Below are 144,179 nucleotides of genomic sequence, written 5' to 3'. Positions count from 1 at the left end.
TGCAACAAATACTTAAATAACTACATAGCATTTCTTAACTAACAGTAAATATATAAACTTCATCAATATTTTCAGCTGCAAAGAAAAACTTTGTTATCATTACTGTCATCACCTGCAAAGAAAAACTTCATTATCCACATCACCATAATTCCGTTATCATCATCACCTGTAAAGAAAAACTTCATTATCCATATTAGCATATTCTGAATCATTACTCATCACCATTCATTATCATCTACAAAAAAGTCACTTCATTATTCCTTATTTCTAGCACATTTCTTCACTAAAACTAAGATGTGTAGTTCTGTCTGACAGTCTGCATCAATCGCCTCGTATTCTGAAAGAAAAAATTAGTTAAGACTGCTATCATACGAAGTGTATAGTATATTCTTGTTAATGCTTGTTAATTCTGATCCATTTACTCTTCGTGACGAGGTATTGCATCTTCTTTCGGTCATTCCGAAGGTGAAATTCTCATTTCTGTTTAATGTATTTCTTTTACACGTTATTTTTTTCTGAAAATAATGAACAATGATTAATGTCTTGCATTTAAATCATATACCCATTAAATAAAAGCTGGATTCTAGTGATATAATTGAGCATACAGCGTAGCATGACAGAAAACGTAATATGTCAAAAAACATAGACAGTGTTCAGATGCAAAAATGTGCACAGAATATCACAATGTAGAAGCAAAAAAATGTAAAAATAGTCACGATGTTGAGATATCATAAGGCAAAATGTCAAAGTCAACTGGTGTTTGTTATATCTTAAATATTTCATAGCGCATACAAACAAAACAGGAAAACAATCATACATACATGAAAAATGGAAAATATGCACGGTCTGATGTGTAACGACAAGAAGAGTGACCTGGTAACCTTACCTTGCCGGGCACTTGCCAAGAAAAAATACGATAATCATCAGTAAGTAATCACATAAATATAATTGCATAAGTGGTCATAAAATGTGTAAGTTCATCTGGAAAAATGTGCACGGTCTGATGTGTAACGACAAGAAAAGCGACCTGCTAACCTTACCTTGCCGGGCACTTGCCAAGAAAAAATACGATAGTCATAAGTAAGTGTTCATGTGAATATAATTGCATAAATGGTCATAAAAAAAAATCAAGAAATGTCATTACAGTGTGATAAATCATAAAGTATGTTCATTCAATAAAGGGTTTGATGTTGGAGATATGGTGGTTCCCTTTGGTTTTTCTGGTTCTCAGAGTTTCGAAGTGTGCTACATTGGGGTGAGGAACGCTGCGAATTCGATATGGACCTGCATATAGAAGCTCGAATTTACTACATCTACTTTTTACTCTGTTAGATAAATAATGTGTGCGTACTAATATCTTCTGTCCAATGTGAAAGTCACGGCGTGTACAAACCTGTTTTTGCTGTCTTCTCCGGCGCTCTGCGGCACGCTTGATGTTGTTCAGCGCAATGTCAAATATTTCATGGTGTCGTAGTCGACGAGATGTAGGAAAGGTTACTAATTCTTTAATTTTGTTAGGTGGTTCAACATTTTTCAGTATAACAGACGGAGATAGCATAGTAGATTAATTTGGTACGGAATTAATTACATCCTGGAATGAGAGTATATGTGTGTCCCAATCAATATGTTTTTTATGGCAGTATATTATACACAGTTTACCAATTTTTTTCATTAATCGTTCACAAGGGTTCGAAGAAGCATGGTACCTGGATATATAGATCGGAGAAATGTTTCTAGCTCGTAACATACGTGTCCATATAGCAGATCGAAACTGTGATCCATTGTCGGAAATTACTTTCAATACATGCCCTACATGAAATAGAAAATGTTTTACAAATGCTTTCGAAACAGTTTTAGCACTAGCTTTGCGTAACGGAGTGAAGGTAACAAATTTTGAAGTGAGTTCAACAGCGACAAAGATGTAGCAAAAACCTCTATTAGTTCTGGGAATCGGACCAAAAATGTCTACAGCGGCCATGTGTCTCAATTTAACAGGTACAATGGGATGTAATGGAGGAATATGTGAAGTCGTATCTGACTTAGCTTTCTGGCAGATTTTACATGACGCTAAAACTCGTCGAATACGCTTCTCCATGTTGGTAAAATAACAGTTCTGTCTCAATATAAGAAAACATTTTCTGGCTCCGTAATGTGCGTAACTTAAATGAGTATACCAGATTAATTTGTTAACAAGTTCGTCAGGAATGCATAATAACCAATTGTTGCTGTCGGGGTGAGAGCGGCGAAACAGAATATTATTGCGTACAGTGTAATGGTTTCTAATGGTAACGTTATTCCTATCTTGCCAAAGGTGTTTAATTTCTTTCCATACGTTGTCTTTACTATGCTCTTGTGCTGTGTCTTGTAATGACGACGAAATGAAATTCTCAAATGCAACTTGTTGAATGTACATGACGCTGAAATTTGCTTTGCAGAAGTTGGTTGCGATGTCTTGCTGATTGTTGCTGAGAGAACGGGATAGTGCGTCTGCTACAATATTTTGTGTACCGGGAATGTGAACACTTGTGAAATTAAATTCCTGCAAGTAAAGTTTCCATCTACTTAATGTGTCGTGTGTAAATTTAGCCGAAAGTAAAAACTGTATCACTCTATGATCTGTGTAGACGGTAGTGTGTCTTCCATAAAGAAAATGCCGAAATCTCGTAAATGCCCATACAACACATAATGTTTCAAGTTCTGTAACAGAATAATTGCGTTCAGCAGGTGACAGAATGCGACTCGCAAAGGCTATGTTTTTAATTACTGTAGTCCCATCTTCTTCAATTTCCTGAAAAATGTGTACGCCTAAAGCGGTGTTAGAACTGTCGGTGGCAATGGAAAAATTTCTAGTAAGATCTGGGTGCGATAAAAGTGGTGCATTCAACAAAGCTTGTTTCAGGTTCACAAATTCAGAATGCGCTTGCTTATCCCAGGACCAAATAGTGTTTTTACCTGTCAATTGACATAATCTAGGGGTGTCTCAAGCAGAGTAATGAATAAATTTACAAAAAAAGTTAATTAAACCCAAAAAGCTACGTATTTGTTTCTTCGTCGTAGGGACAGTAATGTCACGTAAAGCTTGAAGTTTTTCCGGGTCAGGCGCAATGCCCTCTGCTGAAATTACATGTCCAAGAAATTTTATAGAAGTTTTGCCAAAGTGCGATTTACTGAGATTAACTGTGAGTCCTTGTGCACGAAAAGTTCGTAACAGTTGTTCAAGAATTAGATTGTGTTCAGACCAGTTAGCTTCTGCAATAAGAATGTCGTCTACATACGTTGTGATTCTGTCTTTCGCGCAAAAGTGTGTGTCGGATGTCGTCAAAAGTAATAAAATTTTCGTGAACAAGATTCTCTGTGTCTAAAGTATTGCTTGCGTTACTGGAAGATGCAACCTGTACTGAATTTAGTCAAATTCTATCTGACGTGCTATTGTTTTCGGGAGGATGCTGTGGCATTTCCACTATTTGAACTGTTCTGTTATTTCTTCCTGACGTATTACGTTCGGGATGATACCTACTGTCTGGTTCATTCATGATAATATGTTGTTGCGGATGATTTTGCTGCTGATAACACCGGCTGTTATTAAATGTACGCTGAAAATTGTGCTCATTATTTTTACGTCTGTCATGATAGTCATTTCTATACGGTGCACTGCGATAGGAATTGAAATGGTGTGTTTTCTGTACGTACTGATTTCCTTGTTGCTGTGCCTTACTATTTGTTGGGGCCGACGCTATACGCGTATGCGGCGAAAAATTAAAGCTTGGTTGACCTTGTGCATTACATTGTTGGTTTTGTTGCTGTTGCGGAGAAAAACCTCTATTGTTACCAAAATGTGGTTCCTGTTGCTGAAAATTTTTTCGAAACTGATAATTAAAATTTTGTCTGTTATTAAAGTTCTGGTGGTTGTCGTTCCTGAAGCGTCTATTAGCTTTGCTATTGAAATTGCGTTGCTGATCGTAATTGCTGTATGTTTGTTGACCTTGGTTATTATATGAAAAATTTTTGTTTATAAAGGAATAATCCGATTGCTGCACTTCCAAAAGCTGTAACAGATCTCTGAATGCCGAAATATTTTCTTTCCGCTGACCCGTTAAAAGTGACACTCTTAATGATCGTGGTAATTTAGAAATACATAATTGTATAAGTGCAGATTCACTGTATGGTTCACTTAAGTACTGGTTTTGTTGGACCATGTGTTCAAAAAATTGCGTGACAGTGGAAAAATTTGAGTTCTCATAATTTGGTAATCTAATTAATTGATCCTTGATTCCGCGCTGTGTCGTCTTCGACCAATACGCTGACAGAAAAGCATTCTGAAATTCTTCTACCGAGTAGCATTGTCTCGTGATCGGTCTCATACGAGTTGCCGGTTCGCCTTCCAAAAAACTGCAAATAAACTCAATTTTGTGCGTTACGGGCCAAGTCGGTGGAAAAGCAAAGCTAAATTGTTGTATCCAATCCAAGGGGTGAATCTGTGTTCTGTCATTTTTAAATACTTTAAATTTTCTCACCGATAGAAAATGCTTGTAATCAAAATTATCGTCTCTGTACGTCTGAACAGGTTCAGGATTGTATGAGAATCTATTTGTCTGTGGTTGTTCAGAATCTAAGTCACGCACTCTCTGTAAATTATCTTAATTATACTGGCTGTGTGTGTGTGACAAATGTTCGGAATGTGCCGTATGCTGTGACGTGTTATTGACTGAAATATTTTTTATCTCTGTCACTTCTTGCTGTAAAGTCGACAATTTTCTACGTAATGTATTATTGTACGAATCTATCTCACTTATCGTCTGCTGTAAATTTTGGAATTCAGGTGTTTGATTAAACGAAATCGGTGAAGTATCGTCTGATTTGCTGTCATTATTACTTTCAATAACGTCAATACGACTGGCCAATTCATCATATTTTTCAGTCAGTATTTTTACCTGATCATCGTTTTTAGTGTCACAACCATTAATTTGTTTTTGTATTTTACGTGTGGTTTCGTTCAATTTTTTAACGTCTCCTTTGATGACATCGGAACCCTGTATTAGTTCTAATTGTTCAAGTCTGTCGGTCACTGTCTGAGAGTCTACTGTGTGTGTATCTGTTTTTGATTTAAGATCGGAAATTTCATTACGCAATTCGGTGTTCAACTGTTTGATAGTATTAATTTCGTCTGATGCTGTAGCAATATTGTTGTCTACGTATGTTTTTGCTTTCGTAAACAATTTACGTTTATCTTCCTGTCTCTGTGCGGTAATTGTTTCCATGACTTGTCGCTTTACTTTATTCTGTTACTGTATGAATATACGGTAACGCGTTTCACTGTTTTGTAGGTGGTGATTAAAACGTTCGTCAATTTGACTGTTCTGGTGGTCAAATTTCGCGTCTACTTTTGCATCCAGTGTGCGTGAAAGTTCTGCTGACATCAATTTAAACTCGTCGCGTAACTGTATTGCGTTTTCAGAGCATTGCTTACCGACTGCACTAATTTCATCTCTAAGTAATTTAGTTGTGGCTGCATGTGTATTACTTAATTCTTGAGCCACAGATCTAATTTCTTCACTACTGTTCCTAGCACAAGCCTTAATTTCCTCACGTAATTGTTCCTTAGTATCATGACATTGCACGGCAACGGCTGTAATCTGTTCGCTAAGCTGTTTGGAATTGTTATCTAGTTTTTCATTAAGTTGTTGTTCGAGATTTTCATTATTTTTCATTAAGTTGTTGTTTGAGATTTTCACTAAGTTGTTTGTGATTGTTGTTTTGTCTTTCATTCTGTTGTTTGGAATTTTCATTAAGTAGTTGTTTAACATTTTCACCAAATTGTTGTTTGAGATTCTCGTTAAGTTGTATCATTAAAGCTATGACTCGATCCATGCCAATATTACCTACTCTATTCTCTGTGCTGTTTGAGGGCATACCTGCAATTGTCACGTTTTCTGTAACCATTTGGTCATTCTGTAATTCTTAAGAAGGTCTGCCAATCGAATGTGCACTGTTGGTCACTAAATCGGAATCAAATAAATGTGTCGTACTTTGAGTACACTGTTCATTTTCGTTAGAAAAATTTATCTGTTCACAATTCAAATTTTGCAAATCGGATGTGTTAAACTGGGCAGCGTTTATTGTAACAGAACGTCCCGCGTCATCAGTAGTCGTTAAATTAACAGAGGACACAATTGAATTCGTTTGCTCATCACTAGGATCAAAATCAATATTAGTGGTCGGTACGCACTGATTGTCTGTAAATGGAGGATTGTCATCATTACACTGAGTGTCGCAAGTGCTATCGGTCAAATTATTTGAGTCGGCATTTTTCACTAATCAGAATTAAGAACGAATGAAACAAGGACAATGCAAAATGCAACAAACACAATTACAACAAAGAGCAACAAATTGCCGATGATCTGTGAAAGAAAGAGTGACAAATTAGTAAATGCGTTGCGCCAGATGCAAACTACATTTAAGTAAATAAGAGCAGATATATGACTACTTATCAGAAGATTCACAAAGAAATACGATCCTGGCCGGATGTGGCCAAGTGTAACCTCCCCACAGAAATAATTTATTTTTAAACTATATGAACCAAGTGTAAACTCCCCACAAAATAATAATTAAAATGAGTTTTTAATATTGTAACCTCTGAACAAAATTGGCTCCCATTTATAGTCTGTGTGCAGAAATGCATTCGCATTTAATGTCCCCACAAAATTCTTTTCTCATTTAATGTTAAGTTCGAAACAGAAAAATTCCTAAACACCAAAAATAATTTTAAAAAATCAGTAACCTGGTAAATTTTATGACGACAGCAACGCTGCGCCTCGGCCCTGGATTCTGAATAAAAAAAGCAAAAATTCTTACCTCAATAAAAACTGCAAATATATCTGCTCTTACATAAGAATTTTCGGCACAGCTCCGTGCAATGCTGGCCCATGCTTTGTGATTCGTGAAAGGAATTAATTATTCACTGGATAAAATCTTTAAATTGAAATGAATGCTTTTTTTAAAAAAATTACTTTATATTATAAAAATTATTATTGGGGCATTTTTTTTAAACAAATTAATGATAATTAACATACATTATTAGATATGCGCAAGCCTGCTTCTTTACCTTCTACAACAATACTCATCCTCCAGAGTCCTGACCAGAGTCCCGAGCTGAGCAGACAGCCGACACGCGCCGACTACCGCCGACTCACGCAGACAACTCAAGACTACTGTCAACACGCGCATACAAGCGCAGACTCGCGACAAGCAACAACTAACGACATACTGCTCTCTGGTCAGAGACTCTCCTAAGTACCTCACCTCTTACAATAGTAAGCTGTTGTGGAAAGCCCATGTTCAGGATCTTGTTGAGAAACTAAATGCTGCTCTATTTACCATTAGAACAGTATCTGAAATAAGTGACAATTCAACACGAAAAGTAGTCTACTTCGCATATTTTCATACGCTTATGTCATATGGTATTATTTTTTGGGGTAATTCTTCTGATTCAAAAAGAGTATTTTTGGCTCAAAAACGGGCTGTTTGAGCTATATGTGGTGTAAGTTCGAGAACCTCTTGTCGACCCCTGTTCAATAGTCTGGGAATTCTGACATTGCCCTCACAGTATATATTTTCTTTAATGTCGTTTGTTGTTAGCAATATTAGCTTATTCCCAAGAGTTAGCAGCTTTCACTCAGTTAATACTAGGCAGAAATCAAATCTGCCTGTGGAATGCACTTCCTTGACTCTTATGCAGAAAGGAGTGCACTATTCTGCTGCATCCATTTTCAATAAGCTACCACAAGAACTCAAAAATCTTAGCAGTAGCCCAAACGCTTTTAAGTCTAAACTGAGAGTTTCCTCATGGCTCACTCCTTCTATTCTGTCGAGGAGCTCCTGGAAGAGCTGGAAAATTAAGCAAATTCCAATGTTACATTGTTGATTTTCTTTATTTAAACTTCCGAATTGTCGCCTGAATACGTTTCTTGTATTTCATTTTATCTGTTTCTACTATCGTGTTATAATTTCATGTATTGACTCGTTCCATGACCATGGAGACTTCACCGTAATTTGGTCCCACGGAACAATAAATAAATAAATAAATAAAACTCCAGGTCTTAAAAAAGCCTTTTTGTTACCAAAAGTCATTTTAAGCTGGATCTCACATGAAAACTTGGCGCCCAGTCCAACTTAAAATGAACACGTTTGGTAACAAAAAGGCTTTTTTAAGCCCTGAAGATGACAGCAAAGTCTGTCGAAGCAGGTTGTTTTGAATAAAGAAATTTTTATGCTTTCTTAGCATTAGAGTGTTTTTAACATCTTGTAAATGTTTGATTCCAATGCATGGGCAGTGTTCGTGCCCCTGCCCAGCGACGGTTCCTTAATATAAATGAATGCAGCAGCCCTTTCCACTTGCGTGCCTGCTGTCGCGAGACAGCAGACACCAAAGCGATGCGCAACTGGACTACTCGACAGAGCAGGGTTGCATTGCAGTTACATGGAAGGAATGCCACTGGTCAGTCTCGCGTCTACTGACGCCTCATTGAAATCGCACCTTAACAGACAGCTGCTAGTTTCACGCATCGCACTTGGATGACATGGGAGCTCTGCCGTCAGAGGCACCAGACACAATGCACGGGACACAAAGGGGCCTCCCACACCTGGAATGTGCCTGAGTGTTGCAGCGCTGCTCTGACGAGATCCTGTCAGCAGTTCAGCCCACTCGGCAGCGCTGTGAGAGGGACGTACGGAGGGTTATGGCTACTTCTACAGCAGTATGAAAGTCAAGCTGCCACGTGCCACCTGCCGCTCACCCGTATACAGGGTGCTCCATTGGTAGTGACCGGGACAATTATCTCACGAAATAAGCATCAAACGAAAAAACTACAAAGAACGAAACTCGTCTAGCTTGCAGGGAGAAACCAGATGGGGCTATGGTTGGCACGCTAGATGGCGCTGCCATAGGTCAAACGGATATTAACTGCGCTTTTTTAAAATAGGAACCCCCTTTTTTATTACATATTCGTGTAGTACGTAAAGAAATATAAATGTTTTAGTTGGACCACTTTTTTCGCTTTTTGATAGATGGCGCTGTAATAGTCACAAACAAATGGCTCACAATTTTAGACGAACAGTTGGTAACAGGTAGGTTTTTTAAATTAAAATACAGTACGTCGGTACGTTTGAACATTTTATTTCAGTTGTTCCAATGTGATACATGTGCCTTGTTGACTTATCATTTCTGAGGACGCATGCTGTTACAGCGTGATTACCTGTAAATACCACTTTAATGTAATAAATGCTCAAAATGATGTCCGTCAACCTCAATGCATTTGGCAACACGTGTAACGTCATTCCTCTCAACAGCGAGTAGTTCGTCTTCCGTAATGTTCGCACATGCATTGACAATGCGCTGACGCATGTTGTCAGGCGTTGTCGGTGAACCACGATAGCAAATATCGTTCAACTTTCCCCACAGAAAGAAATCCGCGGACGTCAGATCCGGTGAACGTGCGGGCCATGGTATGGTGCTTCGACGACCAATCCACGTGTCATGAAACATGCTATTCAATACCGCTTCAACCGCACGCGAGCTATGTGCCGGATATCCATCATGTTGAAAGTACATCGCCATTCTGTCTTGCAGTGAAACATCTTGTAGTAACATCGGTAGAACGTTACGTAGAAAATCAGCATACATTGCACCATTTAGATTGCCATCGATAAAATGGGAGCCAATTATCCTTTCTCCCATAATGCCACAACATACATTAACCCGCCACGGTCGCTGATGTTCCACTTGTTGCACTCATCGTGGATTTTCCAATAGTGCATATTATGCCGGTTTACGTTACCGCTGTTGGTGAATGACGCTTCGTCGCTAAATAGAACGCGTGCAAAAAATCTGTCCTCGTCCCGTAATTTCTCTTGTGCCCAGTGGCAGAACTGTACATGACGTTCAAAGTCGTCGCCATGCAATTCCTGGTGCATAGAAGTATGGTACGGGTACAATCGATGTTGATGTAGCATTCTCAACACGAATGTTTTTGAGATTCCCGATTCCCGCGCATTTTGTCTGCTACTGATGCGCGGATTAGCCGCGACAGCAGCTAAAACACCTATTTGGGCATCATCATTTGTTGCAGGTCGTGGTTGACGGTTCACATGTGGCTGAACACTTCCTGTTTCCTCAAATAACGTAACTATCCGGCGAACGGATGATGTCGTCCAGCATACCGAGCAACATACATAGCACACGCCCGTTGGGCATTTTGATCACAATAGCCATACATTAACACGATATCGTCCTTTTCCGCAATTGGTAAACGGTCCATTTTAACACGGGTGTTGTACTACCAAGCAAATACCGTCCGCACTGGCGGAATATTAGGTTATACCACGTACTTATTCGTTTGTGACTATTACAGCGCCATCTACCCCAAAGCGAAAAAAGTGGTCCAACTAAAACATTCATACTTCTTTACGTACTGCACGAATATGTAATAAAAAAATGGGGGGTCCTATTTAAATAAACGCAGTGGATGTCCGTTTGAAGTATGGCAGCGCCATCTAGCGGGCCAACCATACCGTCATCTGGTGTTCCTCTTCAAGCTAGACGAGTTTCGTTCTTTGTAGTTTTGTCGTTTGATGCTTATTTCGTGAAATGTTTGGCCCGGTCACTATCAATGGACCACCCTGTATAGCTTTCTTCAGATTCCACGTGTCTCCTATGGATAGTTTTGTCACCGAATCTGTTATCTATGAGTTTAAGATAAGACCAGCAATTCCATCTCAGGGCTCTTCAAACCGTGAACTGGAAAAAAAGTTAGGAATCTTGAGAGACATAAATAAAGCCCAGTTTGAAGAATATATCCTTCCACGTTACAATCACTTTCAAACTACTTATAATGATGCACTTTCATCGGAGTGGTCAGTTGGAGAACGTACAAATTATCGATCCCTCGGCGACTTGCGTGTCGATGGGGATGAAATGATGAATAAGGACAACACAACATCCAGTCCCTGAGCGGGGAAAATCACCGATCCAGCCGGGAATCGAACCCGGGCCGTTAGATATGAGATTCCGTCGCGCTGACCACTCAGCTACCAGGGACGGACTCCAGCGAGATGGCTTTTGTAAAAACAGTGTCCTTCTCGTTCACTTCATCTAGGGGGATCTCCACTAACTCATCAAATGAACGTGCTGACAGACATCCTCACGAAACTGAAAAATTTTGCACTAATTTCTTAAATCATGGTACAGTGTGTGAAAGAAGCCGTTTGAGTCAAGATGAGCAATAAAGGGATGTACCCAGAACCTCTTCTTTTTGTGAATTCTCTTTTTATTTTGATGACGCATAGAATGTACTAGCTTTTTGATGTCCGTTTCGATGCTGAGCGCAAAGAAATTCTGACGTCTCTGCTGGCTTTTTGTTTAGTCCACGCAGAGTAATGTGGCCGGTAGATGCACAGACGGGTTGGCACACATAGAGAGTGCGATAGTGGTGGGGATTATGGGCAGGCATTGTAGGGGAAATGGACAGCGCTGGAGGGGAAGAGCTGTTCTAAACTGAAGCCTGTGTTCACATTTTTTGTAAATATTACGTGGAGTCCCTCCACGCCCACCTTTGAATGGTGACCATTCCAAAAGATCTACTGTACCTCTGCTTTGGTCAGTATCTAAATAGAATTCCGCCGAAAATGCAGCGATTTATTTTCGCCTGATTTATTAACCATTTGCAACTTTCAGAGAAGCGCCGTGAGTGGCGAATTTTGAGCAAAACCTACACATTTCCATGGTTGCCATGATAAAATGTGCTTCTTTTGCCAAAACACAGCGGTGTTTACACAGTCTCACCTTTCTAACAGGTTGTGCAAACTCAATTTCGAGAGAATTATGAAGCAGTGGTGAGGAACTGAGGAAAAGTAAGATCAGCAGCTTATGTAAAGCACATCCTCGATACAAAAAAGACGCCTACTGTCTTCACTTATTCTGTTCCAAAACCCATAGCATTTCTCTTTTAGCAGTCTATCGTGGCCATTAAAAATTACATTCTTTCATCAAAAAAGTATATAGTTAATGAAATAACATGGTAGATAATGAAGTTTTGCGTAATAACAACATGGAAAAATACTCTCCTCATTGTGTGCTATCATTTGCTGAGATCTAAAACTATTTATGAAATATGAAGAATATTGTGGATATTTCACTCTGGCCTTATCGCTGGTGTGGCGCGATCACAAATGAGTTTGGTACAACAGACCAGTTTTCTCGAAACTGGTGACAGTCACCTTTACCGAAGTCTAGACAAAAAATCAGTATTTTAGCTAAATTTCATACCCAGCAACATATTGTGTAATATGCATGAAATGCAAAATCATAGCGACCTCTCTTTTTCATTGCAAACTCTTCCAAATTTTGGGCAGTGTCTTACTTCCACGTAAACAATACAACTATGACGTTAACGAAATGACTGGCACATTGTCATTGTAGCGGGACTTTGAATTTCGCCGCGCTACACTCGTTCCCTCAGACATAAATTATACCGTCGCAGCGGTATGAGCGCTCGACGGCAGAGAAAGTACTAAAATTGTAACTCTTTTTTTCTATCCGTTTCTTTTTTGTCTTTCGAGAGCGGAAGCTTAATGCAGACTTAAAAAACTTATTAGCTAGTCTTGATCTGATTTTAATGTGTAGACATATTGTGGAAGTTGTTATGAAATTCGGAGGATGGAAGTAACAAAGCAACTAAAATAAATTGCATTTAATATCAAGACGGTTTTGTATACATTAGAATGTCCTGGACAATGAAACGTATTGCAAGATTTCGGAGCAGACTTTTCACGCAGTAGTGAAGTAGGAGATTTTTTGAAGACCAGGACGCCGCACGAAAGAAGACATGTTAACATGGTAAAGGATGAACTCTTATCTACGCCATTTCCCCCTGTCAGTTACATTTTGTTATTCTCTGTTCTTTTTCAATAATTTTTGTAGTGGAAATTGGTTTAACTTTTGCTCAAAAACGCCACAAGGACCACCCCAACAATAGCTTTTCCGAATCACGAAGTCCGATAGCTTTTCTGTAATACGAAGTACGATTTGCATTTTATTCTTTCCCTTTTTCACGGTCATTACGATTTTAAAACCCCCTTTTTATTCACTTTTTCTTCCCACATTTTCAACCTTTTCTTTTCTTCTCTTTTTCTTTTTTATTAACAACTACATCATGAACCTGACGTATAAGGCTATACGTAAAGGAAACATGATTTTTTTTACCGAATAGTTTCTGTAAAGTCGTTTGAGAAAGACTGCAGGACGTACGCCTCGATTCTGTCGTCGCCGAGCAGCCGAAAGGTGACGAACACTTGCCGGCCTTCCCTTGCAAACAAACGAATGAACTCGCCCAGCGCTTTGGACGAAAACTGGTCACTGCGCATCGGCCACCGCATTCCGCACAGACTCTACCTGCAGACCAGGGTACTACTGGCCGAGCTGCCATGGCTTCCCAGTGTGGTAGGGTTCTCAGATTACTAGCTGTGCCCAACCAGTTTCTCTAAGCAAGGTGCTTCCCCTACCCAAATTTTTAATTTCAGAGGCTAGTTTTCTACTCTACTCTTCGTAGACAGAACACAGTTTGTGATGACTCGCAGTGGCAGTGACTGATGTGTGGAAGAAACAGTCAGTTCCTGTGGTCGATAACGGCAGAATTCACCAGAAGCAAAGTCCAGGGCGTAGTGAGAATCAAGTCGTAAGCGAGCTCAGAACTGTCCAGGAAGCAGTCCGAATCAAATACGTAAACAGAGACATGGTCGATCACTCTACTATTTAATGAGCCACACTAAAGACTTTAAAGAATAGCGAGAATCGCCAGATAGGTGTGGCGTGCCGGTATTTACTCGTACGCTCTCTTATCGGATATATTCCGACATCCCCGTGTAATGCGGAAATGACCACTAGATGTCATGAGAGGCGGATCTGCCAGTATAAAAGTATGGGGAGGGGGAGGGGGGAGTACTGCGCTGTCAGTAGAGAAACAGTAAGAGCAGCAAGGATCAATCAGAAGAGCTCAGTGACTTCGAATATGAACTATAGCGGCCGTCACGAAAATAAACACCTGAAAGTCATCTCACTGTGCTACAACATTGATAGTTAGCGATAATTTCAAATGTTGGGAAAGATTTCGATAATATATTAGATATATCTATTTTTAGTCCAGAACCACTGACATATTTGCACTGAAAATCATATACGAACGTTCTCGAAGTGTATAGATGCATATGATACGTATTTTATAGTGAAAACATAAAAGTATTCGCAGATAGAAAAGTTTCACACATAAAACTTGTGAAACTGTTCCGCCTGTGTAACGAAAAATGTCGTCGCTGATGAATTTGAGTTCTATTAGACCTTGTAGAAAGTTCCAGCAAGAAAGCTGTTAAGGAAACTATGAAATTAATTTTGGTAACATCTGAGGCTAATTATCGTATCGTCTGATGTATGAACGCATTTTATTTACGAGAGGCATCGTGCGCGAGACCTTGTATGCCACTGGCAGGATATTAGTTCCGAAGGCTCCCCTTACTACGACCGAGGATATTTCATATCTCCGTAAAGTTTTTTATTTGTGGCTCTTATTGACCCTTCGTCACTGCACTCATCACCAAAATCGCCGATATACATTATACAAAAGTAACTATATGTGCTTTCATGTTAATATTTCCATTGAATTCGAGCATAATATACACTCCTGGAAATGGAAAAAAGAACACATTGACACCGGTGTGTCAGACCCACCATACTTGCTCCGGACACTGCGAGAGGGCTGTACAAGCAATGATCACACGCACGGCACAGCGGACACACCAGGAACCGCGGTGTTTGCCGTCGAATGGCGCTAGCTGCGCAGCATTTGTGCACCGCCGCCGTCAGTGTCAGCCAGTTTGCCGTGGCATACGGAGCTCCATCGCAGTCTTTAACACTGGTAGCATGCCGCGACAGCGTGGACGTGAACCGTATGTGCAGTTGACGGACTTTGAGCGAGGGCGTATAGTGGGCATGCGGGAGGCCGGGTGGACGTACCGCCGAATTTCTCAACACGTGGGGCGTGAGGTCTCCACAGTACATCGATGTTGTCGCCAGTGGTCGGCGGAAGGTGCACGTGCCCGTCGACCTGGGACCGGACCGCAGCGACGCACGGATGCACGCCAAGACCGTAGGATCCTACGCAGTGCCGTAGGGGACCGCACCGCCACTTCCCAGCAAATTAGGGACACTGTTGCTCCTGGGGTATCGGCGAGGACCATTCGCAACCGTCTCCATGAAGCTGGGCTACGGTCCCGCACACCGTTAGGCCGTCTTCCGCTCACGCCCCAACATCGTGCAGCCCGCCTCCAGTGGTGTCGCGACAGGCGTGAATGGAGGGACGAATGGAGACGTGTCGTCTTCAGCGATGAGAGTCGCTTCTGCCTTGGTGCCAATGATGGCCGTATGCGTGTTTGGCGCCGTGCAGGTGAGCGCCACAATCAGGACTGCATACGACCGAGGCACACAGGGCCAACACCTGGCATCATGGTGTGGGGAGCGATCTCCTACACTGGCCGTACACCACTGGTGATCGTCGAGGGGACACTGAATAGTGCACGGTACATCCAAACCGTCATCGAACCCATCGTTCTACCATTCCTAGACCGGCAAGGGAACTTGCTGTTTCAACAGGACAATGCACGTCCGCATGTATCCCGTGCCACCCAACGTGCTCTAGAAGGTGTAAGTCAACTACCCTGGCCAGCAAGATCTCCGCATCTGTCCCCCATTGAGCATGTTTGGGACTGGATGAAGCGTCGTCTCACGCGGTCTGCACGTCCAGCACGAACGCTGGTCCAACTGAGGCGCCAGGTGGAAATGGCATGGCAAGCCGTTCCACAGGACTACATCCAGCATCTCTACGATCGTCTCCATGGGAGAATAGCAGCCTGCATTGCTGCGAAAGGTGGATATACACTGTACTAATGCCGACATTGTGCATGCTCTGTTGCCTGTGTCTATGTGCCTGTGGTTCTGTCAGTGTGATCATGTGATGTATCTGACCCCAGGAATGTGTCAATAAAGTTTCCCCTTCCTGGGACAATGAATTCACGGTGTTCTTATTTCAATATCCAGGAGTGTATTTTTGGGCGTGGTTGTGTGAAACCCAAGTTTTATCGAAGTGCGCTTCGGGACTGTTGTTCTCGGCAGGCAGTTAGTGTATTTTACACAAAAATTAATTCTTGCTGCTGCAATGTCTCTGCATTCCATTGCAAATTTTGGTCTATCGTTACACTTTCTGAATCACAAACCAAGTGAGCGGATGTCTCTGAGCCAGAATCATTAACTTTGTCATGGGCATCACCGTCGTATTTTTCTACCCGTCGTATACTCTCTGTCGTAGGAGCGAAGTACAGTTCTATGCACTAACTTTTTGCCGAAATCGGTAAATTCCGTTTGTTCCGTTTTCATTTATGTTCCTGTCTTGGAGAATCAAAATACGTTCTTACATCTAGAGATTCTGACAATGTTACTACACTGTTATTACAGAATACAGTCGATTCGGAAACACCGCAAGATTTTGCTGCAAAATTTCTATTATTCCTGGCTTCTTCACTGTTGGCTGATCACTATAAAACTTTACTACATTCAATACGACAATTTTAGATTGTTTTAGAATGTCTTTTCGGCCTTTACGTACACCTACCGGAGCAGCACTACACGTAGGTCACTGATCCTGCATTTCACTTACTAACAATATACATCAACGCATTGTTCCAGGGATGATTGAAACCACGCGTGAACGCACGATATCGCACGGGAACAATGAACATTCAGGTGGCGCTGACCTACCGCACTGATAACAATGTTCATGTGGCATGAAAGCTATAAAATGGGCGAATCGCAGCAATTAGCGCCGGCGGACTGCAGGAGGCGTTGTGACGTTGAAGTATCTAATTTCGTGACGGCCACTCTTGTCATTGGATGTCATCTGAAGAACAAATCCATGAGGGACATTTCAAACCTTCTGCAGCTGCCCAAGTCGACTGTTGATGGCGTGATTGTGAAATGCGAACGTGTAGGAACAGCCACTGCTAAACCGAGACCAGACAGAAATTACGTAGTTGAGCACTGCTGAGGGTCGTTGTACAAAATCGCAAGAAATTAGCGCAATGAATCAGTCACAAGTCCCAAAGTGTTGCCAACAGTCCAGCTAGCACAATGACAGCGTGTAGGAAGTTAAAAGCAATGTGGTACAACGATCGGCCTCACGTTTCTATAGTTAACGCTAAACGACATTTGAGGTAGTGTAAAGAGTAACGTCACTGGAAAGTGGATGGCTGGAAAAAGAGTGATTTGGAGCGATGAATCACGATATAATCTGTGGCAAACAGATGGAAAGGTTTGGGTTTGGCGAATGCTTGGAGGGTGTTAGTTACCTGCCAACGTGCCAACAGTCATGTTCAGAGGAGGTGCTGTTATGTGGATGGTTACCTTATTGTACTTAAATAATGCTTAATCCGGATATATTTTTTTGCTGTGTACGATAGAGGAACAGTTTAGAGACAATGATTGTATCAGCATGACAATGCACCATCTCATAAATCCACTTTTGTGCGTCAATTGTTTGCGGACAATTACATTCCTGAATGGACTGGCTTGTCCAAAGTTCCGGCCCGAACCCAACCTTTACGACGAGGTAGAACGTCAGCTACTCTGCAGACTCCAGCATCCAACATTACAACTTCCTCAGGTTTCGGTTCTTGAGGAAGAATTGACTGCCGTCACTTCTCAAACATGCCAACCTATCACTGAAAGTCTCCCCAGCGAAGGGTGGACGCAGCCATTATTAATGTGCGCTAGTAAGTGTCTGGATACATTTGACGTGATATATCGTACCTGTTCCTGTCTCATCAGTGGACAGCAGCATGCCACATTCCAGTGGCAGCAGAGCCCTCCGTGGGACCATGCTGTGCCTGTGCTACGAAGTATATACGCAGAATGAAGTGACATATTAAAATTTTTACCAAACCAACGCTCAAACCAGGGTTTCCTGCTCACTAGGCCGATGCTCTAACAACTATACTACCCTCGCACAGTGGCTTTGCGGAACTGCACAGACTATCATCTTACACCTCCCTCTTCACTCCAACTTCCCATTCACGCCTCAGCTCACTTGCTACTCTCCCTAAGCTCGAACAGCATTGCAAAGGCTTTCCAACTGTACTGGAACAAGACCTCAACATCGAACGAAATAGGGGATCCTGCCTGAACCCCAGGCGTAGCTGCTTTAATCAAATGAAGCCATATCGTTCCAGAGATCTTTTCAAGTCTCAAACGTCTATGATGTATACAGGGTGAGTCACCTAACATTACCGCTGGATGTATTTTGTAAACCACATCAAATACTGACGAATCGATTCCACAGACCGAACGTGAGGAGAGGGGCTAGTGTAATTGGTTAATACAAATCATAAAAAAATGCACGGAAGTATGTTTTTTAACACAAACCTACGTTAGTTTTGTTAGCACATCTGAACATATAAACAAATATGTAATCAGTGCCGTTTGTTGCATTGTAAAATGTTAATTACATCCGGAGATATTGTAACCTAAAATTGACGCTTGAGTACCACTCCTCCGCTGTTCGATCGTGTGTATCGGAGAGCACCGAATTACGTAGGGATCCAAAGGGAACGGTGATGGACCTTAGGTACAGAAGAGACTGGAACAGCACATTACGTCCACATGCTAACACCTTTTTATTGGTCTTTTTCACTGACGCACATGTACATTACCATGAGGGGTGAGGTACACGTACGCACGTGGTTTCCGTTTTCAATTACGGAGTGGAATAGAGTGTGTCCCGACATGTCAGGCCAATAGATGTTCAATGTGGTGGCCATCATTTGCTGCACACAATTGCAATCTCTGGCGTAATGAATGTCGTACACGCCGCAGTACATCTGGTGTAATGTCGCCGCAGGCTGCCACAATGCGTTGTTTCATATCCTCTGGGGTTGTAGGCACATCACGGTACACATTCTCCTTTAACGTACCCCACAGAAAGAAGTCCAGAGGTGTAAGATCAGGAGAACGGGCTGGCCAATTTATGCGTCCTCCACGTCCTATGAAACGCCCGTTGAACATCCTGTCAAGGGTCAGCCTAGTGTTAATTGTGGAATGTGCAGGTGCACCATCATGCTGATACCACATACGTCGACGCGTTTCCAGTGGGAAATTTTCGAGCAACGTTGGCAGATCATTCTGTAGAAACGCGATGTATGTTGCAGCTGTTTGGGCCCCAGCAATGAAGTGAGGACCAATGAGGTGGTCGCCAATGATTCCGCACCATACATTTACAGTCCACGGTCGCTGTCGCTCTACCTGTCTGAGCCAGCGAGGATTGTCCGCGGACCAGTAATGCATGTTCCGTAGATTCACTGCCCCGTGGTTTGAGAAACCCGCTTCATCGGTAAACAGGTAGAACTGTAACGCATTCTCTGTTAATGCCCATTGATAGAATTGCACTCGATGATTAAAGTCATCACCATGTAATTGCTGATGTAGCGACACATGAAACGGGTGAAAGCGGTGACGATGCAGTATGCGCATGACACTACTTTGACTCAGTCCACCGGCTCTCGCAATGTCCCGTGTACTCATGTGTGGGTTCATGGCAACAGCAGCTAACACACCAACTGCACCCGCTTCTCCTGTGACGGGCCTGTTACGGACCCGTTTGCGTGCTACGACCATACCTGTTGCATACAGTTGGCGGTAGATGTTTTGCAATGTGCGGCACGTTGGACGCTCTCTGTCCCGGTACCGTTCTGCATACACCCTGCAGGCTTCAGCTGCATTTCGTCGACACTCGCCATAGATGAGTATCATCTCCGCTTTTTCAGAGTTCGATTATACCATGGTCACAGTTCCTACAACACTACACTATCACAGACGTCTGGTAACACGGTGTACTACAGTTGGTCTGCGTGAGGAGACGAATGCAGAATAACAATAGCAGCAAGCGCTACATGCGGACACTGCGACAGCTAGACCAAACCACAACAGTGTACTACAGCCACACTCGTAAACACGGTCGTCACCGTAAACATGTCCCTGCAGATGCTGCTCGCCGACCGTGGCCCGTGTTTATTACAACACGCAACTGAACGTCGGAGGTTTCAAGCGTCAACTTTAGGTTACAATATCTCCGGATGTAATTAACATTTTACAATGCAACAAGCGGCACTGATTACGTATTTGTTTATATGTTCAGATGTGCTAACAAAACTAACGTGGTTCCATTTTAAAAAACGTAGGTTTGTGTTAAAAAACATACGTCCGTGCATTTTTGTATGGTTTGTATTAAACAATTACACTAGCCCCTCTCCTCACGTTCGGTCTGTGGAATCGGTTCGTCAGTATTTGATGTGGTTTACGAAATATATCCAGCGGTAACGTTATGTGACTCACCCTGTATATGCAGACTGAAGTGACAAATGAAAATTTGTACCAACGTCGGTATTCGAATCCTCTGCCTGGGTTCCAGGCTGGACGTCTCGTTTCATTCGATGGTGAGGTGCTGTTCCAATACAGTTTAAGAGCCTCTGCAATGCTCTCCGACTTAAGCGGGATTATTCAGTGGACTGAGGCGTGAATGGGAATTTGGACTGAGGATGGAGGCGTGGTAGGCTAGTCAGTGCAGTTGTGCAGAGCCACTGAGTCAGGGTGGCGTAGTGGTTAGAGCATCTGCCTCGTGAGCATGAGATCTGTGCCCGATTCCCAACCTTGGTACAAATTTTCAGACGTCGCTTGAGTTTGCAGATATACATCACAGATGCTTGCGTCTTGGAAAGGTCTCTGGAACCAAATGCAGTAGTTCATTTGATTTGTGCTACGAAGCTCAGGTGTCATTTCAGCCATATCGATACTGAAGCTAGGTGGGAAATATGATCTGTAAGGTATACTAAAGTTATTGTTGTACGTAACCTCTCAACAAGAACCAATGGTTCTACAATACTATTGCACATTACTCTTGAAATAATTTTTAAAAAATCAGATAAAATGCTTTCGCAACAGACATGAACGGAACTAAAAATATAGTTATTATTGAAAGAAAACCCGTTATTGACACACACAAAAAAGTAGTGCTACATACAAAGTATACACACGAAGTACAGCCAACAAATGGAAGAAGACTTAGCTTATTAGAAGCAACTTTCATACCTTTAGCATGAAACTGATACATCTTGTGTATTTTAATATTTTGTGCTTTCGTTAAACTCTGCGTCTGGCACTATACATACTGTATATTGTAACTTAACATGTTTACTGGTTGACATGAGTAACGAGCTATCTGCCTTTTCTCAGGCAATGTGGTGACCAAAGATTCTGCGTGTGTTGGTAGCGAAGAATTGCACGTTTATCACTTGTACAATTTATTCTTTATTATCTAACGGTTTCGGTCGTAGCGACCATCTTCAGAGGAAGACTTAATCAACAAACTCAAACGAACGATGTATACTAAGGATAACACAAATACGTCGTCAAGTTGATCAAGGTGTACATGTAGAAGTACTTATACAAAAATTGTACATTAGATGCACATACCCTTCAACTTTCCATAGGATACACTGAAAACCATCAGAGCGATAAAATGTTTACGGAACCGCATGTAACAGGTGATTATTTCGATATCAACAAATAACTAACTTCAATCCGATTTAATTGAACGATAATTAAGGCAGTAACACGAGGACTGACCTCTGTTGACATGCGTACATCATAAAACTTATACATATATGAGAAATACAGACACTTTACAACCAAAGGTCATCTTTCAGTGATCTATTTATGTTATACACAAATATGTATATTACCAACCATCAGTAAGATGTAGACTGTGAAGGTGTGGCTCCGAAAGAACGTAATTTTTACATTGCGTCCACGTTGTTAACAGTTTGAAGACATTATACACAGAGATAATATCTTGCTTTATCAGTTTATCCAACGGAGAGTGGAAACGCATTTCCATCTAATGTACAACTTTTGTTTTACCTTGATCAACATGACAACTTACTTGCTTTATCCTGTATGTAGGCTACATTGCTCGTTTGGGTTTGTTGAAATGGTATTCCTGCGAAGATGGTCACTCCGACCGAAACAGATTGGAAACGAACAATAAATTGGGAAGTAATAGCAAACACACAGTTCTTCAAATTCCTGACAGCTGTATCAAGTCACTTCTTCAAACTATGTTCGTAGTTTCTTTAAAGTCAGTACCGCCATTGTACTGTTGTTTATTTACAGTGTTACATTTACACTTAACACTTTATAAAACACTTGATAACGGCACATTGAAGGCGAAATCATGATTGTGTAAGTGTAAATGTAACACTGGAAATAAATAACATCTACATCTACATGTACATGTCTACTCTGCAATTCTCACTTAAGTGCCTGGCAGTGTGTTCATTGAGCCATTTTCATACTACTTCTCTACCATTCCACTCTCGAAAGGCGCGTGGGAAAAATGAACACTTAAATCTTTCCGTTAGAGTCTGATTTCTCTTATTTTATTATGATGATCATTTCTCCCTACGTAAGTGGGTGTCAACAAAATATTTACGCATTCGGAAGAGAAAGTTGGTGATTGAAATTTCGTAAATATTTCTCGCCGCAAAGAAAACTGTCTTTGTTTCAGTGTCTGCCACCCCAACTCACGTATCATATCAGTGACACTCTCACCCCTATTGCGCGCTAGTACTAAACTAGCTGCCGTTCATTGGACTTCTTCGATGTCCTCCGTCAATCCTACCTGGTAAGGATCCCATACCGCGCAACAATATTCCAGCAGAGGACGGACAAGTGTAATGTGGGCTGTCTCTTTAGTGGGTTTGTCGCCTCTTCTAAGTGTTCTGCCAACAAAGCGCAGTCTTTGTTTTTTTCAAAAGAATCAGAAATAAAATCATAATAATAAATATAATTTCAACCACCAAAATTTAACATTCAAGCCTTCCCCCTAATATTATCTATGTGGTCTTTCCAATTTAAGTTGCTCGTAATTGTAATTCCTAGGTATTTAGTCAAATTGACAGCCCTTAGATTTGTGCGATTTATCGTATACCCAAAATTTATCGGCTTTCTTTTAGTATCCATGTGAATGATCTCGCACTTTTCTTTGTTTAGTGCTAATTGTCGCTTTTCGTACGATACAGAAATTCTCTCTAGATCATTCTGTAATTGGAATTGATCGTCTGATGATTTTACTAGATGGCAAATTACCGCGTCATCTACAAACAATGTAACAATGTAGGGGGGGGGGGGGGGACAACAGTCTAATGGCGGTACCGACTTTACAAAAATATATTATGACTGTGGCCCCGCTTATGATAAAATTATTATATATTGGTAGTATATTTGTTCTAATTTTTGGTTTCCTAGACACTAGTGTCTTTCTTAAGCAGTAGTCAGCTATTTTCTGATGATGGCCTCATAAGCCAGAAACCATTTTGGAACAAGCAAATTTAAGTTTTATGTCAGAGCATAAGTTTCCAGAATGAGATTTTCACTCTGCACCGTAGTGTGCGCTGATCTGAAACTTCCTGGCAGATTAAAACTGTGTGCCGGACCGAGACTCGAACTCGGGACCTTTGTCTTTCGCGGGCAAGTGCTCTACCAACTGAGCTACCCAAGCACGACTCAGGCCCCGTCCTCACAGCTTTACCTCTGCCAGTACCTCGTCTCCTACCTTCCAAACTTAACAGAAGCTCTCCTACGAACCTTGCAGAACTAGCACTCCTGAAAGAAAGGATATTGCGGAGACATGGCTTTGCAATAGCCTGGGGGGTGTTTCCAGAATGAGATTTTCACTCTGCAGCGGAGTTCACCACATTTGGCAGTTCTCGAGTGTACTGACGTATATCATTGTGGATTAATGCATCTCAACGATCGTCATCAAACCAGAAAGGCATTCCATGTACGTGGAGAGTTTCTAATGTCAAAACGATCCTCTTTAAAGTGAGAAAGCAATTTGCTTGACGTGCTCTGTCCGGTGGCATTATTACCACACATGGTGCAAATGTTTCTGGCTACATCCGCTGCTGCCACCATCTACTGAACCTATTCAGAAGGATATGTGGGAAATGTTCCGAGCCGGCCGGTGTGGCCGAGCTGTTCTAGGTGCTTCAGTCTGGAACTGCGCGACCGCTACGCTCGCAGGTTCGAATCCTACCTCGGGCATGGATGAGTGTGATGTCCTTAGGTTAGTTAGGTTTAATCAGTTCTAAGTTCTAGGGGACTGATGACCTCAGTTGTTAAGTCCCAAAGCGCTCAGAGCCATTTGAACCATTCGAAATGTTCCCATTTCTCGACTTCGGACTCCATTTTATAGCGCCACTGATTTACCTACTGTCTCCAAATGACAAAATGACAACATTACAACATGTAAACTCAGGTAGCAACGGTGAACTACAGAGAAAAAAAATGGCAGTCGGTAAATAAACCCAGAGCAACCGTAATTGTACACTACTGGCCATTAAAATTGCTACACCACGAAGATGACGTGCTACAGACGCGAAATTTAACCGACAGGAAGAAGATGCTGTGATATGCAAATGATTAGCTTTTCAGAGCATTCACACAAGGTTGGCGCCGGTGGCGACACCTACAACGTGCTCACATGAGGAAAGTTTCCAACCGATTTCTCATACACAAACAGCAGTTGACCGGCTTTGCCTGATGAAAAGTTGTTGTGATACCTCGTGTATGGAGGAGAAATGCGTACCATCACGTTTCCGAGTCTGATAAAGGTCGGATTGTAGCCTATCGCGATTGTGGTTTATCGTATGGCGACATTACTGCTCGCATTGGTCGAGGTCCAATGACTGTTAGCAGAATGTGGAATCGGTGGGTTCAGGAGGGTAATACGGAACGCCGTGGTGGATCCCAACGGTCTCGTATCACTAGCAGTCGAAATGACAGGCATCCGCATGGCTGTAACGGATCGTGCAGCCACGTCTCGATCCCTGAGTCAACAGATGGGGACGTTTGCAAGACAACAACTATCTGCATGAACAGTTCGACGACGTTTGCAGCAGCATGGACTATCAGCTCGGAGACCATGGCTGGGGTTACCCCTGACGCTGCATCACAGACAGGAGCTCCTGCGATGGTGTACTCAACGACGAACCTGGGTGGACGAATGGCAAAACGTCATTTTTTCGGATGAATCCAGGTTCTGTTTACAGCATCATGATTGTCGCATCCGTGTTTGGCGACATCGCGGGGAACGCACATTGGAAACGTGTATTCATCATCGCCATACCGGCGTATCACACGGCATGATGCTATGGGGTGCCATTGGTTACACGTCTCGGTCACCTCTTGTCCGCATTGACGGCACCTTGAACAGTGGACGTTACATTTCAGATGTGTTACGACCCGTGGCTCTACCCTCCATTGCCGGCCGGAGTGGCCGAGCGGTTCTAGGCGCTACAGTCTGGAACCGCGCGACCGCTGCGGTCGCAGGTTCGAATCCTGCCTCGGGCATGGATGTGTGTGATGTCCTTAGGTTAGTTAGGTTTAAGTAGTTCTAAGTCCTAGGGGACTGATGACCACAGCAGGTAAGTCCCATAGTGCTCAGAGCCATTTGAACCATCTACCCTCCATTCGATCCCTGCGAAACCCTACATTTCAGCAGGATAATGCACGACCGCATGTTGCAGGTCCTGTACGGGCTTTTCTGGACACAGAAAATGTTCGACTGCTGCCCTGGCCAGCACATTCTCCAGATCTCTCACCACTCTGGTCAGTGGTGGGCGAGCAACTGGCTCGTCACAATACGGCAGTCACTACTCTTGATGAACTGTGGTATCGTGTGGAAGCTGCATGGGCAGCTGTACCTGTACACGCCATCCAAGCTCTGTTTGACTCAATGCCCAGGCGTATGAAGGCCGTTATTAAGGCCAGAGGTGGTTGTTCTGGGTACTGATTTCTCAGGTTCTACGCACCCAAATTGCGTGAAAATGTAATCACATGTCAGTTCTAGTATAATATACTTGTCCAATGAATACCCGTTTATCATCTACATTTCGTGTTGATGTAGCAATTTTAATGGCCAGAAGTGTAACATGCAAAATAAGAACGCTACAAACTTATGCTCCAACCTAATAGAACAGAAACGAAGATTATTTGTTTTGTGTACCTTATGTGGTGTCACCGCCAGACACCACACTTGCTAGGTGGTAGCCTTTAAATCGGCCGCGGTCCATTAGTATACGCCGGACCCGCGTGTCGCCACTGTCAGTGATTGCAGACCGAGCGCCACCACACGGCAGGTCTAGAGAGACTTACTAGCACTCGCCCCAGTTGTACAGCCGACTTTGCTAGCGAAGCTACACTGACCAATACGCTCTCATTTGCCGACACGATAGTTAGCATATCCTTCAGCTACGTCATTTGCTACGACCTAGCAAGGCGCCATTATCAATAGATATTCAGGTTATAACATGTACCGTCAAGAGCGATGTACACCAATTGTGGATTAAAGTCAAGTATTACATCAACTACGTACTTTATTTGCTACTATTAATTCCCTTAACTGTTCCAGACCTCACGCCAGTCTGCGTGAGCTTTAAAGCGTGCATTTCGGCCTCCTCTAGCAACACGGTGTTGGCTCTTCTGCCAACACTTCATTGATCCCATCCTCGTCGCCGGTCTGCAATCACTGACAGTGACGACACGCGGGTCCGGCGTATACTAATGGACCGCGGCCGATTTAAAGACTACCACCTAGCAAGTGTGGTGTCTGGCGGTGACACCACACCTTACACGTTCCATTTTTCTAACAGGAAGTGACGGAAGAATAAATAAATGCGATGTAAAAAGAAATTAAAGAAAAATAGAGAAAGAAACAGGTCTTGCTAGTATGTATAGTATTTCGTTTTATGCATTACAATACGTGCGTACGTGTGTGTATGTGTGTGTGTGTGTTAGGAATTATCGACTGACGAAGCATCTGAACGACGGGTTACCGGTCCAGAGCAGCTGCCGACGATATAATTCCCGTTTTCTGGCGCCACCATGCATTCTGGACAACTGCGTTAGGATGGCAGGATGAGGAATTATCGGTAAAGGTGAGCGCGAATTGCGGTCGAAGGTGGCTGGAGTTGCGTCATATTTGTGACAAAGCGAGCTAGGCGCCGGCTTCTGCGGCGAGAGAAAGGGCGGCCGAGCGGAAAATCCACTGTGGGGCGCCCGACCTCGCAGCGGTGTCGCGCTCGTCCATCACTCCGCTGCCGCTGCCGCCGCCGCCGCCCCTGCCGCCTCCGGGGGCAGATGGAGTGAGTGGAGGCCGAGACGTGACGCCGGCCGCAATGTTTGTCGCGAATTTCTGGGACATCCGCGCGCTATGTTGCGAACTACTCAGCGCCGCTGTTAATGAAATCACTCCCCGCTGCTCGAGCATCTACGAGATGGTATTTCATCTACGTGATTACTCTGCAATCAGGTCCACACGCCCGTGCTACCCCCTTCCCCTCCCCAACGAAATGTTTAGGCTTACACCACACGCGATGGACATTTTCCAGTACCACAATGCTTTCTTAATATAATTCCTGCTTATGACTAAAAGTCAAGTGAAAGGAGTTTCAGGTGTAAAGAAGCAGATGAAAAACAGCAGAGGAAGATTCACGAAGCAACAGAGTACATGGCGAACAGTTTCGTAACATTACTGAATCTAGACCGAAGAGCCATAGAAACTGGTACACCTGCCTAATATCGTGTAGGGCCCTCGCGAGATTGCGGAAGTAACGCAACTCGACGTGGCATAGACTCGACTAATGTCTCAAGTAGAGCTCGAGGGAATTGACACCATGAATCCTGCTGGGCTGTCCATAAATCCGTGAGAATACGACGGGGTGGAGATCTCCTCTCAACAGCACGTTTCAAGGCATCCCAGATTTGCTCAATAATGTTCATGTCTGGTTAGTTTGGTGGCGAGCGCAAGTGTTTAAGCTCAGAGGAGTTTTCCTGGAGCCACTCTGGACGTGTGGGGTGTCGCATTGTCCTGCTGGAATCGCAGAAGTACGTCGGAATGCACAACGGACATGAATGGATGCAGGTGATCAGACAGGATGCTTACGTACGTGCCAACTGTCAGAGTCGTATCTAGACGTATCAGGGGTCCCATATCACTCCAACTGCACACGCCCCACACCCTTACAAAGCCTCTACGAGCTTGAACAGTCCCCTGCTGACATGCAGAGTCCATGGATTCATGAGGTTGTCTCCATACCCATACACGTACATCCATTCGATACAATTTGAAACGAGACTCGTCCTACCAGGCAGTATGTTTCCAGTCATCAATAGCCCAGTGTCGGTGTTGATGGGCTGAGGGAAGGCGTAAAGCTTTGTGTCGTGCAGTCATGAAGGGTACACGAGTGAACCTTCGGCTCCGAAAGCCATATCGATGATGTTTCGTTGAATGGTTCGCACACTGACGCTTGTTGATGGTCCAGCACTGAAATCTGCAGCAAAGAAAGGGTATCACTTCTGTCACATTGAACGATTCTATTCAGTCGTCGTTGGTCCCGCTGTTAGAGGATCTTTTTCCGGCCGCAGCGATGTCGGAGATTTGATATTTTATCGGATTCCTGATATTCACGGTACACTCGTGAAATGGTCGTATGAGAAAATCCACACTTCAAAGAAAATGACTGAATTCCAAAGGATCAAACTGCTGAGGTCATCGGTCCCTAGACTTACAGACTACTTAAACTAACTTATGCTAAGAGCAACACACACACATCCATGCCCGAGGGAGGACTCGAACCTCCCGCATAAGAGGCCGTGCAATCCGTGACATAGCGCCCTAAACCACGCAGACATTCTGCGGGGCATGTGCGCCGACTATAACACCACTTTTAAATTCACTTAAATGTTTTAACTTGCCATTGTAACAGAAGCAGAAGAAACCGATCTAACAACTGCGCCAGACACATGTCTTATACAGGCGTTGCCGACCGCAGCGACGTATTCTGCCTGTTTACATATCTCTGTATTTGAATGCGCATGCCTATAGCAGTTTCTTTGGAGCTTCAGTGTATATTTGTGTAAAGATTTCCGTGTAGATGAAAACAGATCACCCAAGGACATGTTGGAACTAATTAGCTTCCAGTTACATACTTAGCCATAAAAGAAATACACTCCTGGAAATGGAAAAAAGAACACATTGACACCGGTGTGTCAGACCCACCATACTTGCTCCGGACACTGCGAGAGGGCTGTACAAGCAATGATCACACGCACGGCACAGCGGACACACCAGGAACCGCGGTGTTGGCCGTCGAATGGCGCTAGCTGCGCAGCATTTGTGCACCGCCGCCGTCAGTGTCAGCCAGTATGCCGTGGCATACGGAGCTCCATCGCAGTCTTTAACACTGGTAGCATGCCGCGACAGCGTGGACGTGAACCGTATGTGCAGTTGTCGGACTTTGAGCGAGGGCGTATAGTGGGCATGCGGGAGGCCGGTTGGACGTACCGCCGAATTGCTCAACACGTGGGGCGTGAGGTCTCCACAGTACATCGATGTTGTCGCCAGTGGTCGGCGGAAGGCGCACGTGCCCGTCGACCTGGGACCGGACCGCAGCGACACACGGATGCACGCCAAGACCGTAGGATCCTACGCAGTGCCGTAGGGGACCGCACCGCCACTTCCCAGCAAATTAGGGACACTGTTGCTCCTGGGGTATCGGCGAGGACCATTCGCAACCGTCTCCATGAAGCTGGGCTACGGTCCCGCACACCGTTAGGCCGTCTTCCGCTCACGCCCCAACATCGTGCAGCCCGCCTCCAGTGGTGTCGCGACAGGCGTGAATGGAGGGACGAATGGAGACGTGTCGTCTTCAGCGATGAGAGTCGCTTCTGCCTTGGTGCCAATGATGGTCGTATGCGTGTTTGGCGCCGTGCAGGTGAGCGCCACAATCAGGACTGCATACGACCGAGGCACACAGGGCCAACACCCAGCATCATGGTGTGGGGAGCGATCTCCTACACTGGCCGTACACCACTGGTGATCGTCGAGGGGACACTGAATAGTGCACGGTACATCCAAACCGTCATCGAACCCATCGTTCTACCATTCCTAGACCGGCAAGGGAACTTGCTGTTCCAACAGGACAATGCACGTCCGCATGTATCCCATGCCACCCAACGTGCTCTAGAAGGTGTAAGTCAACTACCCTGGCCAGCAAGATCTCCGGATCTGTCCCCAATTGAGCATGTTTGGGACTGGATGAAGCGTCGTCTCACGCGGTCTGCACGTCCAGCACGAACGCTGGTCCAACTGAGGCGCCAGGTGGAAATGGCATGGCAAGCCGTTCCACAGGACTACATCCAGCATCTCTACGATCGTCTCCATGGGAGAATAGCAGCCTGCATTGCTGCGAAAGGTGGATATACACTGTACTAGTGCCGACATTGTGCATGCTCTGTTGCCTGTGTCTATGTGCCTGTGGTTCTGTCAGTGTGATCATGTGATGTATCTGACCCCAGGAATGTGTCAATAAAGTTTCCCCTTCCTGGGACAATGAATTCACGGTGTTCTTATTTCAATTTCCAGGAGTGTATTTAGGTGCGACACGGCTGCGTCTGGGCTGCGTTCGGAGCAGAGTACAGTAGACTGAAGGTTAATATTTTAGTTCGCCAACTTCTGTAACGTAAATAGGTGCCATTCACATAGAAAAAAAGAAAAAAAAACAGGTAATGATTTTGACTCTACTTTGTTACCTGTTGGTTTCTTTGAATTTTTCTACGTGTTTACTTTTCTATGTTAGGCTGATACTTAAGTAACACTGCTGTAAATTGAATAAATATTTATCTAGTATTTTTGCGGGTATTTGAGTAATTAACGCGATTATGACAGTTTTGCGGAAATTTGAGTTATTAACACGTTTATGGATGATTGAAAGCGAACGAAAACAGCAAATCAGTCCTTGTCTACCTGTCTGGCCTATTAAAAGATTTAATCGTGTCTGTATTTAGATTGTGATATAATAAGTCTCACTGGGTAAAATTAGCTTTCCGCTAATTAAGTTACAATGTTTGTAAACGACACTGGAAAAGAAGTTAAACATCTTAATTGAAGCAGAAACGTGCAGTAAATAACATCTTTGACAGTGTGGTGATACTGCAATGTAAAAATAAAAAGTCGAACAGTTGATAAAGGGAGTAAACAGGGAAAAACCTTAACACAAAACTGGAACAGCAAGCCTACATAACAGTTTATATTAATAAATAGAAGTACTAATTTTAATTTATTTTATTGATTTGTTTATCAGCATAATCTATTACGTAGGCCTGCTGTTTCACTTTTGTGTTAAACCTCGAGAAGAGTAACATTAAATCCTTGTATATCTTTGTTTCTTTTATATTGACAGGACTGTTAAAAAAAAAAAAAAAGACTTCGTCCCTTTTGGTCCTTCCCTTCTCTTGCACCCCCTCATCCTACTCAGTGCATTTAAATCCGTGTGACTTCTTTTCCTACAATTGAAAATCAAGTTGAAGAAGCTGAAGATTTTATACAATGAAAGAGATTCAAGTGGAATCGCATACGGTACTAAACAACTTAGCGAAGATGGTGTTCCAGGATGCATTTCGAAATCGTCCTACTTTGGTGATGGAGCAGAATAAGATCTGGTACAGCCGTAATAATTTTAATTGATATAATCTGGGTGCGTTTAAATACTACCCCGTATGTGTGGTGCTACACAGGGAAGACGAGAATTAAGTGGAATGATAAGATAGGAAATAAAGAGATACTCAGCAGAACCTCTAAGGAAAGGAATTTGTGGGAAAACGTAACCTGAATTAAGACGTCATGGAACTTCGAGAGGTACTTAGAGGGCAGACACTGTAAGGGAAGACAGAGATATGTCCAATAAATAATTGAGGAGACTGGGTATAAGGCGCTGTTCTCACTGAGGCGCTATGATACATAATGATGTGACTCCCGATACGATGTAGAAGCAACGCAAATTAGTGGAGTGTGTGTGTGTGTGTGTGTGTGTGTGTGTGTGTGTGTGTGTAGAGACGTAATGGAAGCAACTTAAGCGGTTCATACTGGGACGATAGCCATACAAAACCAAGGCGATTCTCTGTCCTATCGCCCAGCGCAAAATGCCGTGCTAGTTGCTCCACGAAACTGCATTGTGCGATACACAGTGAAAGTGGTATGGTATGGTATGGTATGGTAATGTGTAGTTATATTTACTCGTATTTTGTCTGCGTTGTAATGTGAAGTTGAGCTCGTGATGTGAGAAACAGTGAAGTTCGTGTTTAAGTTCATAAGTAATCTTGTAATTCTTGAAAAGTGATCAGCAATGCAAAAGGTAATCAGAAATGGACCATTAAACTGTGTACTGCAACGCTCATGGCGAGAGTACAGTCTGTTTTGTTAAATTTAAGAATGCTGTCCTGTTAGCAATAATACAAGCAATTTGACTGCTACAGGAATACGGAATACACATAGCTACCAAATACGCCATGTCTGAAACGTATGTCGCTGTTGAAGTGTTAATTGTATCACACATAAACTATGAATGGCCTACCTGTTTGCGCAGTGGACAAATGCCGTGCTGCTGCTATCTCCAAACTACTGTGGCAGCTGCTGCTGTGCTAGTTAAGAAATGAAAATTCAAACGACTAGCATGACGGTGTATAATGCGTGCTTTAAAAAATGGTTCAAGTGGCTCTGAGCACTATGCAACTTAACTTCTGAGGTCATTAGTCACCTAGAACTTAGAACTAATTAAACCTAACAAACCGAAGGACATCACACACATCCATGCCCGAGGCAGGATTCGAACCTGCGACCGTAGCGGTCACGCGGTTCCAGACTGAAGCGCCTAGAACCGCACGGCCACACCGGCTGGCCTGCGTGCTTTGAACTACAGAAATATCCACAAAACTTCTGTGCTGCAATAATCATTGGCAAACAAAATTCTGTCACTGAGAAACTCCGGAAGCAAAATTATATATGTGAAACTTGAAATAAAGAGACGAATGCTGATTGATGGAAAAACAATAAAGTAACAATATTAACAAAACTTTACTTCACAAAGACAAAATATTTTAACAATTGGAATAACAAAAATTCGGTTTACATTAACAATGGAAAAACCTGAGCAAATTCTCTTTACTCCGCCGGAGTACCACAGGGAAGTGTGATAGGACCGTTGCTGTTCACAATACACAGGGTGTACGTAACGTCCGGCAACACATTCTGTTATTTATTGCACAAGCACCAAACATTGTACAGATATCGTACATATGTCATTTTGAAGAGAAAACCTGAAAGTTTTTTTTTTCATGTTACCACCACAGCGTAGTTTGGTAATTTTCCGATAGGCAGCGCTAGTCGCAAGCATGGCGAGTTAAGGTGCGGAGCAAGCTGTTTCATGAAATGATCTCCCCGATCACCAGATCTCACTCCGTGTGACTTTTTTCTGTTGGGACACATTAAAAATCTGGTGTATGTACCGCCTCTACCACATGATGTAGCAGAGCCCCGGGAGAGAATAAGGAAATCGACTGTCACAGTCGACGATGCCATGCTGGGACGGCTATGGCAAGAATTCCATTACCATATTGACGTCTGCCGGGTCACTCATAGTTAGCATATCGAATGTTTCTCTTCAAAATGCAATATGTATGACATCTGTACGATGTTTAGTTCTTGTGCAACAAATAATCAAATGTGTTGTCGAACTTTAGGTACACACTGTACATCAATGATCGAGTAGAAAGCGTCGGATGCTCTTTAAGGCTATTCGCAGACGATGCAGTTACTTATGCCAAAGTAGCAACGCCAGAAGATAGTAAGAATTTGCATAACGACCTGCAGAGAACTGATCGAAATGTCGTGTGACTAGGGCCTCCCGTCGGGTAGACCGTTAGCCGGGTGCAAGTCTTTCGATTTGACGCCACTTCGGCGACTTGCGCGTCGATGGGGATGAAATTATGATGATTAGAACAACACAACACCCCGTCCCTGAGCGGAGAAAATCTCCGACCCAGCCGGGAATCGAACCACGGTCCTAAGGATCGACATTCTCTCGCGCTGACCACTCAGCTACCGGGGCGGACACAGCACTGATGAATGGTGCAGACTCTGGCAGTTGACCCCGAACTTAAATAAATGTAACATACTGGGCATACATAGGAAAAGAAATCCACTACTGTACTGCTACACTATTGATGACAAACAGCTGAAGACAGCGTCTGTCGTAAAATATCTAGGTGCATCTATCCAGAACGACCTTGAGTGGAATGACCCTATAAAACAGATAGTGGGAAAATCAGACACAAGACTGAGATTCATCGGAAGAATCTTAAGGAAATGTAACTCATCCATGAAAGAAGTGGCTTATAAGGCGCTTGTTCGCCCGATTCTTGAGTATTGTTCATCTAGCTTGGATCCCTGTCAGGTAGGACTGATAGAGGAGATACAGACGATACAACGAAGAGCGATGCTTTTCGTCACGGGATCGTTTAGCTGGCGAGAGAGCATTACGGAGATGCTAAACAAACTCCACTGGCAGACGTTACAAGAGAGACTTTGTGCATCACGGAGAGATTTAATACTGAAATTTCGGGACAACACTTTTCAGGACAACATATTGCTTCCCCCCACATACATCTGGCGTATTGATCACGGGGAGAAAATTCGAGACGTTAGAGCCAATACAGAGGCTTACCGACAATCATTCTTCCCATGCACTATTCGCGAGTGGAACAGGACTGGAACGATCAGATAGTGGTACCGAAACTTCCCTCCGCCACACACCATTAGGTGGCTTGCGGAGTATGTCTTTTCATGTAAAATGGGGCAACACCCCATGTCACCCACTCGGTGACAGATCTACTTAATGCAATCTTCGAAGAACATGTTATCTCCAGGGGTTTTCCAGATCCATGGACTGCAATATCACTTTTCACTCTCTTACAATCACATATGCTATCCATCTCTGAAGCAAAATCCGTAAATCGCACGTTATTAGGTTATCACAAAAACCTCCAGTTCTAAATCCCTGACCAAAGTAATTACTATTCTTGGATGTTTCAGCAATTGCGCTATTAGAGTAATTTTGAAGTCGCCTGAATGAATTTACAAAATATCTCACCATGAATGAAAAATAATATAAGAAGCCAGCACAGAGCATGGCCTAAACACATCTTACTTCATCACAAGGTACAACTCGACTCCTCCTCTCTCGCTCCAAGACTCTCCGCTCAGAAGCAAAGGTTCTACTAACAGTCTCTCACAATGCAGTCTCTTTGGCAGAGATGTTCGCTATTACTCAGATGCTACTGAAGCTTTACTTGTCTGCGTGACATACAAAATATTAACAAAATTACAATTTTCTGTATAAAACAAAACCATTACAACAGGAAAGAAAATTTTAGGTCATGTGACGTACCTATTCTTTTTTTTGTGTATGACGCATTACTACACATGTCTCTGGTGTCAGTTTCTCAGTAAAACTTTTACTTTACTCTTGAAAAAATAAAAACCCTTGTTTTGGGATTCGCACATGTTCTTCGTTGTGCAATATCTTTTTGGTAAAAAAAGTGATTTGTTTATATCTTACTATCGAACACAGCTTGACAATGGACTGCTTTTCTTTACACTGCTGCTCATTGTTCATGCGATACTTCGAAATTACGTTAAAGGCAGCACATATTTTGAAAAGTTTACAGTAAAAAAAGTAATCGCTGGCTGGTTCACGTTTGGTGCGTTTTAGATCAGAGAACGGTGCATTCTAAATGTAGCTCACATGTCGAAGTTGTTGACAACGCTGGCCAGCAACGTGCTACACCCTAGGCCATTACAGCCTTCGGTATCTTGTTACAGTCGTATCGCTCCCCCGTGGGAACATGTCGCACGGATAACAGCCGCGTCGCGCGACATTTATGCAACACATTGTGTCGTACTGCCAAAGTGAGAACCGCGCCTAGGGTTACTCAGACCCGAACAGGAAGCTGTGGTAGACCATATCAAACCACTCATAGCACTAAAGAAAATCTACTGAACTAGCCTCGTAATTGGTGACAGGAGAGATCTACCGACCTAAACGTTAGATATATATGGTGGTCCATTGATCGTGACCGGCCAAATATCTCACGAAATAAGTGTCCAACGAAAAAACTACAAAGGACGAAACTTGTCTAGCTTGAAGGGGGAAACCAGATGGCACTGTGGTTGGTCCGCTAGATGGCGCTGCCATAGGTCAAACGGATATCAACTGCGTTTTTTTAAATAGGACCGCCCATTTTTATTACATATTCGTGCAGTAAGTAAAGAAATATGAATGTTTTAGTTGGACCACTTTTTTCGCTTTGTGGTAGATGGTGCTGTAATAGTCACAAACATATGGCTCAAAATTTTAGACGAACAGCTGGTAACAGGTAGGTTCTTTATATTAAAATACAGAACGTAGGTACGTTTGAACATTTTATTTCGGTTGTTCCAATGTGATACATGTAACTTTGTGAACTTATCATTTCTGAGAACGTATGCTGTGTAAGTAGGCTGTTTAGGTTTTTATATTGGTAACGCCACGTAGCGCTCTGTATGAAAATCACTGGCTGTGCTGTGTGCAGTCTGTGGCTAGTTTGCATTGTTGTCTGCCATGGTACTGTTGGGCAGTTGGCTGTTAACAGCGCGTAGGGTTGCGCAGTTGGAGGTGTGCCGCCAGCAGTGGTGGATGTGGGGAGAGAAATGGCGGAGTTTTGAAATTTGTAAGACTGGATGTCATGAACTGCTATGTATATTATGATTTTTCAACACTATTAAGGTAAATACATCATTTGTTCTCTATCAAAATCTTTCATTTGCTAACTATGCCTATCAGTAGTTAGTGCCTTCAGTAGTTTGAATCTTTTATTTAGCTGGCAGTAGTGGCGCTCGCTGTATTGCAGTAGTTCGAGGAACGAAGATTTTTGGTGAGGTAAGTGATTTGTGAAAGGTATAGGTTAATGTTAGTCAGGGCCATTCTTTTGTAGGGATTTTTGAAAGTCAGATTGCGTTGCGCTAAAAATATTGTGTGTCAGTTTAAGCACAGTCTTGTATAATTGTTCAAAGGGGACGTTCCAGCTGTTACAGCGTGATTACCTGTAAATACCACAGTAATGCAATAAATGCTCAAAATGATGTCCGTCAACCTCAATGCATTTGGCAATACGTGTAACGACATTCCTCTCAAGAGCGAGTAGCTCGCCTTCCGTAATGTTCGCACATGCATTGACAATGCGCTGACGCATGTTGTCAGGCGTTGTCGGTGGATCACGATAGCAAATATCCTTCAACTTTCCCCACAGAAAGAAATCCGGGGACGTCAGATTCGGTGAACGTGCGGGCCATGGTATGGTGCTTCGACGACCAATCCACCTGCTATTCAATACCGCTTCAACCGCACGCGAGCTATGTGCCGGACATCCATCATATTGGAAGTACATCGCCATTCTGTCATGCACTGTAACATCTTGTAGTGACATCGGTAGAACATTACGTAGGAAATCAGCATATATTGCACCATTTAGATTGCCATCATTAAAATGGGGGCCGATTATCCTTCCTCCAATAATGCCGCACCATACATTAACCCGCCAAGGTCGCTGATGTCCCACTTGTCGCAGTCGTCGTAGATTTTCCTTTGCCCAACAGTGCGTATTATGCCGGTTTACGTTACCGCTATTGGTGAATGACGCTTTGTCGCTAAATAGAACGCGTGCAAAAAATCTGTAATGTCCCGTAATTTCGCTTGTGCCCAGTGGCAGAACTGTACACGACGTTCAAAGCCGTCGCCATGCAATTCCTGGTGCATAGAAATATGGTACGGGTGCAATCGATGTTGATGTAGCGTTCTCAACACCGACGTTTTTGTGATTTCCGATTCTCGCGCAATTCGTCTGCTACTGATGTGCGGATTAGCCGCGACAGCAGCTAAAACACCTACTTGGGCATAATTATTTGTTGCAGGTCGTGGTTGACGTTTCGCATGTGGCTGAACACTTCCTGTTTCCTTAAATAACGCAACTATCCGGCGAACGGTCCAGACACTTGGATGACATCGTCCAGGATACCGAGCAGCATTCATAGTACACGCCCGTTGGGCATTTTGATGACAATAGCCATACATCAACACGATATCGACCTTTTCCGCAATTGATAAACGGTCCATTTTAACACGGGTAATGTATCACGAAGCAAATACCGTCCGCACTGGCGGAATTTTACGTGTTACCACGCACTTATACGTTTGTGACTACTAGAGGATTCATATATCTTAACGTACGGTACTACACGCATATGTAATAAAAAACGGGGGTTCCTATTTTAAAAAAACGCAGTTGATATACGTTTGACCCACGGCAGCGGTATCCTAGCAGTTCCTCCTAGTGACTGTTCCTTGTCGCCGACCAGCTAAAAGGCCCAAGACTACAGTAATTACAAGACTCCTTCACCATACAAAAAGGAAAAGAGAAAAACCTAATTTGAATTGGAATCAATGGCCGTTGTTATTATTGCCTGAAGTTTTTACACACCATTAGTGATTTTAATTGATTTACTAGTCGGATATGCATATTGGGTTATTAAACAGGTTATGTGACAGTTTTTTGAAAAAGCTCTCATGTAGCACTGTCACTCTGTAACAGTGTAACCCTTAGTTAGGGGGTGCATTTATTGTTATTGTGTTTTACCAACTCATAGTGAAGGCATACTTCCATGCACTCGTTGATTTGCAAGGACAGTCTTACGAGGGGACCTTCTGGGAGGTGCATCGAGTTATGAGCTCCCACTTCGCCTGCTTATAGTGTGGGTAGGCACCTATCACACCCTAAAATTGTAGGTGCCAATGCGGCCTCGTTTTTGAAATTTGCCTGTTAAGGTTTGGGCAGCTCTTTATATACAGAAAGTTTCACTGTTGTGGAAAGTGAGAGAGCAGCCGAGTGGCAAGCGAGCGAGACTCCCGTCTATGCTACTTTTGTTTCCTTTTTTTCAAATGTCTGTTTTAATTTATTATTAATCATGAAAATTCCGCAAGGAATTGATTAAAAAGAATTACAAGCCTGTAGACATCAAAATTACACATTGAATGTCAAATTTTGTTTCAATCTTTTGCGTTTTTTTATTGTAACAGGAAATTAACCGTAATGTAATTTCTTGAAATATTTTATTGTTGTTAAATTTCTTTCTTTGGATTTTTAATTTTGTTCCATTGAAGTAGGGAATATTAAAAAAGTACCAACGAATGTAGGATTAAAAATATGTTTCATTTAATGGAAAGTTAATCGATATTTCCTATATTTTGACGAGTACATTCCGACGGATGATACTTGTTACAAAAACTATCAAACATTTGTACTTTCGACACCACGAACATTGTACGAATGCACATTCATTTTCGTCGCAATCACATTTGTATTTTCTCAAGCCCGTAGGAAACGACGTTATGGATACTGTTAAAATAAAAAAAAAAAAAGACTGAAACAAAATTTGACATTCAATGCGTAATTTTGATTTATAGAGGCTTGTAATACTTTTTAATCAATTCCTTGCGGAATTTTCATGATTAATTATAAATTAAAACAGGCATTTGAAAAAAAAGGAAACAACTGTAGCGTAGACGGGTCTCGAACCAGGGTCGCCTCGACGGGAGTCTCGCTCGCTTGCCACTTTTTCTTTTTTTTTTTTTTTTTGGTTATCTCATTTTGTTCTATATTGTTCGTGGAATTTGTTCGAGGTGGACGTCCGATGACACCCGCTTATGTTCTTCGTTGATCCGTTCACTTAGTTTATACACTCCTGGAAATGGAAAAAAGAACACATTGACACCTGTGTGTCAGACCCACCATACTTGCTCCGGACACTGCGAGAGGGCTGTACAAGCAATGATCACACGCACGGCACAGCGGACACACCAGGAACCGCGGTGTTGGCCGTCGAATGGCGCTAGCTGCGCAGCATTTGTGCACCGCCGCCGTCAGTGTCAGCCAGTTTGCCGTGGCATACGGAGCTCCATCGCAGTCTTTAACACTGGTAGCATGCCGCGACAGCGTGGACGTGAACCGTATGTGCAGTTGACGGACTTTGAGCGAGGGCGTACAGTGGGCATGCGGGAGGCCGGGTGGACGTACCGCCGAATTGCTCAACACGTGGGGCGCGAGGTCTCCACAGTACATCGATGTTGTCGCCAGTGGTCGGCGGAAGGTGCACGTGCCGGTCGACCTGGGACCGGACCGCAGCGACGCACGGATGCACGCCAAGACCGTAGGATCCTACGCAGTGCCGTAGGGGACCGCACCGCCACTTCCCAGCAAATTAGGGACACTGTTGCTCCTGGGGTATCGGCGAGGACCATTCGCAACCGTCTCCATGAAGCTGGGCTACGGTCCCGCACACCGTTAGGCCGTCTTCCGCTCACGCCCCACATCGTGCAGCCCGCCTCCAGTAGTGTCGCGACAGGCGTGAATGGAGGGACGAATGGAGACGTGTCGTCTTCAGCGATGAGAGTCGCTTCTGCCTTGGTGCCAATGATGGTCGTATGCGTGTTTGGCGCCGTGCAGGTGAGCGCCACAATCAGGACTGCATACGACCGAGGCACACAGGGCCAACACCCGGCATCATGGTGTGGGGAGCGATCTCCTACACTGGCCGTACACCACTGGTGATCGTCGAGGGGACACTGATTAGTGCACCGTACATCCAAACCGTCATCGAACCCATCGTTCTACCATTCCTAGACCGGCAAGGGAACTTGCTGTTCCAACAGGACAATGCACGTCCGCATGTATACCGTGCCACCCAACGTGCTCTAGAAGGTGTAAGTCAACTACCCTGGCCAGCAAGATCTCCGGATCTGTCCCCCATTGAGCATGTTTGGGACGGATGAAGCGTCGTCTCACGCGGTCTGCACGTCCAGCACGAACGCTGGTCCAACTGAGGCGCCAGGTGGAAATGGCATGGCAAGCCGTTCCACAGGACTACATCCAGCATCTCTACGATCGTCCCCATGGGAGAATAGCAGCCTGCATTGCTGCGAAAGGTGGATATACACTGTACTAGTGCCGACATTGTGCATGCTCTGTTGCCTGTGTCTATGTGCCTGTGGTTCTGTCAGTGTGATCATGTGATGTATCTGACCCCAGGAATGTGTCAATAAAGTTTCCCCTTCCTGGGACAATGAATTCACGGTGTTCTTATTTCAATTTCCTGGAGTGTATATTACAGAGAGTAGCTAACCCTCTGGCCGAACACGCTGAGCTACCGTGCCACTCGGCTACTGGATCACTTGCTAAAACAGTGAAACTTTTCTGTATATAAAGAGCTGCCCAAACTTTAACAGGCAATATTTCAAAAACGAGGCCGTATTGGCACCTACAATTTTAGGGTGTCATAGGTGCCTACCCACACTATAAGCAGGCGAAGTGGGAGCTCATAACTCGATGCACCTCCCAGAAGGTCCCTTCGTCAGCTAAAACGCTAAAGACTATGAGGTTGATGCAGAAGTTCATAGCGTTTTTACGTATGTTTAATAAACACAACAGACAAACATAATAGAGATATTAGGCGTTAATAATATGTTCTCGTTCACTATTTACAGCACTGTGCCAATTGTATGGTAACTTTTCAATTCCGTAATTGTAGAAATCACGTGGTTTTGAGCTGAAGAACTAGTCGAGCCATGTTCGGAGTGCATTTTCACCTGGAAAGGAAGTTCGTAGAAAGTTGCTCGACAGAGAGCGGAAAAGGTGAAAATCTGAGGGCACAGGATCAGATGTATGAGGTGGGCGTAGAGTAACTTCCCAACCCAACTCGTGTATAGTGTTTTACGTCAGTCTAGCAGAATGTGGGTGGACGTTATCAAGGAGTAGCATCACTTCACGCAGTTCTTGGACTGCAGCTGCAGGATGTCTCAGCTGTTACAGTAACTGTCAGCAGTGATGACTACACCATGAGGAAGCAGTTCGCAGTGCACCACACCGTCGCTGTTCTACCAGATGCAAAACATTATCTTTTGTGAATGTGCACAGGTCTTTGTATGGGGAGTTGCTGATTTGTTTGTGCTCAACATTCCTTTCTTTTCCTTGGGTACTAATAGCCGCTTCATCTGTGTTTATTGGTTCAAATGGCTCTGAGCACTACGGGACTCAACTGCTGTGGTCATAAGTCCCCTAGAACTTAGAACTACTTAAACCTAACTAACCTAAGGACATCACACACATCCATGCCAGAGGCAGGATTCGAACCTGCGACCGTAGCGGTTGCGCGGTTCCAGACTGTAGCGCCTAGAACCGCTCGGCCACTTGGTTTATTCCTTTATTGCTGGATCACTGTCGGTTTCGTGGCGCTAAAAGCCACATCTTCAGCTGAACGTATGATTAAAACATTAGATCAGAGAAGCTCGGAATATTTTTAGCCAACACTCATGTTCCGTCAAAACAAAACACCGCTAAAAGACGGTACGTCATAGATTAAAAACTGCCACATTCTCATTTAACATCCACTGTATTGGAATCTCGAAACTTTTAATGTATGACATACCTGATTTTAGGGGGGTTTTTGTTTTCACGTACTACGAACGTTGGGTGAAAAGATTCCGAGCTTTGCCGCTTTATTGTTATAATCACATGTTCACCTGAAGATGTGGCTTTTAGTACCGCGAAACCGGTAGCGATACAGTAATAAATGGCTAAATACAGCTGAAGTGTTTATTAATACCAAAGATGAATACTCATACCGTTGGTTGCCCACTTTCAAGGTTGTCTGCCTTTCTTTTCCCTACGTTAGCATACAGACACTACTTCTCGTCACCTTTGGCGATGTAGGATAGAAATAGTAGATGTTGTTCACGAGCCAATTGATGACGAGTAAGCAGAGATGGACATATGGCCACATGCAGAATTTTGTGATTTTGGTTTTAGAGCATGGGTACCCATATACACAATTTTTCAACCTTCCCCATTGCATACAAATGTCACACGACGGTGAAATGATTACAGTTCAACACATCTGCCAGTTATCGAGCATACTGACGCGGATCATTGTGGATTAATGCGTTTAAAGGATTAATGCGTCCAAACGATATTCGTCAAACCCCAAAGGTGTTCCTGAACATTGAGAGTCACTAATGTCAAAACGATACTCCTTGAAGTGAGAAAACCATTTTCTGGGCATGTTGTGTCCAGTGTCATTCTCCCCATACACGGCGCAAATGTTTCTGGCTGCCTAAGGTTCTGTACCCCTCCAGTGAATTCCAGCAGCAGACTTTTGTTCTTTGATGCCCGCAGGGCAAGATATGTCATCTAATGACACGATTGTTATGAATATCATTCAGCTTCACTGCTGTTTAAACTGATTTAATTTTATAAACCACTCACGATGAGCCCATTTCGGCATACTGTCATTTACAGAGCACCTGATGATGGCAGTATGCCGAAACGAGCTCATCGTGAGTGATTTATAAAATAGACACCATTTAAAGAGCAGTGTAGCTCGCTGATATACATACAAGGGTGTGTCAAATGAAAACCTTAAATATTTTTTAAAATATTATTTATTGTGCAGAAGTGGTACAAAGCTGTATCAATTTTCAACATAATCACGCCCACGCTCAATGCATGTTGTCCAACGCTTACAAAGTGCATAAATTCCTTTACAAAAAATTCTTTTGGCAGTCCGCGCAACCACTCATCCATCGCGTGGCGTACCTCTTCATCAGAACGGAACTTCTTTCCTCCCATTGCGTCTTTGAGTGGTCCAAACATATGGAAATCACTTGGGACAAGGTCTGGTGAGTATGGTGGATGCGAAAGACACTCAAAATACAGGTCTGTGATTGTTGTAACTGTTGTACGGGCAGTGTAGGGCCTTGCATTGTCATGTTGCAAAAGGACACCTGCTGACAGCAATCCACGCCGCTTTGATTTGATTGCAGGCCGCAGATGATTTTTTAGGAGAACTGTGTATGATGCACTGGAGACAGTTTTCCCTCTAGGCATGTAATGCTCCAAAATGACGCCTTTTTCGTCCCAAAAGAGAGCTAGCATAACCTTCCCTCCTGATGGTTCTGTTCGAAACTTCTTATGTTTTGGTGATAAGGAATGGCGCCATTGCTTGCTCGCTCTCTCCGTTTCCGGTTGATGGAACCAGTAATGATTCTTGTAAGGAAGCCATCAGCTTCTCGTTCTAAGCTCCGAAGAAATTCTTCACAAGCATCAACACGTTGTTCGCTCATTTCAGGAGTCAGCTGCAGTGGCACCCATCTTGCAGTCACTTTGTGAAACTGAAGCACATCATGCGCAATGTGCTGTGCTGACCCATGACTAATCTGTAAACATGCTGCAACGTCATTCAGTGTCACTCGGCGGTTTTCCTTCACTATGGCAGGTCGTTGGTGGCCGAGCGGTTCTAGGCGCTTCAGTCTGGAACCGCGTGACCGCTACGGTTGCAGGTTCGAATCCTGGCTCGGGCATGGATGTGTGTGGTGTCCTTAGGTTAGTTAGGTTTAAGTAGTTGTAAGTTCTAGGGGACTGATGACCTCAGATGTTAAGTCCCATAGTGCTCAGAGCCATTGGAACCATTTGAACATTCACTATGGCTTCAACTGCTGCAATGTTCTGAGGACTCACAACTCGTCGATGAATTTCAATAGGTTTCACACCTTCACTACGCAGAAACCGAATAACAGAACGCTGTTCTTCCCTGATGCAAGTCGCAAGTGGGACTGCAATCTTTATACTGATACTGCGACGGTATGTGTGCATCTGCACCATGCTGCCACCTACAGGCCATTGTGCACGCAATTTGTAGCACACTTACCAAGTTACAGGATAACTGCGCGAAATTTCGATTTGCTAATACAAATTTAAGGTCTTCATTTGACTCACCCTCGTAATAATCAAATAGAAGAATAGGTCCGAAGTGTTCCAATTTCTCCACTTGGCACTCCATTTTCTAACGTCCACAGCTCCACTCACTATCTCCAAATGGCGAAATAACAATATGTAAAGTCAAAGAGAACATGAACTATCTATAAATATGACAATCGATTAATAAGCCCGTGCCAACAGGAATACCAACAAAAAAAAAGCGCACGAACTTATGCAACAATACGACAATATCACTGATGCGATATATGAGATCAAAGATAAAACCTCTTCTGCACGGCACTCTGGTTCGAAAACGCACTTGCTGGGTTCAGTCAGAGATGCTGTTTCTTACGCAAAGGGTAGGCTGGTCTGGGGGTAACGGCAGGCGGTTCGGGCGCTCGGTGTTCGGCAAGGGAGCTCACAACTTAAGCCCTCGGCACACGGACCGTGCATCCGAACGTTGAGAGTGCCGAGTTTCTGACGTCATAGCGTGGAACAGCACGTTCGCGTGTCTTTCCGAACGTGCAGAGCAATATCTAGCCTGCCAGATATTCCCAGCGTGGGTCTGAGCGTTGAGCAATCAGATGGCACAACGCCACCTACGTCACACGCACGCCATCTCCCTTCAGCACAGAGCTGTGAGGCGCCATACTGGCATTTAGTTCAAGCCTATACGTATATATGCCGTTTCTGAGCCCCAGCAAATTGAGAATCACTCGAAAACCCCTTGATTAACTGTGTGATTCGTTGCAATAAAATAATGAGAAACGTCATATTCGTGGCAAAAGAATTATTGTAACTTGCGTATTAATGATAGTATGCCATTTGAAGGTAACGACACCCTGAGGATCCACAAAAAATCCATTGTTCTTGGTACAATTTCTTATAATTAAATTTCACTAGTAACATAGCTACGATTAAAGCATTTAGCATGTGGTAATATGTCAGAAGTGCTCACAGTTGAATCGATGTCACTTTAGCGTAGTGACTAACATATTAGAATTTCTCATAGTTGCATCGATGTCACTTTAGCGTTGACGGCACGGCAGCTCAGCGTGCTCGGCCAGGGAGCCGGTTGGCATCTATAATAAAAAAAACTGAGTGGAAGGATCAACCATCGAACTTCAACAGGATGTCTTGCGACGTCCGCAACGACTGAACACAACGAACAACAATGAACAAAATGTAAAAAAAATTGCGTAGTTGGTTCGTGTCTCGCGAAGCTAAAAAAATTTTTTTTTTCTAACATTCGCATATTTAATAGGTTTGATGCTTTATTATTAGTTTAATGCAAGTATATACTGCATATTTGATGTTAGGTAAATATAAGTTCACCTTCTTTTGAGGAGTGAGTTTGTTCGATTGGCTTAATCTACACGACAGCTTGCGCTACTTGTATAAATATATTTTGTTCTTTTTTCTTTTGAGTTTCGTAATTCACGTCTTTTAAAGATTCTGCTACTGGGTAGGAACAGAGATCAAGTAAGAATGACCTAAGGGAAAGATAAAATAACGTTTATCTTATGTGGGGAACTATTGCAATTCTGTGTCGCACTGTTTGTAATGGAACTTTTATAAGGCTGTCCTTATTGTTTGGACAAGGTATTTCTTTTTTGTCTTGAAACATGTACATCGATATTGAAGTTTTTGTGTATATTACATATAGAGCAACGTGACTAGGATATGGACAATGGAGGAAACGTGCGTTTTAATAGAGCTAACGTGGGAATTTTACGCGCGCCCGTTGAGTGAACAGTGTGATTTACGAATAGAAACATCCCACAACTGCCGCTGGAGTGCGTCGCGATCGCGTATACCAAGTTGGGGCCCACTTACCGTATGCCCAAGTCGCATCGTTCCTGACAAGGGAACCTCCCGATCGCACCTCCCTCAGATTTAGTTATAAGTTGGCACAGTGGACAGGCCTTGAAAAACTGAACACAGATCAATCGAGAAAACAGGTAGAAGTTGTGTGGAACTATGAAAAAAATAAGCAAAATATACAAACTGAGTAGTCCATGCGAAAGATATGCAACATCAAGGACAAACTAAACTCAGGATCGCTGTGGTCCCGTTGTTAGCGTGAGCAAGCGCGGAACGAGAGGTCCTTGGTTCAAGTCTTCTCTTGAGGAAAAAGTTTAATTTTTTAACTTCAGACAATTATTTTGCGGAGCTGCACAGGCACACAGAACAGTATGATCGCGTGTCAGTTATCAAAGTTCAGGCACTCACACATAATCAACTTCACTCTCCAAATTTCCAGGGCATGTTCAGATTTGCTTGGACATATGCAGGATTTGACGGTCAACACACGGAAAAATTTGAAAACGTTAAAAACATATGTTTTGACAGAGCACAGGGAAAATTGTGCGACTGTGAAACTGTTGATTTCATTTGTTGCAGTTTATGTGACAAACTCTTATGTTTTCATCACTTTTTTGGGGGTGATTATCACATCCACAAGAAAACCTAAATCGGGCAAGGTAGAAGAATCTTTTTACCCATTCGCCAAGTGTACAAGTTAGGTGGGTCGACAACATATTCCTGTCATGTGACGCACATGCCGTCACCAGTGTCGTATAGAATATATCAGACGTGTTTTCCTGTGGAGGAATCGGTTGACCTATGACCTTGCGATCAAATGTTTTCGGTTCCCATTGGAGAGGCGCGTCCTTTCGTCTACTAATCGAACGGTTTTGCGGTGCGGTCGCAAAACAGAGACGCTAAACTTATTACAGTGAACAGAGACGTCAATGAACGAACGGACAGATCATAACTTTGCGAAAATAAAGAAAATACACTTTTCTCTCGAGGGAAGACTTGAACCACGGACCTCTCGTTCCGCAGCTGCTCACGCTAACCACGGGACCATGGCGCTCCTGAGCCGAGACACTCCTTGATGTTGCCTATGTTACGCATGAACTACTGAGTTTATATATTTTGCTTATTTTTTTCGTAGTTCCACACAACTTCTTCCTATTTTCTCGATTGATCTGTGTTCAGTTTTTCAAGGCCTATCCACTGTGCCAACTTATAACTGAATCTGAGGGGGGGGGGGGGGGGGGGAGGTACTGGGGAGGTTCCCTTGAAAAGCAAAAGGAATACCAACATGCAAAACAAAAACGTCACGAACTTATGCAACCACATAATAATATCAGTGATGCAATAGATGAGATCAAAGATAAAACCTCTACTGCACGACGCTCCGGTTCGAAAACGCACTTACTGGGTTGCTTCAGAGATGCTGTTTCTTACGCAAAGGGCAGGCTGGTCTGGGGGTGACGGCGGGCGGTTCGGGCGCTCGGTGCTCGGCAAGGGAGCTCACAACTTACGCCCCACTGCGGGCGCGCTCGGAGCAAGTTGCCGCCTCGGCTCTGCAGGCGCGCAGGCGGGCAGAAATTAGTCTTTTGTAGCGTCCGAGGCGCGGGAAAGGGCGAGGGCGGCTGGGGTGGAGCCGGTTTCGCGCCCTGCGAGCGCCGGAGGGCCGGAAAATGCGCTCCGGGCGTCTCCTCGTCTGGGTGGCCCGTCCTCCGTGCCGGCCCTTCAGAATTCGGAGGGCGCGCCCTCAAAGGGCCAGCAGCAGCCCGGCGCCGGAGACGTTTATCGGGGATTTCTGGGGAACGGCCTCTCTCTCTCTTTCCGAGGCGAGCGACTAGTCGAGTGGAGGCCCTAATTAAATGCGACGGCGGCGGTTCCAGGGCGCTGGAAGTTGGTGCAGCGTCGCTGCTGCAGCCGAGGATGCCTGCTGGAGGGAGGGAGGGAGCTGTCGCTAATTTCGTTAGCAGAAGGTTGCGAGGGTCGACGGTGCGAGCACGGGGAAACACTTTGTTGGGGAGTGGCACGGCTACCAACCCCTGCTCTACTTCTCCAGCTGGGAAAACTGAAAGTACCTCCGGCCGTGCTACAAGGCACTGCAACCCCACCATTACTGTACACAATATACACTATTCAGGGTTATGATAGGTCTCCTCAGATATTAAGTTGGTGCATAAGTTCGTGGCGCTTATGTTTTGCACGTTGGTATTCCGGTAGCTATGTGTTTATTTATCGACTGTCGCTAATTGAGTTTACATATTACCATTTTGTCATTTGGTGCCGGCCGAAGTGGCCGAGCGGTTTCTTGGAGCTACAGTCTGGAACCGCTACGGTCGCAGGTTCGAATCCTGCCTCGGGCATGGATGTGCGTCATGTCCTTAGGTTAGTTAGGTTTAAGTAGTTCTAAGTTCTAGGGGACTGATGACCTCGGAAGTTAAGTCCCATAGTGCTCAGAGCCATTTGAACAATTTTTTTGTTATTTGGTGCTGGTGAGTGGAGCTGTGGACGCTTTTAAGTGCCAAATGTAGAAACCGAAACAGTTCCGACGTATTCTTCTGTCTGGGTTCACTTGAGGGGTATAGAAGCGAAGGCAGCCAGAAACATTTGCATCATGTATGGGGATAATGCCATTGGCCAGAGCACTGCAAGGAAATAGTTTTCTCGTTTTAAGGAAGATCATTTCGACATTAGTGAATCTCCACGTCCAGGAACACCTTCAGGGTTCGTTTAAATGCATTAATCCGCAATGATCCACATCAGTATACCAGAGAACGGGTAAACGTGGATAAAATGTTCTATGTTTTCAAGCGGCGTCAGTTACAATAAAGTCCGCAGCTCGTGGTCGTGCGGTAGCGTTCTCGCCTCCCGCGCCCGGGATCCCGGGTTCGATTCCCGGCGGGCTCAGGGATTTTTTCTGCCTCGTGGTGACTGGGTGCTGTGTGATGTCCTTAGGTTAGTTAGGTTTAAGTGGTTCTAAGTTCTAGGGGACTGATGACCATAGATGTTAAGTCCCATGGTGCTCAGTGCCATTTGACACATTTTGAACCAGTTCCAATAAAATTCTCGTACTTACGATGCCTGGCTCCACCATCGTCGTCAGGGCTTTCTTTTTGCGCAGTTTGTCCTGCAGTCTTACACTGCGCATTATCTCCTCACCATAGAGGAAAGATATGTGTCCTCGGAGTCTTTCGCGGTGGCGTGATTGGATAAAAATCTTCTCGGTATTCAAGCCGCGTCAGTTCCAATAAAATTCTCGAGATTTCGATGGTTAGCTGACGACGATGATGGGGCTAGCCATCTAAAGCTCGAGAATTTTATTGGAATTGACGCCGCTTGAAAACTGAGGATATTTTATCCATTTATGCCGCCGCAAAAGACTCCGAGGAAACTGGTAAACGTGGAGATCTGTGATCATTCCAGCATCGTCCGACTTTTGCATGCATTGAGTAAGGTTCAAAAATCGTGTATATGGGTTACTATCCCTACCCTATGTGATCAAAAGTATCGGGACACCTGGCTGAAAAGACTCGCACGTTCTTGGCGCCCTCCTTCGGTTATGCTGGAATTCGGTATGGTGTTGGCCCACACTTAGCCTTGATGATAGCTTCCACTCTCGCAGGCATACTTTCAATCAGATGCTGTGAGGTTTCTTGGGGAATGGTATCCCTTTCTTCACGGAGTGCTGCACTGAGGAAAGGTATCGATGTCGGTTGGTGAGGCCTGGCACGAAGTCGGCGTTACAAAACATCCCAAAGGTGTTCTATAGGATTCAGGTCAGGAATCTGTGCAGTAACCACTCCACCACAAGCCGTGCATTCTACATCTACATCTACATTTATACTCCGCAAGCCACTCAACGGTGTGTGGCGGAGGGCACTTTACGTGCTACTACATTACCTCCCTTTCGTGTTCCAGTCGCGTATGGTTCGCGGGAAGAACGACTGCCGGAAAGCCTTCGTGCACGCTCAAATCTCTCTAATTTTACATTCGTTGGGGGAAGCAATATATTCGATACCTCATCCAGAAACGCACCCGCTCGAAACCCAGACAGCATTAGGAACAGGTGCTCGATCGTGTTTCAAAGATGAAGTCGCCATCCCCGAATTGCTCTTAAGAAGGTACTTAAAACATCAGCGTAGGCTTGTGCTGTGATAGTGCCACAAGGGGTGAAAGCCCCCTCCATGAAAAACACGACCACACCATAACACCACTGCCTCCGAATTTTATTGTTGGCACTACACAAGCTGGCAGATGACGCTCACCGGGCATTCGCCATACCTGCACTTTGCCATCGGATCGTCACATTGTGCACCGTGATTCGTCACTCCAGACAACGTTTTGCCGCTGTTCAATCGTCCAATGTTTTCGCTCCTTACACGAAGCGAGTCGTCGTCTGGCATTACAGGCGTGATGTGGCTCATGCGCAGCCGCTCGACCAAGAAATCCAAGTTTTCTCACCTCCTGCCTAACTGTCAAAGTACTTAGAGTGGATCCTGATACAGTTTGGAATTCCTGTGTGATGGTCTTGATAGATGTCTGCCTCTTCACATTGCGACCCTCTTCAACTGTCAGCGGTCTCTGTCAGTGAACAGACGGGATCGGCCTGTACGCTTTTGTACCGTACGTCTCCCTTCCCGTTTCCACTTCACTATCACATCGGAAACAGTGGACCTTGGGATGTTTAGGAGTGTGGAAATCTCGCGTACAGACGTATGACACGAATGACACCCAGTCACCTGACCACGTTCGAAGTTCGTGAGTTCCGCGGAGCGCCGCATTCTGCTCGCTCACGACGTCTTATGACTACTGAGGTCGCTGATATGGAGTACCTGGCAGTGAGTGGCAGAAAACTGCACCTAATATGAAAAACGTATGTTTTAAGGGGGGGGGGTCCGGATACTTTTGATCACATAGTGTATCTTCTAGACGAGTTTACACCCCAAGAGTGAAACATGGCGGCGGTTCGATAATGACTTGGGCAGCCACATTACTGCCAAGGGCGATGTGACCATTTTGGCTAATCAGGTCCACCGCATTGTACAATGTTTGTTCCCCAATGACGGCGCTGTATTCCAAGAGGGCAGAACCACAGTGCACACAGACTGCATTGTCTATGGCTGGTTTTGTGAGGACGAGGATGAGCCGTGGCATCTCCGTCGGCCACCACAATCACAAGATGTCAATGTTATCGAGCCTGTCTGCTCTACTTTGGAGAGAAGCGTGTGTGATTACTGTTAACCCTTTCCCTTCAAAACAGTACGTTACCTGTACTGATCCATTCCCAGACGACTGGAAGCTGTGTTGAGTTCCAACGGCTTTCCTGTACCGCATTAGCCATGGTAATGTGTTCCGTTTCTGGTGTTTCCACACTTTTATCCACCCCTGTACAAACAAACCGAGTGAATACGATGGGTGGTCAGAGAGTTTTTATTTTAATCTTGAAAAAAATAAAGTTCTGTTGTTAATTATTTGCTTCTTTGTAGGTATATGTCTACAGTACTGCTAATTTGTTGTACACTTTGAATTCTTGCACTAGACTAACGTGGACCTCCATGGGTAATGTGAAATATGGTGCGGTAATTCGTTTCCAGCAGCAGGAGACAGGTTTCAACTGTGACAGACCAATCTAGGCGACTTGAGAAGTCATCTGAATCTGCCGGACGGACCTGCCGAAACTCAGATGCTGTCGAAAACGGATGAATTACGGCGCAATGTTTCACTTTTTAACACTTTGACTGCAGGCCATGTAAACCTTGCAGTTGCTTCGAATTCTGACCATTTTATGCTTTTTCAATGTTTTATTAAGAACACTAGCCAACTGTCAACTTCTTGTTCAAGGTATCTTATTTCAGCTGCTTTGAATGTTTATTTTGCCTTCCACATACACTAAAAAAAAAGGAATAAAATTTTAGAAAAATCGTTCTCGGGATTTTGACGACCTGACGCGCCAACTGGACAGAATTTGGCACGATATCCATGAGAAGGGCATCCTAGAACTCCCTCAGTCCGTGTCAAACCGAATAACTGCTTGCATAAGAGCCAGAGATGGACCAATGCGTTGTTCAAAAATGGTTAGAATGACTCTGAGCGCTATGGGTCTTAACATCTGAGGTCATCCGGCCCCTAGAACTTAAAACTACTTAAACCTAACTAAACTAAGGACATCACACACATCCATGCCCGAGGTAGGATTCGAACCTGTGACCGTAGCGGTCGCGCGGTTCCAGACTGCAGCGCCTAGAACCGCTCGGCCACTCCGGCCGGCCCAATGCGTTGTCGACTTGCTTAATTTGTCAAGTCCTTCCTCTTGAATAAATCATCCAATTATTTTGAAATTGTAATGAGGAGTAGGAGGAGGGGGGAGGGGAGATTAGTTTAATGTACCCTCGACAGCGAGGTGATTAGAGATGAAGCTCAAGCTTGGATTACAGTGTGTGTGTGTGTGTTTGAGGTTTACGGGCTCTAAACAGCGTGGTCATCAGCGCCCACTTGGATTACAGAAGTATGTAGAAGGAAATCAGCGGTGCCGGTTGCAAGGAACCATCCCGGTATTTACCTTAAGTGATTTTAAGAAAATATCGGAAAATGTAAATCAGGATGGCCGGACGCGGGTTTGAACCATCGTCCCCCTGAAAGTTCAAATGGCTCTGAGCACTATGGGACTTAACTTCTAAGGTCATCAGGCCCCTAGAACTTAGAACTACTTAAACCTAACTAACCTAAGGACATCACACACATCCATGCCCGAGGCAGGATTCGGACCTGCGACCGTAGCAGTCACGCGGTTCCGGGCTGAGCGCCTAGAACCGCGAGACCACCGCGGCCGGCTCCCCCTGAAAGCCAGTCCAGTATGCTACCCACAAATTGCAATTATGGGGTTTTCTGTACTTGTACATGACTTACGTCCCATTCGGATAATTACTTCATGATGCGTCGTTTGCTGTCTTACAGTTTACTTTTCATTAATGTTAGGTTTTTCAAACGATATAAAAGTTTACAAAGTCAAAATAATTTCTGTTTACCATTCTAGTCCGCTAATCTAATTTCAGTAATTGAAAACTTACAACCTAAAACCATACATATGTTATACTTTCTTTCCACATAGCATCATGTTTTGTGTGATACACATTAAAACAAGGCACTTTCTACATGGCTATTTCGCACTCTCTGTACTGATATGTAGTATCTTCTCTTGTAGCCTTTCCTGCTTGCCTGCAACAAATAAAAATGTGTTTCATAGTTCAGAAAACGAAGAAACTTCAGAAAGAAATGAGACAATGAATGTTTTACGAAATCAAAATGAGAAACACTGACTCACAGTTTGATGCGCTTCTAGCACAAAGTCAGGATTATCATCTGAATCTTCGACGCCGCCACTCTCATTGTTATTGTTAGTAAAATCCAACTTCAATTCAAGCAAAATTTGGTCGTCCGTAAGAAAACGTGAAGCATTTCTTTCGTTTCTTTACGTATCGAACTAACACCTTCCACCCTCCAGTGTCTTGACTTTATAGAAGAAACAGCTGTTTTCGAAACTGCGTGTCCCCCGCAACACAGTGAAGGCTGATAGAGCCCATTAATAAATGTGATTTCGTATTTAAAAATGGGGAAAATCGCCCCCCCTCCAATCACGGGATCGGCAGTCTACCGAAATCTTCGCGTCCCGTGCAAGTGTTAATGCTTTGTGCTATTTTGTTTTGGGTCCTCTAGCTGCTTACTACGGCTATGTGGTGCGGGGATTTCATCGTGTACAAGATATGGAAACGTGAACCTGGAAACAAACAAAATCCTAAAATTAATTAAGTAAGTTTACTTTCGATATTGAGGTGTAGTTTTTGCTAAGCTATTGCGGACAATGTTGCGAATTTCCTGAGGCATGTAAGTAATTCGCAATATTTTTCGTAAACAACTCATCTTACTCCTGGACACGGCCTCCTCTAAAGGGTATACACTTGGTCCAGCGATCCTCCAGATTTTTCATCCCATTAGAAGAATACGTTCTCTCAAACTCTGCAAAATACTCGTTTACTGCAACCGCCACTTCCTCGTTTGATGAAAATTTCTTCCCATCAGGCCAAAGTTTCAAGTTAGGGAACACGAAGAAGTCACTTGGGGCTAAATCTGGTGGATAGGGTGGATCGGGAGCCAATTCTAAATCAAATTCACGCACTTTAGCTATTGTTGTCGCATGCCGTGTGGGATGGTACATTAACCTGGTGAAAGAGCACTTTGCTGCTTGCCAACCTTGGCCTTTCTTCAACCAACGCATGTTTCAGATGATCCAGCAATGATGCATAATTGTATCCAGCTATGGTTCAGTCTTTTTCCAACTAATCTATGACTATTATCCCAAACAACAGTAGCCGTCGCCTTACCAGTTGGCAAAATAGTCTTTGCCTTCTTCGGTGCACTTTCGCCAGCCTTTGTCCATAGTTTTGACTGCTGTTTTGACTCTTTTGTGTGATTATGGATCCAGGTTTCATCAACAGTCAGAAGTCAATCCAAAAGGTCTTATGGATTGCTATTAAACATCGCCAGACATTGTGCTGAAAGGTCGGGCCGGTGCGCTTTTGGTAGCCTGTGAGCAATCGCGGCACCTACCTCTCACATAACTTGTTCATAGACGTTACTCCATTCAGAATATCATGAAATCACTCAGTTAAAATGCCTACAGTCTCAGCAACCTTACGAAGTTTTATTCGAAGTTCTGGCGTTACTACAACATGGATTTTTTCAATAGTTCCTTATTGGTGACCTTAATTGGACGACCGGAGCGCGCTTCGTCTTTAGTGTTTTTCTGACCACGTTTAAATCCATGAATCCAAAGGTAAATTGTTTTCAATGATGGTGCTGATTCCGTGTGTTAGTCATCCAGTTCTATTTTGATTTGTGCGGTATTCCAACCCTTCAAATTAAAATGTTTAATAACAGCGCGAAACTCGGTTTTCTCCATTTAAAAGTGACCAATTCACACGTCTGTCAACAATGAACTGTAAGCTGAACATTCTTGAAATTCTTTATCCGATCTTTGGAAAAATCAAGTTTACCATCCGTGTAGGTGCAGCAAGAAGATTCCTTTGTTTCATGGAAATTTACGAGACTTATCAAATCACTCTCGTCCGGGTGGACACCGACCGTTCTTTTATGGAACTATATACTATTTGTATCAGTGGAAAGGGCCTTCAAAGAGGTCTTCAGCCACGTAACTTGTGGGGAACGTATTGTGTAGGGTGTAACCAAAACGGTATGCCCAAACTTTCAGGAAAAATTTTTCACACACACAGGAAGGAAATGTATTATTTAGACATGGGTCCGGAAATGCTTAACTTCCATTTTAGAGTTGAGCTTCTACAACCCTTCACCAAATTAGTCATCTGCTTTGAAACGAAGCCTCGTACGTGAACAGCACATGCATACTAAAGTGAAGGTTGACACGTTGTTGAATGAACCATTCAGAGAAATGTACCTGTGCATGAAAATCAGCTGCTAAAAGTGCCTGAACACGATGTAGATGGAACGATTACAGCAGGTTCTCATGTAGCACTTACCAGACAGTCAAGTGGTTAATATTATTTGTTGCAGCTAATTGTCTTACGCTGTCGTTAGACGATTCTCCTTTCAGTTGGGGTGTCCTCGTACATCTAGGCCTCCACCAGTCGCGACAACGATCAATTGCGTCGAAGGTCTTCATGTTGAGGCACTGATGTTTCGGAAATCGGTTCCGCTGCTAGTAGAGCAGTGAAGATGGGTCGCATGTCAACACAAGCAGTGTGATGAGTTACATGTCAACATTACCTTCGTTTAACTGGAACAACAAACACTGGCGGTGAACTTGAAAATTATAATTTACTGTACATTCTAACCAAAGGTAGCTAAAAGGGTATTTTAAACATTTCATCTAAGAAAAGGTTTCTTGTAATGCTGGTACGTTCCGTTTCCGTCTGTTTTGTCCGTGATTAATGTGATTACGAAGAGCAGTAGAAGTTGAACTCTAACATGGAAATATAAGCAATCACACAGCTTAGGTGCGGTTCCTGTATGTATTATTCTGACACACATGAGCTCAAACTGTTCTTGATTAATACTGTATTATATAAGGCGAGTCAGAACATCCAATACTTCTAGCTGACTTTCATGTGGTCATATCAAAGCAAACGTTCGTGTTGTTCGGCGTTTCATTTCTTGTTGCTGCAGCTGAGGGATGCAGATACACGAATCATGGCCTGCCTCTGGATGAGAGGGGAAGCGAGCATCTTGAGCACCTAGCACACATTGTAAGGGGGGGGAGTGAGGGGGGGAGGTACCCACAAGCACGCAAGATATAACGCCTTTGATTAGAATAGAACAAGACCATAGTACACTCTAAGAAGAAAAGAGAAGCACCAAGAAGGAATTATCCGAATGACACGAAAATCGGAAGATGTAATGTACATTTACAGACAAACAAGTGATTACAATTTCAGAAAAGAATGGATGATTTATTCTAGAGACAGAGCTTCGCAGACTGAGCAAGTCAATAACGTGTTGTTCCTCCTCTTGCCCTTATGCAACCAAGTTATTCTGCTTGGTATTGATTGATAGGGTTGCTAGATGTCCTCTTGAGAGATATCATGGCAAATTCTGTCCAACAGGCTCGTTAGATATTAAAAATACCGAGATGGTTGAACGGCTCTGCCCATACGCCGCAAACTTCCTCTCAATATTAGTAAGTGTAACCTAATGCGTATAACAAGGCGAAATCCCCATTACTGTATGAATACAAAATAAATGCCCAGTCTTTGGAAGCGGTAACACCCGTCAAGCGTCTGGGTGTGACTATTCGGAAAGATCTCAAATGGAATGATCAGTTTACAAAAGTAACGGGCAGGGCGAACTCTAGATTGCGGTTTACTGGCAGAATCCTGAAGCGATGCAGTCCTTCAACAAAGGAAAGTGCTTACAATACGTTAGTTCGTCCAGTTTTAGAGTATTATTCGTCTGTATGGGACCCTTACTAGTTGGGTCTGATTCAAGAGATTGAGAAGGCCCAAAGAAGAGCGGCAAGATTCGTGACTGGTACATTTAGTCATCGTGAGAGCGTTACAAATCTCATAGAAAGTTTGAAGTGGGACACACTTGCAGATAGACAACGCGCTAAACGGAAGGACCTGCTCCGATCTTCCGAAATCCGATTTTCGTTGAGGAGTTACAGCATATATTATTATCACCAACTTTCAAATCACACAATGATCACCATTCAAATATAAGGGAAATTAGAGCTCATACTGAGGCGCGTCAGACAGTCGTTTTTCCCTCGCGCGATCCGCGAGTGGAACAGAGTTACGGGGGGGTGGGGGGGGGGGGGGGATATGACTTTGCTGCGAACTATGCCCTCCGCCACATACCGCTTGGTGGCTAGCGGAGTACAAATGTAGATGTAGATGTAGAGCTGGTGAGAGATCCGGCGACCTCGCTGGCAAAGGTAAGGTTTGGCATACACGAAGACAGACAATAAAAATTCTCGCCATGTGCAGGCGGGCATCATCTATGCCAGGGTCGGCCAGAAATTCTGCACGCGTGCGGTGCTCCTGCACATGTGCAACTTCCGGGTCACAGCGTGCACGCCGCAGCCGTCAGCGTTCATGTAGTGGATGTTTCTACGCACAGATGTCGCTTTATCCACTTGCTGGGATTGTATCGGCGCATTCTAGTGCTCTTTCCACAGCTTGCAAGCCAACCATGGGAAGGTATTTCGCGTATTAAACATTTAAAATACTGTCACAGTCTACTTATTGAGACGTCTACTTTTATGTTAACAGTTTAATCCAATAAGACAAGTAATACAGTTAACAACCGTGGGTTTTTATTAAGACAGCTTGACGGACGGCACGTAAATACGCGCAATGTTTTTGATCTAGTATTTAAGAAAGAGAGCTCTTAGCGACTTCCAGCGAACCTTATTCATAATTTCAAATAACATTAAAAGGTTTCCTATAACTAATTCTCGGTGCCCTCAGTTACACCCACATGATTTCTGTCTCACTGACCTCTGAACAGAATGATACCCGCAGACCTCTCGATGATCACCTGTTATTTCAATACCATTATTGCTACATCTTTCATCAGCTCCGTCTGAAATCTGCATAATAATCGACAATTAGATGAATGTTACGTTTTATCGACTTCAGCTGAGCGTAGCCCTTCACACATTAAAAAAAAAAAAAAAACCCTAAATATAAGTATACATTGGAACAATCAGTTTAATGACTAATTTTCCTGATAATAATGTAACATGGAGCAGAATGAGGCAATAATGCACAGTTAGTAAACAATTTTTAATTATGAAAGGAATAAATCCAAACACGTTTATCACTGGTCGTGGGAAATGATAATCGAGTTGATGTGTCTCATCCATTTTCTTAAGGACATTTAATTTTGCTTGCCGTTCTTCACTCTTGAGTGCACTACACTCGTCTTTGTGATATGTATTGTAGTGTCTTTCAATTGAAAACTTACGCTGGCCGCCTATTATTCGGCGGCATAGCAAACACTGTGAGTTTTCACCAACGGCTACAAAAACGAATTGCAGTTCCCAGTCATTTTTAAACGACTGAGAACATAGATCTCCCATCCTTTGCTTTTTCACAGTACCTGCAATTCCTCAGTACTTCTCTGTTAAGGTTACGGTTACCAGGGGTAAACGAGACTGGGTATGTTGCGCTCTTGCTTGTACCACATAAACAGGGGAGTGGAGCCGCCGCCGTTCATTTAGGACACATGCCTAATAACAGATGTCGCTGTCGCTCGCTGTGGCACACGTGCGCACATGTGCAGCACTTCCGCACGTCTGCACACTGTGCAGCGTTTGGCCGGCCCTGATCTATGCCGAAGTATGAGCCGAGGATGGCTTATCATGAAGATCAACGAAATGAGGTGTACTGTTGTGCTGCAAGGGCGCCGCGAATAGCAGCCAAACGGGTCCTGCTATGAAAAGAAATGACACCCCATACCATCACTCCTGGTTATCGGCCCTTGGTGGGAGATAGTCAGGATGATGTCCCACGGCTGTGCAGGGCATCTTCAGACTCGTCTACACATGTCTAATAGTCTCTCCACTTGTGGCTGACTTAATTCTTATCCTCTCTGTAGTATTCCAGTGACCTTCGAGTAACGATTGTTTTCAAATTTACAGGGTTAACATTCATTTTGGACATCGTCCGTTGGGAGATCTCAACTCAACTGTTCTCTTCGTGTTCCTTCTGAATTCTTCGTAAAGAAGTTACATATTTAGATTCTCTTAGTTTGTGACAGATATTTATTTTTTCAAGTTAATGTTTAGTGTGGACTTTCTCACAATTCATCTGGGTGAAAACAGAATTATGGTATCTTAAATGGTTTTGAAAATATAATGGCGTGCAGAACTTAAATACGAAACTAACTTTCGTATGAAATGTTATTGCCAAGCAATGTTGCTCGATGAAGCTTGGAACATACGCAGAAGGAACTGCCACAGTGTAATGCAGAAGGTAACTGAAACAAATAAACAATGCGACGAAGAGAAATGACAAAGATAAAGACAATAATTATACTAAAGTCATCGCGAATTATTACTGACCATTGGACATTACAAAAGGCGGGACATGGTTCGTAACAGGGTGTGCGATCACGTTGGATGATTCAGAGTTCATTATATCTCTGCAACATTATGACTCGCCACATCACAATACCTGAACCACCAAGCTGATCATCTTGGACAATGTTCATGGGAGCATTACATACCCTCATTGGGTGACAGGTGGGAATACCTAATGCATCTCAGAACATTGTCGGATACGATGGTTTTGGTGGTCCAGGTGGTATGGTGTGGCGAGCCTTAATGTTTCATGTGCGTACTGAGCTCCAAATGTTTGAACACGATACACTCGTCAGCCAGCGTTATTGTGACAGTCTAATCCTTTCACATGTGAGTCTTTTCAGGGGTGCATTTGGCTCTACCTTCATTTTTATTGATAACAATGCGCCACTGGGTCGAGCAGCACAGGTGGAGGTGTGGGGCGGCGGGTGGAAAATTTTTATTATATATTGTTGTTGCCGTTCCCAACACAGGCTCTTTAACTACAATGTTGGCAACCAGAAAGTGATTAGCAAAAACGTGATACCTGTAATTAAAGTTCACTGTGCCCACTCTTATGGAGAAATAAAGTTATTGATCATTGAAGTTCATTAAGCTGAAGATTTAGGATGATGTCTGAAACACATAGAAAATGCAGTTTACTATAACAATTTTCACTATATTCTGAAAACGATAAAGCGTAAAGTTCCAGACAAAAGTTTACCCAAGCAGTGCTACTGTCAGCTCTTGTAATATCAGAGCTGTTCAGAGTCTATTGCATGGATCCTATTATCCCTGGATAGTGAAACTGTTCAATAATCATCATCGATATAAATGTCCAAAGTGAATGCTCGCCAAAATTTGGTGTTAATACTCATCAAACGCTAGTAATGATAGAAGATCTGTCCTGCGGCGACACATAAAAATACGACATACGCAAACTGAGAATAAATCAGTGAGGTCATTCCACAATTAACACTTTACCCCAATGAAAACTCATTGTTACGTGCATACCGAGTTATGTAATACGGCATCCAAGGCTGTTCCTTGCAACTGCACAAACGCGACGCGGCTTCCGACACGGAGTGCGCACTGATACGAATCTAGAAGAGAACTGGGGCCTGACTCTAGCTCGCAGCACTCTTGTTTATATAGCCGCGGTGCGGACCGCCGAAAGCGCTGCCGACAAAATTTGCCTTCCTGATTAGCAATTGGGGCTGGTAGAGCACCACTTCAAGTTACTAAATAATTAATTGCTTCATTCGCTGAAGGCCGATGAAGCTCTCAATTTAATTGTGCAATCAGCACACAGGTAAGTATCTATAATAAAATTCTGATGTGGCTAGGTTAAGCCGGCCGCGGTGGCCGTGCGGTTCTAGGCGCTGCAGTCCGGAACCGCGGGACTGCTACGGTCGCAGGTTCGAATCCTGCCTCGGGCATGGACGTGTGTGATGTCCTTAGGTTAGTTAGGTTTAAGTAGTTCTAAGTTCTAGGGACTGATGACCTAGGATGTTAAGTCCCATAGTGCTCAGAGCCATTTGAGCCATTTTTGAGCTAGGTTAAATACTTTTGGCGAGAGAATTATTTTAGTTGCACTGCACTCCATAGATGAGCCCTGAACTTGCCCTTTGGAGAGACGCTACAGCTATTGGGAAACTTCTAACATCTTTGTTATTATAGCGTATCTCCATTCCACCCAAAACATCCCTGCTTTATCTAACAGCTTACTTAATCTATCTTGCTTCTGGACTTTTAGAACACAAAAACAGAAAATCATGAATTTCAACCAAAATATTACTTTGTGAGATCCAGCATGCTGTTTCCATTAAATTACAATGAAAATGAAGTGCGAATATAAATTATGATGTTTCTAGCTCCATCATTTTTAGCATGACTCCTGACATGCTATTAACTTTTCAGTTTATTTTCTTTACTTTTAAGGTATTGCGCAATATTCGTGACAGCAGACTAGGCTGGCACACAATGGAAAGCATATGAATTCTACACTCCTGGAAATTGAAATAAGAACACCGTGAATTCATTGTCCCAGGAAGGGGCAACTTTATTGACACATTCCTGGGGTCAGATACATCACACTGACAGAACCACAGGCACATAGACACAGGCAACAGAGCATGCACAATGTCGGCACCAGTACAGTGTATATCCACCTTTCGCAGCAATGCAGGCTGCTATTCTCCCATGGAGACGATCGTAGAGATGCTGGATGTAGTCTTGTGGAACGGCTTGCCATGCCATTTCCACCTGGCGCCTCAGTTGGACCAGCGTTCGTGCTGGACGTGCAGACCGCGTGAGACGACGCTTCATCCAGTCCCAAACATGCTCAATGGGGGACAGATCCGGAGATCTTGCTGGCCAGGGTAGTTGACTTACACCTTCTAGAGCACGTTGGGTGGCACGGGATACATGCGGACGTGTATTGTCCTGTTGGAACAGCAAGTTCCCTTGCCGGTCTAGGAATGGTAGAACGATGGGTTCGATGACGGTTTGGATGTGCCGTGCACTATTCAGTGTCCCCTCGACGATCACCAGTGGTGTACGGCCAGTGTAGGAGATCGCTCCCCACACCATGATCCCGGGTGTTGGCCCTGTGTGCCTCGGTCGTATGCAGTCCTGATTGTGGCGCTCACCTGCACGGCGCCAAACACGCATACGACCATCATTGGCACCAAGGCAGAAGCGACTCTCATCGCTGAAGACGACACGTCTCCATTCGTCCCTCCATTCACGCCTGTCGCGACACCACTGGAGGCGGGCTGTACGATGTTGGGGCGTGAGCGGAAGACGGCCTAACGGTGTGCGGGACCGTAGCCCAGCTTCATGGAGACGGTTGCGAATGGTCCTCGCCGATACCCCAGGAGCAACAGTGTCCCTAAGTTGCTGGGGAATGGCGGTGCGGTCCCCTACGGCACTGCGTAGGATCCTACGGTCTTGGCGTGCATCCGTGCGTCGCTGCGGTCCGGTCCCAGGTCGACGGGCACGTGCACCTTCCGCCGACCACTGGCGACAACATCGATGTACTGTGGAGACCTCGCGCCCCAAGTGTTGAGCAATTCGGCGGTACGTCCACCCGGCCTCCCGCATGCCCACTATACGCCCTCGCTCAAAGTCCGTCAGCTGCACATACGGTTCACGTCCACGCTGTCGCGGCATGCTACCAGTGTTAAAGACTGCGATGGAGCTCCGTATGCCACGGCAAACTGGCTGACACTGAAGGCGGCGGTGCACAAATGCTGCGCAGCTAGCGCCATTCGGCGGCCAACACCGCGGTTCCTGGTGTGTCCGCTGTGCCGTGGGTGTGATCATTGCTTGTACAGCCCTCTCGCAGTGTCCGGAGCAAGTATGGTGCGTCTGACACACCGGTGTCAATGTGTTCTTTTTTCCATTTCCAGGAGTGTATATGGCGTGAGTAGGCTTCTCTACATTAGGGACTCTTGAAACGAGAGGTTTTTCGGCAAAAGGACTGATATTCCCGTCTTCCCCCCCCCCCCCACCCCCCCACCCTCGGCACCCACACGTGACTCGATTAGACCACGTCCGGGATGTTTTGGGAATTTGGGAAGACATATTGCAGCCTGTCCATATGCACTGACAACCATCCAGTAGCTGTCAGTCGCACTGGTGGAGGAAAGGAACGCACCACCTGAAGGACTGCTTAACAACCTTGTGGCAAACATGGGAGCACTTTGCAGAGCATGCATTGGCGTCCATGGTAATTACATAGCCTATTAAGAACCATGTGCAGGCTTTTCAAATGTCCAGGCGACCATCAAGATATGCAGTGAATACTGTGTAATTAGTGTTTTTGAATAAAAGTATTATTCCTGCTCTTCTCACTGTGTATATCTTCCAGTTACCTCCTGTACGTCACTGTGCTGTACTGTACTGTAGCAGTTCTTGCAGTGTATGGCCCAAGCTACACCGAGCAATATTACTTGGCAATCACACGTCATCGGAAAGTTAGTTTCGTATTTAAGTTTTGCACACCAATGTATTTGAAGTAAACAGCTCAACCGAATCATCCTGTTTAGTAATTACGTCACAAGCCATTCAACACTTGGCTTAGAAAAAGTCTATCTCGTCAGATGCAGTTTACTAACTGAGGAATCCTCTTTGTTTGTACACGATGTGGGGGCATTTAGGGCGGAGATCCAACGAAGTATTTGCCGCTCCTACGCACGTCATAATACGCATTTTGCATTGGTGATGGGTCTCACGAGACCAGCTTAATTTACGTAAAATGATTCTTCAAATTACGAGAGCAAGACTAAAAATAAAAGAATTTTTTTTAAAAAAGCATCTTTTTACGGGAAAAACATTATTGAAGGTAACGTCATTTCTCCACACAATATCACTGAAAGTCTATGCACTGAGTTCATCTACTGACAAGTCTTCTAATTTTGTTCTGAAAGAACCTTTGTGGCATCGCGAATAGCTAATCTTGCAATACCTCCGCACATCGTCATCCGCACGCAGAATTTCCTTCATCTGACCAAAAAATTGGAAATCACTCAGAGCTACGACAGAACGGTACGATGGGTATTCCAATAGCTCAAAATCAAATCATCTGGATAGTTTTCCCATCCGTATGAAGGTGAGCATTATCCTGAAGGAAAATCACAACATTTGTGTTGTGTACATAGTTCCGCGTAGTCAGCGCGTACACAACTTTCCCACTAGAGCGCGCCCCGCTAAGCACAACAGCGCAGGCGCAGCGCTTGTCCGTCTCCGCACTACGAGATGGGGCTGTCTTAGAAACGGACCTTATTCTGCTTCCGCCGATCCGCGTATTAATATGTAACGCAGCCAATGAGATTGCTGCTACCGTAGAACTTTTTCTCCTCGCGGATCACACTCGCGCAGTGATACCTGAACGCGCGAGGTATTATAACGAGTGTACAGACCTCCGATTAGTCAGTCTGCATTAATCTGTAACAGTCTATAGTCAAGTTTCAGTCTGCGCCTAATAAGATTATCATATTCCTGTACATAGCCATGAATATAAATGGATAGACACTTTGTCAAGTAACAGAGATATGTGAGAATAAGATTACCGTACCAATACCAAGGGAACTTCAGATTGTCAGTTGTAAATAGCATCCAGAACCAAGTTGACTAATTTTTATGCTTGTTATTATTTTAATAAATGTGTGTGAAAATTAATCAAGTTCTGTTTAAACTTGGTCACCGTCAATCTGCTACTCTAAGCGTGCAAGTGGCATTTCTATCGTCTGACCTAACGGCAGAAGATAAACACGCCACGACAAGACCACGAAACATATTGCTGACACTCGCCTACTTCATTAGAGCTACAAGTCAAATAGTCTGATGCTGTGGGTACCGAAGGTCTTACAGTATGCACACCACATTTTGAAAGCTTTCCTCCCCTCTTCGTTTTGAGTTTGGTTCTCAGTTCTCGCAGTTCAAAATGGTTCAAATGGCTCTGAGCACTATGGGACTCAACTGCTGAAGTCATTAGTCCCCTAGAACTTAGAACTAGTTAAACCTAACTAACCTAAGGACAGCACAAACATCCATGCCCGAGGCAGGATTCGAACCTGCGACCGTAGCGGTCTTGCGGTTCCAGACTGCAGTGCCTTTAACCGCACGGCCACTTCGGCCGGCCAGTTCTCGCAGTAGCTGCCACTGTTTACTGCTTGAGCTTTAGGAATTCAGTGAATCAGCAATGAACATTTCACATCCCAAAATGTTCTCAGTAACGTTCATGCAGAAACTTGCATTTTGAATTCTTTTGCTGTTGCTTTTCCGCTTATCCTGTTATTTGTGGTGGTGGGTACACGTCTCATCAGCGGTTGCCATGTGAATGAGAAAGCCTTTTTCTTCACCTTCAAAACGCGTTAATTATGATTTAGACATAACGAGACGCTCCTGTTTGTGTTTGTCTGTCAACTGCTGTGGTGCTAAATGAACACAATCTTTACAACAGTAGAGATTCATGAACTACTGCATACTGTGAACCATGTTTAATGTTCACCTCTTGCTCAATATTATCAATTCCAGCGCAACGACCATTTCGAGTCATTCGCTCAGCTATCTCAATGTTTCTATCCGTTTTCAGAGTTTATGGCTTACCCTAAGGCTCTTCAAATGGTTCAAATGGCTCTAAGCACAATGAGACTTAACATCTGAGGTCATCAGTTCCCTAGACTTAGAACTACTTAAACCTAACTAACCTAAGGACATCACACACATCCATGCCCGAGGCAGGATTCGAACCTGCGACCGTAGCAGCAGCGCGGTGCCAGACTGAGGTGCCTAGAACCGCCCGGCCACAGCGGCCGGCTAAGACTCTTCGTTGCAACCTTAAAATTGTTTACGCACTCGTAAATTTTTCCTTCACTAAGACAGCTTCACATCCCTTAGTCCTTTGTGCACACAAAGAACGAATAACCCCCCCCTCAATCCTTCGTTGGTGGATACGAACTTATTCAGACTGTTCCTCCTGTGCTAGGTAGCATATACCGCGCAACAAGTTTCATCCAGCTAACTCGATGAGCTAACGGGTTTTCGGTTTCCTCCCTGTTCTCATCCAAGCATTGAAGATCCTTTGCAAGAGTTGGTTTTCAGGTGTTACGAGATCTTCCTCTGTTCTGAATCTATCCCTTGGTTCCCACAACTGTGCTGATTTGGAGATTCTTCCATCTTTCACGCGTAGAACATGTCCCACAACCTCCAGTCTTCTTGTAGCAACGATTTCGTGCAGGCTGCGTCAACCACTTCTCCTCAGCAGTTCATTATTTGAAACGTGGTTACGATAGCTGATCTTCGAAATTCACCTCAGGGATGATGAAAATGTTGAGCCTGTGTGCTGATTTTGCTGAGATTTTTCAGGCCTCGCATGACCATCGCCAGAATGATGGAGGAGCACAGACGAAGCTTTATTGAGATCCTAACAGAGTCTAAATCTCAATATGGATCACATTCGTTGGAAAACTACAGAGGCTTTCCCTGTTCTGCTGCTGATATCTGCATCTACGTCCCAGTAATTACAGATGAACTACCGAGATATGGAAATAGGTCAGCACCTTTAGTACTTTCTGTTACAGTAAAATTAAGAAGGTATATTTCCACTTTCTAAGCACATTGTTTTTGTTTTACCACTATTTGTTTTTAGTCCTACAGAACTGGCCGTTTTCTCCATCTTGGTAGTTATTAATTGTAAATTTTGTGGTGTTTCTGGCAGAAGATGTCATCGGCGAAATACAAAACCGTGGACACAGATTTCTTATTGAAACGTATGCCCATGTTGGAGTTACACATTCGACCATAGACACTAAAAGACCGGGAAAAAGTACGGCGTCTATACACAAAGGCGTGGTTACAACATAGAATCACGTCACTGTTTGCAAAGCATTGGCGGAAGTTTCTTTTCCGATGTATCTCAATGGATTCTCTGCTAATCTTACTATGTTAAAAATGCCTTGTTTAAGCACGACTGCTAATGATAAATAATTGTGCACACTTTTTTTTTACCTCAGTTACTTGCAGATGAACTTCGCGAACGGATGAAGCGCATTCGATGTTCAGCTAGTTCTTGTTTCCTTAATAAAATTTATTCGCCAGGAATATTTCTATATTACCAGTTACGAGATGCATACTTAATTAGGAATACGTATTGTGCACAGTATTAAATGTGTATATGGCGTATTGTAACGGTCTAAACAATACTTAGTCCTCATGACAACACAAATCGGCATAAATAAAGAAACCTTTAACGTAAACGCATTTGTTCTCGTCGCATGTAACGAATTCAACTTTTTCCCTCTCCCACGAAATGTAAAGCATTTTTAGTGAAATTTCTAACGTCCCTAAAACATTTACTTGTCCTATGTGCCCCTCTCCCACCCCCAACCCCGCCCTCACATCCACACACTAATACAGGGTCCGACAAAAACGCCTCCCGTATTTGGAGAGGTCTCTATTTCAGTGGTGGTGGGTATACTGATGTGGAGGGGGTATCGATCGATGACGGTTCTGCGATTACTACTCAACGAGAATTTCGCATTCGCTTCGAACTTGGCCGACATAATTCTGTTCCTGAGAGAAAAACTATTCGAGTCTGGGTATCAAGCTTTAGAGCGTCAGGATCCGTACTGGAAGGAAAATCTGCTGGCCGTCCTTGGACTATAACAGTGGCGGAAAATGTGGTGCCTTTGAGAGCGTCTACCCAGCAATCTCCAAAGTGTTCAGCACTTACACATGCGTCTGCCCTGGGATTGTCTGATAGGAGCGTAAGACGAATCTGAAGAGACATCTTCACATGCACCCATACAACATGACCGTTACCCAAGAATTAAGTGAGAGAGATTAGGAAACTAGAAAAGCTGTGTGTGAGAAAATTCTTCAGAACATTCCTTCTGACGTTATTTTGATTGCTTCTGTTGTAGCCCACTTCCACTTGTCCGATACTGTAAATAAACAAAATTTCCCCTACTGGCAGCAGAAAACCCTTAGGAACTTCACCGACGGTCGCTTCACAGCTGTCGTGCGACAGTTTGGTGCGCCGCTGCTGTATTTGGTGTTGGAGGTCAGTAATTTTTCGAAGGAGGTGGCATAACGATAACGATTAATTTAAATCATTACTAGCACACAATAGACACTTTCTCTTATCTAAGTTAAACCAGTTTTTTCGGAACCATGAAGAGTGAGAAGTCTGGTTCCAGTAAGACAGAGCCACAGTCCCCACTAGACAGCATTCTCTAGAAATTTTGACAGAGTAGTTTCCTAGACGTCTTCTCTCTTCAAGAGAGGACATCGCCTGATTATCATCTCGTAAATTTTCCTTTGGTGGCACTTAACAACTCAAGTGTACAAACATTGTCTCGCAACCTTGCATTAACTTAAGGAGGCAGTCACCCGGGAAGGGCCTTCCATTCCACCGGAAACATCACGAAGAACTATAGACACATTCTGGGAATGGTTTCATCAATGTGTCAACAATGGAAGACGCCATTTACCGGACATAATTTTTAAAACCATCAAATGTTAAGTGGCACAGGATCCGTTGTTCAGAGATAAAAGTATTTTCTCTGTGTGTGTTTGTAAGTACTATTCAAAAATGGTTCAAATGGCTCTGAGCACTATGGGACTTAACATCTGAGGTCATGAGTCCCCTAGAACTTAGAACTACTTAAACCTAACTAACCTAAGGACATCACACACATCCATGCCCGAGGCAGGATTCGAACCTGCGACCGTAGCAGCAACGCAGTTCCGCACTAAAGCGCCTAGAACCGCTCGTCCACAGCGGCCGGCTGAATTTCCTTTGGTTTAACTTTCTTTGCATTTAGAAAACGAATCACAGATCTGATTTCACACGCGGCGGCATTTTCAATTACGGCTGACATTATAAAGAAACACTACAAAGCACACGTCTGCAGCAGCGATCTGAAAATGGCGTACATGTTTTCTTCTTGAGTTAGAGTAACTGCCGCGCATGCTCGGAACTGCGATCGTATCGCTGCCGCGGACATAAATAGAAACGGAGCTTACTTTGTGGACGAACCTCGTAGTTAACCTCACTGGAAGACAGGCTAATTAAAAGTAAATTTCTTTGACTTTCGATTATAGACCTTGTTTGGACATTTATTATCGGGCTAAGTATGACCATTCATCGTAGTGAATCATGTCAAAGAAACTGGGTTAATAAAATTTGAGTTAAGGAAAACGTTTAGTGCCCTACGATTTCGAACAGAGTATCACGAGAAGTGAACCGTATATTGGATTCTCTCTGGACAATAATAATAGCAATAGTTTTTTTCATACTAATATTAAAGGGAGTAATTTTCAATAGATAAAACATCGCTACATTAAAGTAACCATGTGACCTCAGAAGTAATTAATTCGGTGTACATGTGCTACGCAAAATCAAAGATATCAGTCCATTTTGAAACATGAATCCATGGAGGTAAGAATAGAGGGAGACGCCGTGACGTCACAGTTGTGAAGCTATGTGAAGGCGAGGGTAGCCATCTCAATCCGACCAAAACATTGCTGCTGTAAGCTTGTGTGCATAGGCTTGTCGCTCGCTTTTGGAATGATTTTCGCTATTACGGGGACTTGTGTGATGTTCGGATGTACGAATCGTTCTGATTGTGATGCGAAATCGAAGGGAATAACATTTCATGTGTAAGTTGTCTCGTTAAGTGTGATTTTACAACTTCATTGTGAATGAACTGTGCTACATCGGTACTTGTACTATAGCGTGTTTTTCTCCTGTATGATTTTAGATTTCCTAAAAATGAAAGTCGGAAAGCTGTGTGGGATAATGCCGTGAGGGGGAAGAATTGGCGTGCGTCTAAATGGAGCACTATATGTTCTCAGCATTTTCGAGAAGAGGACATAGACCGAACTTTCCTTTCAACAGTAAGGCTCCGAGAAAATGCTGTACCATCAGTTTTCCCTACACACCCAAAACATTTGCAAAAGGTATGTTAATTCAAAGAATTAAATTCTTAGTTTTCAAGTGCACGTTTCAGTATAATACGTACGTATCGTCGATAATCGAAGTGTTGAGTGACTCACTTTGTCTTCATCATGTACCAAATTAAAAGCTAACACTACATTAACTGGCGTAAAGTATAGGCCTAAACAGGACACTGTGTAGATTTGCCATTCTATGTACCGTATTTCAGTGAATATTGGTGATAATGAACAGTGTTTTCCAGTAGTGTAACGTAACTGAAATGTCCCAGTACGTATTACAAACAAGATGTATTTATGGGGCTTTGGAGGGAGGGTATAGCTAACTTAGTTTTCAGTCTCTATTATTTAGTTTGTGATACACGTTTATTACTGAATTAACAAAATTGTATCGTTTACATTGAAGGCTAGCTATTCGTAATATTACATTAAAAACTATTTTTAATCAGAAGAAACGCGGAATTTCGCCTTTACGAGATTTTATTTTAAACAAAAACTTTGAAACAACCAATCTGATGACGTTACATGCGTTTATGGTGCAATTAGCGACTGTAATACACGCAGCGCTATAGCACACTGGCAATGTTTTGGTCAGAGTGTCATGGCAGCGAGCCACGCCCCCATGGCTTCAAAACATAGTACGACTGGGATGCGTAGCGCCATCTCCCCTTATTCTTACCTCCATGCATGAATCGACCGCCTAGTAACTGTTAATGAGCATCTTTGGCGGCAGCCGGCAAACAACGCAGCTAGCTGGTGGTAATTTGAATGTAAAGTTATTGGTCAACAAATATTGACTGCAATGGCAGATATTGGTGCGTCGCCTCGCTTTCACGCGTCTCGACGAGGTGAAGAATACTGGATGGGCTTAGAAAAAGGACATTACACCCTCCCTGATCGTGGAAGTGTCAGCAATAGGAGGCGTCACACTGCACAATGCAAATAGCCAGACCAACGAGAATCATGAGAAGTGTCAGCAAGTGAAGTATCGTCTAGTGAACCTCTGTTGCTCGAATGTTTACGACGCCTGGGCCTCGTTGCCTGAAAGAGCTCAGGTATCACCGTGAAGCCAATTCACTCCAGTCTTTGTTGCATCGAAACAATTTTCCTCGAAGAGTTTGGAACGTATACAAGCGTGCGCGGTTGGCTTGATATCTTTTCGTTTCATCGCTTTTACACATAGCTGCCTGCATCCTTAGGGAACGCATAAAGAAGAAAAGAAGCACCCTTGAGCCATAGTACGCCAAGGAATATTCCAGACTGTAAAGTGCGCCTCGAAACGCACGCATCATTTTCAAACGATAATTTACGTCAAAAGCACCTTTGTGGCCTAATATGCCAAGGAATATTTCAGACTGTAAAGTGCGCCACGAAACGTACACATCATTTTCAAACGATAATTTACGCCAAAGTGACTTCATGGGTACAAAAATACTATAAAAACAGTTAAGCAGTTTTCACCAAATACCACTATATTAAACTAATCACACATACACGGAAAATTTTATGTTACTGCCCTTCACAGAACGCTCAGTACAACCATAAACATAACACGAGCCACGAATGTTTCGCCTATAGTCACATGGTATAGCTGTAGAGAAAACGACGTCGTGCCGAGTCCACAAATGTCTATCGAAGAGTTAAACACAGGTGTTCTCATTATGAAATCTGCGACTAATATAAAAGGAATGCTGACAAAATGTATCCTTGAAGACTGGAGTGTTCCCATCTTCCGTTCTACAAACAACTCGCGTCTAAGTGCATCGATTAGATGGTCAGGGATGCCATATAGGATTACAATATTCCACAATGATTCTCGGGTATACTGTCAAATGCTTTTTTAAAATCAGCGACGTTTAGGTGCAGGGGACAGATGAACTCCATGCAATGTTGTGTTACTTTTCCCAGAGCAAATACTTGGTTGCAGCGGGATCACCCACTCTGAAACCCAGCCTCTTCTCGTAGTCGAGAATCTACCGCCTTTTGCTTCCTGTTTAGAAGAATGAGGCAATAGACTTTGCCCTACACCAATACAGACTATTCGTAATAATATGCTGTGATATCACTACGAATATAGCTATTCGCTGAACCAGCACAGCTAACTTATAGGGTGTTTCAGGACCTCACCGACAGGGTTTGAGGGATGACAATTCATTTTTTTCTTGAGAAACGTATGTATTTTGGTCTGCCGTTAGTACGTTATGTCCATGCGATTAAAGTATGGACATAATGTACACCATCACATAGCGACATGCTGTACAGCTCCTATAGCGGCCATCACGAAAATAAGCATCTCATCTCACCATCTTAACAGCATTGTCAAAATCAGTAAAAATTTCGAAAAAATATTAGAGAGCTCTATTTTTAGTCTAGAATATGATGTCACACTTTTCAAAAGAAAATTAACGCCATCTGCTACAAAAAAGATAAAAACTAGCGTTACAAGAAATTCTGAAGAAAAATAATTTTTCACCTTAACATATCGGACAAACAGAACCACTGATATATTTTGACTGAAAACAATATATGAACATTCTGAAAGTTTACAGATACATATGATACATACAAGTATACACAAGTATATACATAAAAGTATTCCGAGATAAAAAATAAAAGCGCAGCTAATCGTCGGTTTTCGGAAACTTTGGATAAGACAAGGACCTACTGCGTGGCCAGTGCTTTCGCCTGACTTCATACCCTCAGTTACTTGCTTTAGGAACACATCAAGAGTACGACTTACATTACACCAACTGTCACTGGAGCTGATATAATAGCCCGCATTCCACCAAATCCGACAGAACCCTGGCGTGCTCTCCAGAGTTGAACGGGAATTAATATGAAGGTACAGGACATATTGTTTGAACCATTCACGAAAATTAGTGTCAGAACATGCCTGATAATAATAAACGGTGGTTTTTGTGCAATTTTCGTTCTTTATTTTTATAGCCTTAAGGACGCGTTTATTACTATACGTCCCTTAATAAAAAAAATTATCCCTTTTGAGTCATCTATCACATATAAAAGTTTGTAGGTGGTGTCCTGAAACACTCCGTATAAGAAATAATAATAATAATAATAATGGGAATGAGAACGAGACATCTCACTGTAGAAAATGGTTCAAATGGCTCTGAGCACTATGGGACTTAACATCTGATGTCATCAGTCCCCTAGAACTTAGAACTACTTAAACCTAACTAACCTAAGGACATCACACACATCCATGCCAGAGGAAGGATTCGAAACTGCGACCGTAGCGGTCGCACGATTCCACACTGAAGCGCCTAGAACCGCTCGGCCACACCGGCGGGCCATCTCACTGTAAAGTCAGTGCTGCCATTGTATGAAGCATAAAAAAGATCTTAATCTTGACTAGTCCTCGTAAAATCTAAATTAAGTATTTTACTACTAAACACTTAGAAAAAAAAGTCATTCGCAAGAGACGTATCTACACATACACATGCTCTTACCAAGCCCCTATAGAGTGTGCGGCGATGGTTACCTTGTTCCACAACTAGCCATTCCCTTCCCCATTCCACTCGCAAATAGTGCGAGGGAAAAACGACTCTCTACACGCCTACATATCGGCCCTGATGCCTTGTTTCTTATCTTCGTGGTACCTACACGAAATGTATGTTGGTGGCAGTAGAATCGTCCTCCAGTCATTTTCAAATGCCGGTTGTCTAAATTTTCTTAATGGCGTTCCTAGAAATGAACGTCGTCTTCCCTCTAGGGATTCCCCTTTGAGTTCCCAAAGCATCTCTGTAATACTTCCGTGTTGCTCGAACGTTACAGTAACAGATCTAGCAGCTCGGCTCTGAATTAGTTCAGTATCTTCCTTCAATCTGACCTGGTGCGGGTCCCAGACACTCTAGCAGTACTCAAGAATAGGTCGCACTAGCGTCCTACATGCGGTCTTTTTTACCGTTGAACCACGCTTTCCAAATACTCTCCCAATAAACCAAAGTCTACCATTCGCCTTCCACATGCTCCTTCCATTTCATATTACCTTCCAATGTTGTGCCCAGATATGTAAATGTGACTGTGCTGATGTTGTATCCGAACAAGGATTTCTTTTTCCTAATCACCCACATTTACTTTTTCTACATTCAGAGCTAGCTGCCATTCCTCAAACCAGCTAGAAACTTTTTCATCCCAGTTACTCAACTTCGACACCTTTCAGTACACAACAGCATTATCAGTAAACAACTGCAGATTGCTGCTCACCCTCTCTGCCAGATAATTTACGTACGTAAAAAATAACAGCTGTTCTATCACAGTTCCCTTGGGCATTCCTGAAGTTACCCTTGCCTCTAATGAACACTCGCCGTCAGGGTCAACATATTGGCTTTTATTACTTAAGAAGTCTTCGAGACATGTCTGGGGACCCACTCCATATGCTTTAGCAGCCTGCAGTGGAGTGCCATGTCAACACTTTCCAGAAACCTAGAAATATGGAATCTGCCTGTTCGACGTCATGTTACTGGCAGCAGCAATGCATGTCCGGTTTAAAACCGATTGGCATTTTTATTTATTTGTTTTATGTGTCCGGGACATGAAATTAATACAACACCGGTAGAACATTAATAACATACACACAGAGATTAATTGCACACAGAGAATTAATTATACAGAAAACTGAATAAAATGCAGACAGAAAATTATAATAAAAAAGTTGGGAATTAATAAGTACAACAACAAGTTACGAAATAGAGACACAAAGGGCAACAAAACCGGGCGCAGAATATCATTGACGTACCGCTGTTGTGTACGGGTGCTGCGGATGAGAACAAAAATGTGTCCTGCTGTGACAGGAAATGACACCTCAGACTACTGATGACGATGATGATGATGTTCGGTTTGTGGGGCGCTCAACTGAGCGGTTATCGGCGCCCGTACAAATTTTCTCAGCCCAATCTCGGCACTCTCATGAATGATGATGAAAACACAAACACCCAGTCATCTCGAGGCAGGTGAAAATCCCACACCGTGCCGGGAATCGAACCCGTGACCCCGTGCTCGGGAAGCGAGAACACGACCGCGAGACCACGAGCTGCGGACTCGAAACTACTGGTTGTTGGGCAGTATGGAGAGTGTCAGTGAAGGTAGTGTATCACTGCTCTCTGGGACATGGTTTTGCTGGTCATTGGGGCTCGGTTCGAATTGCGATTCATCACCGCAATCCTACTCCAGTCCTTGAGAGTCCAGGACGAAGATGTGTCTGGAGACGCCCCGAACAGCGGTGACTCCCGCCGGCCATATGGCCCGGCAACCACGAGTGATGGTCGGGTAGCCATTTGTTTCATAGCAGGGCTCCTCTGGCTGTCATCTGCGGCTCCTTCGCAACGCAGTGATACGTCGACGATATTCGACGTCCCATTTTGTTGCCCTTCAAGGCAGGACACTGGTCTTACATTTCAGCCAGATAATGCCCGCCCGCACACGCCGAGAGTTTCTACTGCTTGTCTTTGTGCTTGCCAAACCCTGCCTTGGCTAGAAAGGTCGCCGGATCTTACGTCACTTGAGAATACTTGGAGCACTATGGGTTGGGTTCTCCAACCATCTCGGGATTTTGATGACCTGTCAGTTGGACGAAATTTGGCACGATATCCCTTACGAGGACATCCAAGAGTTCTACCACGCAGTGCTAAGCTAACATAAGGGCCAGAGGTGAACCAATGTGTTCCCGACTTACTGAAATTGTGAAGCTCTTTATCTGAACAAATTATCAAATTTTTCTGAAATTGTAATCATTTGTTTGTCTATACATGTACTTCACATGTACCAATTTCCGTCCCTTTCGGATAATTCCTTCGAAGGGCTTCGTTTTTTCTTAGAGTGCATGCTAAGTTCAAGCGATTTAGACTTTTAAACTTTTAATATGAACAAAACATTACCGTTTAATTTATTTAATTTTACAGAAAAAACCCATGCCTTTGTGATCAATCATCAAAAGTAGTTTTGGACAAATGTTTCAAAATGCTTACTAATAGCGTTTGGAATTTAGTATGTTGATTTTCACAAACACTCGATGACCTATCTGTGGCCAAAAACTGTGGCCAAAAATGGCAGAGTCATTCCTAACTGTTTGGTGACTGCGACTGCTTATTTCAGTGTTGTTTTTTTGCTACTCTTTCGCAAATTAACATTAGTAAGAAAATCTTTTTCCGTCATGGCAGTATTAGAACACTGCACTTATTGGGACTGAACGTAATTTCTACTTCTGCAATTTTGTTGTGCCTTTCAGTCCAAAGGCTGCGTGCTACTCTATCCAGTGCAAGCCTTTCCATCTCCGAGTAACTGCTGCAGCTTACATCCTCCTGAATCTACTTGATGTACTCTTGTCGTGGTCTCCCTCTACAATTTTTACCCGCTATGCTTTCCTCCAGTGCTAAATTAGTGTTCCCTTGACGTCGCAGAATGTGTCCTACCAACCGATCCCTTCTTTTGATCAGGTTGTACCACAAATTTCTTTTCTCTCCAGTTCTATTCAGCACTTTCTCAAAATGGTTCAAATGGCTCTGAGCACTATGGGACTTAACATCTTAGGTCATCAGTCCCCTAGAACTTAGAACTACTTAAACCTAACTAACCTAAGGACAGCACACAACACCCAGCCATCAAGAGGCAGAGAAAATCCCTGACCCCGCCGGGAATCGAACCCGGAAACCCGGGCGTGGGAAGCGAGAACGCTACCGCACGACCACGAGATGCGGGCTAGCACTTTCTCATTAATTATATGATCTACCACTTAATCATCAGTATTCTTCTGTAGCACTACACTTCAAAAACTTCTGTTCTATTTCACTTCCATACATGGCTACACAATATACAAACACTTCCAGAAAAAACTTCCTAACAAATATATACTCGGCGTTAATAAGTTTATATTTTCTTCTCTATTGCCAATCTACATTTTATATCCTCTCTACTTCGACCATCGTCAGTTATTTTGCTCCCCAAATAACAAAACTCATCTTGTTGTTGTTGTAGTCTTCAGTCCTGAGGCTGGTTTGATGCAGCTCTCCATGCTACTCTATCCTGTGCAAGCTTCTTCATCTCCCAGTATCTACTGCAACCTACATCCTTCTGAATCTGCTTAGTGTATTCAACTCTTGATCTCCCTCTACGATTTTTACCCTCCACACTGCCCTCCAGTACTAAATTGGTGATCCCTTGATGCCTCAGAACATGTCCTACCAACCGATCCCTTCTTCTAGTCAAGTTGTGCCACAAACATTTCTTCTCCCCAATCCTATTCAATACCTCCTCATTAGTTATGTGATATACCCATCTAATCTTCAGCATTCTTCTTTAGCACCACATATCGAAAGCTTCTATTCTCTTCTTGTCTAAACTATTTATCGTCCATGTTTCACTTCCATACATGGCTGCACTCCATACAAATACTTTCAGAAACGACTTCCTGACACTTAAATCTATACCTGGCGTTAACAAATTTCTCTTCTTCAGAATCGCTTTCCTTGCCATTGCCAGTCTACATTTTATATCCTCTCTACTTCGACCATCATCAGATATTTTGCTCCCCAAATAGCAAAAGTCCTTTACTACTTTAAGTGTCTCATTTCCTAATCTAATTCCCTCAGCATCACCCGACTTGATTCGACCACATTCCATTATACTCGTTTTGCTTTTGTCGATGTTCATCTTATATCCTCCTTTCTAGACACTATCCATTCCGTTCAACTGCTCTTCCAAGTCCTTTGCTCATCTACTACTACTGTAAGTGTCTCATTTCCTAATCTAATTCGCTCAGCATCACCTGATTTAATGCGACTACATTCTGTTTTACTTTTGTTTATGTTCATGATCTTATATCCTCCATCCAAGACACTGTCTATTCCATTCAGCTGCTCTTCCAAGTCCTTTGCTGCCTCTGACAGATTTACAAAGTCATCGGCAAATCTCAAAGTTTTTGTTTCTTCTCCCTGGATTTTAATTCCTACTTTAGATTTTTCTTTTGTTTCCTTTACTGTTGTTCAATATATAGATTGAATAACATCGGGGATACGCTGCACCAATATTTCGCTCCCGTCTCAATCACTGCTTCCCTTTCAAGCCCTCGAGTCATATAACGGCCGTCTGGTCTCTGTACAAATTGTAAATACCCCTTCGCTCCCTGTATTTTACCCCTTCCCTCAGAATTTAAAAAGAGAGTGTTCCAACCAACATTATCAACAGCATCCTTTAAGTCTACAAATGCTATAAACATAGGTCTTCCTTTCCTTAATTTATCTTCTATGAGAAGTCGTAGGCTTAGTATTGTCTCCCGTGTTCCTACATTTCCCCGGAATCCAAACTGATCTTCCCTGAGGTCGGCTTCTACCAGTTTTTGCAACCTGCTGTAATGAATTCGTGTTAGTACTTAGCAACCATGACTTATTAAACTGATAGTTAGGTCATTTTCACACCTACCAGCACCTGCTTTCTTTGCAATTGGTATTTTTATACTCTTCTTGAAGTGTGAGGGTAATTCGCCTGTCTCGTACATCTCGCTCACCAGATGGAAGAGTTTAGTCTTGGTTGGCTCTCCCAAGGCTATCAGTAGTTCTAAAGGAATGTTGTCTACTGCCAGGGCCTTGTTTCGACTTAAGACTTTCAGTGCTCTGTCAGATTCTTCACGCATTATCATTTCTCTCATCTCATCTTTATCTACACTCCTGGAAATTGAAATAAGAACACCGTGAATTCATTGTCCCAGGAAGGGGAAACTTTATTGACACATTCCTGGGGTCAGATACATCACATGATCACACTGACAGAACCACAGGCACATAGGCACAGGCAACAGAGCATGCACAATGTCGGCACTAGTACAGTGTATATCCACCTTTCGCAGCAATGCAGGCTGCTATTCTCCCATGGAGACGATCGTAGAGATGCTGGATGTAGTCCTGTGGAACGGCTTGCCATGCCATTTCCACCTGGCGCCACAGTTGGACCAGCGTTCGTGCTGGACGTGCAGACCGCGTGAGACGACGCTTCATACAGTCCCAAACATGCTCAATGGGGGACAGATCCGGAGATCTTGCTGGCCAGGGTAGTTGACTTACACCTTCTAGAGCACGTTGGGTGGCACGGGATACATGCGGACGTGCATTGTCCTGTTGGAGCAGCAAGTTCGCTTGCCGGTCTAGGAATGGTAGAACGATGGGTTCGATGACGGTTTGGATGTACCGTGCACTATTCAGTGTCCCCTCGACGATCACCAGTGGTGTACGGCCAGTGTAGGAGATCGCTCCCCACACCATGATGCCGGGTGTTGGCCCTGTGTGCCTCGGTCGTATGCAGTCCTGATTGTGGCGCTCACCTGCACGGCGCCAAACACGCATATGACCATCATTGGCACCAAGGCAGAAGCGACTCTCATCGCTGAAGACGACACGTCTCCATTCGTCCCTCCATTCACGCCTGTCGCGACACCACTGGAGGCGGGCTGCACGATGTTGGGGCGTGAGCGGAAGACGGCCTAACGGTGTGCGGGACCGTAGCCCAGCTTCATGGAGACGGTTGCGAATGGTCCTCGCCCATACCCCAGGAGCAACAGTGTCCCTAATTTGCTGGGAAGTGGCGGTGCGGTCCCCTACGGCACTGCGTAGGATCCTACGGTCTTGGCGTGCATCCGTGCGTCGCTGCGGTCCGGTCCTAGGTCGACGGGCACGTGCACCTTCCGCCGACCACTGGCGACAACATCGATGTACTGTGGAGACCTCACGCCCCACGTGTTGAGCAATTCGGCGGTACGTCCACCCGGCCTCCCGCATGCCCACTATACGCCCTCGCTCAAAGTCCGTCAACTGCACATACGGTTCACGTCCACGCTGTCGCGGCATGCTACCAGTGTTAAAGACTGCGATGGAGCTCCGTATGCCACGGCAAACTGGCTGATACTGACGGCGGCGGTGCACAAATGCTGCGCAGCTAGCGCCATTCGACGGCCAACACCGCGGTTCCTGGTGTGTCCGCTGTGCCGTGCGTGTGATCATTGCTTGTACAGCCCTCTCGCAGTGTCCGGAGCAAGTATGGTGGGTCTGACACACCTGGTGTCAATGTGTTCTTTTTTCCATTTCCAGGAGTGTATTTCCACTTCCATATCTATAATACTGCTCTCAAGTACATCTCCCTTATATGGACGATCTTTATACTCCTTCCATCTTCAAGTTTTCCCTTTTTGCTTAGGACTGGTTTTCCATCTGAGCTCTTGCTATTTATTCAGGTTGTTCTCTTTTGTCCAAAAGTGTCTTTAACTTTCCTGGAGGTGGTGTCTGTCTTTCTCCTAGTGATATATCTTCCTAAATTCTTACATTTGTCCTCCACCCATTCCTGGTCAGCCGTTTTGCACGTCCTGTCAGCTTCATTTTCTTAGACGTTTGTATTCCCTTTCGCCTGCTTCATTTACCGCATTTTTATATTTTCTCCATTCATGAAGTAAATTTAATATCTCTTGTATTATCCTAGGATTTCTGCTAGCCCACGTCTTTATTCCTACTTGATCCTGTACTGCCTTCATTATTTCATCTCTCAGAGCTATCCTTTCTTCTTCTACTGTATTCCTTTCCCCTGTTCCTGTCAATAGTTTCTTAATGCTCCCTCTGAAACTCTCTAAAATCTTTGGTTCTTTCAGTTTATCCAGGTTCCATCTCCTTAAAATTCTACCTTTTTGCAGTTTCTCCAGTTTTAATTTACAGTTCGTAACCAATAAATTGTGGTCAGATCCATCATCTGCCCCTGGAAATGCCTTACAATTTAATATCTGATTCCGAAATCTCTATCTTATATAATCAATCCGAAACCTTCATTCATGGTTCTTAAACCCCAGTGTTGGCAAAGATTAAATTATGCGCTGTGCAAAATTCCACCACATGGCTTCCTTTTTCATTCCTTTGCACCAGTCCACAATCACCCACTATTTTTCCTACTCTTTCTTATTCTACTGCCGAATTCCAATCCCTCTTGATTATTAAATTTTCGCTTCCCTTAACTAGCTGAATAATTTCCTTTATCTCATCATACATTTCTTCAATCTCTTCATCATCTGCGAATCTAGTTGGCATATAAACTTGTACTACTGTCCGGGGTGTGGGCTTCGTGTCTGTCTTGGCTACAATAATGTGTTCACTATGCTGTTCATGCCGACGGCCTTGCCGCAGTGGTAATACCGGTTCCCGTCAGATCACCGAAATTAAGCGCTGGCTGGGCTAGCACTTGGATGGTGACCATCTGGCTGCAGAGTGCTGTTGGCAAGCGGGGTTGCACTCAGTCCTTGTGAGGCAAACTGAGGAGCTACTTGACTGAGAAGTAGCCGGTGTGCTGACCACATGCCCCTCCATAGCCGTACCCAGTGACGCCTATGGGCTGAGGATGACACGGCGGCTGGTCAATACCTCTGGGCCTTCATGGCCTGTTCGGGAAGAGTTTTTTATGCTGTTCATAGTAGCTTATCTGCGTTCCAATATTTTTTGTTCATTATTAAACCTACTCCTGTATTACACCTATTTTATTTTGTATTTATTACCCTGTATTCACCTGACCAGAAGTCCTGTTCCTTCGGCCACCGAACTTCACCAACTCCCACTATATCTAACTTTAACCAATTTGAAGTTTTCTAACCTAACTGCCCCATGAAGGGATCCGAGATTCCACGCTCCGACCCGTAGAACGCCAGTTTTGTTTCTCGTGATAACGAAATCGTTCTGAGTAGTCTCCGTCCCGAGATCCGAATGGGGTACTATTTTACCTACGGAATATTTTACTCAAGAGGATGCCATCATCACTTAACCATACAGTAGAGCTGCAAGCCCTCGGAAAAAATTACGGCTGTAGTTTCCCATTGCTTTCAGCCGTCCGCAGTACGAGAAGAAGAAGGCCATTTTGGTTGATGTTACAAGGCCAGATCAGTCAATCATCCAGACTGTTGCCCCTGCTCCGGCCGGTGTGGCCGCACGGTTCTAGGCGCTCCAGTTTGGAACCGCGTGACCGCTACGGTCGCAGGTTCGAATCCTGTCTCGGGCATGGATGTGTGTGACGTCCTTAGGTTATTTAGGTTTAAGTAGTTCTAAGTTCTAGGGGACTGATGACCACAGATGTTAAGTCCCATAGTGCTCAGAGCCATTTGAACCATTTTTGTTGCCCTTGCAACTACTGAAAAGGCTGCTGCCCCTCTTCAGGAACCACACGTTTGTCTGGCCTCTGAACAGATACCCCTCCGTTGTGGTTGCACCTACTGTACGGCTGTCTGTATCGGTGAGGTCCATGGTTCATAATAATAATAATAATAATAATAATAATAATTTGCCTTTGATAAGCGTTTATTTTTCTATGATGACATTTCAAGATGCCTGGCATCCCATCTTCATGTGTTTGCAGTTATTTGCGTTTTGTAAACACTGTTTCTTTACTAATGGTGTTGCACACTTTTGCAACGGAAGTTTTTAAGACAACTGTTGTCGGAACGTCGCAAGTCTTAACAATGTTCAGACGCGTAAATAAATGTAAACATCTGAAGATGGGGTGAACATAAAAAGAATGTATACTCAGAAACGCTTGTTTCCATGCATAGTTTGTTGGCTCTCATATCGATGCGCTACCCCATGTCGGTTAACATCATAGTCGCTGTAGTTTTAACTTTACACGCTAGGAGTACCGTTGTTGCGTCACTTGATGAGGCATCCCATGAGCTTAAGTATGCGAATCAGGACCTCGGGTCACCAAAGTTTGCCAGTGTCTGACGTGAAACGTTTCCAAACGGCCAGAGGGCTGTGTTATGGTGATACTAACATTTTGAGAGGAGAGGTTCACAAAGTTTTTTCCTTACAGTCTCGGAAAGGGTTATGTTACGTCTCTCTCCCTCTCTCTCTCACACACACACACGCACAGATATACAGTGGGTGTTCATATTAATACTGGGTGATTACCATAAAAGTGCAGCTAGTCACAGAGGTCCAGTCGGACTGTTATTATTATATGGCAGTGAAACTTGGGAGGTATTCTAATGCGTTAGTGCAGAACCCATTTAGGCTGGAAAGAAACTAGTTTCAATTTAGGACTCCAGATGCATAGCTGGCGCTCTGAATGCAAGAAAGACGTATGTAAATGTTTCCCTGTACAATGGATTAGGAACAGGATGTAGGCAAAAAAGGTCAAACATATGAGCAAGGCATAATGTTTTGATTTTTTAACTGCTGATTACGTAGGTTGTTCAACATGAGCACTGGAAACATGGGCGGGGTGCTTCGTACGTAAACTGAAGGATCAATCGTTGTTCGTAGCAGTTCTGGTGGAATCTGAGCAACGTGTTTCTGTATTTTGGCCTCCAGATCAGGTTGAGACCGAACGTATCCCTGTGTAAGCATTTATCGAGTAGCACTGATATCGATTATGATAACATCGCTATGGTCGCTTCTTTTGTTTTTTCGCGCCAGAACCAGCGAGAGAGTCACGTGGTGGTGTTTAACAGTGTGCGTGGTGTGAAGATGTTAAGAAATCAGGCTAAGAGAACAAGTAAATTTTGTGACTATAAAGGTGTTTGATGCTGTGTAACCATTCGTGTATCTCACGAAACGTAATCCGCGGTTCGCGAAGTCATAAACCACGAGAACAATCGCGAGAACATGATTAGATACCCGCGAGCATCTCATTCGTGCCGGTAAATGAAACTTGGATTGCCTATATTGCCACGAACGCCGCGTCTGGATTGCAGTGTGGGATAATGTATTGTGGCGTAGTGTTACTGTATGTATCAGTGTATCAACACATCAACATGTATCAGCCCTGTGTAGCGCAAGTGTTAAAAAATACATCAGTGGATTATACTAGGCTAAAACTTCAATTTTGGTAGTTGGTACTCCTTTGTCCCCCTTGTTAGTTATCGTTTATTACAGCAATACTCAAGCTGCTGTTCCTAGACTGCAAGGGAAGAAGCAAATGACTATTGGATTTACGAGGTGAGTGGGTACAATTAGCAAACTCAGACGGAACAATAACCCCACCCTCCCCCATTCGCTTACACCTGGTAAACGTGTTCTTTTAGATATCCGCAGAGCCAAACGTTCCATGGATTCAGATCAGGTCACTCTGCAGGCTATGCATACGAAAACCTTATGGAGATAACACATTCGTGGAAGGTTGCATTAAGCAGATCTTTCACTGGGCGAGAGACATTAGGTGCTGCGTCATCTTGCATGAGGCAGTGGTTTCCACAATCTTGCGCTCTTCCATAGACGGAATCACATGCAGTGCAAGGAGGTCTCAATAACATGCACGCGTCACGGTACACCTGAGAGGCCCTCTGGGTGTATTGTCTTCAGAGAAGAGTGGACGGAGAGTAAAAGTGCTCGTGAATCCAAACAACACAGTCACGTATGGCGAATGTAGTGGGTCGTCGTGCACAACACGCGATTTAATAATGCTCAAAATTCGGCAGTTCTGTGTATTCAGTGCATCCTGTAGTGTAAAATGTGCCTCATCACTCGAATGTATACTGCCCGGCTATATGCCATCAATTTCGAAGCGTGCAAGAAACCGAAGAATAAATTCAGAACGTTGCTGCAGATGATGGTGTTTCAGTTGCTGCACCGTCTGGATCTTGTACGGGTACCAGCGTAAAATAGACAGCAAAACTTTTCATTCTGTTAACCAAGGGACGATAATTCTAGCGACTGCACGAGCAGATCGCTGTTGCAGAAGCAGCGAAAAAAGCATGCCAAATTTAAAAGAACGCAAAATCCCCAAGACTGGCAAAGTTTTGCAGAAGTTCGAAATATAGCGCGTACTTCAATGCGAGATGCTTTCAGTAATTTCCACAACGAAACTCTGTGTCGAAATCTGGCAGAAAACCCAAAGAGATTCTGATCATACATAAAGCCCACCAGTGGCAAGACGCAATCAATACCTTGACTGCTCGATAACAACGGTGACGTCACTGATGACAGTGGCACTAAAGCAGAGTTATTAAACACGGTTTTCCGAAACTCCTTCACCAAAGAAGACGAAGTAAATATTCCTGAATTCCAATCAAGAACAACTGCCAAGATGAGAAACATAGAAGCAGATATCCTCAGAATAACGAAGCAGCTTAAATCACTTAATAAAGGCAAGGCCTCCGGTCCACATTGTGTACCAGTCAGGTTCCTCTCAGAGTATGCTGATACAACAGCTCCATATTTAGCAACTATGTACAACCGCTCGCTCACAGAAAGATCCGTACCTAAAGAATGGAAAATTGCTCCAGTCACACCAATACCCAAAATAGGAAGTAGGAGTAATCCGTTGAATTACAGGCTCATATCACAAACGTCGATCTGCAGCAGCGTTTTCGAACATATACTGTATTCGAACATTATGGAGTATCTCGAAGGAAACGATTTATTGACACATAGCACGGTTTCAGAAAATATCGTTCTTGTGAAACACAACTACTAGCTCTTTATACTCATGAAGTAATAAGTGCTATCGACAGAGGATGTCAAATTGATTCCACATTTTTAGATTTCCAGAAGGCTTTCGACACTGTTCCTCACAAGCATCTTCTAACCAAACTGCGTGCCCACGGAGTATCACCTCAGTTGTGCGACATGATTCGTGATTTCCTGTCAGAAAGATCACAGTCCGTGGTAATAGACGGAAAGTCGTCGAGTAACACGGAAATAATATCCGGCGTTCCCCAAGGAAGTGTTACAGGACCTGTATTGTTCCTGACCTATATTAACGACATAGGAGACGATCTCAGTAGCCGTCTTGGATTGTTTGTAGATGATGCTCTCATTTTCCGTCTTGTAAAGTCATCAGACGACCAAAACGAATTGCAAAATGACTTAGACAAGATATCTGTATGGTGCGAAAAGCGGCAATTCACCCTTAGATAAGATATCTCTGTGATGCGCAAAGTGGCAGTTCACCCTGATTAAAGAAAGGTTTGAAGTTATTCACATGAGTACTAAAAGAAATCCGCTAAATTTCGATTACGCGATAAGTCACACAAATCTGAAAGCTGTGAATTCAACTAAATACTTAGGGATTACAATTACAAATAAAGTAAATGGAAACGATCACATAGATAATGTTGTGGGTAGAGCCAACCGAAGACTGCGATTCATTGGCAAAATACGTAGAAGGTGCGACAGGTCTACTAAAAATACTGCTTACACCGCTATTGTCCGCCTTATTCTGGAGTATTGCTGTGCGGTGTGGGATCCGCATCAGTTGGGACTGACGGATGCCATCGAAAAAGTACCAAGAAGGGCAGCTCGTTTTGTATTATCGCGAAGTAGGGAAGATAGTGCCACAGATATGATACGTGGAGTGGCTATCACTAAAAGAAAGGCCTTTCTCGTTGCGACGGATCTTCTCATGAAATTTCAATCACAAATTTTCCCTTCCTATTCCGAAAACATTCTATTAGCACCCACCTGCATAGGGAGAAATGATCATCATGATAAAATAAAAGAAATCAGGGCTCGCACAGAAAAATTTAAGTGCTCGTTACCCCGCGCGCCGCTCGAGAGTGGAACGCTAGAGAGACAGTTTGAAGGTGGTTCATTGAACCCTCTGCCAGGCACTTTATTGTGAATAGCAGAGTAATCACATATATGTAGATGTAGATGTAGCAGTAGCACTACCCAGGGTATGTGCTGCGTGTTCAGTTACAGCAATAGCACCTCTTCCAGGTGCCACCCTAAGCTCACCCGTGTTTTAGAGTTTCATTATCACCTTTTTTTAAACCATGAAATGACATTGGGCCTCTCCTTAGACCTTTCAGTTGGCGATGCTCTCTCAACACAACACTGTGACTGGTGCCGTTCACATAAAAAGAGTTTTTACTAACAGTTCGCTGTCTCTCCTCTCGATAGCCGTCAATTGACTCACGCTATGGCTTGTCAAATGACTTTGTGGATGTCATAACGTCATACAAATAGTGTGAAACGTCCCCTTAGAAAAATTAGTGAATTACTGTGCTGATAAATGTCTTACATTATTTGATTTTCAAACAGCTGAGCAAAACTGAACGTACTCAGACATTTCGCTCTTTGCCTATTCTGATCAACACTAAACTGACACACAATATTTTTTAGCGCAACGCAGTCTGACTTTCAATAATCCCTACAAAAGAATGGCCCTGACTAACATTAACCTATACCTTTCACAAATCACTTACCTCACAAAAATCTTCGTTACTCGAATTACGGCAATACAGCGAGCGCCACTACTGCCAGCTAAATAAAAGATTCAAGCTACTGAAGGCACTAACTACTGATATGCATAGTTAGCAAATGAAAGATTTTGATAGACAACAAACAATGTATTTACCTTAATAGTGTTCAAAAGTCATAATATATATAGCAGTTCATGACATACATTCTTACAAATGTACTGTTTCTGATGGACACACGTCCAGATCATCCGCTCTTAAAAATCCGCCATCTCACTTGCCCACATCCACCACTGCTGGCGGCTCACCTCGAACTGCGCAACGCTACGCGCTGTTAACAGCCAACTGTCCAACACTACAATGGTGAACATTGCAACAAAGCCGACCAGCCTCAGACTGCACGCAGCACGGTCAGTGATTTTCATACAGAGCGCTACGTGGCGTTACCAATATAAAAACCTAAACAGCCTACTTACAAGTGTACAACGCCAGATACGCACCTGGTACCCAAAACTGGAACTAAAGTTTTTCCAGCGAAACTCGGTTCTGCTTTAACCACGTTTCTCTGCTCTCACATTGGACCTCCGTGAGTAACTGCCCTTTAATTATAAACACCCGATATGTTGTATAACCTTGAAAACTGTTGTGTAAAAATATTTACCCTTATTTCAAGATTAAATATACTTATGATGATGTTTGGTTTTTGTTACACGTCTACTAGGGAACCAATGAAGTTTCGGTACAGGTGTATGTTACTGAACACTTCACCACAAGCAGCACTGTGTGAGCTATATCGCGAAGCCCCCCCCCCCCCCCTCCCCCCAGGAGAAAGCTCAATGTATTGTGTGGCTTGCAGATCACTGATTACTGTGCAGCGAAAGTTTGTGTCTCATTATGGAAAGAAAGTATCTGATGTTAAGTTAATCAGAACATGGATTGAAACTTTTTAGTAACGGGGTTGGTTTGGATATGGACAAGCAGTGGAAGAAAATCTGTTTCGGAGGAGACTGAGCAGGTAGTTCAAAGCACATTCACGAGGTCGCCACTGAAGTGGAGTAGACAAGCTTCCCAGGAGTTTCAAGTGTCAAAGAGTACAGTCCATAGAGCGGTTCGCAAACGTTTTAAATTTTGTGTGTACAAGGTCTAATTTGCTTAGACGTCACAACCAGATGATTACCAAAAACGTGAACAGTTCGCAGAGGACATACTGAAGCGTTTGGATGAGGACAATGATTTCTTGAAGCGTGTGTGTTTTTTCGATGAGGCTACATCTCATGTTTGTGGTTCATTTAACAGCCATAATGTCCAGATCCATGGATCGAAAAATCCTCATGTCATATGAGAACACATTCAGGACAGTGCAAAGATCAATGTGTGTCTTGGGTTAATGTGTACGTAATGTGTAGTGATTGGCTCATTGTTCTTTCTTGAAAGCAATGAAAGTGGATATGTTTACCGAGGCATGTTGGGTGAATTACACCATTCCACAGCTACACGATAGGCAAGAAACTATTATCTTTCAGCAAGACAGCGCCTAGAAGCCTGCGATTTTGTTAATGAAATCTCCCCCATCAGGTGGGATGGCAGAGATCACTCAATTCCATGACCTCGTGATCACCTGACACTTAGATTTCTTTCTTGGGATAGGTGAAACACACTGTGTACAAAAACCGCATTTCCTGATTTGTGACGGTGCAGCAATGCAATAGAGCTGCCATTGGCATAGACACACCAGACATGCTGCAGAATATGTGGCAACAGACCAAATATCGGCTTGACATTTCACTTGTTATCGGAGGTACAAATGTGGAAGTGATTTAAATACTGAAATGTGTTACCTGTATCATACACCAAAGAGCTAAAGAAAGTTGTACACCTGCATAATATTGTGTAGGACCCTCGCGAGAACGTAGAAGTGTTGCAACACGACATGGCGTGGACTCGACTAATGTCTAAAGTAGTGCTGGAGGGAACTGACACCATGAATCTTGCAGGGCTGTCCATAAATCCGTAAGAGTACGAGGGTGTGGTGATCTATTCTGAACAGACGCTGCAAGGTATCCCAGATATGCTCAATAATGTTCGCGTCTGGGGAGTTTGGTGGCCAGCAGAAGTGTTTAAGCTCAGTAAAGTGTTCCTGGAGCCATTCCGTAGCAATTCTGGACGTGTGGGGTGTCGCATTGTCCTGCTGGAATTGTCCAAGTCCGTAGGAATGTACAATGGACATGAATGGATGCAGTGATCAGACAGGATGTTTACGTACGTGTCGCCTATCAGAGGCATATCTAGACATATCAGAAGTCCCATATCACTTCAACTGCACACGCCCCACGCCATTACAGAACCACCACCAGCTTGAACAGTTCCTTGCTGACACGCAGGATCCATGTTCAAAATGTGTGTGAATTTCTAAGGGATCAAACAGCTGAGATCATGGATCCCTAGACTTACACACTATTTAAAATAACTTGTGCTAAGAACAACACAATGCTCATGCCCGAGGGAGGACTCGAACATCTCGCGGGAGGAGCCGCGCAATCCGTGACATGGCGCCCCAAACGGCGCGGCCACTCCGCGCCGCCAGGGTCCATGTATTCATGAAGTTGTCTCCATACCCGTACACGTCCATCCGCTCGATACAATTGAAACGAGACTCCTCCGACCAACCAACATGTTTCCAGTCATCAACAGTCCAATATCGGTGTTGACGGGCCCAGGCGAGACGTAAAGCTTTGTGTCGTGCAGCCATGAAGAACACACGAGTGGGCCTTCGACTCCGGAAGCCCATATCGATGATGTTCCATTGAATGGTTGCCACGCTGACACTTGTTGATGGCCCAGCATTGACATAAGCAGCAATTTGCAGAAGGGTTGCACTTCTGTCAAGTTAAATGATTCTCTTCAGTCGTCGTTGGTCCCGTTCTTGCAGGATCTTTTTCCGGCCGCAGCGATGTCGGAGATTGATCTTTTACCGGATTCCCGGTATTCACGGTGCACTCATGAAATGATCGTACTGGAAAATCCTCACTTCATCGCCACGTCGGAGTTGCTGTGTCTGGTCGCTCGTGCGCCGACTGTAACACCACATTTAAATCTTGATAACCTGGCATTGTAGCAGCAGTAACTGACTGCTGAGGTCATCGGTCCCTGGACTTACGCACTACTTAAACTAATTTACACTAAAGACGACACACACACACCCATGCCCGGGGGAGGACTCGGCGCCTCAAACCGCGCAGCCAGTCAGTGCGGCAATCCCCAGTTCATCGCTACCTCGGAAATGCTGTGTCCCATCGCTCGTGCGCCGACTGCAACACCACTTTTAAATTCACTTAAATCTTGATAACCTTCCATTGTAGCAGAAGCAGCAGTAACCGCTCTAACAACTGCGCCAGACACTTGTCTTATACAGGCGTTGCCGACCGCAGCGCCATATTCTGCCTGTTTTTGATTACGAAGGCTTTTCCGGCGTAATAATTGATAATATTCTTCTCGGGTGTGCAGCCGGATCATAACGTCATCTTGACACAATATTTCCGCGGTCCAACTGGCCACCATATTCAGGTGAGAGTGCTGGTACACGATCTCGCCGGAACTGACTTCTCAGCGCAAGCGCCGGCCCCTATATAGTCCGCAGAAGGCCCACAACGCGCGCGCGAGAAGGTGCCGTAACTGCACTCTAGCACAAGTTAACATACCGCGCCGCCAGTGGTGGAAACAGGCGAAATCGAGACATCGCTATCAAAATTAAAAATGATTCCGACGATCGAAACACAGACTGTTGTTTTTTAATGTCTGATAACACCGGGTTCCAAGTCTTACTTAAAAGGTAACCCTTGTCTCTATTAATAAGATTATCAGATAAACGAATCTCTATGGATTCTTTTAAAACACAGTCCCAATAGCGAGATGCAGGGGCAACCATTTGTGTCTCGTATTACAGCATTCTTTCTCCCTCGGAGAGACAGTGTTCCGCCACTACAGATTTCTCAGGTTGAAGCAACCGTGTGTGCTGCTGGTGCTCAACACATCGGTCCTCAATAGTCAGGATTGTCTGACCAATATAAGACTTCCCACAGTGGCAAGGGATTTTGTACACACCGGGCTTCCTCAAACCCAAGTCATCCTTAACAGAGCCAAGAAGCGCTCTAATCTTGGCTGGCGGACGAAAAATACTTTTGATATGATATCTTCCTATCTTCGAGGAAATGCTTCCAGCAAAAGGTAGAAAAGCCAGCAATTTGCAGGCATCTTCTGGTGGTTCAGGCGATGGTCCAAACTGGAAAGCACGACGGATCTGTTTATCTGTATAGCCATTCTGCTTGAACACAACCTTAAGATGGTCCAATTCTTGTGTCAAGCTTTCTCCATCTGAAATGGCATAAGCTCTTCTTGCCAACGTCCGCAGGAGTCCCGTACGCTGGAACGATGGATGACAGCTAGAAACATGCAGGTAACGGTCCGTGTGCGTAGGCTTTCGATAAACACTGTGGCCCAGTGTCCCATCATCCTTTTTGTACACCAGAAACTCCAGAAACGGAAGCTTTCCATCACTTTCCACCTCCATGGTAAACTTGATGCTAGGATGCAGGGAATTAAAACGATCTAGGAGGCGGTCAAGAGATTCTCTCCCATGAGACCACACCATAAACGTATCGTCGACGTACCTCCAGAAACAGGTTGGTTTTGAAGAAGCCGTCTTCAGCGCCATGTCCTCAAAATCCTCCATAAGAAGGATCCTATTGGGGACAATGGGCTCCCCATAGCCACTCCATCAGCCTGTTCAAAATATTTGTCATTGAATAAAAAGTACGTCGACGTCAGCACATGGCGACAAAACTTGGTTGTTTCCTCTTCCAGTTTCTCACCAAGCACCTTCTCGCGCACGCGTTGTGGGCCTTCTGCGGCCTATATAGGGGCCGTCGCTTGCGCTGAGAAGTCAGTTCCGGAGAGATTGTATACTACAGTTCAATTCTTTTATCTTGGCGGTTCGCGCATGCCCGCCCAGACGCGGGAGATTGCTGCGTTGCCAGTTGTACGCACCAAGAGAAGCAGCGCCATAGTATAGTTGGCAAACTTACGTTTAGAGGGGGAGCGCGAAGTTTATGAAGTAAAGCCACCACGGTCGCATTAACCCTTTTGCCGCTACAGAGACGTGCTCCCCGCATTCCGCGCTGTGCGCGATTTTGTCATCACTGCACTGCTCGCCTGTGCAGACACATGGTGTTTCGACTGCTTTGACACATTTTATCATTCGATTTCACAAAAACTATTTGGCCCAAAAATTTGATTTTTACACATCTTCTTGACTGATACCTTCCCCCCGTAAATGACTTAATTTTGTTTCGATGTTCAACGCAGTTATTGTTCAGCATTAGATGTAATAAACCATTGCCCGAAATTTAGAAGAGTTTGCAGAGCTAAAAGTCCATAGCGTATACTTTCCATGTGGTCGATTTTAGTTGCCACTAGAAATTTCAAAAAATTACATTCAAACGAATAAAATTCATGAAGTAAGACACTTCGATATTGTTTTTAAATCAATAAAATATGAAGCACCAAACAAGGTTGAACTCAGAACCTTTCACTGAGCAGCCTTACATCTTAACCATTACGCTAACCCAGCTCATCATTCTACAGATCTCCTGGAGGACTTTAAAATATCATGATTTGATCCATTATAAATGGTTTTTGAAAGCCTGCGACTGTAGAAACAATAGGTTTGTTTGTAAATAAATAAATCTTCTGCTACCAGTTGTGACTAGTAGCAGAAGATTTATTTATTTATGAACAAACCTATTATTTAAAATATCACGCAAAATACCGACAAACACTGTTGGTATGACTATGAAGTACTCATGTTTCATCGAAGTGCAATAGGAAGTAAACAATTACCGCTGTTCTTTATTGCGAAAGAGCGGTTAGTGAGTATGATACAAACACCTTTCCATGCTGTCGCCTGAATTAGGAGACTTATTGTTTGTTTGGTTTAATTAATTAATAGAATATGAAGCAATTGGTATAAAGAATGCTTTTTCCAAACTTTCTACAAAATAAAGTCTGCTATCAAGACATTGCTTTTGTTCAAATACTTTATTTACGACTGAACGTTTATAAAACTGAAGACACTCGTCCGTGCTCTGCACTGCAGTCGAGCTCTGGCAACGTCGTTCTCTGTTCATTGGCTGACTGTGTTTTGCGATGTCAAATGCGCAGAACGAACCTAAACTCGGCCGCCGTCGTAAATGACGCGCACTTTAGCACTCTCACCTGAAGATAGCGGCCAGTCGGACCGCGGAAATATTATGTCAAGATGACGTTATGATCTGCCTGCACAGCCAAGAAGAATATTATTTCTGTATTTGATTATGCATGCCTATACCAGTTGGTTTGGCGCTTCAGAGTACGTTTGTGTGAGTTTCAAAACTTAATGAGTGGAAGCATGTGTGGTATAACGAATGTTTCATTTGCGGTATCCTACTAAGAGCTATACTGTTTTCTTATCAGGGTAAACTTTTACGGACAGCCTGTATTTCCCTGACGGTCGCTTCATACATTGTATGTGTGACCATTAAAGCAGAGCATTTCAGCAGAAGACTGTGGCCACACAGTGCCACGAAGGGGGCCGTGGTAGTGACAGCACTTGCTGCGCTCGCCGAAGGAGGCGGCGCTCGGCTGCCGGAACGATGCAGCACAAAAGGAGGGGAGGGGACTCGGACCAAACTGCCGCTGCGCTGTCGACGGCCGCGTTATTATGGCTGCGCCGGGGGCCCCGGGGACGGCGCAGCTGTGTAATCAGCGTGGGTCGGCAGTGCCCGGCTCGGCTTCTTCCGTTTAGAAGCTCTCAGCCACGGCGGCGGCGGCAGGGTGGCCGTGCAATCAACAGTAAAACGCCGGCACGCCGGGGCGCTCTTTGGCGAGCCAGCCATTGGGGGTCCGGCAAGTGCACATCGCCCCGATACAATGCACCGGAAATCTGCCGCGCAGCCAGTGGCGAACCGCAATGGCGCTCCAGCGTAAAGTCTTGCGGCTGATGTGAGACCACGCGGGACTCCCCGGTAAAAGAGCGGCCGAGCGCGAGAAAATCAACGACGGTACCGGCAGAATAGGAGTGCTGCAACATGAAACGGCGAATATACACTGATCGGCCATAATATCATGACCACGGTCCTATATAAACCCGTCCAACCAATAGCAGCGTCACCTGACGAGGAATGACTGCTAGTCAGACAAACGCACGGAGTACGTACGAGGGTCACTCCAAAAGAAATGCAAACTATTTTTGTAAACATACAGTTTTCATTTTGCATATGTGACAGTTTTACAGTGTGTAGATACATCCTTACTGCTTGTTTTCAAACTTAGTTCAACCTGTTCCCGTGAGTGGCGCCGTCACAGCACGTCTTCAAGATGGCTGCTACATTTGACTTTCGCCAGAAGCAACGTGCTGTCATAGAATTCCTGTGCTGTGAAAACGAGACAGTGGGAAACATCCACAAGAGGTTGAAAAGGTGTATGGAGATGCTGCTGTCGATCGCAGTACAGTTAGTCGGTGGGTAAGCATGTTACGTGATGAAAGCGGGCGCGGCAATATTGAGGATTGTCCTCGCAGTGGCAGGCCTCGTACTGCACACAGTCCAGACAATGTGCTGAGAGTTAACGAATTGGTGACTGGTGACAAACGCATCACAGTGAACGAATTGTCACGCTACGTTGGGATATGGGAAGGAAGTGTTTGCAGAATACTGAAAGAGTTGGCGTTAAAAAAAGTTTGTGCCAGGTGGGTTCCCAGGATGTAGACAGTGGCTCACAAAGAAACAAGAAAAGCGGTATGCAGCGAACTTTTGGAACAGTACAAGAATGGTGGAGATGAATTACTTGGAAGAATTGTGACAGGTGATGAAACATGGCTCCATCATTCTTCACCAGAGACGAAGCAGCAATCAGTGGAGTGGCATCAGGCAATTTCACCCAAGAAAAAAAAATTCAAAAACGCACCTTCTGCGGGAAAAGTTATGGCTACTGTGTTTTTCGATTCCGAAGGACTCTTGCTTGTGGACATCATGCCAAGTGGAACCACCATAAATTCTGATGCATATGTGACGACACTGAAGAAACTTCAAGCTCGACTGAGTCGTGTTCGACCACATCGACAAAAGCAGGATGTTTTGCTGTTGCACGACAATGCACGGCCACATGTCAGTCAAAAAACATGGAAGCGATCACAACACTCGGATGGACAACACTGAAACACCCGCCTTACAGTCCTGACCTGGCTCCATGTGACTATAATCTCTTTGGGAAACTGAAAGACTCTCTTCGTGGAACAAGGTTTGAAGATGACGACTCCCTTGTGCACGCTGCCAAACAGTGACTCCAACAGGTTGGTCCAGAATTTTACCTTGCGGGTATACAGGCGCTGGTTCCAAGGTAGGCAGGGATGGAAATTATGTTGAGAAATGACAGTTTATTCCTAAAGGATGTATCTACACATTGTAAAACTGTCAAACATGTAGAATAAAAGATGAATTTAAAAAAAATATAGTGTGCATTTCTTTTGGAGTGACCCTCATAATATCAGTGAGTGTGCTGTCTGTGTGTGGAAAGGGGAAGGTGGGAGTTCTATCTAGGTTGACCGAAGGGGGATTGTGAGGGGCCGAAGGCTCAGTTCGAGCATTTTGTAAACTGCACGACTTGTCAGGGGTTCGAGAAGTGCTGTGGTGTATGTCTTCAACACTTAGCAGAATCAGATGGAACCACATATAGACATCGTGGGGTTGTGCGGACGTCGTAGGCTTGACAGACAGGTAAAACAGGACAGGCGGCGAATTGTGGTGGAACTAATATCTGACTTTAATGCTGAGGAGAGTACAAGTGTGTCTGAACAAACTGTGCACCGAACACTCCTAACGATGGGCCTCCGCAGCCGACGACCCAAGCATGTGCCAGTGTTAACGCCATGACTTCGTGCAACTACTACTTAAACGGTCACGCGACGATCAACACTTGACGTTGGCGCAGTGGCAGAGTGTTGCATGTCTGACGAATCCTGATATCTTCTTCACCATGCCTATGGGAGCCTGCGAATACGTCATCTTCCAGGGGAACAGCACCTTGACACCTGTACTGCAGGACGGAGACAAATACCGATGGCTCCAATAAGCTCTGAGAAATATTTATGCGGGCATCCATGTGTCCAGTGGAGCTCGTGCAAGGCACCATGACGGCCCAGGAGTATCGTACACTGGTTGCTTAACACCTTCACCCCTTTATAACGATCGTATTTCCCGACGGCAATGGGATTTTTCAAAAAGATAATGCGCCGTGTCACAAGGCCAGGAGTGTGATGAAGTGATTGGAGGATCACAGCGGGGAGTTCCAGTTGATGTTATGGCCACCAAACTAGCCAGATCTGAAACTGACCGGATCATCTGCGATGTGATTGAACAGGGCGTCAGAGCTCATCACCACCCTCCGCGGGATTTACTGGAATAAAGTGAATTGTGTGCTGATGTGGTGTTAACTCCCTCCAACGACTTTCCAAGGCCTCATGGCTTCCATGTCATGATGCGACACCGCTGTTACCCGTGCCAAAGGCGGACATACTGCCTATTAGGTAGGTTGTTCTGGCTGAAACTTCCTGGGAGATTAAAACTGTGTGCCGGACCGAGACGCGAACTCGGGACCTTTCCCTTTCGCGGGAAAGTGCTCTACCGTTTGAGCTGCCCAAGCACGACTCATGCCTCGTCCTCACAGCTTTACTTCTGCCAGTATCTCGTCACCTACCTTCCAAACTTTACAGAAGCTCTCCTGCGAAACTTGCAGAACTAGCACTCCTGAAAGAAAGGATATTGCAGAGACATGGCTTAGCCACAGCCTGGGGGATGTTTACAGAGTGAGATTTTCACTCTGCAGCGGAGTGTGCGCTGATATGAAACTTCCTGGCAGATTAAAACTGTGTGCCGGACCGAGACTCGAACTCTAACTCGCAAGAGACCTTCTGTAAAGTTTGGAGGGTAGGAGACGAGATACTGGCTGAAGTAAAGCCGTGAGGACGAGGCGTGAGTCGTGCTTGGGTAGCTCTGACGATAGAGCACTTGCCCGCGAAAGGCAAAGGTCCCGAGTTCGAGTCTCAGTCCGACACACAGTTTTAATCTGCCAGGAAGTTTCATATCAGCGCACACTCCGCTGCAGAGTGACAATCTCATTCTGGGAATGTTCTGGCTGATTAGTGTACCAAAGAGTCGTCAATCTCTTTTGAAAACGAAGGATAGACGATTAGGGATTAATGACTCGTCGACGAATTAGTCATTACAGACATAGCATGTGATGCTGCAATGACCCCAGTTGTGTGCCACAATGTTGCACCATCGGCTCTCTTGTCCGCTTGTCACTCGAGCTGCGACACAGTGCTGCAGCCTGTCTTTGCTTGATTCGGCGCTGAGTGGGGAAAACTTCATAAATTTTCTACATTCCTCAAGTACATCTTTCTGTGCCGTGACAATATACTCATTTTAAACGCAGAGGGTATCGATTTGTATGTTCATCTGCATTCTGATAATGAGTTAATGAGTTACTTAATTTTATACACAGCTGACAATCCAGTCTTGATTAAATATTGTGTGCTAAAAAAATGCAACTACAGGAACCTAGTCACGTTGGCTGGTACATTCGACACGGCTCTGAGGATCTGTTTTTTTTTTTTTTTTTTTGGTCATCAGTCTACTGACTGGTTTGATGCAGCCCGCCACGAATTCCTTTCCTGTGCCAACCTCTTCATCTCAGAGTAGCACTTGCAACCTACGTCTTCAATTATTTGCTTGACGTATTCCAATCTCTGTCGTCCTCTACAGTTTTTACCCTCTACAGCTCCCTCTAGTACCATGGAAGTCAGTCCCTCATGTCTTAGCAGATGTCCTATCATCCTGTCCCTTCTCCTTATCAGTGTTTTCCGCATATTCCTTTCCTCTCCGATTCTGCGTAGAGCCTCCTCATTCCTTGCCTTATCAGTCCACCTAATTTTCAACATTCGTCTATAGCACCACATCTCAAATGCTTCGATTCTCTTCTGTTCCGGTTTCACCACCATACAATGCTGTACTCCAGACGTACATTCTCAGAAATTTCTTCCTCAAATTAAGGCCGGTATTTGATATTAGTAGACTTCTCTTGGCCAGAAATGCCTTTTTTGCCATAGCGAGTCTGCTTTTGATGTCATCCTTGCTCCGTCCGTCATTGGTTATTTTACTGCCTAGGCAGCAGAATTCCTTAACTTCATTGACTTCGTGACCACCAATCCTGATGTTAAGTTTCTCGCTGTTCTCATTTCTACTACTTCTCATTACCTTCGTCTTTCTCCGATTTACTCTCAGACCATACTGTGTACTCATTAGACTGTTCATTCCGTTCAGCAGATCATTTAATTCTTCTTCACTTTCACTCAGGATAGCAATGTCATCAGCGAATCGTATCATTGATATCCTTTCACCTTGTATTTTATTTCCACTCCTGAACCTTTCTTTTATTTCCATCATTGCTTCCTCGATGTACAGATTGAAGAGTAGGGGCGAAAGGCTACATCCTTGTCTTACACCCTTCTTAATACGACCACTTCGCTCTTGATTGTCCACTCTTATTATTCCCTCTTGGTTGTTGTACATGTTCTATACGACCCGTCTCTCCCTATAGCTTACCCCTACTTTTTTTCAGAATCTCGAACAGCTTGCACCATTTTATATTGTCGAACGCTTTTTCCAGGTCGACAAATCCTATGAAAGTATCTTGATTTTTCTTTAGCCTTGCTTCCATTATTGACCGTAACGTCAGAATTGCCCCTCTCGTCCCTTTATTTTTCCTAAAGCCTAGCGCATTCTCAATTTTCTTTTCCATTCTTCTGTATATTATTCTTGTAAGCAGCTTCGATGCACGAGCTGTTAAGCTGATTGCGCGATAATTCTCGCACTTGTCAGCTCTTGCCGTCTTCGGAATTGTGTGGATGATGCTTTTCCGAAAGTCAGATTGTATGTCGCCAGACTCATATATTCTACACACCATCGTGAATAGTCGTTTTGTTGCCACTTCCCCCAATGATTTTAGAAATTCTGATTGAATGTTATCTATCCCTTCTGCCTTATTTGACCGTAAGTCCTCCAAAGCTCTTTTAAATTCCGATTCTAATACTGGATCCCCTATCTCTTCTAAATCGACTCCTGTTTCTTTTTCTATCACATCAGACAAATCTTCACCCTCATAGAGGCTTTCAATGTATTCTTTCCACCTATCTGCTCTCTCCTCTGCATTTAACAGTGAAATTCCAGTTGCACTCTTAATGTTACCGCCGTTGCTTTTAATGTCACCACCAAAGGTTGTTTTGACTTTCCTGTGTGCAGAGTCTGTCCTTCCGACAATCATATCTTTTTCGATGTCTTCACATTTTTCCTGCAGCCATTTCGTCTTAGCTTCCCTGCACTTCCTATTTATTTCATTCCTCAGCGACTTGTATTTCTGTATTCCTGATTTTCCCGGAACATGTTTGTACTGCCTCCTTTCATCAATCAACTGAAGTATTTCTTCTGTTACCCACGGTTTCTTCGCTGCTACCTTCTTTGTACCTATGTTTTCCTTCCCAACTTCTGTGATGGCCCTTTTTAGAGATGTCCATTCCTCTTCAACTGTACTGCCTACTGCGCTATTCCTTATTGCCGTATCTATAGCGCTAGAGAACTTCAAACGTATCTCGTCATTCCTTAGTACTTCCGTATCCCATTTCTTTGCTTATTGATTCTTCCTGACTAATGTCTTGAACCTCAGCCTACTCTTCATCACTACTATATTGTGATCTGAGTCTATATCTGCTCCTGGGTACGCATTACAATCCAGTATCTGATTTCAGAATCTCTGTCTGACCATGATGTAATCTAATTGAAATCTTCCCGTATCTCCCGACCTTTTCCAAGTATACCTCCTCCTCTTGTGATTCTTGAACAGGGTATTCGCTATTACTAGCTGAAACTTGTTACAGAACTCAATTAGTCTTTCTCCTCTTTCATTCCTGGTCCCAAGCCCATATTCTCCTGTAACCTTTTCTTCTACTCCTTCCCCTACAACTGCATTCCAGTCGCCTATGACTATTAGATTTTCGTCCCCCTTTACATACTGCATTACCCTTTCAACATCCTCATACACTTTCTCTATCTGTTCATCTTCAGCTTGCGACGTCGGCATGTATACCTGAACTATCGTTGTCGGTGTTGGTCTGCTGTCGATTCTGATTAGAACAACCCGGTCACTGAACTGTTCACAGTAACACACCCTCTGCCCTACCTTCCTATTCATAACGAATCCTACACCTGTTATACCATTTTCTGCTGCTGTTGATATTACCCGATACTCATCTGACCAGAAATCCTTGTCTTCCTTCCACTTCACTTCACTGACCCCTACTATATCTAGATTGAGCCTTTGAATTTCCCTTTTCAGATTTTCTAGTTTCCCTACCACGTTCAAGCTTCTGACATTCCACGCCCCGACTCGTAGAACGTTATCCTTTCGTTGATTATTCAATCTTTTTCTCATGGTAACCTCCCCATTGGCAGTCCCCTCCCGGAGATCCGAATGGGGGACTCTTCCGGAATCTTTTGCCAATGGAGAGATCATCATGACACTTCTTTAATTACAGGCCACATGTCCTGTGGATACACGTTACGTGTCATTAATGCAGTGGTTTCCATTGCCTTCTGCATCCTCATGTCGTTGATCATTGCTGATTCTTCCGCCTTTAGGGGCAATTTTCCACCCCTAGGACAGGAGAGTGCCCTGAACCTCTATCCGCTCCTCCGCCCTCTTTGACTAGGCCGTTGGCAGAATGAGGCTGACTTCTTATGCCGGAAGTCTTCGGCCGCCAATGCTGATTATTTATCAAAATTTAGGCAGTGGCGGGGATCGAACCCGGGACCAAATACGTTTTTCAAGTTTGATAATACCGTTGAACTGCAACGTCAGTGGAGGCGGGAGTTTGAAACAGAACCGCCAACTCACCTAGCAATTAAACGCATCACTGAAAAGTTTGAATTGCATGGAACGATTTGTGATATTCACAAAGGAAGATCAGGAAGACAGCGTACAGCTACAAGTCCTGCTTTGTCGGCTTTCGTGTTGGAAACGTTTGTTGATTCCCCACAGAAGTCTATTACGCAATGTGCACGTGAAGTGGGGGTTAGCAGTACAAGCGTACGAAGAATTATGAAAGCTGCAAAGTGGGAAGTTTACATTCGGGGATTACTGCACGCGATTAATGATGACGATTCTGATCGCCGAATGCAAATTTGTGAATGTTATCAGCAAATGGTAACTGATGGCGAACAATTTGTGACGAAGGTAGTGTGGAGCGACGAGGCACCATTTAAACTTAATAGAACCGTGAATCGGCAAACAGTGTGTACTCGGCACCGGAAAATCCGCATGTTTATGTCGATAAAGCGGTCAATCTACCAGGGGTTCATGTGTGGTGTGGACTCTGGCCTAGGGGCTTAGTAGGACCCTTTTTCTTTGATGGAAATGTTATGCACATCAATTTTTCCAGCTATAAGTGCGATTTATGGCTGATAAAGAGGTCTTCTACCAACAGGACGGGGAACCACCACACTACCACCTATCCGTACGAGCTTTCCTGGATGACAATTTTTCGGGACATTGGATTGGACGGAGAGGGCCCATTGAGTTCCCTCCACGGACGCCAGATCTAACACCTATGGACTTTTACTTGTGGGGAACTGTGAAGGATAACGTGTTTGCCGTAAGCCACGCACGCTGGAGGAACTTCGGCAGGAGATTACAGCGACATGTGCTGCGATCTCCACTGTAACACTGACTGACGTAGTTGCGGCGACCGCTCGTCGTTCTCTGATGTGTATAACTGCCAATGGTGAACATTTTGAACATTTAAAGTAACCATGTGCTAAACTGAAGGATGTACAACATGTGTGATCAATTACTCGTATTAAATGTAAAACAAACACAAAAGTAATACAGCCGGCCGGTGTGGCTGAGCGGTTCTAGGCGCTTCAGTCTGGAACCGCGCTACCGCTACGGTCGCAGGTTCGAATCCTGCCTCGGGCATGGATGTGTGTGCTGTCCTTAGGTTTAAGTAGTTCTAAGTTCTAGGGGACTGATGACCTCAGATGTTAAGTCCCATAGTGCTCAGAGCCATTTGAACCATTTGAGCCAAAAGTAATACTTTTCGTTCCTGTGTGTGTGTATACATTTTTCTGGCTGACTCTGTACATACAAAAGAGTTAGAAATCTGTCGCTCTTAAATACAGGATAAGTCAGGAGGAAAGATACATGCTTTGAGGGGTGATAGTATTAGTGATTCTGAGTAAAACACTTCATATGGACGTATGCCCTATTCCGAATGGTTTCCCAGGTAGAACACATTTAATATCACTTTTGTACGATTTTATTGAATAATTCGAAAGCCGCAACCTCCACCCTGTATATTGACTATTCACAAGATATCGAGCTCTGGCCACTATGAAAGTGTGTAAGTGTTAATCGACTGGAAAACACGCAAAATGGGGTCAGTACATGAAAATTCGAAATTGAGTACACTCTCCGCTGAAGCTCTGTATAGGGGATGCTTCCATCTCATTAGCAGCAGTGTAACCAGTGTTTACTTATCAAGTTAGGGAATACAAGAACGTTATATTAACTGTAAAATTACAACTGGATTTCACAATAAGCGTCATATATCTGTGCTTATTATGCATGTGTGTACGGTATTCTCAAGAGTGACAATCTTTTTTAATTCTCGTTTTATTATATCATTTCTCTTATTCATTTTTTAAAATTTTATACTTACGTTTTTTCTGCAGGAAGATTTGATGCATTTCCTTGGATTATGCTGATTGCAGAAACATTTGAAACATATGTACAGGTTCCAAATACCAATAGGATCGCACAAAGATAGTTTTGCCACAGCGACGTTTCATCGTGTGAAACTCACTCGAGAAAGAATCGTCGTTAACCTTGCTGAAGGTTCCTTATTCCTATACTAGTTGTGTGTCTGGTCAATAAAATAATAAATAATAAATAAAAGAGAAAATTATTTTAAATTGTTTCCTGTGAAATATCTGTAATTTATCTTGATTCACAATCAGTTGCAAGCTCCAGTTTACGGTAAAGTGATCGATATGCGTGGTTTGTCGCAAGTTATTGCCAATGCTTGAATGCTTCAGCAAAACTGTCTTTGTTCGATTGCGTTGGTGTTCGGAACTTCTACATGTGTTTCAAATGTTTCTGCTATCAGTATAATCCGAGGGAATGCACCAAATCTTCCTGAAGAATAATCATAAGTATGAAATTTAAGAATTAATATAAGAAATGATATAATAAAACGAGAATTAAAAAAGATTGACACTCTTGAAGATACCATACACACATGCATAATGAACACAGGTATATGACGCTTATTGTGAAATCCAACTGTAATGTTACAATTAATATAACATACTTGTATCCACAACTTGATAAGAAACATTAGTATAGAAACCTTCTACGGACCAGGGTAGATAAATGGAAAATAAAATAAATAAAACAGTACTCGGGTTTCGAACACTGGGCTCAAAAAGCAGAAGGCCGCAACGCTAGGCACTACGCCACTATTTCGGTTGACATTATTGCGGGCTAAAAGGCATCTAAATGACGTCGAAAAGTTTGACCTCGTTTTCTCAGAAACAGCCGAGTATCCACAGATAAGCCGAGACAAGTGTTTGCTTATTTGAGTCCTCTTCTACTGAGCGAAGTCAATGGGAAATTGGCTTCTGTCACATCTGTGTTCTCCTCGCCAGTGGCGTCAGTGGTCTCGACTACACAAGGCCAAATGAAAGGAGCGCTGTTGTTGTTCCTGGTGGATAACCTGCAAATTAGAAGAAAATAACAGGCAAATGAAATATAATTCAACAAACGTTTTACCTGTTACATGTATTGAGCACATTATGTACATGTTTCTGGTACGTTCTTTCACTGTGAAAAAAGGTCGTTACATCTTCATGTACACTGGGGACCTTGGATGTAAGCGTATTTTTCAAGAAAGTTCCGAAATATAGAATTCCTCCACGTAACCTTTGCTGACCGAGAGCCCAGAACATTTATGCAAGTTGCATTCTTTTCTGCAGTGCTTTAAATACCACTTTTTTACTTGGGACAAGAAGTACGATTGGTGATTAACGTCCCATAGGCGACGAGATCACTAGAGGCGGGAGGTTTGACGAGCTATCTTCAGTTTAGATCGCACGTTTATTAACTTAAATCAAAAGCGCCCCGGGTTTCACTAACAAAGGCATGTCATTATCAAACAACTACCTTCCTTCATCGGTAAAAACGGAACCCGTATCACTTCGTTCTCCGTCCGTCCATCTGCCTGTCTGCCTGTCTGTACGACTGTTAAGAACTCTTTATCTCAGGAACGGGTAGAGGTATCAACTTGAAAATTATGTCACACACTAAGGTTGTAACCTCCCCCTCACTTATCGACCTTAATGACAGTGAAAAATTAAACCGCGTGTACCTAATGGAAATTTGGGAAAAGCAATCGTCACCGAAGTTAATCTGTCGGTAAAGAGGGAGGAAAGGGTTACATCTAATTGAAAGGAAAAATGCAAATGAAACTGGTGGAAATTAATTTTGAAAAGGGGTAAAGTTAAAAAAGGAAGTAAATGTGCGGCCGTTACGTTAACAATTGACTAGCGGTAATTAGATATTTGAGATTTGGGGGAAATTACGGTCGCCAGTCCTAAGGACAATTACTATAGTAACTGAAAAAGAAAGGTTATTACACATATAATTAGCACTAGAAGCGTGTCAACTGAAGGTTGACACGTGTAGTGTGAAAACTGAAAGTTTGTCAGAAGTAATAAATCTCGCTACACTCTGACTTAATTTAGCAAAAGAATTAATAAAACCGGAAAATCGAAAGTTAATTTAGTGACTGAAATTAATAAGAAGCTTTCTTTCTTAAGCACATCGAAATTCAGTAAAATACGGTTAGACTTGGACTACCTCAACAATCATTTCAAAAGCAACTTGACTCTACGTAATTTAGAAACGAGAGATTTAACTTTGAACTTGAATTAAATGATTCTGAACAATTAACAATAGCAAAATTTAGTACGTACCAAGCTGAGCTGCAGTCACAGGTAAGCTAAAATATGCTAACAAAACTCGCACTCTTAATTTGTGCTCGTGTAATCTAAATATTGTAGCCAGCTATGAATACTTTAACTGAACTTTGAAATTAAAGCAGTGAAATCTAATTATATTATTTTAATGCTGGCGTTTGAATTTCAACGACACTCGGGTTCATTTCGGAAAAGGAAGGGACCCTGCTTGGTAATGCAATTGGGACAATGAGCAACAAAAGTTCATGCTAAGTTGCTGTAATTTTGCGAGGCAAATGGAACAGTTTGAAAAGCTGAGGTCTGCCATACAGTTCTGAAACTTTACGTGCTTTTAGTCTTCATTGTTGGTTGATTGAAGGTTTGAAGTCGTCGATCGAGGAGGTGGCGACAGTCACTCATTGTCGGCCGTCGCTGTTGCAGAAGCTGGATGTTGGCGCGCCTTCATCTCGACACGGTCACCAGACAAACGGGCTCTTGATGTGCGCCAGCTAATGCTTCCCGTCCGCGACACCATGTCAGAAGCTATCATCGCAAGTCGAGCGCAATTACATGCTGCCAAATCCCGAAAGCGTGGCGACACGCGGGAGCGTCACACAACACACCTGCTCCACTCGCTACTCCAGCCAGACTCCCTCTCTGCCCGCGCTCCACGCGGCAGAGTTCACACTACCAAAGATCCTACACACTTTGATTCTTCACACGACCTATCGATGTAATCTTTCGATAGCAGTTTTCCCTAGGCAAGACCCAGCGTAAAAATACAAATAATATTTACGAAACAAACCAATTATACATCGACATGAATGCATAAATATATATATACAAATACTAAAACAATTACAATATGTAAAGACACAGAAATGTCATATATTGAGGTAGCAAAACAAGGAAAAAATTATAGTACAATAGATGGAAATAGGAGGATATGCATTTGCGGCGTTACAAGGTCTACGGTCGCTTGCCCGAGCACAACTTAAGCTTCTAAGTCAATGCAATCAAAAAATACGTTAACTCATGTCACATATTTCGACAGTCGCAAACTCAGTCATTAGAATGTATAGATGAATTACCTACATTGCTCAATGCTCAAGAGAATTAAGGAATCACCTGAATGTGATTTTCACTCTGCAGCGGAGTGTGCGCTGATATGAAACTTCCTGGCAGATTAGAACTGTGTGCCGGACCGCGACTCGAACTCCGGACTTCGCCTTCCGCGGGCAAGTGCTCTACCAACTGAGCTACCCTAGCGTGACTCACGCCCCCTCCTCACAGCTTTACTTCTGCCAGTATCTCGTCTCCCACCTTCCAAACTTTACAGAAACTCCGCTGCAGAGTGGAAATCTCATTCTGGAAACATTCCCTAGGCTGTGGCTAAGCCATGTCTCCGCAGTTTCCTTTCTTTCAGGAGTGCTAGTTCTGCAAGGTTCGCAGAAAAGCTTCTGTAAAGTTTGGAAGGTAGGTGACGAGGGGGCGTGAGTCGTGCTTGGGTAGCTCAGTTGCTAGAGCACTTGCCCGCGAAAGACAAAGGTCCCAAGTTCGAGTCTCGGTCCGGCACACAGTTTTAATCTGCCAGGGAGTTTCAAGGGATCACCGCTTCGACACCCCGTAATTATCACCCACTGCGACACTTAAGTTTGAAATTTGGCTCAAAAGTGTGTACAACCGTCCTCTGTAACGGAGCAAAAGAGTGGCGCCCTGCGACGTGGTCGTCAGGCTCGATGACGCTTCAGACACTAAGAGTGTCGACACTTGCGAAGGAAAAGGCCACAAGTCAAAGGTCCATGTGACGTCTTAGTTGAGTTAATGATGTCACATTGGCACCAAATTTCAGCACAATTCTGCCCATTACTACTGCAGACGTGTCACACGATCGGAATGTCGTCACACACCCTCTTACTCACATTTCACCCTGAGAGTTTCCATGCCCTCTTTTGCATGTCTCCTCTCATTTTCATCAATTTTATTAACGTTCTACGTCATTGCACGGTAGTAACTGACCTAATAAGGTTATTGTAATGAGAGTATTTGTACTGAGGGCCCAAAAATACTTTTCACTTGATTGGGTTACTTCCCTGGGTGGCTTGTGCGAGGCAAGCATCGGAGGACGCAGGACACGGCATTTCCGGATGGGGGCTGCACTTCCCTGAATTCTGAGGGCTTCGTACAATAAGCTTAAGCGCCTGGCGGAACGACTAACGTCGGTCGAGTTTCGCCAGTTGTATGCAGGGCGAAATGACCTGCGAGACATCTGAGTGTCGCTGCAGTTTATGTGTTTACCGTTCCGGCGCGTCCGGAACGAAGATTCCTGGCACCGACTGACTGGATTGTCCTCTTGATTCTGAGAATACTTGTGGACTGTGCCCTGCTGGGTGCGACTGTCTGGCGTCGGATGGCCGGTGGTCTAGGCAGGTTGTTTTCATAGCCGGACAAACGGCAGGTTCAGTGCCCTCTGCTGAATAGCACAGGCATGATTGGTCAACTTAAACTGAGGGTAGTTGACGTCATAAAGCCCTGCTCGGAATTATAGGGAATGGTCGCTATTGGCGCGAATGATGTTCCGAGACAGTGTGGAGGAATTTTGGAATCAGCACTGAATGCTGATTCGCGGTTTTCGAGGAGAGTAGGGAGTTGAGCAATGCTGGCTTCGCTGCTTGCATCGCATCACAGAGTGGATTCGGGATCTGATCTTCGTCGGAGTCGGACGGTCTTGCGACTTGGTCGCTCGTTTTCGGAAGAACTTAGAATTCTCGGACAGCCTTCGCGGCCAGGGGTTGACACAGAGTTGCTGCACGACAGAAGTCGGCGCCTACATCATCAGGACGCTGCCCCCCCGACGACGTACTGCAGATTTCAGTACTGGTACAGTATTTTGCGGCTCCGGAATTGTAGGACGTTATCAATTTTATGCTGAATCCCTCAGCAGCACGCGCGCTCGCTTTGCTACAAGTCCACCTAGCTTGTTTCTCCATGTGATCCCATTTGAGCTCTCACGACTAATTGCGATACTACTATATAGTCGGGAGATTAATATTTGATTCATTAGGACCTCCAGTCATTATCGTCAATCTATTGCATCACAGAGAATAGGAGCCCCTTGTTCACGAGCCAAATCTTATTCTCATAACATTTCAGTATACCCTATCCTAAAACCTACTGTTTGTGTCGATAATCATGTGCATTTCTGTTCTGATGTATAAGAAATCTCATTGTAATATTTAATCCGCATATCATTCCATAGATATATGCAGAATCCCATTTCCTGTTAATCAAAATACCCACGGGTGTACTGCCGGTCTACAGTGTCCAACGGGCACAATATTTCGGCGATCATACATGTCGCCATCATCAGGTGAACTGACGGACTGAGCTGCTGTGAGCGTGCCGGCGCGGAGATCCGTACTCTATGGATGTTCAGGGGGAACTGGGTTCGGTCGCGGCGGCGGCCGATTTAAATACCCTCCGCCCGCGGCGCGCTCCCTCCGCTGTCCGCGCCCCGCGCCACGGTCGCGCGGTGGAACAGATTGCGACGGCGTCGGTGTGATGGCTCTGTCCGCCGTGGTCGTCACAACTATGCGTTTGTTCGATTTACTCTTGATTAACTCAGTCGCTGGTTCCCAAGCCTTGCTAAGATTATAGCCACAGTCACGGTTTATGAGGTTGTCATTGGTCCGAATTGCGATGGCCTCTCTAACAACGCTGTCCCAGTATGTCGACGTCTGTACCAGAATCCTCGTGCGTTGATACTCCATAGCGTGATTTTCCGACAAACAATGTTCAGCGACCGCCGACTTGCTCGGATACATCAGTCGAGTGTGCCTCTGGTGTTCACGGCATCGATCCTCGACGGTACGCATCGCCTGACCAATATACGACTTGTCACATTGACACGGAATCTGGTACACGCCGGCCTTCCTCAAACCGAGGTCATCTTTGGCGCTCCCCACCAGTGCACGAGTTTTATTCGGAGGACAAAACACAGTTCCGACCCGGTGTTTCTTCAAAATGCGGGCGATTTTCCCCGAGAGTGCGCCTGTATATGGAATAAACGCAGTGCCTACCTCCTCCCTCATGATTTCATCCATCTCCACAGGTTGTGCTGTAGTGGCTGGGTGGAGAGCACGTTGAATCTGCCACTCTGAGTACCCATTTTTTTGAAATTCGGTTCTCAGATGTTCCAATTCCTGAGGTAGACTCTCTGCGTCAGAGATAGTGCGCGCCCTATGTACTAGAGTTTTAAGTATCCCATTCCTCTGTGAAGGGTGGTGGCAGCTGTCTGCGTGCAAATACAGATCAGTGTGCGTTGTCTTCCGATACACCCCATGACCTAGGGTGCCGTCAGCCCTTCTCTTGACCAAGACGTCAAGGAAAGGTAATTTACCCTCTGTTTCAGTCTCCATAGTGAATTTGATGTTGGGGTGTATGGAGTTTAGATGTGTAAGGAAGTCAAGGAGTTTATCCGTACCATGTGGCCAGATGACGAACGTGTCGTCCACGTAACGGAAAAAGCAAGTAGGTTTCCATTCGGATGACGACAGGGCTTTCGCCTCGAAGTTCTCCATGTACAAAGTCGCTACCACCGGTGAGAGTGGGCTACCCATTTGTTTATTATGATAAAGTTCTCTTTTTTTCTGAGTAGATTTCCATTTTTATTAAATTATTGTGAGTGTGCGCTCCTTATTTTACCAACTAGCAGGGTCCACCATCATTTTCTTCCGTTACCGTTGTGCGCATAATTAATTAGCTGGTAGATAAGTAGGGGGTCGAGTGCATGTCTCGTTCTCACGCAAAATTTGTCTGAATGAAAGAGGTACAAGCTCGTCTCCACCCCGGCACTCGCAACCTTTTCTTTTGACGCCTTTGCGATGGAGGCCAGAAGCGCAAAGCCCCTTGACATCACGCGGTTTTCTTGTGCGTGGCCGAGGAAAACATTCCAGCCACACCACCGTTCAGAATCTGCACGATAACGCCGCGGGAGTGGCACAAAGGACGTCAATGAAACCACCTCCTTCCCTGCCGAAAACAACAGTTCGCGGTGGAACGAGCAACATAAAGAGATTCTTGACAGCCTTTGACAGGGCTGACGCTCTCAGGTGTTTCAACACTTCTCTAGGGGATTTGTGGTACCGCCTCCCCATCAAATGTGACCGCACAAGTTTAGAGTGCAGCGAGATCGCAGTTTTTGCTCTCGTGTACAGGTTGAAACTATCGGGATGCGTTCAGGACCATTCGACGAAATTTGAAAGTGACCCGAAGCAGCTAAGGATGTTTATGCGACGACCACTGTGACCGAGCGGTTCTAGGCGCTTCAGTCCGGAACCGCGCTGCTGCTGCGGTCGCAGGTTCGAATCCTGCCTCGGGCATGGATGTGTGTGATGTCCTTAGGTAAGTTAGGTTTAAGTAGTTCTAAGTCTAGGAGACTGATGACCTCAGATGTTAAGTCCCATAGTTCGTAGAGCCATTTGAACCATTTGATGTTTATGCTTTTTCAGGGTTACTATTTTGTGTGCTCTTGTAGCGTGATCACGGGGAATGTGACATTGATACATGTGTGAATAAAACGGGGAAGCGTCTCTCCAAGATCGACCAGTTCGGCAAAAGCATCTGCCTACCTTTATTGAGGATTTTATAGCTGCACCTGTGCAAAGAGAACCCGTGGCTAGAGTATCAGGCGCCTGCAGGTAGGCTACGCTGCTGCTCTTACGCCCCTACAAGGCTGCTCTTGCTCCTGATAGTATGTCATCGGAAACGGAGAGCATCAAAGGGATTACCGGTCTGCAAGTACCTTGGACGTTGTCACGAGTTCTGGCCTCAGAGGTGCATTTTTAAAATTCTCAATAAAGTCATCACTTAACACTTCTGGGCTGAGATGCCGTGGTCCATATATAAGACTCTCCCCTGGCGTTTCGCCTTCGACTGTGGAAGGCATCCTCCGAGGACAATCGGAGACGAAACGTCAGGGGAAAGTCTTACGTATGGACCACGGCATCTCAGCCCGGAAGTGTTAAGTGAGGACAACACCTGCCGTGAAAGCTTTCATTCTATGATCTCAATAAAGTGTTTTGCCGAACTGGAGGTCTAAGTGGGACGCTTTCCCGTTTTATTCACGCATGAGTCAATGTCACACCCCCACGATCATTCCACAGGAGAACACAAAATAGGAGCTCTGAAAAAGCATAAGCACCCTTAGTTGCTTTGTACTTCGTTTAAATTACGTCCAATGTTTTTGGACGGCCCCTAGTGGTTCCATCCCGTACAAGAGACAAAAAATTGCGGTGGCGCTGCGTTCCAAATGGGTGCGATCACGTCCGATGGGGATGGAGCCCCACAGTGCCCTTAGAGTCGGGTCAAAACGCTCGAGGATGTCAGTAGCGTCAAAGGTTGTCAAGAACGTCTGCTAGTTGCTCACCACATCGCGAACTGTCGTTTATCGCCGCGAAATCTGTCAATCAACGCCCCAGGGAAAGGGGTCGTTTCATTGGCGTCCTTTATGCAACTCTCTGGGGTCCTTCGTGCCTATTCTGTGCGGCGGGCAAGTCATAAGAAAACCACTGGGCGTCGCTGTTCTGACCCCCATCGTAGAGGTGTCAAGAGAAGGGCTGAAATGTACATTCGACACCAAAAAATGTGGTTCACCCCTGAATTCCAACGTATAGGCTGCACCTGAATGTATGCAACCAACATAGCATATCTGTGTTGCACATAGTCGCAACACTCCACAGTACAGTCGTTGTAAGATACACAATGGGTACCGCTAGAGACTACTAGACAACACTGGTCTTTATGACAGTCCGTCCAGACGTAAAGTAACACCACGATAGTACAGAAGAGATCAGACAGTCCTTAACGTTTGTAAACTAAACTTAATTACAATAAGTGACATTTCAAATGTTATGGGACAACTAGTTTTGTCACAAGTCGTTCAGCAATCCTTAGGCACAATTAAATATTTGAGACAGTATATGGATTTATAAAGTTCTATGGCAGTTGGAAACAAGTTCTTTGCTGTCTAAAAGGTTTACCCAACACATACTGAACGTCGTTCAACGTTCAACGGGGAGTGGTTTCGCATCAACTTTATGTAATACTAAGCAGTTAAAAGAAAACGTGATTAACGGCGGCAACCACTCTACGGAAATCCCAACATTAACGGCGAATCACAAGTAATATAATTGTTCACATTACTCATCAACAGTTACTTGTACAGGAAGTTGTACTTTAAATGACATGACCAACGTCTTCGTTCTGGATCCGGATGCAAACCCAGAACGTAAAGCCATTGTTAACCGAGCAAAGCTTCGTGCCTTGTCGAGACTCGATCACTAGGCAGAAAGAGACGTCAAATATTGACGTTTGCATCAGCATCAGTTATCAATTCTCAACTTGAACGTAAATGACGATAATGTTTGTACGAAAGCAGGAACCCTAACATGACAATTACCTTCTTGGTAATTAACTTCGAAAGACGTTGTATAGTGTTGCATTGTCAAGGAATAAAGGATGCACATGTTTAAAATTGAAATGCCATCATGTAATGCTGGGGACAAGGATGCGAACCCAGCACCTAATCGGATTGTTGAATAAGTACGTAAAATCAGAATGTAGACATCACAGTTTGTCACCAGTAGTGGGGTTGGAACCTTAAATGACGACTGAAATTGTATTGCCTGACCGGGATTCGAACCCGGCGCCTACCGCCGTCGTTGTCTAACCAGGAACAGACGAGAAATGTCCAATGTTGGTCCACCATCAGCGAGATGTGCACACGTTTAACTAGAAATAAGGTGACGAAAACGTCTATGCTGACTAGAGTCGAACACCGCACACATGATTATGAAGACACGTTAACAATCAACTTCATATTCAGTAGCAGCTAGGAGTAGCATGTTTAGTTGCAAACCTTAAGGCCTTACTCATCTCTAGTGACGTGTTGCCTAATATCTGCGATATCATGATGTTAATTTACAAGTAGATTGACTGCCGTAAAGAGCAATGTTCTCTAGTAGTCGTGTGCCATTGAGATGTAAATGAAGTGCCTCAGCAGAAAGTAATTTCCGTCTTGCAGCACGTATTGTTTCAGAGACACTGAGTACATGTTATAAGTGCACAAAACGTGTATTATATACTAAGTATATACTATTATTTGGAGAAGCTGCCACCTAACCTGTTTACTTTTACATTCCGTTTAGTTGTCGTGGTTGAATACAGGTTTCCTTAAGGCTACATCTAATGCACAGCGCTTACAAGAAAGTATTGTTTCCTGCGTCATGCTACTGCTAGCTAGGTGAAATATTTTTTGGTAGCTATGTTTAAAATGAATGTATTTTTGAAAGTATTGTTCGTCAAATATTTGAATAAATCGTCAACTGTAGGTGTGCCTGCACATGTTATAACATAATAGCTGTAGCTGCGTTAGTTTATACTACAGACTTGGGTAGGTTAGGTGTAACTTTTGATCCTTCAAGGGGTGATCGTGGCCATGCGGCCCGGGTCTGTACTAGCCACGGCTCGCGAGCTACGAGCCAGCCAGGCTGGCCGAGGCGAGACGCAAGTGAGCGAGCTGGCGGTGGCGTTGGTGGGCCAACAGCCCGGGACGAGCCAGCACGGCTGCGCCGCATGCCTCTGCCTCTGCCGCTCCGTTCGACGTAAATATGTTTACCTCCTCTCCTGGAATCAGTATAAGAGCGGCAAGCAGAAGTACACATCAGGCTGTCTGCCGTAATGGCTCACTGGGAGAGGTCTATTCGAGTCAAAAAATGGTTCAAATGGCTCTGAGCACTATGGGACTTAACATCTGAGGTCATCAGTCCCCTAGAACTTAGAACTACTTAAACCTAACTAACCTAAGGACATCACACACATCCATGCCCGAGGCAGTATTCGAACCTGCGACCTTAGCGGTCACACGGTTCCAGACTGAAGCGCCTAGAACCTCTCGGCCACTGCGGCCGGCCGAGGTAGAGTCGTCGCTCTCATTGAGGAAGGAGGATGTTCCATCAGAGAAGTTGGCAGATGGTATGGCGTACCACATACCACTGCAACGAGATGGTTGACGATCTGCCTTGAAAGAGGCACCACCAACAGGGCTCCTGGCTCAGGCAGGAAGAGAGTGATCTCACAGCAGGAAGACAGGGACCTAGTGTCTAGGAGCAGAGAAAATCCCTTTCTGAACGCGAAGCAGTTGCGGCGGGAGACCAACTTCCCCTGCTCCAGTGACACGATTCGCCGAAGGCTGGGGGACGCTGGACTGCATGCACGACGATCTACCGTGAAACAAGAGCTCAACGAAGACAACGATTTATACCGGTTAGCATTTGCGGAGCTCCATCTGAGGGCGTCGTGGGATAACGTCATTCTCACTGATGAGAAGGTGTTTTCCACCAATAACGACAGTCCACGAATCGTTTACAGGCCGCAAGGAACTCGCCATCGACGCGAATATGTAACCACGACGAGAAGAAGTGGGCGGCTGTCTGTTACCTGCTGGGGTTGGAGTTCTGCGAGAGGGACGGGAATTCTTCACAGGATAGAAGGAACTCTGAACAGCGCACAGTATGCCCACATATTGGAAAATGTGATGCTTCCGTCAGTGCGAATGCTGTACGCAAAAGGGGACGTCACATTGAAAGAGGACCATTCTCCCATTCACAAGTCTGCATTTGTTCAGCAGCGACTCTCCACGATTGTTTGTGCCTTATTGAGACCGGATCACTAGGCATAAAGAGACATGAAGTATAGACGTTTGCACCAGTATCAGTTATCAATTCAGATCCTGAAAATAAATGACGAAAATGTGTGTACTGAACTGGGATTCCTGTCATAACAGTTACCGTCCCGGGAACAACCCCCATCGACGTTTAATATGGTGTCATTCACAAGGAACAAGGTATGCTCATGTTTAAAATTGAAATGCCATCATATAAAGCTTGTGACACGGATGCGAACCTAGCACCTAATCGGATTGTTAACAAGTACAGTCATGCTCAAAAGTATCCGACCGACCTGGATTGCATTTCGCCTGATTCCCATGCAACCCACATAACGCAGCTGTCTAGCAGGTCCTCTAATCGCTCCTTGATACAGTCGTTTGACTATTGAAAATGGTTCCAACAAGTCACCACTAGAAAACACTGCTCTGTATCGCAATAACTCAGGATGTAAAGTAATACCACGATACTAAAAATTACAGGGAACACAGATAAGACTGTCCTTAAGGCTTGTAAGCTAGCATTTATTGTAATAACTGACATACCTGAAATGTTAGCACTTTCATTGTTACGTCAGATAGGCTGGCTCTGAGCACTATGGGACCTAACATCTGTGGTCATCAGTCCCCTAGAACTTAGAACGACTTAAACCTAACTAACTTAAGGACATCACAAACATCCATGCCCGAGGCAGGATTCGAACCTGCGACCGTAGCAGACGCGCGGTTCCGGACTGAGCGCCTAGAACCGCTAGACCACCGCGGCCGGCGTCAGATAGGTAATGCACGTAGTAAGTTCGTCGTATTCATGATTTCCTCTTCAAAGTAACATACCATACTTGTTATTTAACACAAAATGTCATTAAAAATTTACGTTATTCACGAGCAGCTAGTTGAGAATATGTATGAACTTCAAATGACACGACGAACCGACTCGTTCTGCATATGGATTCAAACCCAGGTCATGCAAACTAAGATTTCGTGACTGACGAAAATTAACAGTCACTCTTGACTAGGCATAAAGAGAGTGATATACCTCGATTTGTATCAGTTAACAAATATCAACTTTAAATTACATAACGCAAACATTTTTAGCGGTCGCGAATTCCTACCCAGCATCTATGGTCCCTGTTAACGAACTACGAGAGATGTTAAATACTGATTCTTCACAAGTAACGTACTTGAAATGCAGTGCGGTAAAGCTTTGTGTTGGACAGGGATTCGAATAAAGAACCTAATCGGACTGTTATCGAAGCACAATCAACTTTGACAAATCGGATTTTCTTGGCAGTAGCTAGATGTATTAACTGAAATGACGAGACGAAACATTAATTTTTTCCTTCCCAGGACTCCAACCCGGCACGTATCGCTGTTATATTCTAGAGAAAAGGAACGTTAGTATGGGTTTGTTAAACCAGCAGCGACATGTGAGCGTGTTTGAACTAGAAATAATATGACGAAGTGTTCAGTGCTGACTGAGAATCGAACCCCAAACATATCGTTGTTGACTACACACAAAGAGACGTCAGCTACCGAATTTTTCTCCACCAGCAGCTCGGAATAACATCCTTGAACTTCAGTGATCTCGCAAATAGTTCTGTGTCTCACTGGGACTCGAAAAGGTCAGATATCGTTAGTGTTGACAACGAATGAAAATGCATTAAAAATACGGTAACGCTTTGTGTTGGACAGGGATTCGAATCCAGAACCTAATCGGATTGTTATCGAAGCACAATCAACTTTGACAAAACGGATTTTCTCGGCAGTAGCTAGATGTATTAACTGAAATGACGAGACGAAACATTAATTTTTTCCTTCCCAGGACTCCAACCCGGCGCGTATCGCTGTTATATTCTAGAGAAAAGGAACGTTAGTATGGGTTTGTTACACCAGCAGCGACATGTGAGCGTGTTTGAACTAGAAATAATATGACGAAGTGTTCAGTGCTGACTGAGAATCGAACCCCAAACATATCGTTGTTGGCTACACACAAAGAGACGTCAGCTACCGAATTTTTCTCCACCAGCAGCTCGGAATAACATCCTTGAACTTCAGTGATCTCGCAAATAGTTCTGTGTCTCACTGGGACTCGAAAAGGTCAGATATCGTTAGTGTTGACAACGAATGAAAATGCATTAAAATACGGTAACGCTTTGTGTTGGACAGGGATTCGAATCCAGAACCTAATCGGATTGTTATCGAAGCACAATCAACTTTGACAAAACGGATTTTCTCGGCAGTAGCTAGATGTATTAACTGAAATGACGAGACGAAACATTAATTTTTTCCTTCCCAGGACTCCAACCCGGCACGCATCGCTGTTATATTCTAGAGAAAAGGAACGTTAGTATGGGTTTGTTACACCAGCAGCGACATGTGAGCGTGTTTGAACTAGAAATAATATGACGAAGTGTTCAGTGCTGACCCCAAACATATCGTTGTTGGCTACACACAAAGAGACGTCAGCTACCGAATTTTTCTCCACCAGCAGCTCGGAATAACATCCTTGAACTTACAGTGATCTCGCAAATGGTTCTGTGTCTCACTGGGAGTCAAAAACGTCATATATCGTTAGTGTTGTCAACGAATGAAAATGCCTAAAAAATAAAAATTATTATCCACCAGCAGATAGGTGTTCTCATGCTAGAGCTTGATATTACATAGTGAAAAGTCTAGTGCTGGGCCAGGATTCCAACCCATTCATGCGCAATATGTGGAGATGTTCAGGAATCTGCAGTTTTGAACAAACAACAAGTTGCAGTCGAACTATATTGTCACGAAGGGATCAAATTCCGCGTTAAGGGCGGTCTGAGTTGCATTCCCAATTCAGAACCAATTTTATCGACATACAGAAGCTCAAATAAAAGACGGAATAAGTTTCCTGTGACCATACACAGGGTTTGTTTCGTCACTAGAAACAAATAACTAGTATAAGAAAGGTTACTGGTGATAGAGTTTCTACATGTCGCCACTCCTTACTTTATTGTGGTTCCACCTAATGTCTACTTGGTAGAGAGGAATACCATGTTGAATGTGATTTTCAGACCACAATGCCATTATACCTTCTTCACTTGGCGTAGCCAGAAGAGAATAGAACCTGCCTCTCCCTATCAAAAAACATCGGCAGAAATAGAACCGAGACCAGCAGCATATGAAACTATCATCAGGCCAACAGACCACCAAACCCTCTGCTCTACGACTCATTTCTCTATCATAACACCGCTGCAGCACACAAGAAGAGAATTCTGACACACAGGCTCCCTGTAGTGGTTTGCAGGATGTTCAGTACATTCATTTACTTGATTGACCGAATCGCCATGAAGTAGCTGCCTTGGCTACCCACTGCATACATTCGACTCTATTTTGTAATTACCGAAATAAAATAACGTAACTGCCACCTACACAGAACTGCCAACAGTGTAGGATGCAGAAATTTAAATAGGAAGTGTTCCTTTCCATTGCGCTATCTCTTTGTTGAAACCATCGTGCAATGCAAAAGAATTGCTGTAACTGTCTGTCTCTCAGAAGTCTAGATCCGGCCATATCCATTATCTCACAGCACTGTGGAATGCCGAAGTTCTGGAGGAACTGTTGTTCACTTCCAGAGGTGCTGTATCTAAATCACAGTTAGTAAAATAACTGTAAGCGTCGCACACTGTTGATAAGACGTCGCTTGTTCTATTACATTCGCTACTACATTTTTTTAAAACGTAATTCTGCTGTCCGTCAAGTTAACAATTTAGTGGAACTTTGAACATATTTCTCTTCACTTCTCAACCCAAAATCGTCGCATGTGGAAAAAAGCCTAACATCTGCGTCATTTTGTTCTTTTCAGGATTAATAGAGGCCTGGCAGCAGATGCGCTCGAAGCTTTTGTATTATGTATGGGGAGAGCGCATCGTGCCAAAATAGTAAGAAAAATATTTTCTACATTAGCTGTCGTCTGGTAGTGGCATTTTATTCTTCTTCATACCTTGCTTGACAGCTTTAACTCAGAACAAGTTTTCTACATGCATGTAATCAATAAACTGCATGTGCATTGTCAGACTGTTATAGATAACATCAGAGATTTCGCATATATCGTTGATGATTAATTTCTCTCTCATGTTTAGTATTGTTTTAACAACACTAAAAGAAACCTTACGAAAACTGTGCACTGTATTGTAAAGAAATGAAATGAAACTACCCACGATAACCTTACGACGAAAGTCTGTTTTAACAAAACCGAGTATCTGTACACAAGCGTGCCTCTATCTGCTCGAATTAGTAAAACACTATTCACTTAGATTTCGATTGGGTCTGTGTTTAAATGGTATGCTGTGTCATACTCAACAGGTATGCAAACGTGGCATTTTATAAATAAAGTTACGTATTCCTATAAACCCAAAATTTGTTTGTCAGCAGCGGAAAGTGGCGTTATCTGTATGTGCAGCACTGTAAGTTTTTCACCATTGCACTATGAGCTGAAAGTATTTTCTTGCGATTTGCTGATCAATTTATTTCCTTCATACTTATCACCCTGGCATGGGAGTCTTAAGTGAAGGACATGATTGAATTTCGTATCGTTGACGGTCGATTCGAATTTCATCAGAGGTGCTTGTATTTTATACCAGCTTGGCAGTCAGAAAGCCGAGATCTACGACCATTAACACAACTTGCTGAGTCGAGCTGCCAAGAGGATTTGATGTGTAAAGGTTTTCTTCTGATTTTGTTACAGGATTTTTTTCAGGGAATTCGCAGCTCCATGAAATAATGCACAAGAAAAAGCTCTCACGCGCTGCCCCTACCACGGTTAGAACTGACGATTTTCTTAAGCGTTGGAACACGAGACACGGGCGGTACCACGGGGCTACGGACACACAGCTGCCAGCACGCCACTCTCGTCATGGTATTGGTCTCATAACGCATCGTGAAAGATATTAAAAGTTGTCTCTTATGTGAAGAATAGAATTTCTTTAGCCAAAAAATTGAAATTTCTGTCTCAGTATCTTAGTTTACGTGAGGATTATATACCACGAGTCATTCAAATGGAAAGGGAATATGAAGTGAATTTAGCGAGTCAGTTCAATACCATACGCGGAAGTGATTGCACTGTCACAGTGTTGCCAAATGTTTGTGACGATGTTGCCAATTCTCAGCTGTGCTAGGAACAGCTCTGTAGCGTTATTAGGAGGAGAATCCTGTGCTCGTGTCATAGGAGGATTCGGAGAGGAGGCGCGGGGTTTGGTTAACATGCAGCGTTTTCTCCTACCAGGTGTGTCAAACATTCAGGTGTGTAATCTTCCATGACGATTACAGTTTCCCACAAAATATATACGAATAAAACACTTACCTTGTTACTTTGTTACAAAAGATTATTTCAGTACAATAAAAAATCTTTGGAAATCAACTTTGCCAACCTGTCACGAAAAGTAAGATAAAAAACACTTTGCTCTTCGAAATCGATTGCATCTATGTGCAGTCTTGTGATCATACAAGTAGAATTTCATGAATTTCACGAGAATGTAGAAAAATGTTGGTGCGAATGGAAGCTGTAAGAAACACAGTTACCTAATTATTCTGTACCACGTAATAATAAATTAATTTGATAATTCAGATGAGAAGAAACTAAAAATTATGCCCATTAAGACAGAAACTAAAGTGCAGATGCGGGCACTGTGCAGATCTGCGCTTTTTCATCTTCAGATCTATACAAATCTTCTTCAGATCTATACAAATAATGTATACTAACCAGCGTATTCATTGCTTTCGTAATGTTTCCCTCTTGTTTAGTCTTCTTATGATGAACTGGATCCACACCCATCAGTCTGATTTTTTCTTTGTATCCTTCCATCTACTATCTTTGTGTGTTATTGTTCGGTGTTCAAAAAGCATAATATGAGGTGGCAAAAAGGCTAACGAATTATAATCGAAATACAGTGAGACGCCAATTTGTCTGTCGTCATGGTGTTAAATGGACAGAAATTGTTGGGTTTTATTGTCGTCTTCTCTTACTGAGATTTTCATGTTACACTGCCACAAGACGCCGAGATAAATGTGTATATTCTCCGTGTCGAAACATCACACATTCCATTCATCCTGATCCATTCGTTACGTGCATCGGCGGCAATGAGTGATAGGAAAGCTGTTGTGGGGTGACGAATATCAATAACAATGGTAGTAATTACAAATCAATAATCAAGGATGTTTACTGCATTACAGACGATTAACAAAATAACCAAGAATGGCTGAGTGTTTAATTGGCGCACTGAGTAGGTGTTCTTACCAGTTTGTTACTGAATTCAGTTCTAGTTGTTTGCAGAGAGAAAACAAAGAACCCTGTAGCCTTACATATCGCTAGTACAACGAGATATTACCTATCAACTATCCTTACTTTACATCACGAGACGAACATGGCGTCACTGAGCTGATATTTGAAATACATTTCTGTTTTCTCTCTCTCTCTTTTCACTTTTATTTTAATTTTTTGAGGAAAGCATCGAGAAGCGCGATAATAAGCAAGTAGGCATGTAACCTGTTTACAGTTATTTTCATCGGGATACATACTGCAAAACTACAACTTTTAAGTGTGTTATTGCGTAATTCCAGTTATTGACAATCTATTCGTGGGCTTGTTCGCATTCAGTGGGGTGAAACCTATCACAGAAGCAAGCAAAATACAAATATTTCTTGCACCATGCGCAACACATAAACGAAATCTCGCTGCACTGACGTGTTGTCCGATATATTGCACGGAAAACATATCTGATTCATGTTGCTAAATACACCTCTATCAGATATCAATTTGAAAGCGTACCAAGTGTATAAAAGTATATCTTGAAATACGCAGAAAGGCCCATAGAGGTATTCGACTGAAACATAGCCACGACCAAAATTGTAACTGGTGTCGACAGCATCGTCGTCTACCACCTTGACAACTCGAACGGTGACAGTGCTCGGCCGGTTACTTACGTTTACTGGTATCAAAGCTGCAGCATGAAAACACAAAAATGTTTATAACCTGAAGATCATTAGTTTTACGTGGCTTTTGGACCACAGTGCAACTCGGCATTTTTCACATCAACAAACATTGCCCCAGGGGAAATATGTGTAAAACGGCACATAAAAATCGTGGGACTGGTGAGGGATCGAATCTGAGACCTTCGTATCCATAATCTTGCTCTTTATCACCTTACCACCATGCAGCCAACACTGTGGTTTCTGCTTGACATTAAAATTAAGGATCTCTCGTTTGTGGCTGCATTGGCACTTGTGTGTCCCTTAGGAGACCTTGCCTTTGGGATTACCCTCGTATACGTGTGTGTAAACGCCTTCCAATGCCCACTCAAGGAAGACAAGGATACCTAGTCTAGCTTCAATATTACAAATATGCCTCTGTTTGTGGATGAACGCAGACTTAGGTTGGTAATCATTTTGAATATTTATCAGTACTGTACCCATTGGTGTGAAACTCGTTTTCTACCAATGATTCCCACAGCTACAGGAACACTACTTTAATACCTCTTACACAAAATACTTACGCAGTGCTATCAGACGAAAAGATCAACCTGACACAAACTGTGGGAAGTTTATTTTACAACCTTCGTACCTGGATAAAGAGCTTTTCCTATTTGAGATATCTGTGGACGTTGCTGCATAAGACGATTTAAGAAGAAACTAAATTCCTTCAGCTACACCAATGTTTAAAGAAATCGTGTTATCGGCACTAAATCGTGGTTTGTAAATCGTTTACCAGCCGTACTCTGCCGCATTTCGCTGTTTCGAAGGCAAAAAGCTTACTGACAAATTTCGCAGAAGGAAAAGAGTGACGAAATGTCTCCCACTCGAAGGTCATGTTGTTTTACTTAAATGATTACAAAATCGGGTAAAACGAACAATGAGGTTGTTAGTATAAGCACATTACTGTTGTCAATACGATGTTGCACCGCCCAGGGCCTTTAATGATAAAGGACCCGTTTAGGTTCAAATGGTTCAAATGGCTCTGAGCACTATGGGACTTAACATCTATGGTCATCAGTCCCCTAGAACTTAGAACTACTTAAACCTAACTAACCTAAGGACAGCACACAACACCCAGCCATCACGAGGCAGAGAAAATCCCTGACCCCGCCGGGAATCGAACCCGGTAACCCGGGCGTGGGAAGCGAGAACGCTACCGCACGACCCGGACCCGTTTAGGTCTGGCATATTGTACACAGGAGTGGAAGAGAGAGCACCACTAAATTCTACAATCCGTATGCATTGCATACACACAGAAGTTACCGTTACAGTGTACTTATGGAGCCCAATGAGTGAATTGCATATTTTCTGGTGAGAAAGAGCACTGGCAAACAGTCTTCCCTACATTAGGTTACTTAAACTGGCGTCACTTTGAGCTAGAATTTATGGCAAGCGACTAAGTGTAAGGACAGTTAGTCGGATGCGGGTTTTGCAACTGTGAAATATATTTCTTACATTATGGAAGCGAATATTGAATTTGAACTAATATTGCGAAAATTTTGGACTTGGATAGCTTAGAATGAAAATCTGTCTGTTTATTGCAAAGGAAAACAATTGATTTTCTAGAACATTCTGTGTCATAGACAACTTGAAACCGGTCACGTCTTCCAAATCATATGGAAGAACAGGACAGCGTCGTATATTGGAAGGCAGTAAGATCCCTTGGCTTTTGGTTTGGCAGTATTCGACGGCCATTTCTAGGCGCAAGTAAATGAAGAAAGGCAGCGCGTTTTCGTTATCAAGTAACGTCTTCATCAATTCCATTAGTTTTAATGTGATCTACGAGTAATTGCTGATGTTTGATATTAACACGAAAAAGATTCCGTAGACAGGGAAAGAACTTGTTCTTGGGCAACTACTTCTATAATGATCAAAATGACTTAAATGATCTTCAAGCACATGTGTTCCAGCAGCGATATGAAGAAAACGATAGTAATAATGACGGTGATAATCGAATTATCCGGTAACTTCACACTTCACTGTGGATTTTCTCGAACTAAGAAATTTCCTGAATTAGTGAAAATTTCAAATGGCTTCAAATCGAGGCTATGACGCCTAGAAGAGTCTTTACATCCTGCAGACATGAGAACAGCATAATCTCCACGTCAGAAGCTTGCTTCTACTTAACCATTTAATAGACTCGCGTTTTTTTCCAACGTGACTAGTTTAGTAAGCTAAGCACATCATCCATTACAGCACACTCCTGGGGCTGGGAAATGTGGCCACAATGGTCTGGTGGAACGAACTATCACAAGTGCAATGCGTGGGTTCAGGCATTTACTTTTAAGAGGCACAAACAGATTTACTTTACCTGTGGTAACCTCAAGAGAAAGCTGTTATAACCCAGAATCCGCATTAAACATCACGTTCCTTCATTCCAAACTGGGCAGAGCTGGTTTACGTTGGAAAATGACATAGGTGGAGGTCAGGGTAAACAGAAATGCTGTCACCAGTAAACTTACTTACATTAGAAAATTTTATTTTATTTGATGAACTGATAGCCGTCTAAAGGAACAGGGCTCTCATTTTACTTGTACTTGATTGAACTAGAGACGTTGAAAAATTTGGTGCTGGACTGTGATTCGAATTCGTATCTTCTCTTTCGAGGATCTGAATCTCTCGGAACAGTATAGTTCAATCATTACATTCCTTTTCCCAAGACTGCAGTCTTCTCTAGGTCTCCTCCAAAGGTAAATATGTGGGTCCGAATCCTGATCCAATACAAAAATATTCATAATTTCATTTCAAGCCCTATCACATGCACACCGACCTGCTAGTGAAAATTAACGTGCATTTTTAATGTCCATGTTGCCAACAATTTCTGGACAAACACGCACACATCTTACTGTTGGTGAGTACGCAATTGATGTTGTTGTTGTGGTCTTCAGTCCTGAGACTGGTTTAATGCAGCTCTCCATGCTACTCTATCATGTGCAAGCTTCTTCATCCCCCAGTACTTACTGCAACCTACATCCTTCTGAATCTGATTAGTGTATTCATCTCTTGGCCTCCCTCTACGATTTTTACCCTCCACGCTGCCCTCCAATGCTAAATTTGTGATCCCTTGATGCCTCAAAACATGTCCTACCAACCGATCCCTTCTTCTAGTCAAGTTGTGCCACAAACTTCTCTTCTCCCCAATCCTATTCAATACCTCCTCATTAGTTACGTGATCTACCCACCTTATCTTCAGCATTCTTCTGTACCACCACATTTCGAAAGCTTCTATTCTCTTCTTGTCCAAACTACTTATCGTCCATGTTTCACTTCCATACATGGCTACACTCCATACAAATACTTTCAGAAACGACTTCCTGACACTTAAATCTATACTCGATGTTAACAAATTTCTCTTCTTCAGAAACGATTTCCTTGCCATTGCCAGCCTACATTTTATATCCTCTCTACTTCGACTATAATCAGTTATTTTACTCCCTAAATAGCAAAAGTCCTTTACTACTTTAAGTGTCTCATTTCCTAATCTAATTCCCTCAGGATCACCCGATGTAATTTGACTACATTCCATTATCCTCGTTTTGCTTTTGTTGATGCTCATCTTATATCCTCCTTTCAAGACACTGTCCATTCCGTTCAACTGCTCTTCCAAGTCCTTTGCTGTCTCTGACAGAATTACAATGTCATCGGCGAACCTCAAAGTTTTTACTTCTTCTCCATGAATTTTAATACCTACTCCGAATTTTTCTTTTGTTTCCTTTACTGCTTGCTCAATATACAGATTGAATAACATCGGGGACAGGCTACAACCCTGTCTCACTCCAATTGATACTTCAGCAATATTCGTGGACAATAAAGAAGAACGATAGGAGTGCGGTTCAATTGTCGCTCAGGCACAAAAATTTGTGTCCTTATTTTAAATTGAACACCTAGCAGCTGGCAAGAAAAACCGATACGTAACATTTGATTTTACTTAGTTAACAATCCGATTACGTCTTGGGTTCGTATCTCCGTCGCAGAACTTCACATCATGCGCTTCATCTTTAAATTCATACACACTACGTTACTTCTGAATTGAGGTATATCAGACATCTTTCATGGTTAGTTAACAGGGATGAAAGGGTCTTGATAGGAGTCCCGGTTTATTACAAAAACTGTCGTCTTTCATTTTCAAGTTTAGATTTGGTTACTGATATGGGCGAACATTTCGGTACTTCATGACTCTTAATGGATAGTCAGCAATATGATACGATTAGATTAGATTAGATTAATACTTGTTCTATAGATCATGAATACGACATTTCGTAATGATGTGGAACGAGTCATTTTAATGAAAGATTTCTTTACATACCAGTATTCAATTTCTTTACAACAATTTCTTACCCCCCCCCCCCCTCTCTCTCTCTCTCTCTCTCTCTCTCTCACACACACACACACACACACACACACACACACACACTTTTTATTTGTTTGTTGTGCTCGACTATCGGCGAGGCACGAAAACGTCCGTGAATAAGTTTCTTAGTTTTAAGTATAGTTACGAAAGAAATATAAAAACAACTATGAGAGTTACTGATTTATGATGCTTAGTAGCAGTCAGTTCTGAGTATTATTAGCAACTAAGCTCCAGTCCCTAAAGCTAGTTACAGAAATGCGAATCAGACGCATTACGTATTCCAGGCCGTAGCAGCCGCGTCTTTGAGGCGCCAGCTATGGTCATTTCCCAGCGCGCTTTAGGATCACATCGGTGCGCCTTCTTCCTGCTGGTAATGTAACTGAGATTTGGCAACAAGGCAAGGTATGTTTGGCAACTCTGTGATCGACGAGTTACTTCCTGGTGTGCACGGAATTAAGCCTCAAAGTTCACTTGATTTCTCGTGTCATTTCCATTGAATAACCTGAGTTGTCATCGCTTGAGGTGTAACAGAAGATTGTAAATTTACGGTTTTCAGCCCAGCAAAGTCATTGAACGTTGCAATCGCAACTAATCTCGTCCTGTAAATAGCGGTTTACGAGTTCTAGCCACTATTACCCTCGTAAGAGGAAGGCACTAACCATATCTATCCGCTAGCTCTGTGTTGACGCGCTGACCTGAGGAAACGCGACTGTTATGGTTCGCGGTTCAAGCCTCGCTGAATGTAACGTTATTATCCCTTCTGTGTAAGAGTTGCAAGCAGATCAAACATCGATAAGCAAATCGTAAGAAAATACTTTCAACTCATAGTGCAATGGTGAAAAACTTACAATGCTGCACAACAGGTCACGCCTCTTTCCGCTGCTGACAAGCAAATTTTGGGTTTTTAGGAATGCGTAACTATATTTATGAAATGCCACGTTTGCATACCTGTTGAGTATGACACAGCACACTATTTAAACACAGACCCAATAGAAATCTAAGTGAATAGTGTTCTACTAATTCGTGCAGATAGAGGCACGCTTGTGTACAGATACTCGGTTTTGTTAAAACAGACTTTCGTCGTAAGGTTATCGTGGGTAGTTTTATTTCATTTCTTTACAATACAATGCACAGTTTTCGTAAGGTTTCTTTTAGTGTTGTTAAAACAATACTAAACATGAGAGAGAAATTAATCATCAACGATATATGCGAAATCTCTGATGTTATCTATAACAGTCTGACAATGCACATGCAGTTTATTGATTACATGCATGTAGAAAACTTGTTCTGAGTTAAAGCTGTCAAGCAAGGTATGAAGAAGAATAAAATGCCACTACCAGACGACAGCTAATGTAGAAAATATTTTTCTTACTATTTTGGCACGATGCGCTCTCCCCATACATAATACAAAAGCTTCGAGCGCATCTGCTGCCAGGCCTCTATTAATCCTAAAAAGAACAAAATGACGCAGATGTTAGGCTTTTTTCCACATGCGACGATTTTGGGTTGAGAAGTGAAGAGAAATATGTTCAAAGTTCCACTAAATTGTTAACTTGACGGACAGCAGAATTACGCTTTAAAAAAATGTAGTAGCGAATGTAATAGAACAAGCGACGTCTTATCAACAGTGTGCGACGCTTACAGTTATTTTACTAACTGTGATTTAGATACAGCACCTCTGGAAGTGAACAACAGTTCCTCCAGAACTTCGGCATTCCACAGTGCTGTGAGATAATGGATATGGCCGGATCTAGACTTCTGAGAGACAGACAGTTACAGCAATTCTTTTGCACTGCACGATGGTTTCAACAAAGAGATAGCGCAATGGAAAGGAACACTTCCTATTTAAATTTCTGCATCCTACACTGTTGGCAGTTCTGTGTAGGTGGCAGTTACGGTATTTTATTTCGGTGATTACAAAATAGAGTCGAATGTATGCAGTGGGTAGCCAAGGCAGCTACTTCATGGCGATTCGGTCAATCAAGTAAATGAATGTACTGAACATCCTGCAAACCACTACAGGGAGCCTGTGTGTCAGAATTCTCATCTTGTGTGCTGCAACGGTGTTACGATAGAGAAATGAGTCGTAGAGCAGAGGGTTTGGTGGTCTGTTGGCCTGATGATAGTTTCATATGCTGCTGGTCTCGGTTCTATTTCTGCCGATGTTTTTTGATAGGGAGAGGCAGGTTCTATTCTCTTCTGGCTACGCCAAGTGAAGAAGGTATAATGGCATTGTGGTCTGAAAATCACATTCAACATGGTATTCCTCTCTGCCAAGTAGACATTAGGTGGAACCACAATAAAGTAAGGAGTGGCGACATGTAGAAACTCTATCACCAGTAACCTTTCTTATATTAGTTATTTATTTCTAGTGACGAAACAAACCCTGTGTGTGGTCACAGGACACTTATTCCGTCTTTTATTTGAGCTTCTGTATGTCGATAAAATTGGTTCTGAATTGGGAATGCAACTCAGACCGCCCTTAACGCGGAATTTGATCCCTTCGTGACAATACAGTTCGACTGCAACTTGTTGTTTGTTCAAAACTGCAGATTCCTCAACATCTCCACATATTGCGCATGAATGGGTTGGAATCCTGGCCCAGCACTAGACTTTTCGCTATGTATTATCAGCTGGTGGATAATAATTTTTAATTTTAAGGCATTTTCATTCGTTGTCAACACTAACGATATCTGACGTTTTTGACTCCGAGTAAGACACAGAACTATTTGCGAGATCACTGTAAGATCAAGGATGTTATTTCGAGCTGCTGGTGGAGAAAAATTCGGTAGCTGACGTCTCTTTGTGTGTAGTCAACAACGATATGTTTGGGGTTCGATTCTCAGTCAGCACTGAACACTTCGTCATATTATTTCTAGTTCTAACATGCTCACATGTCGCTGCTGGTGTAATAAACCCATACTTAACGTTCCTTTTCTCTAGAATATAACAGCGATGCGTGCCGGGTTGGAGTCCTGGGAAGGAAAAAATTAATGTTTCGTCTCGTCATTTCAGTTAATACCTCTAGCTACTGCCGAGAAAATCCGATTTGTCAAAGTTGATTGTGCTTCGATAACAATCCGATTAGGTTCTGGGTTCGAATCCCTGTCCAACACAAAGCTTTACCTCACTGCATTTCAAGTAAGTTACTTGTGAAGAAGCAGTATTTAACATCTCTCGTAGTCCGTTAACAGGGACCATAGATGCTGGGTAGGAATTCGCGACCGCTAAAAATGTTTACGTTATGTAATTTAAAGTTGATATTTGTTAACTGATACAAATCGAGGTATATCACTCCCTTTATGCCTAGTCAAGAGTGACTGTTAATTTTCGTCAGTCACGAAATCTTAGTTTGCATGACCTGGGTTTGAATCCATATGGAGAACGAGTCGGTTCGTCGTGTCATTTGAAGTTCATACATATTCTCAACTAGCTGTTCGTGAATAACGTAAATTTTTAATGACATTTTGTGTTAAATAACAAGTATGGTATGTTACTTTGAAGAGGAAATCATGAATACGACGAACTTACTACGTGCATTACCTATCTGACGTAATAATGAGAGTGCTAACATTTCAGGTATGTCAGTTATTACAATAAATGCTAGCTTACAAGCCTTAAGGACAGTCTTATCTGTGTTCCCTGTAATTTTTAGTATCGTAGTATTACTTTAAGTCCTGTGTTATTGTGATACAGAGCAGCGTTTTCTAGTGGTGACTTGTTGGAACCATTTTCAACAGTCAAACGACTGTATCAAGGAGCGATTAGAGGACCTGCTAGACAGCTGCGTTATGTGGGTTGCATGGGAATAAGGCGAAATGCAATCCAGGTCGTTCGGATACTTTTGAGCATGACTGCACTTCGTTAACAATCCGATTAGGTGCTGGGTTCGCATCCCTGTCACAAGCTTTATATGATGGCATTTCAATTTTAAACATGAGCATACCTTGTTCCTTGCGAATGACACCATATTAAACGTTGATGGGGGTTGTTCCCGGGACGATAACTGTTATGACAGGAATCCCAGTTCAGTACACATATTTTCGTCATTTATTTTCAGGATCTGAATTGATAACTGATACTGGTGCAAACGTCTATACTTCATGTCTCTTTATGCCTAGTGATCCGGTCTCAATAAGGCACAAACAAAGCTTAGCTTAGTTAGCAATGGCTATAGGTGCTGGGTTTGAATCCAGGTCCAGAACGACGACGTTAGTCATGTCATTTATAGTTCAGATTTGTATACACGTAGCTGTTGATGTGTTGCGAGAACAATGATATTACTGGTGATTCGCTGTTAATGTTGAGATTTCCTTAGAGTGCTTGTTGCCGTTAATCGCGTTTTTCTACTGGTTCATCCAATATCCAGTTTCCAGAGCCACTCGCCGTTTAGCGATCTTCAGCATGGGGATGGAAAACCTTTTAGAGATCGAAAAACTTTTTTCCAATTGCCGTACAGCTTTGTAACTCCATATATTGTCTCAAGAATTTAATTTTAACTAAGGAATACTGTGCGATATATGTAAAATAATCCGTTTTCTCAGAACTTTTGTAATGTCACTTGTTGTAATTAAGGTTAGTTTATGAGTGTTATGGGGTGTCTCATCGCTAAGAACGTGTTTTCTAATTTGTTTTGTATGACGATATTAGTTGACGCTTAGACTGACTGCCATAAAGACCTTTGGTCTCTTAGTAGTCTGTTGCGGTACCAATTGTGTGTAGTCAAATGACTGTACCCCACGGAGTTTCGGTGTTTAGAGGACCTGCAACACAGCTACGTTATGTTGGTTGTATTCGGCAGTGACCCACTTTTTTTGCTGTCAATTGTACGTGAATGGGTGTGTGACGACCTTCTGATCGTGTGACACGTCCACATGGCACTGGGCAGAATTGTGGTGATATTTGGTGCCAGTGTGACATCATTAACTCATCTCGCACGTCACATGAACTCTTGAGGTACAGTCTATTTCTCGCAAGTGGCGACACGCTGGTGTTTGAAGCGCTGTCGAGCCCGAGGATAAATTTGCAGTGCTCTATGCTTTTGCACCACTGCAGAGGAACTTTGCACGCAAATCTGAGCCAAATTTTAAACGTAAGCATGGCAGTGGGTGTAGTTACAAAGTTTCGAAAAAAGGCCTGGTGGTCTAGTAGTGACGCGTGTACCTGGAGATCGAGGCATCGCGTTATCGACTCTCTGTCCATCCATCGGCATTTTAGCCTTAGTTTTAACCTAGTTTTCAACTTTTTCAACTTTCACTGGTATGAGGAGTCGCCACAAAGAACACATGGTTCGAATTGCACGTTAAACTGTGCGTCATCTTTCGCCAGTTCGGACAGAGAAATCACCAAAGTGGCATCTAGTAGAATGACTTGAACCAGAGCACTGAGAATTGTAAATGGACTTTCTGATGACAACTGCTCGGAGATAAAATTATTATCTATATATATAATGAATCTTGTACGGAATTCTCAGAACGCCAGCCCTGCTCACATTTGTCTAGTTTTATGCTTACAGATCTGCAGGCAGCCACAGCTATGAGTAGTCGTCTTGGGTATCAATTAACCGCTTCACCTGTATATAGTACTTTGTTATTACATCACTACCGGTTTCGTGGCACCAAAAGCCACACCTTCAGGTGAACATCATTATAACAATAAATCCAGAAGGAATAACAACAGTGGGACATCTACTGATACGATAGCCGCGCAGGATTAGCCGAGCGGTCTAGGGTGCTGCAGTCATGAACTGTGCGGCTGGTCCTGGCGGAGATTCGAGTCCTCCGTCGCGCATGGTTGTGTGTTTGTCCCTAGGATAATTCAGGTTAAGTAGTGTGTAAACTTAGGGACTGATAGCCTTAGCAGTTAAGTCCCATAAGATTTCACACACATTTGAACATTTGAACTGATACGATAAGTTTCCTAAAATCATTTTAAGATTTAATTTAAAAAAAGACTTTTAAACACTTTTACATGAGAATATTAAAATATTTGTACACACATAACTAAAACATTGGTGCTAAAAAGCTCAGAACTTTGTACCCAACGTTCGTTGTTCGTCAGAATAAGAAACGGCTAAAATCGGTATGTCTCAGAACAAAACAGCCCGATTCCAACATGGTGGATGGCTGCTAAACAAATTGTACCATAGTACAACTATTAAGACCAAATTTTTGGCCAGAATTAAAAACAAAGAACTGGTTCTCACAAAATGAGGGATTTTGTACCTGGACCAGAACCTTTTCACCACACTTACCAGTCTATACACAATCGCGGACTGCGAACGCGGCCGCTGAAGGCAAGAAAATAAACAGCTTGCCTGTAAATAACTCGCTCATGTTCTTTCTTATGTTGACTCAAAGAACGAGAGGCATTTTGGTGAAAGTGGATTTTGTGAATTAATAAAGGCACGCCCTTAAAATCTAGTATGTGACATATAAATCCACATGTAAAAAGCCACGTCTTAGTGCTTAATTGCAGGAAACTATCGGAGGTTTTAAATATTTATGAGTAGCGATTTGAAGTGAAATGATATCATAAAAATAGATGTGGGAATGGCTAACCAAAAGGGGAAATTCATAAGGACTTTAATTTTCCCATGAAGAAGGTAACTTACAAAAATCCTCATTTGGCTGGGAGATAGGGTCCGGCAAAAATTCGTGGGTAACTCACGAGATATGAGATATGGAATTTAACTGATGAATAGAGAAAATATAAAAACGCAACAGATGCAGGGAAAGGGAATAAGAACGTAAAGAATATGGAAGAATAAGAAAGGAAGTGCAAAATGGGAAAGCAGAAATGGCTAGAAATGGAAAGACATTGAAGGATGTGTGACTACCTAAAAGACGGATAAACAGGTGATATTAGTTTACAGAAGAGTTGGAAAAAAGAACTGCAGCTGTATCAATACACGCAGTTCAGATGGCACAATGATACTAAGCAAAGAAGGGAAGGGTGAAATGTGGAGCAACATGAATTTCCTTTTGAGGATTTATTGTTGTAACAGTGCATACGGAGTACAAGAAATGGTTACTTTTACAGAGCAATCTCACAAGTGATTGTGAGGAACCAGGTATCGACCCATGCTGATACACCAATATGTTATGTAGGTGCTAACTCTATTATCCAGTCGATCGTACTGATTGCGAATACTGTCCTGAGATGAGCTGTGCCACGCCTGCTCTACCTGTTCACGTAGTTCCATAAGAGTTGTTGATTACGAGTCGCACGTGTCACTTCTCATCCCACGATATCTCAAACGCGTTCGATTGGAGCTCGTGCTCGCCAGAGAGGTTGCTACACGTCTTGCTGTGCACGTTGAGCCTCACGGGCAGTGTGTGGGCGAGCAGTATCCTGTTGGAACACACGTCACCTTCGCGTTGCAAGAACTGCAAACGAACGGGTCTAACAGCAGTCTGCACGTACCGACCGCTGCTTAGCGTCCCTGTCCCACCCGAGACGACAAGACTTGGTATGGAGTCAGCATGTCCTGGACAAATGCGCTCTGCGACACAGCTTTCACCAGGTCTACGTCATAAGCGCAAACGACCGCAGCTTGGGTGAAAGCAGAATCTGCTTTCATCGCTGAAGACCACGCCATTCCATCTTCTGAGTGATGGTACCAGTCGAGCCGTGCATGTCGATGCTGTGGCGTGAGTGGAAGATGGGCTGCATGTGTGCGTACCCGTAGTCCCACTGGTAATAACCGGTTCTATTGGCTTCTCCGGCCGACGTTCATCTAATGATTTTACTGGCGTCTCGCCAGCTCGGAATGCCGCACACTTGCCACGCCGGACATTTGCCACACTTGCCCCTTCACCAGGCAGCTTGAGTAGCGATCCCTCAGGTAAGAGACGCCCTTCCTTCTGTCCGCTTTCAAACCGCCGTCTCCACATCCTACTCGATCCAACCAGTACGTAAGGGACCTTCTTCTTCGACATCTTGGTGAAATACGGAGCTTCTTTTCCGAAATCGAAATATTTATAACTTTTCGGAAACGAAAGCAATTCCGACGATTATGTCAGTATGTAATTACTTCTGCCAAGTATAAGTATAGGTCCCTCTGTCTGTAGAGTAGCTTCCTTTCACGCTTAATGATTGCGATAGAAACAGTCCACCGGCATGGGAGCAACAAGAAAGGAACGAAGTAAAGAGAATGCGAATGTAAGCTAATCATTTCTCTTTGATCACTGCATTTGTGCCTACTTTAATTACTACAACTGCATACCCAAAAGACAATAAGGAAACAAGAAATGGGAATGTGAATGTTTGAAAAGAAGAACGACATATTCCATATTAATTTACTCTCTAAAATCCGATATCTCTTGCGGCGAACCATTAGTTAATAAAGTGTAGCGGGACAATGTTCAAAACATGACTGAAAATACGTTCACTAAACAGAAATAAACACATCTATGATTGACATGTCATCTAAAGTCGACGTACAGTTTTAAAATGTTAGAAATAAGGAAATGAAGTAATACAGAATGCTGTACTTGTAACGTACGTTGCTGTTCTACATTCTTTAGCTCTGCCATTTACTGGGTCACAGAGAAAGCATCCTAGGTTTTGGAGGGAAAATCCGTAATTGTAATGATCTGCACTACAACAGAAACAAGAAGCACAACTTAAGCAAAAATAATGTTATGTGTGTTTCAGCTCACAAGCGACGTTGAAGCAGATAGTTCCTGTGTCTTAGTACGGGCAGATGTTGTATTCGATAACCGAAATAATTTAGTAACTGGCTCCTTTTACCGACCCCCGGCCTCAGATAAAACAGTTGCTGAACAGTTCAAAAAACACTTGAGTCTCATCACAAATAGGAACGCTACTCATACAATTATAGTTGGCAGTGACTTCAATCTACCGTATGTTGACAAAAATACATTTTCAGACCCTATTGTAGATAGAAAACAACTTCCGTAGTTGTTCTAAATGCTTTTTTCAAAATTATTTTGAACAATTAGTTCACGAGGCCATTCAAATTGTAAATGGTTATGAAAACACACTTGACCTCTTAGCTACAAATAATCCTGAGCATCACGACGGATACAGCGATTAGTGAACACACAGTCGAGCGAGGCTCAATTCCGTAACAAGAAATTCACCAAAACTAAATGCGAAGTATATCTATTTATAAAAGCAGCTAAAAATTCGGTTGACGTCTTTCTAAGAGACAGTCTCCAGATTACGTAAGTGAAGACCATATGTTGCTTAATTTCAAAGAAATAGTATCAACAGCATTCGAGAAATTCATACCAAATAAATTAATAAGAGACGGAACTGATCCCCCATGGTACACAAAACACGACAGAAAGCTGCTGCAGGAGTGCCGAAAAAGGCACGTATAATTTAGACGAACACAAAATCTCCAAGACTGGCGAAGTTTTACTGAGGCTCGAAATTTGGTGCGGATTTCAATGCGAGATGCATTTAATAGTTTCCACAACGAAAGTCTCTCTAAAAATGTGACAGAAAATCCAAAGAGATTCTGGTGCTATGTTAAGTAAACCAGCGGAAAGGCTCAGTAAGTACCTTTACTGCGCGACAGCGATGAGGAGGAGAAGGGGGAGACAAGGGACCCAACCCTTCGGAGCAGGTAAAATCGTGGCAAATGTCCGGCGTGGCAAATGTCCGGCGTGGCAAATGACCGCACACCGCCAGCTCGAGTGGCTGGCATTGTCAAAGCATCACCCTCCATTGCCGGTGGTGAACTGGAGCCGAGCTCGCGGCCGCAGACTGTATGTACCTGGCGCGCCAACGTCCGAGGACTTCTCCGCGGTCAATTCCGGTGCGGTTCTCCTCTTGCTACCTGCGACGGTCGTTGGCTGCCGTACGGGAAGCCAGGATCCATTTACCTTAATACTTTCCTCTTTCATGTTGAAGTTGTTCGTGTGTTTTTGTATTTCTGCAGCTTCTCTGAACAAGCGCGTGTGATAGTGCTTCTCCACAGCCAGAACTTCCGTGTCGGCGAATTTTATTACGTGGTCGGTCTCTCTCAGTGCGTGCTCTGCCACGGCCGATTTCTCCACCTGTCGTGAAGTACGTAAAGAAATATGAATGTTTTAGTTGGACCACTTTTTTCGCTTTGTGATAAATGGCGCTGTAATAGTCACAAACGTATAAGTACGTGGTATCACGTAAAATTCCGCCAGTGCGGACGCTATTTGCTTAATGATACATTACCCGTGTTAAAATGGACCGTTTGGGGAAGGAAGTGCTAGAGACAAACTTAAGTGCTTCCAAAACTGCCACTGTCTCTGCCGTAAAAAACCCCCAGACTTCAAGAAAAAAAAGAAGGCAGGTGTGAATATTGTCGAAGCATCAATGTAATAAGTCATTGTAGCAAAATTAAATGAATTATTTACAGAAGGGTGGAATAACTGGTATAGGCCGGACTCGGGGAAGATCACGTTGGGTTTCGCAGAACTGTAGTATCACGCAAGACAATACTGAACCTACTACTTACCGTAGAACAGACCCTAAAAAAAGGCAAATCTATACGTATATAATTTCTAGATTTAGAAGAAGCTTTTGACAATGTCGATTGGAATACACTGTTTAAAAGTCTGTAGGTAGCATAGGCTAAATTTGGTGAGGTGAGGTTATCTGCAACTTGTACAGAAAGCAGACTGTCGTTATATTTGTCGAAAGGCACATAATGGAAGCAGCACTTGAGGAATCAAACAGGGCTGTAACATATCGTCGATGATACGAAATCTTTATCATTAGCAATCTCTGAAGAAAACCAAATGAATTAAAGTTCGGATGGGATTAAAGTTGTGGTTGTGGTTTATCGATGACACTGTAATTCTGTCAGAGACGGCAAATGAACTGGAAGATCAGTTGAACGGAATGGATACCATATTGAAAACATATTGTAAGATAAACATCAACAAAAGTGGAGAAAATATAGTCGAATGTAGTTTGATTAAATCAGACGACGCGTAGGGGATTAGATTATCAAACGACACACTGGCTATAGTAGATGCGTTTTCCAAGTTTGGTAGCAAGATAACCGTGGGGGTACAAGTAAATGTCATATAAAACGTAGAATAACAAAAGCAAACGTAGAATAACAAAAGCAACAAAAAATTTCTGGAAAACAAAAATATGTTAGAGTCGAAGATAAATCTAACTGTTTGGAACCTTTCCTGAAGATGTTTGCATGGAATGGGGCCTTGCATGGAAATGAAACGTTGACAATAAATATTTCAGGCAAGAAGAGAATACAAGCTTTTTAAATGTGGTGCTTCAGTAGTCTGTTGCATGTTAAATAAGTAGGACAGATAACTAATGAAGACATCAAATGGATTCGCAATTGCGAATGATGACTAGCATCACTTGATGTGCTTCGCAAAGGCTGAGGTTGCTGCAGCGCCTATTCCTTTGGACATGCATGCAAGTCCAAAGGAACTTAGCAAAGAAATCCGAATAACACAGACAATGTGATATGACATCGTATCGTAACGAATGAAGAGTTACTGAAAGGAATGGGTAAGAAAAGGTGTGTATGACACAAAACTTTACTAAAAGAAGCGACCAGTTGATACGACACGGCTTGAGACGTGAAAGAATGGTTATACTGGTACTAGGGGAAATGTGGGAGGTAAAAATTGTAGAAGGAAACTAAGGCTTGACTACAGGAAGCAAGTTCAAATTTATGTAGTTTGTAACAGTTAAACAGAGATGAGTTGACTTCGGGGATGGACAAAAATAATTTAGTGTTAGTAGGAAGTGACGATTGATAGTCAAACATCAAAGATGTTGTTGGACAAACTTTATAAACCGAGACTCCAGGTTCATTATGATAACAACTTTGCTACCTCCATCATAGGACTGGACGGAGGAACAACGAATGTAAATAAGAGAGTGTAATCTTCCCCCTCCTTTCTTCTTCCATCTATTGTCCACATTAAATGATCCCCAGTCCAAGTAATTAATAAGCAGATTCTTTTATGAAGCTTTGAGAGGAGTAAAGATTACAATATACTTCCAAGTTTACTTAGCTTGTCATGTTGAGATGGCTCCAGTTCTTTTTGTCAAGGGACCTGATTCTTGAAGCTGAAAATCTAACATCAGGTCCTTACGCTTGGTTTGAACTAAATAAATTGGAAGATAGTTCTTGCAGAATTTTTTTTCGGTAGTATATTTTCCACCGATCAATCTTCTCACGTTTTATTATATCATATAGTATTTTGAGTTTTCACATTAACAAAGCCGAAATTACATTTTTCGAACCTATATTACAAAAATACATCCGATTACATGATAGGCAAACTTACGACTTTCATACTCGGCGGAACTAAAAATATTCCAAATGGTTTACAATTTTTCTTAAGAAATGAATTCTTACTAATTTTCGCTACATTACTAATTTCGATTACATATTCATAAATGAATCCAGAAATAAACATAGTAAACAGTACTGGATTGTGTAATTAATAACAGAAATTTTAAGTATGCAAATAATTCGTAATTTCAAATGTTTCTAAAAAGAAATAATTTTAACTATACATTAAGAAGCAGTACTTATAGACTATAACATAGAAACTGAAATATTTTAGAAAGTATTTCCTTTTCATAAATTTTAGCTTGAAATATAGTCCTTTTTGTATGAAATTACATGAATGTTTTCAGAAAAGCAACTGAGATAATACTGACCTGCCCAAAATTCAAGAAATAATGTTGGTATCGACAAGTACTGTTGAGAAAAAGTAATGCTAGAGGAGGATCTTCCGTTACAAGAGGAGGGGACATGTGCAGTCATTTCTCACAAGCTCCAGTTACCCGTCAGTCATAAATGAAAGAGCGAATAAGAACTCAAACTGCGCTCTTCACTGTCAGGTATTTACGTGGATGTAGCCGCGACGGGAAAAAATCCCAGCACCTCTACAAAGCAGAAGAAAAATTAATGACGTTCCAATTTTGCCTCGGCATAGTGTAACAAACCGCTCGAAAATGAAATCACTGCTACGGTCCGGAGTGACACCAATTTCATCTCCGAGCAGCTGCCATCAGATGGTCCATTTACAATTCTGCACCGACACACCAGATCGTAACTAACTTGGTTCCAGGGTTCGCGGAACAAAAATCACTGTGTGGTGAGTGGACGCTGGTGGGGAAATTGGATAGAAATATTCGCGAAAACGTGACCTCTGGTAGAGTGAAGCGTCAGGCATCCTGGGAAGAGTATGGCTGGCATTTATAACACGTCGCTCCGATCGCGTTGTTTGACGTCATAGAAGGGTCGAGGGGCTGACAAGCTGCTCCGTAATGTAGGGGCAAAATTTCGGCGCCAGCCGGTGGAAATGTTGTGACCGGTAAGTTTCTCGTGTCGCGCTGAGAGGGAGCAGCGGCTACAGATGCGGACATGCAGCCAATAACCGTCTGCGGTGTTAACAGGTTTCCGATAACCGATAGTTTCTCTGGCTGGCTGCGTGGCCAACTTGCTGTGGGGAAGTGCAGTTACTGGGCGAATTGTCAATACGTGCAGTGGCCGTCTGTTAAAGTAAAATGCACAGTTGGACGAAGTGGGGACGATGTCTTCTGCCCGATGGATCCTCGAGCTGGGAGGAAAGTAGTCGAAAGGTAAACGCAGGCAATTCAAAGTTCTCCATATCCTTTACCACTGAAAGCAAGAAACGGTATTGTAACATCTGTAGTCTGCAGTTAGAGAGAGCTCTGGAAACGGAAAAGTCTGAGAAATGGAGAAGACAGAAATCTGCGTGAAATCCTTGTTTTATGGAAGCATCAAACGAAGCCAGGATATCTTGTAAAGGAACAGTTTCAAATTGTGAGGAAAAAACGTGTAAGTGGGCTATTTAGGTTTTTATGTTGGTAACGCCACGTAGTGCTCTGTATGAAAATCGCTGACTGCACTGTGAGCAGTCTGTGTCTGGTTGGACTCATTGTTGGTAAATTCGCTTGTGTAGTGTTGGGCATTTGGATGCGAACAGCGCGTAGCGTTGTGCAGTTGGAGGTGAGCCGCCAGCAGTAATGTATGTGGGGACAGAGATGGCAGAATTTTGAGAGCGGACGATCTGGACGTGTGTCCGCCAGAAAAAGGAAATTTGTAAAGATGGATGTCATGAATTGATATATATATATATATATATATATATATATATATATATATATATATATATATATATATGATGACTTTTGAACACTATTAAGATAAATACATTGTTTTTTCTCTATCAAAATCTTTCATTTGGTAACTATGCCTATTAGTAGTTAGTGCCTTAAGTAGTTAGAATATTTTATTTAGCTGGCAGTATTGGCTCTCGCTGTGTTGCAGTAGTTAAGAGTAACAAAGATTTTTGTGAGGTAAGTGATTCATGAAAGGTATAGGTTATTGTTTGTCAGGGCCATTCTTTTGTGGGGATTATTGAAAGTCAGATTGCGTTGCGCTAAAAATAATGTGTGTCTGTTTAGTGATGATCAGAATAAGTAAATACAAAAGTTTCGTCGAAATGAAACGACACAAAAATAGACTTGCTGTGAAATTAACTTTGGCTTCGAAACACACACACACACACACACACACACACACACACACACACACACAGGTACACACAAGAAATGCGGAAATGTTTTCAGGACGCATTCTCTCCACGTTCACACATAGTCCGGTGATCAGTAGACCGTGATGCCACATTCTTAAAGAATGGCGAATTATTATCATGATGTCAGAATTATGTTAAATAGAAACTCACAGTCCTTTGAGGTTAGCAATTACGGACCTTATTAAACCCTAGCACTTGACCGGCTTACACGGCTGTATAGCAAGCTCTTTTTTGAATACATCATCCGCGAAACTTTTATTCTCCACACACATGCAACGCGGACCTGCAAAGGAATACTGTCCTGAGACTCTCACGGAGGTATCCAAAAAACTTGTCACACGACTGTTGAAGAAAACGAGACACTCGAACAATCCTTGCATCCTTAAGCTGGTAACTACACTACTGGACATTAAAATTGCTACACCACGAAGATAACGTGCTACAGACGCGAAATTTAACCGACAGGAAGAAGATGCTGTGACATGCAAATTATTAGCTTTTCAGAGCAATCACACAAGGTTTGCGCCGGTGGCGACACCTACAACGTGCTGACATGAGGAAAGTTTCCAACCGATTTCTCATACACAAACAGCAGTTGACCGGCGTTGTCTGGTGAAACGTTGTTGTGATGCCTCGTGTAAGGAGGAGAAATGCGTACCATCACGTTTCCGACTTTGATGAAGGTCGGATTGTAGCCTATAGCGATTGCGGTTTATCGTATCGCGACATTGCTGCTCGCGTTGGTGGAGATCCAATGACTGTTAGCAGAATATGGAATCGGTGGGTTCAGGAGGGTAATACGGAACACCATGCTGGATTCCAACGGCCTCGTATCACTAGCAGTCGAGATGACAGGCATCTTATCCACATGGCTGTAACAGATCTTGCAACCACGTCTGGATCCCTGAGTCAACAGATGGGAACGTTTGCAAGACAACAACCATCTGCACGAACAGATGGACGACGTTTGCATCAGCTTGGACTATCAGCTTGGAGACCATGGCTGCGGTTACCCTTGACGCTGCATCACAGACAGGAGCGCCTGCGATGGTGTACTCAACGACGAACCTAGGTGCACTAATGGCAAAACGTCATTTTTTCGGATGAATCCGGGTTCTGTTTACAGCATCATGATGGTCCATCCGTGATTAGCGACATCGCCGTGAACGCACATTGGAAGCGTGTATTCGTCATCGCCATACTGGCGTATCATCCGGCGTGATGGTATGGGATGCCATTGGTTACACGTCTCGGACACCTCTTGTTCGCATTGATGGCACTTTGAACAGTGGACGTTACATTTCACATGTGTTACGACCCTTGGCTCTACCCTTCATTCGATCCCTGCGAAACCCTACATGTCAGCAGGATAATGCACGACCGCATGTTGCAGGTCCTGTGCGGGCCTTTCTGGATACAGAAAATGTTCGACTGCTGCCGTGGCCAGCACATTCTCCAGATTTCTCACCAATTGAAAACGTCTGGTCAATGGTGGCCGAGCGACTGGCTCGTCACAATACGCCAGTCACTACTCTTGATGAACTGTGGTATCGTGTTGAAGCAGCATGGGCAGCTGTACCTGTACACACCATCCAAGCTCTGTTTGAGGAGGAGGAGGATCTTAGTGTTTAACGTCCCGTCGACAACGAGGTCATTAGAGACGGAGCGCAAGTTCGGATGAGGGAAGGATGGGGAAGCAAATCGGCCGTACCCTTTCAAAGGAACCATCCCGGCACTTGCCTGAAGCGATTTAGCGAAATCACGGAAAACATAAATCAGGATGGCCGGAGACGGGATTGAACCGTCGTCCTCCCGAATGCGAGTCCAGTGTGCTCAAGCTCTGTTTGACTCAATGCCCAGGCGTATCAAGGCCGTTATTACGGCCAGAGGTTGTTGTTCTGGGTACTGATTTCTCAGGATGTAGGCACCCAAATTGCGTGAAAATGTAATCACATGTCAGTTCTAGTATAATATATTTGTCCAATGAATACCCGTTCATCATCTGCTTTTCTTGTTGGTGTAGCAATTTTAATGGCCAGTAGTGGACGATCACAATTGTAGGTGGAAACACAATTGCCCAAAAACATTACGATTTACGAACCATTAACGATGAACGGATAACACAGCACCACAGCAAAATTAGCCGGCGCTACCAGGTGTAAACTAGCAAAGCAGGGAAGCCGTATTAGGCACTAGACGCAAAGAAACCCAACCAAAACCCTTACACAGTGCGGTCGATCTATGACCAGTCTGCCACTTACGTGGCAGTCTTGGCATGTTACTGGTACTGACGCTGCAGCTAGCCCAGGAGACTTCGCAGGTGCGCAGCCCAGCAGTACCCCTCCTCGATAAGGACGACCTAAGCTACGACAACGGTACCGAGCACTGCACGATACCGAAAACTA

General features: G+C 43.6%; 1 protein-coding gene across 1 annotated transcript; it reads right to left on the bottom strand.

The window, feature by feature from the left end:
- Window positions 1-27,200: 27,200 nt before the first annotated feature.
- Window positions 27,201-94,904, bottom strand: LOC124620061 (translation initiation factor IF-2-like). The gene is made up of 3 exons (XM_047146729.1): window positions 94,740-94,904; window positions 48,274-48,852; window positions 27,201-27,398 (listed from the first exon to the last, which is right to left on the bottom strand). Exons 1-3 carry the CDS (start codon window positions 94,902-94,904, stop codon window positions 27,201-27,203), a joined length of 942 nt encoding a protein of 313 aa, XP_047002685.1.
- Between the last annotated feature and the right edge of the window lie 49,275 nt (window positions 94,905-144,179).

This window comes from Schistocerca americana, chromosome 6 (assembly GCF_021461395.2).
Source record: "Schistocerca americana isolate TAMUIC-IGC-003095 chromosome 6, iqSchAmer2.1, whole genome shotgun sequence".
NCBI lineage: Eukaryota > Metazoa > Arthropoda > Insecta > Orthoptera > Acrididae > Schistocerca > Schistocerca americana.
Note: the sequence above shows the minus strand (reverse complement) of the source record. Positions and strands in the feature narration are given on the sequence as shown.

Coding starts and splice junctions, on each gene's coding strand:
- LOC124620061 (XM_047146729.1), bottom strand. CDS start 94,904: ATGGCTGGCTCGCCAAAGAGCGCCCCGGCGTGCCGGCGTTTTACTGTT. Junction 48,853..94,739: donor CGCCGTCCCCGGGGCCCCCG/GCGCAGCCATAA, acceptor GTGGGGTTGCAG/TGCCTTGTAGCACGGCCGGA. Junction 27,399..48,273: donor GAGCGCGCCCGCAGTGGGGC/GTAAGTTGTGAG, acceptor CGGATGTCCCAG/AAATTCGCGACAAACATTGC.